This window comes from Osmerus mordax, chromosome 10, assembly GCF_038355195.1.
Source record: "Osmerus mordax isolate fOsmMor3 chromosome 10, fOsmMor3.pri, whole genome shotgun sequence".
NCBI classification, from domain to species: domain Eukaryota; kingdom Metazoa; phylum Chordata; class Actinopteri; order Osmeriformes; family Osmeridae; genus Osmerus; species Osmerus mordax.
In genome coordinates, this window is record NC_090059.1 from 7,633,069 (window position 1) to 7,767,960 (window position 134,892).

Genomic DNA, 134,892 nt, shown 5'->3' on the forward strand with positions numbered 1-134,892 from the left:
GCCCTCCTGCCAAGTGAATCACTGCATACTCACTTGCTGGATGGAGATTACACACACCAGGTGGCCCAGAAAACTCCACGCACACACATGTTTCACACACCTCCTCCCCAACATATCTGATCTGAGTTCAGTGTTAGATTTCATACTGGATACAGTAGGGTCCAGTAAGTCTGACACTTGTCGAGAGACACTGCTGTTTCGCACTTGTTTTAAAATGTTCAACTTGTTTTTTTTTTGTTTTTTTATGATAATACTTTTTCCAGTCTTTCAAATCCCCTGTTAACCCTTGTGCTGCCTTCGGGTCACATAACCCAAAGGTTCATAACGAACCATCGTTGTGTTTACCCAATTTTACCCAATACAAAAACAAATAAAATAATTGTCTTTTAACCTTTGCAATGTGGGGGGTCTGAGACAGCCCAACGGTTAAAAGAAAATGCTTCACTTTGTTTTTGTATGCGGTAAAGTTGTCGCAATACGACGGTGGGTCACAATGACTGATGGGTCAGAATGACCCGAAGATAACACAAGGGTTAAATGTTCAATGTGGTCATAGACCTTTGGACTCTACTGTACATGTACAGTATATCTACGTCCTGTTGATTCTGAAGAGAATCAGAGTCCCTGTCCAGCTGTATGATACACAAAGCTTCATTCCATGGTTATCCTAGCTACATTTCTCCAGCGTCCTTCTGTAATAAGACTTCCAGGTTAATTTGCCATTATATGGTATGTATTATGATACATATTATGATATATTCAACTGAATATGGTTTCAACTGTCCAGTTCCCTCCATGGTCAATCATCATAGCTGTTGTTGTTTTTCCACAACATTCCAGTCCCCCAACTTACCCCCCCCCCCTCCCTTTTTAGGAGCTAGTTAATCATGTTGCGTCCGCTGGCTCCGGCCAGCTCCCTGCGGCTCTGTAGAGCCTAGTTGTCAAATATTACCCTGAGGTATCAGAAACTGCAGAAACACAATGGCTCCATTCAGTCAGTCACAGACACGGTGCTTGTGTGAAGACGCCAGGCCCTGCCCAGTGGAACTGCTGTGCTATGTCATTAGCATGTGAGGAGATAGCTTGTTAGCATGTTACGGCTGAGGAACTTGCTTGTTAGCAAGCATGGTAAACGCCGAGGAGCCAACTTGTCAGCGCGTTGTACCTGGGTGATGATTTGGCGTATGTATTGATCGGGTACATTTATGAACTGAGTCGAGTTTGTTTTGTTCCAAACAGGAGAAGATCCAAAAGCTGTATGAGAGGAAGCTACATGGGGACTTTGACACCAACAACCACATCCAAAAGAAGAAGGAGTTCAGGAACCCAAGGTGCACAAACGCGCCCAAGGCCCGAGCACACGCAGACACGAGGCCCAAGCACCCTACCATGTCTAAACATCCCCTGGTGTGCGTTTCTACGTGTGTGCGTGTCTGTTGCAGTATTTACGAGAAGCTAATCCAGTTCTGCAGCATCGACGAACTGGGAACCAACTACCCTAAAGACATGTTTGACCCTCACGGCTGGTCTGAGGACTCCTACTACGAAGCCCTAGGTAAGGCCGGCTGCGCGTGCGCGTGTTTGTGTGGGGGGGCGATGGTCTTGTGTGTGTGTGTGTGTGTGTGTGGTCAGGTCATGTGTCCTTATCTCTTCTGTCTGCAGCCAAAGCCCAGAAGGTCGAGATGGACAAACTGGAGAAGGCTAAGAAGGAGAGGACCAAGGTGAGGACGACCGGAGAAGTCAGTGTTGGTTTTGTTTTTTTATATCTAGAGTAATCCCATCTCCTTCCCTGTGTTCTCCAGTCTAGTAAACAGACCTTTCTAAGATTCCTTATACGTATCTGTGACACATATTTGACGCACTTCACCACCACACCTTTAATTGTTGTGTGCTTTTCTGTGTGTGTGTGTGTGTGTGTGCGTGCGTGCGAGGGGCAAGTTTCCACCAGCATCTGGTTTCTTGTAGTTCATGCCCAGCACACTGACACGTGCACACACACACATACTCTGACACGCACACACTGACACACACACACACACACACACACGATCAAAGCCAGAACAATCTTCAATCTCTCCAGTTGAGGGCAAGCCCAGTCTGCTCAGTGTGTGTGTGTGCTCTGCTACACAGGAAGTAAAAGGCCTTGGCAGGAACTGTGTGTGCCTCCACACAGATTCCTGTGACATGCCTCGTCAGAACAGCGCCTCCTCCCAACTCACACAAAACCATGACAACAACCGCCACGTTTGTCGCTGTGGTCGGTAACCATGCAACTGTTGCTAGGTTACAGAAGCTGTACTCAACTGTTTTCCTACTGTCTTGGTGATCTAATCCGATGAAATTGACTTTTGAGATGTTATTTGCTGTCATCATGGTTAGGATTCAGGGTGCCATGGCGATGCTGTCTGAGTAAAGGATTAACCTGTCTGTGTGTCTCTGCCTGTCTGTCTAGATCGAGTTTGTGACAGGCACTAAGAAGGGCACCAATCCTACCTGCGCAGCTGCCTCCACCACCAACACCACCACCACATCTACAGGTACCAGACACACACACACACACACACATAACCACACATCTAGAAAGACCTAGGCTCAGGGTTAGATTTTATTAATGACATTTGTGTACAGTAACCTATTTCTCTCTTTATCGCTCTCCTATTTCCTCCATCTCATTTTCCACTCTCTCTTTCTCCCCAGCAGAAGCTCAGAAGAGGAAGAGTAAATGGGACTCTGCCGTGCCAGTGACCCTGGCACAGGCCCCTCTCCTCACTACCACGGCGACCCTGCCAGGGGTCGTCTCCGTGACGACCACCGCCAGCGGGACCAAGACCACTGTCATCTCTGCCGTGGGCACCATTCTGAAGAAAGCCAAGCAGTGAACATGAATGTGTGCGTGTGTGCGTGTCGCTTTCCAAAAGCGGTGAGTGTGAATGAATGACCTGAAAGGAAGAAGACCCCCACTTGACATATGCCCCCTTCAGCAAACCCATCTCCCTCAGTCCCACCCCCACCTCCAGCTTCACTGCCTTCTATCTCTGGGATTATATCTTCAACATGGCGTCAATGGGACAAACCCTTCTTTGAGAATGAGAACTGTTTACATAACCACCCCTTAGGGCAGGTCCTCCATGGATGTTCCCGGATGTGGGGCCTGGCCTCTGGGCACCTGAAGCCTGGGCACTGGGGGCCTGGTCCTAGGTCCTCCATGGCCATCCCTGGGAGACCCACCCATGGGCCAGAGTTATGGCTCAACGCCGTACGAGGGCTCGGCCCCAACTGGGATCCTGCTCCTCAGCAGCTTCTACTGAAGTTCAGCATGGTTCTCTGTGTTTGTGTAGGAGTCTTTGTTGGCTGGTTAGCCTAAGCCAACAGTCCTGTCTGTGTCCTGTTGTTGTTTTTTTCCTGGATTAATCTGACATGAAATTATTCTTTTTTTTTTTCTGTTGATAAATCCATAGCAAGGTATTTACGTCACGGTTCAGTTTTTGTTTTTAACGGCCTACTCCAAGACCTACGGGATTTTATTTTTCACAGTTGTACATATACCGATGATGAGTAGGTGAATAAAAATAAGATGCCTTTTCCGAGACTTTTGCCTTTGATTTCTTTCCCTTAATGTTAAAAAAGGGAGTATTTAAAGATGCTGTGAAGCAAATTCCATGATTTGCTTCTCCGTACATTATATACGTGTGAAATGAGTTGCTGAAAGCACGTGCAAAGCTCAAAAACTTTGTTGCCCCGAAATGTGGAGTTAGACCGTTGAACAGTTTCTCACCCGTTTTCAGCTCAGGTTTTGTATAGGCGGGGCAAAACCCACCTATCTACGTCACAGCCACCTATCTACATCAGATCACAAACGGTTTATATAACCTGCATTCTGTTACTCAGCTAGTACGATGCAAAGACAAAGTAATTAACACATGAAACACTCAGAGCCTGCAGGTAGGTCTGTTCTGATATCTGCAATTTATTTAGCTAGTTGTTGCTGTTGTTGATAAATTCGAGGGGGCGGAGCTTTAGCTCCTTCAGGCGAAACGCCTCCCCAGTATCAAGCAGAGAAGACTGCTGATTTTCTCACGATTTCAAAGCCTAGTGTCTGTTTTTTTTTTCATTCGAATTTGGATGAGTAGTTAACAACACATTCTTCTGTGTTGTGATGAACTTAAAACATATTTTCAGTTCTGCTCTACAGCCACTTTAAAGTCACACAGTAATAATAATGTGTTCATGTAGCAGACGCTTGTATCCCAAGCAACGTATGGGGAAGATTTGAACCTCCGACCTCCTGATCATCAGTCAAGTTCTCTACCCATGGCTGGCTATTCAGGTCTCGTACAGCATGCATTGATGACTATTCTTCCCACAAGCACTCCACACATGCAGGGATATTAAGCCTGAGAAGAACGGGGGGGGGGGGGTTTGTTCTCTTCTTTAATACTGGGTTCTCCTCTTTGTGTCTGTGTTCTGTACCACGGAAATGAAAGGATACGTTGTGTTATTGTCAGCTCGTCTCTATTGACTGCAGGCAATGGCCTGGATCTGGAGGGAGGAATTTCCATCTCCTCCTTCCTCTACTCTCTTCTTCTTCTCCTCTGTCCTTCTCTACTTTGTTTTCCTTTTTCTCTCGCTGTCTTTGTCTCTCGCTGTCTTCCCCCACCCCGTTCTCGCTCTCACTTTTTATCCCTCCGTATTATCTCCTCCCTCTTTCTCCCCCCTTTCCTCTCCCCCCCCCCCCCCCCCCCCTCTATCACTTTCTCTCCGTCTGTGGAGGAATGCTTGTGGTTTCCAGGTGGGTGCGTGATTTACAGCCCCCGCTCACCTCCCCCCCCACATCTGAGATCCATCCGGCAGAACGATAAGAGCCTCGACTTTTGAAGCACCGCAGAGGTCAAAGGTTGGGCTGCGAGGAGGGCAGAGTGCATGCTGGCTCCAGAAACGCCAGAGAAAGTGAGAGCTGCATAGACTACGCATGTCAGAGACCAAACTGAGGAATGTGGACACCTGATATTGTGATAGAAGCAGGTCATATAGGCCATCAGTGGATGAACAGAACAGTAGACACACATTAGAGGGGGGCCATCCTCCATGGATACCCAAGTGTAGTTTTCATTATACAGACATGTCTCACACACATTTAGAAAATGGCCAATTTAACCTCCCCACCATCACCACCACTTTTTTTTATTTAGAACATTTTATTTAACCACCCTAAGTTATTTAAAGATCGGTCCCAACCACCTTTGAAAACAAACCTAATTGGCCCCTGCATGTAGACATCAGTGTAACCTTGGCCCCTGCATGTAGACATCAGTGTAACCTTGGCCCCTGCATGTAGACATCAGTGTAACCTTGGCCCCTGCATGTAGACATCAGTGTAACCTTGGCCCCTGCATGTAGACATCAGTGTAGGGCAATCCCTGCTTCTGTTGTCTCTCCATGGTAAACGGTCCTAAGAGGCCAGCCTTTGAACGTTTTTATTTCTCCAAGATTCAATGTTAGATATTACACTTTAAGACTCACATTCCTAAACACAAAGACAATCCGCTTGATCTTTTACTTTTAAAGGTCGGATTAGTGTAAAGTTATCCAGTTTTCTCCTGTAGGCTGAACGTTTACGTTTCCAGGCCCGGTGGTAGGGGCTGTGTTTCCGCCCGGTGTACCAGTGCAGTGAATGAAAACACTTTACATAACCAGCCCTATATCTATAGACTACTATTTAGTCATGGTGTTTTTTGTTCATTTTTGTATGTTTTTATGGTTGTTTGTTTACTCTGAGAGACCAGGTGTTTTCAAGCATGATCCACAAACCCGGCAGCTTCAGGAATGCCAGGTCCTTATTGAAGACGTGTGTCTGATAGACGGTGGCAGAGGCACGCTATGCTGCAGGTTTGGCACCGATAGGCCCACCCGCCTATTAAGATGATACTGGGCACAGAACCAGGAGAGAGAGAGGGTGAAAATGTGAGAGAAAGAAGTCAGAAAACTACAAACAGACCTTCAAGACTTATCGTTTCGGAATGTCAGTTCGAAGCCGATGCCTGCACTCTGCTGTTGTTCATGCGCACAATAATTTTTCTATCTGCTCCTTTGAACCACCCAACTTTAAGAAATGCTATCCTTATGTGGAGCTGTGTGTTGGCGGATATTGTTATTAATGTTCAAAACAATAAAAACATATTTCTAAATGCGTAATGATTTTAAGTCTCTCTCTCTTTCGACATGCCCCTCCCTTAGCCGAATTTGTGTTGCCTGCTGTTTTTTCCTCCCTCTCAACTTTCCCCGTCTCTCCCTTTCTTGACAGGCTAAAGACGGTTGTGCTCACAGTGATATATGTTCCTCCAGGCTATAGTTCTTGCAGAAAGACTTGACTGTAACTGTCGTACCAAAAAAACGCGCACGCACGCGCACATCGTCTAGGTGAGTCAGGGCACACCCAGTGTACTAACAGCAGGCCTATACGCTGTCTCAACAAAACTCAAATTCATCCTACGCCGGGCGAAACGGCTTGACTCAGCTTGGCCAAAATTGGCCCTGAACCATAAAATGTGCCTCTTTAGGCCAGTGTATTCCTTAAAATCGTCTGTAGGCCTAGTGACGGATCTGGCCTGATACTGAAATTGTTTTTTTTTTCTGAGAGGTGGACAATAGAAGTCAAATTCTCTAACTTGTTTATTCTGTGCCCTTGTGAATAGGCGCTTCATGCCCTTCAAAATGTCCGGTCCCTCGCTTTAGGGAAGAAAGAAAGTCATGAGTTGTGTGCAGTGATCTAAGAGCGCACGCTTTTGTCATGTAAATTGGCCAGTTGGATAGTGGACTGCGACAGTCCAGACAGAAAGAGAGATGCAGACGGAAGGCGACACTGGTTACATTCTTACCAAAAAGTTGCATTTTGGCAACTAGAATTGAATAATTGATTAGGCGGGCAAGGTTCTTGGCTACCAGGCGACAAAAATTTCACTTGTTCTCATTATCCCGGCTATCACACTCCTAAAGTAAGTTATACATGTCTGTTTGTTAAAGTGTGCACACTTTTTAATGTGTTTTATGACTTGAGTCACAATATTGCCTTACCTCAGGTAAAACATTTTAAAAAGACATGTTGGCACCGGCGGCCGACCGCGCAAGTAGGTCATTCCAAAACCCACGGGCATAGAATGAATCCGGATTTCGCATAATATTGTATCTTTGACTGCTTTGAGTAGTTTATGAAGTTACTCATTGTCTATCGATCAAATGTAGTGTTTACATGTAATACGCCCATGTTCAGCTTATCTTTCTTCAGTACCTCTTTGTGAGGGTGTGTCGCACAGCAAACATCCATGATCACAGTTTATTACCATAACATGCCTCTCACAAAAGAAACTGTTGTTCCTTTGAAGCCATATGTAACGTTTATTATTACTGCAAACGAAGGAATATGGTAGACTTGGTTTTATATATGTACTTCTGGTTCATGTTATGAAAGTAACAGGCATGTTACACCCATATCTGTACTCAAAGGTTGAGGTTTGTTTTAATTGGCGTCTTTGACTAAATCAAACCAGGGAGGGGAGGGTGAAGCTGTTTTGCAACGTTTGTGCTTCTCGAGGGATAAGTTAACCATTGTGTCGAACCAAATGTTGTTATTGTGAGAGTGACTCTGCCCTTACCTCTCAGAAATGAGCTCTAGTCAGGAAGTGGACGTTATGACCTCTGAGTCATTTTAATTTGTGTGCCAGGATGCCTGTGTGTGGTGTGTAAATGTGTGTTCACTGTGTTCGTGTGTTATAGTATAGTCCCGCTTTGCACCAATGTGCGCACACACACACACTTCCAAACACTCACACACTTATACACACACACGCTGGAGAGTGTGGCAGTGTGCCAAGCTCAGGTTGGCATGACTCTAGTGCCCTGTGTTCCTTCTGCCCGGCCATCAGGAATGCACAGCACTGCACTGGACACTTATCCAGCTCACTCAACCCATCTGCGGGGCCAGCTTAGAAAAGAGAGGGGGAGAGAGAGAGACTTGAATGGAGAAAGAGAGATTCAGAGAGAGAAAGAGACGAGAGTCGGAGATACACAGAGAGTGTATATAAATGTGTGTGTGTAGTTACTTGAAGTAAAACAGAAAATACATGCATGCATTCAAAAATATCCAACATGGTGTTAAAACAGTAGCTGTGGGTTTTGTCTTTGCCATGTCGAAGACTACTGCCTTTATTGCAGCTCTTTGTGCACCCTTGACGGTGACTGTGTTTCCTGTAGCCGGCAGGCAATGTTCCCCTGCTCTGTACCACTCCCATGGGCCTGGGAGGGGCTCTGGAGGGAGGGACCGGCCAACCTCAAGCCCATACAGGTGAACTGCTAGCTGGGAGGAATGCAGCAGGAAGGGGGGCCTGACGCACATAGGTGTGGAGCTTTGTAACTTTTAACGCCACGGGGAGCAGATATTGGGGGAGGAAGGGCGTCAACACTGTTACTCACCTGAGCTGGGCAGAGGTGGAGAGGAGGAGAGGGGGAGAGGGGGAGGGAAAGAGAGAGTACAAGTTAGAGGAGGGATCAAATCGCAGCACACACGCATTCTCACACACACACATTCACCCTCTCAGTGGGTCTTGGTTCACACAGGGCAGCACTCTCTCTTTCTCGCAAGCACACACACCCACACTCATCTGCAAAGAAGCAAATCTCTTCCACAAGTAGGACGGGATATAAGTCAATATTTGAATAGACTTTGCAGAAAAGGAAGGAAGGAAAGAAGAAGTTGAGAGAGAAGAGAGAGAGAGCGAGAGGTAGTGAGTTGTTCTCGTGTGTCCTGGGATTACAAAGATCCCTGGGAGCTTGGACTTTGGGAGCGAAAGAGAAGACGAGGATTCTCTCTCTCCACTCAGGTGGATATTAATTTGACGGCCGGACAAGGAGCGAAGGCAAAAAGAAAGGATTAACCGGTTGTCTTTCAAAAAAACTGTTGGATATCCGGACTTTGGAATCGGGAAACATTTCATGAAGAGGTTTGTTTGTTTTTTTCATGTGTCACACCTTGAATGCTTGCTGCTGTGTGTCTGGGACAACATGCATGCTTTTGACAGATTCTCCCAAAAACGAAAAGACAAGCCATTATAGAGTTTACATGACATGAGATTTTACAGTATTTGTCACTAACCACGGTGTGTAGGTGTTTAAGCTGCTTGAAGTTTTTGCTCAGTACAGTCTTTATGTGTGACGTTCCTGTTAGGAGACTGCCATGCCTGTTCAACAAGACACAACATCAAAGAGATGTATACAAAGTGACAGGGTTGAAAAGGGAAAGTTCAAACCGGATTCTGGAAAGTAACTGCAACGTTTGTAGTTGTATCCGACTTGCTGCGAATGTTGCAGCACTGAGTTCACTGAATCTGAAGACTGATATGGTCTCCTCTTGGCTTCACCCTCATTGTTCAATACAGGAGCACTTTCTCCTCAACCGTCCTTCCTCTAATTTTAAGGTGCAATTTGATAAGGCGATGTATGGCTCAGTCTGATTGGGAGACGTTGTGTATCATAGGATTGGTCTGGGTGTTGGTGAAAGGTGACTGAACTGTCCTCATCTGTGAGACAACGGCCTGGGTACCCCTGCCCCACACACACACATGCACACACATGGCTTGTGTCGACGCCCTACTCTGGAATGCTCACCTGGCAGTCGGCCATGTTATCCACAAACATTTCTGCAACTGAAATGAATTTTTAGTGTCACTCCCTTCTTATTCCCCCCCTCTCTCTCTCTCTCTCTTTCTCACTCTCTCTCTCGCTCTCTCTCTTTCTCGCTCTCTCTCTCTCTCTCAATTCAATATTCTTTATTGGCATGAATGTTCAGGTTAACAATGTTGCCAAAGCAGTCCACAGTGAAGGGACAACATATGTAATTATAAACATATCATAGAACTTAATTACCAACAATCACAAACAAACAATTGTAATAATGCCCAAAGAATCCTGTCTCTTTCTCTTTCCATCTCAGTCCCTTCTCCTCGAGGTTTGAGATAGTTAGTTTAAATGCAAGCTGAGATTTAATGTTGATCATTAAACGTTACCAGACATTCTTAGTTTACTGCTGTCATCATCAGCACCGGTAAATCACTGTGCTGTTCCTGCTGCAACTTTAGTAGGGTTCACATTCCGTGTCCCACGGTGAATATATCTGTAGCCTGCAGTCCTTTTACTCTTCTGTTCAACCTGGTCAGTGATTAATGTACAACTATGCGCACACACACACACACACACACACACACACACACACACACACACACACACACACACATGAACATCCATGTGCAGGCACAAACCACACACTCACATCCACACACATATAGGACCCCCCTTGACCCCACCTGTAGCTCACAGTGAGGTGCTAAGTCTGCATGTTTATTCTTGCCTGTTCCGGGGATGGTATTGAGGCTGGTTGGCTTGCCATCTGTGGAAGAAGAAAAATAGTCAGTCTTTACCGACGGTGTGACTACAGTCCTGGTTCTGGAGTTTACACGCAGTTGTCAGTTCCCCGAGTATAGAGCGACTCACACCAGACACAAGCCTCACTCCTGGGGAGTGTCCACCAGGCCTGTGACCCCCTGACTTTTACTGAGCTCCAAGTTCAACCACAGACATATATCAAAGCACTTAGGGGACATTTAAATATTCCGAGCAGAGAGATTTAATAATTGTGCGGTTTCTTTTCACCGAGGTCTGTTGTGCAGATGTAAGAACAGGTCGGATTTCTGGGAGGGTTAGGACCTGTGTTTACCACTGGGGAGATAACGTCTCTAGTCTCCCTCTGTCAGTACTGATCCTGCAGAGCATGTGGTGTCAGCGAGGATCTGTTCTCAGCTGGAGGATCTTCGTTGTTCCCAGTCAGTGCCCCATTGGACAGATGCCTGTTCTGTTTGACCAGTTTTGTTCCGGCGCATTCTGGCGCAGTCATAGACACACATTCCAGAGGTTTTACAGTCTAAAACGTTATTCACATCAGAAGTATCCTTAATACTTTTTTAACCACCATTGTTCTCTCTCTCTCTTTATCTCTCTCTCATTTTCTCTCTTTATCCCTCACTCTCTACCTCTAACTCTCTCATTGTCTTATCTCCCTCTTTCTCTTTCCCTCTGTCTCCCACCCCCTGCCTGGCCCTTCTGTTTAGTGATGGTATGGAGGACATTAAAGAGATTACCATGCCCCAGCCAGGCTCCATATGTCTGGTTCTGGATATACTGGAGAGACTGTGGATGGAGGGGGATATCACCTCTAAACGGTGGAGGCCTCTGGAGTCTGGATCCTGGGGGTCCTGGGGGGTCCTGGACCCAGGTTACAGCACTTGTTCTTGGCAATACTTCTATTGTGGGGGGATGGGCGGTAGGCCTCACCAGCATCCTGGTAGTCTGAGATCCAGTGAGGAGGCAGGTGTTTCAGTTTACACCGTACCATTATCTGTCTGTATGCCTGTCTGTCTGCTTGTCTGTCCATCTTTTTTTTCCGGACTGTTGGTCGGTCTGGAGAGAAATAACCCGGTTCTGAGGTGACGCATGGACTGCAAGCCAACATTACATCCCTCTCTCTGTCTCTCCCTTCCTTTCTTCTTCTTTCTCCCTCACGCGCTCTCTCTCTCTCTTTCCCTCTCCTGTCCATTTAATCCAGAAAGAAGTTGCTAAATGGTGTGTGTGTGTGTGTGTCCTGTGTTGCAGGGGGGAGATGGGGAGATGGACAGCACATCTCTCGGTGGGGGTTGTGCTTCTCACAATCTTCTTCAACACCTGCTACGCAAAGACAGGTAAGAGGCTGTGATCTTCCTCACTTTCACACAGATGTTTTAACCTGTCTGAGGGCAGAAGTCCATATAACGTATTTTGTCAATTGTTTCCAATGAGGAGACAGTGTAAGCGGGCGCTGGTGTCGTCTGTCGCCCTTTTCAGCTAGCGAGCCACTGGCACTGAACAGTCCGAGTAAATATCCGTTAGTCATTAGCTACTAGCTTAAGTTTGCAGAGAACGTGCAACAAATATTTTGTTTAAGCTATTAGCTACTTAACTAGTCTGTTCCTCGCCTGTGCTTTTCTGCCTGAGAAAAACGCTATATGGACACACGCCTCGAGACTTAGCTCCTGAATCATGAATCACTATGTCACTGAATCATTGACCTGTGAGCTATCTCCTCTTGGGTAGAGAGAAAAACATCCAAATCAGAAAAACATCCAAATCAGTTCCACTTCTTTTGTGGAGCGACCACATGAATAACATTTCAGGATACCTGTGCCAAAGGGCAGATTCAGAGTGGAAGTCTGTTCCCCCTGACACAGGTATTCGATGGATCGTGGTTTTGGTTATGCGGCGTGACTCTCTCTTTCCCTCTATACCTCTTACTCTCTCTCTCTCTCTCTCTCTCTCTCTCTCTCTCTCTCTCTCTCTCTCTCTCGTCTCTACCTCTCTCTGTGTCATTCCCTCTCTTTTCCCCTTCCTAACTCTCCCCCCCTCCCTCCAGGTAACCACTGCCTGGCTACCAGGGCCAGCACCTGCTCAGCTTGTATCCAGGCAGGAAATGGCTGTGCCTACTGTCCAGATGAGGTGAGAGTCCCCCTCAGTTTTACTTCAGTATCAGAGAACAGTGGAATGGGAGAACCAATATTCACTTCTACTTTTGTGATAAAGAGCAATGGAACAGAAGAACCAATATTGAATCATAATTGAGTAGCCCATTAGAAAACAGTCAAACAGGAGAACCAATTATGAGTTTGACTGTAGACTCAAAGAATAGTGTAAAAAGGAGAACCAGTGTTCAGTTCTCCCTTCGTATTATAGAACATCAGAACAGGTGAACTGTTCCTCAGTTCTACAGTAGGCTCAGAGAACAACGGAAATGGAGAACCGTTCCTCATGAAGGTCGACTGGGTGCATCCCAGGGCTCAGAGCTTTTGACTGCAGATCACGGTTTAAATCCCCCCTGTGGCTGCAGACTGAATTAACTCATCCAACTGTCTGGTCAGATCTTTGAAGGACAACGCTGTAACCTTCTGGAAAGCCTGGTGGCCCAAGGATGTGTTCAGACGGTGACAGCTTATAGCTCCATGGAGACAGAGAAAGTAAGCATTTACATTCTTATTTACTTTGATAAAGAATCTGCACTGTGGTTAAAGAAATGTGATTGGTTGGTTGGTTGATTGATTAATCTACCTTCCTCCACCTTCACCACCTCCCCCTCCCTCCCTCCCCCTCTCTCCCTCCCTCCCTCTCCCTCCCTCCACCCTCTCCACCACCCTACCCCCTCCCTCTCCCCCTCCAGAACGAGCAGATCAACGTGGAGCTGAAGCAGTCCCAGGTGGCCCCCCAGATGATGTCCATGTCCCTGCTGCCCGGAGAGGAGAGGCTGGTGGACCTGGAGGTGTTCGAGCCCACCAAGGGTCCTCTGGATCTTTACATCCTCATGGACTTCTCCAACTCCATGTCTGACGATCTGGCCAACCTCAAGAAGATGGGCACCAAGCTGGGTGAGGGGGACGAGGATGGAGAGAGGTGGTCAGGTTCTGGTCAGATTGTGGTCACGTTGTTGTTTAGCCTAGTTTGACCTTGTGTGTGTGTGTGTTCCCTAGCTGATCTGGTGAAGACGCTGTCAGATGACTACACCATCGGCTTCGGCAAGTTTGTAGACAAGGTGGTGGAGCCACAGACGGACATGAGACCAGCGAAGTAGGAGCCCCGCCCCCCTCACACACACTCACCAGGAGGGCAGACACCCTCCCTCACACACACATTCACCAGGAGTGCAGACACCCCCCCCTCACACACACTCACGAGGAGGGCACACACCCCCCCCCTTACACACACTCACCAGGAGGGCAGACACCACCCCCCCCCCACACACACACTCACCAGGAGGGCAGACACCCCCCCCCCCCCCTCACACACACTCACCAGGAGGGCAGACACACACGTCGCTTTCTGCTCCGGCCTCGAAAGTGTGTTTTCTTCTTCTTCCGTCTCCCTCTCTCACGCTGTCCGTCTCTATTCCTCTCTCTCTTTCTCCCTCTCACCCTCCCTCTCCCTCCATCTCACCCCTGCCCTCCCTCTCTGTACCCACCCCCCTCTTTCTCACCTCTACCCCGTCCTGTCTCCCTCCCTCTCCCTCCCTCTCCCCCCTGTCTTGCCTCTCTATACTTCCTCCTCCTCTTCCTCCTCTTCCTCCTCTTCCTCCTCCAGACTTCTGCAGCCCTGGCCGGACAGCGACCCTCCCTTCTCCTTCCAGCACAGTATCACCCTGACCAGTGACCTGGCCACCTTCACCAAGAAGCTGCAGAAGGAGAAGATATCTGGCAACCAGGACGCCCCAGAGGGGGGTTTTGATGCCATACTGCAGACCGCCGTCTGTAAGGTACAAGACCAGGGGATCATGACAGGAGTCCATTGTGTTTCAGGCAGCAGTGTGCTGTGTGTGTTTATCTGGGTAGACACCTCACACCTTGAGTGTTTTGCTAATTCTTGTGCTTCCCTCCCTCCCTTCCTCCTCCTCTCCAGGACCAGATCGGCTGGCGTAACCACAGCACCCACCTCCTGGTGTTCTCCACAGAGTCGGCGTTCCACTACGAGGCCGACGGCGCCAACGTCCTGTCGGGCATCCTGCCGCGTAACGACGAGCTGTGCCACCTGGACGCGGAGGGCAAGTACACGGAGGACACCCGGCAGGACTACCCCTCCGTCCCCACGCTGGTCCGTCTACTGGTCAAGCACAACATCATCCCTATCTTCACCATCACCAACCACTCCTACTCCTACTACGAGGTAAGCCGGACCTTTGTACTAGCCATGACCCTGGCCCTAGGATTGGCTCCAGGACCAGCCCTAATCCTAGCCCTGGCTCCAACCTACTTCAGGGTAGTCGGATCTCACGAAGATATTACAAAGGCTGTGTGTGTGTGTTTGTGTGTGTGTGTGTAGAAGCTACATGAATACTTCCCCATTGCTGAGCTGGGAGAGCTGGAAGATGATTCTGTCAACATCCTCAACATCCTGGATAAAGCCTTCCAGGTGAGGCCTGGCCCCACACACACTCCTCTAGAAGACACACACACACCTGGTCTACAACATCTGGACCTCTCTCCAACACACACTCCTCTAGAAGATACCCACACACCTGGTCTACAACATCTTCCCTCTCTCCAACACACACTCCTCTAGAAGATACCCACACACCTGGTCTACAACATCTGCCCTCTCTCCAACACACACTCCTCTGGAAGATACCCACACACCTGGTCTACAACATCTGCCCTCTCTCCAACACACACTCCTCTGGAAGATACCCACACACCTGGTCTACAACATCTGCCCTCTCTCCAACACACACTCCTCTGGAAGATACCCACACACCTGGTCTACAACATCTGCCCTCTCTCCAACACACACTCCTCTAGAAAATACCCACACACCTGGTCTACAACATCTGCCCTCTCTCCAACACACACTCCTCTAGAAGATACCCACACACCTGGTCTACAACATCTGCCCTCTCTCCAACACACACTCCTCTAGAAGATACCCACACACCTGGTCTACAACATCTGCCCTCTCTCCAACACACACTCCTCTAGAAGATACCCACACACCTGGTCTACAACATCTGCCCTCTCTCCAACACACACTCCTCTAGAAAATACCCACACACCTGGTCTACAACATCTGCCCTCTCTCCAACACACACTCCTCTAGAAGATACCCACACACCTGGTCTACAACATCTGCCCTCTCTCCAACACACACTCCTCTAGAAGATACCCACACACCTGGTCTACAACATCTGCCCTCTCTCCAACACACACTCCTCTAGAAGATACCCACACACCTGGTCTACAACATCTGCCCTCTCTCCAACACACACTCCTGGGTCTTTAAACTGGAAATATTTTTTGTTCAATAAATTGGCTCAGATTGAATGTTGGCTGCTGACATAGTGATTACACAGGAATGCCATGAGCTTCCTAAGTATTTCACTGTATTTGCAAATAGTAATTCACCCCAATAAGCCAACTCAGCCCTATTCTAGCAGCCATTATGTTGACAAGCAAAGACAAACATAAGTGATGCTCAATGCCGTTATTTGATGTTTTGTGCATTCTGGTGTCCTATTGGCTCCTTAATGGTGTTCCTGTTTGTCCTATCAGAGTATTCGCTCTAAGATGAGTATCCGGGCAGAAGACACGCCCAAGGCGTTTGCCACTCAGTTGCTAACGTCCACTGGCATGTTGACACAGGCTGGAACCTTCAAAGTCAAGCCTGGAGAAATAGTAAGACACACACCTTCATACATACACATGCACACACAAACACACACACACACACTTAACTCTCACAAATAAACAAACACACAGACACACGTACACACCTGTTCTCTGTCTTTAACCCACATGTGAATACACACTCACAGTCTGTCTCTCTGTCCCTGTGTGTGCCAGGGCAAGTTCAAGGTGCGTGTGAAGGCTGAGGAGAAGGTAGGGGAGATGCATGTGTGTGAGAAGCAGGTGGGCAAGCAGGACAAGGAGGGCGTGATTAGGGTCAAACCTAGCACCTTCAGCACCGCGCTCAACATCAAGGCTTCCATACAGTGTCCTACCTGCCCCTGTGAGAAGGTATGCACGCACACACGCTCACAGAAGCACACACACACTTCGTAAACCCCCCCACACACACAGAAGCACACACACTCCCTTAACACGCACACACAGAGAAGCTTACAAACAAGCTTACAAACGTTCCTCTACAGACTCCCTCCCCCAAGGCGGTGAGATGCCATGGCAACGGTGACCTGGTCTGTGGGAAGTGCAAGTGCTACAATGGCTGGTGAGACCCTAGTAACCAGACTCATACCCGTAGTAACCTCAGTCCCTGCTAACTGTACTGTTGTTATCTTGACAACGTGTCTCTGTGTGTGTGTGTGTGTGTTTTCCATGCATGCACGTTTCTGTGTGCGCGTGTCGTGTCTGTGTGTGTGCGTGCTGTCCCCAGGCTGGGTCCGTTCTGTAATTGTTCGGCCAGCGAGTCGGCCATCGGGGGGGCGTGTCTGGCGCCCGGGGTGACGGAGTCGTGTTCGGGGCGGGGAGACTGTCTGTGTGGGACCTGCATCTGCTACAACCCAGAGCAGTACGAAGGAGCCTTCTGCCAGTACGACCGCTCCCAGTGCCATAGATTTGGAGGCTTCCTCTGCAACGGTGAGGGAGGGAGTGGGAGTGGGAGAGAAATGGGGGGGGGGGGGGGGGGGAGGAGAGATAAGGTGGGGGAGAAAGAAGGTGGTGGGGAGAAGAGAGAGAGATAGAGAGAGGCTGGATTGGGAGGAGAGAGTGCATAGTGTGTATTTAGTAACTATATGTCTAACCTATCTCTGTGTGTGTGTGTGTGTGTGTGTGTGTGTGTGTGTGTATCAGACCGAGGGAAGTGTTACATGGGGGAGTGTGCGTGTGAGAAAGGATGGGAGGGGCCTGGCTGTGAATGTCCACTCAGCAACCAGACCTGCGTCGACAGCAAAGGGGTAAGTAGAGTACAGTAGAACAGGGTCAAGTACAGTAGGACACAGGAGAATACAATAGAACACAGTAGAACCAATGGAACTCAGTAGAACCCAGTGACGGTACAATGCAACCCATGTAGAACACGAGAACATAGCATGGCTCGCGTAAAAAACACTCCCTCTTTCTCCCTCTCTCTCTCAATCCCTCCCTCTCACGTTATATCTCTCTCTGTCTTCTCCCACATCTCCCCCCCCCCCCGCCCTCCAGGGTATGTGTAACGGGCGCGGGGTGTGCAAGTGTGGCCGGTGTGAGTGCCAGGACTCGGGGCTGCCCCTCAGCTCCACCTGCGAGGCCAGCTTCCAGGCCCAGCTGGGCACGTGCGAGGCCAAGCGCAGCTGCGTGCAGTGTCAGGCCTGGAAGACAGGCGAGAGGAAGGCCCAGGACAAGTGCGACGAGTGCACCTTCAAGGTCGTCATGGTGGACGAGCTGAAGCAACGTAAGAGACACCGCGTGGAGCTCCAAAAGGTTGACGAGGGGGTTCCTTCAGACTGTCGTAGATGGATTCTTCCTGATGCTTTTTGTGTAGATGCCCGGCAGAGATGTCCGCTGTTTTTGTATGTGTTCGTCACTCATGTGAATGTGTGTGTGTGTTCACTAACTATGCGGCTGTTTCTGTGTTTGTGTGTGTGTGTGTGTGTGTGCGTGTGTGTGTTCAGAGGAGGACGTGATCGAGGTGTGTAGTTTCCGTGACGAGGACGATGACTGCACGTACGAGTACACAGTAGACTACCCAGCGGACCCCAGCTCCAAGGAGCTGGAGGTGCAGGTCCTGAAGAAGAAAGGTAAGAGGACCTCACTTCCCCACATGGATGTACTGGGTTTTGATTAACAACAGTGTATTTGTAAATGGACGGGGCCTGGGTAGAGCTCAGTGGTAGAGGGTCTGCTTCCATCCAAACATTGATATTTTTATGTTAAATTGTTTAAATAAATAAAAAACATTTGTATTATTAGATGAGTATCCCAATACATGGATGTACAGTGTTTTAACTATTTATGGTGGATTTATAAATGTCAATAGACAGACAATTAACCATCAACAAGTGAAATCCCAACTCATCCTCACCTTTATATTAACTTGAACCTGTTGAACATGAGCAGACCTCCTGTTAACAGGTTGTTGATGGTAGAAACAGGGGTCTCACAAAACAAGACGTGTTGTTTTGAGGGCAGGAACTGAGATGAAGGTAGGAACCAATGTTGTGTTGGTCCGTCCCTCCAGACTGTCCCCCGGCTGGCTTCCTGTGGCTGATCCCTCTCATCATGTTCCTCATGCTGCTGCTGGGGTTGCTGCTGCTCTGCTGCTGGAAGTACTGCGCCTGCTGCAAGGTACACACACACACATATATATACACACATACCCAGTATATACACACCAAGACGACACACACACACATAACAACACTAAGACTATATACTGTTTGCCATATCTTTGAAGGGAGTTAGAACATTCTCCTTCTCTCTCCTCTCAGGGTTGTCTGGCTCTACTGCCATGCTGTGGGAGAGGTGAGTGTGGCCGACCTACAGAAGCTTCTCTAGCTATATGAGTCTGACTCAACTCTGAACACGTCGTATTATCTTCCTGTTTCCTGTCAGGTCGCATGGTGGGCTTTAAGGAGGATCAGTACCTGCTCCGCCAATCACTGCTCACCTCAGACCACCTGGACACGCCCCTAGTGCGCACAGGCCCGCCCAAGAGCACGGACGTGGTTCGCTGGAAGGTCGCCGACAACGTCCACCGAGAAGCCAATCACCCGCTGGCGCAGGTCCAGCCCAACCCCAAAGAGACCAGTGAGTGTGGGCCTCGCTCTGCTTTGGCATAGCTGATACTGTGTGTTGTTTCAACAGCTCATGGACTGACTAGGATGTTCTCTTTTCTTCTCCCCCTTTCTTTCTCTCTCTCTCTCTCTCTCTGTCTCTCTCTCTCTCTCTCTCTCTCTCTCTCTCTCTCTCTCTCTCTCTCTGTCTCTCTCTCTCTCTCTCTCTCTCTCTCTCTCTCTCTCTCTCTCTCTGTCCCTCTCTCTCTGTCCCTCTCTCTCTCTCTCTCTCTCTCTCTCTCTCTCTCTCTCTAGTTGCGTTCCCTCTCTCTCTCCGTCTCAACAGGTTATTCACAGACAGTTTGTCCCGCCCGGAGGCCAGGGACACAGAGGCGCTGCGCAGGGAGGTGGACAACAACGTGAGTGTGTGACGTGTGTGACGTGTGTGACGTGTGTGACGTGTGTGACGTGTGTGACGTGTGTGACGTGTGTGAGTTTGCATGTGTGCATGTGTGTGTGTTTTGGTGTGTGTGCGCATGTTTATGTGTGTGTAGGCCTGTGGACTGGTAGTGAAGTGTGAAGGACCAGAGTGTGGTTGTTGACTGGTCCATGTGTGTGTTTTCTGTGCAGCTAAATGAAGTCTACAAGCAGATTCCTGGAGCACAGAAAGTTCAGAAGACCAACTTCAGGTAAGTCTGACTTTTGGCACTACTTCCTACATGTGAAAACGATGTATCAAATCTTCTCAGCGAACTAAAGGAATTATTTTAACATGGTTTTCTTGTGGTTTCAGATTACAAAGAAATGCTGGCAAAAGGTACTTATCTAATTAACACCAAAACATCAAGCACCAAGCTTGTCACCAGTTGGTTTCACCCAACTCTAACTTCTCCTCTCCTCTGCAGACCGAATCACACCATAGTGGACACAGTGCTGTCGGCTCCTCGCTCTGCCTACCCTGACATTGTCAAGCTCACACAGAAGAACGTCCAGTCTGGAAACTTCCAAGACCTCAAAGTGGTGCCTGGCTACTACACTGTGGCCACAGACAGAGGTGTGTGTGTGTGTGTGTGTGGTCTTGTTTAACGACCCTTGTGGGAACCAAAAAGTCCTCCCAATTATAGTGAAACGTGAAAAACCTGACCTTGTGGGTACCTCTGGTTGGGCCCCACTAGGATAGAAAAACAAACCTTTGTGTGTATGTGTGTACGTGTGTTATTAACTCCCCCCCCCTCCCCTCCCCTCTCCAGAGGCGGCGGGGGCGGTGGAGCTGCAAGAGGGGGTGGAGTCTGTGGACGTGCACGTTCCGCTCTTCATCAAGGACGAGGATGAGGAGAAGAAACAGCTGAGGGTGGAGGCGGTGGACGTCCCTCTGGGCATCGCCGAGGTCGGCAAGCGCTTCGTCAACATCACCGTCATCAAGGAGCACGGTGAGGGCTTTACATACACACACACGTATACACACGTGCACATATTCACGTACATTCACACATACACACACGCCATGACCAGCGTGAGTATTGATATGACCAATATTTCATGTTGTTCTGGGTTTTTGCTGTGTGTGTTATATCATATGTGTGTTTGTCTCTGGCTCTCTCTGCGCAGCCAAGAGTGTGCTGTCCTTCCTGCAGCCGGCCTACAGCCACAGCAGGCAGGAGGGCGTGGTCAACATCCCGGTCAACAGGGACATCCTGGAGGACGGACGCACACAGGTCACCTACCGCTCCCACGACGTCACCGCCAAGGAGCAGAGGGTGAGACGCACACACACACACATACACATGTACACTCCCACATGTACACACACGTGTACACCCACTCATGTGACCATGTGTCCTTTCACACATTCGCACACATACTTGTTTACATGTACACACACGTGACAAAGAGCCTTAACCTTGTTTGTGTCTTTGTATGTGTGTGCTCGTGTGTGCGTGTTTGTGTGTGTGTGTGTGTGTGAATGTGTGCGTGCGTGCGTGTGTGCAGGACTACGTGCCGGTGGATGGGGATCTCTCCTATGGGCCGGGCGAGACCCAGAAGATGGTTCCGGTGCGTCTGTTGGAGCTGTCCGAGGGAGACAGTCTCCTAGGCGACCCACAGCAGCTCAAGCAGTTTGTCATGGACCTTAGCAACCCTCGCCAAGGCGCCAAGCTGGGACGCTACCCACGCACCACTGTCACCATCACCGACCAGCCAGGTGGGACTAGAGATAGCTAGCTGGTTAGTCAGGTCCCTAGTTAGTTTGCTTCTTTGTCTTACACCCTCCCTCCCCTCGCCCAGAGCCCAGCGTGGTGATGTTCAAGAAGGGCACCCAGACGTTCACGACCTCCGACCCCCAGTACAGCATCCCCGTGGTCCGCACACGCAACCAGGAAGGTCCCGCCACCGTGCACTGGCGCTCCAAGAACGCCCAGCGCTTCCAGCTGTCCAGCCCGCTGCGCTTCGGCCCGGGGGAGACGGAGAAGAGCATCGTGATCGACCCGCGGTCCCACCCAGGCCCCGTCCAGCCCGAGGCCTTCCAGCTGGAGCTGTTCGACCCCGGCAGCAACGCTGTGATCGGGGAGAGGAAGACCACGCTGGTGACCGTCACCGATGGGGGTGAGGACGCGCACGCACACATGCGTAGGTGCACACACAGGTGCCCGAACACACACTCACACACTCGTGCGTTTATCCCTAACCCCCTTCTGCTCCGTCCCTCCCTCCCTCCGTCCCTCCCTCCCTCCGTCCCTCCCTCCCTCCCAGGTTCCAAGGCTCCAGAGATGACCATGGCCAACATGCAGCAGCAAGCTAACATCAACACGCTAGCCTCCCCCGGGGGCCGTCTCCTGCCCCCCGCCAACGTCGAGGCCGCTGCCACCGGCCCCAAGAACATCCACCTCAACTGGGCCCCCAGCGCCGGCGCCCTGGGGTACAAGGTGAGAGAGAGGCCCTCACACAGGCAGAGGGGGAGTGGAGAGGAGGGGAGGGGAGGAGAGGTGAATGAAAAGAGTGGAGAGGAGGATGAGGAAAGAGGAACGGGGGTTGGAAGGTGAGGGGAGGGAATTAGAGGAGGAGGCCAGAAAAAGGAGTGTCGAGGAGAAGATAAACAAGTTGTACTTTCTAGAAGAACTATTTGTTTGGATAAACAGCATCTGCCCAAATGAATAACATGTGAAACTGTGTGAAGCGGTAGAGCGGTAGAGATGACAAGGCTGATTCCTCTGAGCAGGTGAGGTACTGGATCTACGGTGACCGCGAGGATGAAGCCCAGGTGCTGGACGTGAAGACGAACCAGGCGGAGCTGACCGGCCTGTACCCCTTCTGCGACTACGAGACGCGCGTGTGCGCCTACAACGCCATGGGGGATGGCCACTTTAGCAACATGGTGCCCTGCCAGACCCTGGAGGATGGTGGGTCCTCCTCGCGCCGCCTCACCTCCTTCATCCTCCATCCTCTCGTGTCTTTCTCACCCCCTCCCTTCTCCTGTCCTCCTCTCCTGTCTTCCTCACCTCCTCACCTCCCCTGTCCTCCTCTCGTGTCCTCCTCTTGTATCCTCCTCTCCTGTCCTCCTCTCCTGTCTTCCTCACCTCCTCACCTCGCCTGTCCTCCTCTCCTGTCCTCCTCACCTGTGTCTTGCTGGTTGTAGTCTTCTTAGTTTTCTTCTGTTTTCCTTGTAATTGACGTACTCCCCCGTTCCCCTCCCTCCCTCTCCTCTCTTTCCCTCTCCTCCCATCCCCCTCTCCTCTCAACCCCTCCTCTCCCCCTCCAGTCCCCAGTGAACCAGGTCGACTGGCCTTCAACGTCATCAGCCCAACCGTCACTCAGGTGAGCTGGGGGGAGCCCGCCGAGACCAACGGCGTCATCACAGCCTACGAGGTCATCTACACCCCCATCGACGACCACAGGAGTGAGTGACCAATCACGCGCGCCCTCAACTCATAAATACAGAAGTGATTTGAGGTTTTTCATCTGAGTCGTTCTTCTCCCGCTGTGTTGTATGGATGTGTGGTCGGTAGGCCCTTCGGTTGATGTTTCATAAAAAAGTCACATAATGGTCAACCACAGCATTTGAAATACCTTTACCTACTCTAACCCACACACCCCCCACCCACCCCGGTCTCCACGCACATACAGAGGCGGCAGGAGCAGCAAAGAAGATCAAGATCGACAACCCTAAGAAGCGCATGCTGCTGATTGAGAACCTGCAGAGTGCCCAGACGTACTGCTACAAGGTCCGGGCCCAGAACAGCATCGGCTGGGGCCCCTACAGGGACGCCACCATCAACCTGGCCTCCCAGCCCACCAGACCCCTCTCCAGTGAGTACGGAGCCAGAAGCAGCCTGGCTGCCCTGCTGGGCCAGGCCCTCTTAGCCGTGACGTGGGTGGAGGGGGTCGTCAGAGACGGGGGAGGGAAGTTTGGGGTTTGATCGATGGACGACGTGGATGTTGTCTGTTGTGGGTGTTGTTCGGTTTCCCCGAGGTCCAATAGGACTGTTATTTGACTTGTCTTTCTCTTCCTCTCCCCCATCCCCATCTCCCATCCACATTCCTTTCTCTCTCTCTCTCTCTCTCTCTCTCTCTCTCTCTCTCTCTCTCTCTCTCTCTCTCTCTCTCTCTCTCTCTCTCTCTCTCTCTCTCTCTCTCTCTCTCTCTCTCTCTCCCTCTCCCTCTCCCTCTCCCCCATTCTCTCTCTCCCTCTCCCCCATTCTCTCCCCCTCTCTCTTCCTCCCCTGCCTCCCCCCCCCCCTCTCCTCAGTCCCCATCATCCCAGACATCCCCATCATCGACGCGGAGGCGGGAGACGAGTACGACGGCTTCCTCATGTACAGCAGCGAGGTCCTCAAGACTCCCACGGGCTCCAAGCAGCCCAGCGTTACCGACGAAGGTGGGTGCCCCTCAGTCGGCCGTCACGCTGTCCCCCTTCCTCTCGGCAACTCCTCTGATGTTCCTACGGTGTGACCCCGTAGACGGATGGTCGTCCCTGTCAGTCAGGGGTTTTAGACGACAGGAAGTCGACTCCGTCATGAAATCGGTGTTTCGGGTGTGTTCTAATGTAGGTCTTGGGAGATCTTCGTCTGGTTCAAAAGGGGTATGATAGGATGACTATTTGGAGCCTTGGTCTCACTGCTGATATATTCACTTCCTGTGTCCCGTTTCCTGTGTCTGAGGTAAACGGGGGCCATGACAGAGTTGTGTTGTTGGCCCTCTGGAGGATCTGTGTTGTTCAGATGTCAGAGAGTGATTAACTATGTGACGATACACACTGTTAGACTGTGTGTGGCCGCTTCCACACGCCCGAGGGAGAGAATGAGGCCCTCATCTATCATCGGTCTATCTTAGGCAGCGCAGCCCTCTGAATCCAGACAGAAAGAGAGTAGTCACCAGTCAGTGATGAATGAGAGAGATGCTTTCTTCCTCCTCCTCCACCCTCCTCTCTTTCTCTTTCCTTCTCTATTTCTTCTCTCTCTCTTTCAGTCTCTTTTTCTCTCTCTCTCTCTCTCTCTCTCTCTCTCTCTCTCTCTCTCTCTCTCTCTCTCTCTCTCTCTCTCTCTGTCTGTCTGTCTGTCTGGCTATGTCTCTCTGTCTCCCTCCTCTCCCTCTTGTATTGAGTCTGTGTCATCTTTGTTTGGCTCATCTCTGGGTCCTGAATGTGCTAGCCAGTCTCGCTCCGAGCGCCTCATCTCCTCGTCTCCCTTAGGTCATCTCCGCTTCAGCCAGTAAGCCAGAGCAAACCGCCCCCTTCCCTCCTTTCTCTCGTTCTCTCTCTTCTCCTCACCCATATCTCCACCAATCCCAGGAGTGCACAAACTTGTGTGTATGCGGGCGACACGTCACAGCTTTTACTGTTGACACCAAACCTGACCCCGTGGTCGGGGTCCTTCTCGGAAATCGATTCCACGGGAAGTTCAGATGAGTCGGATGTCAGCCCTGTCCCTCGGGCACTGTGCATTCCTGTGCTGTGTCAGTTACCTAGCTAGCCCCTTGGCCCATCCAAGCTGCCCTCCAACCCTGCTCCTGCCTGCCTCTCCCCCCCTCCACCCCTCCACCCCACCGTTACAAGGCTTGCGCTGGAAGCATGTCAAGTTGGTGGGCTCAGAGCTGGACCTGCGCCAGGTGTCCTGGAAAAAGCAGGTGGACGTCTTCCACCATCGTCGCCTCAGCTCCGACACAGAGGCCAGCGTCGACGACAGCCCCCGGCCCAGCCAGACACACACACCCCAGCCAGGTGAAGACCGCCCCGCTCCCGAAACCTTCCTGCCCTGCCCGCCTTACCCTGACAGACAGACAGACAGGTAGACAGGTAGACCAGCTGGTGGACAGGCATGCTGACAGACAGACAGGCTGACAGACAGACAGACAGACAGACAGACAGACAGACAGACGGCATGCTACCGCTCATGGATGGCACAGGTCCAACTCATCTGCTGTTCCTTCCTGCCCACATAATCTGTTTTTACTCCCCTGGTGCCACCCCCCCCCCCCCTACACTCCAGCCTCGCTGAGCCCCTGTTTTCACCCTGAACCTCCCGTCCTCTGGGGAGCGCCCTCCAGACATCAACTGCCCCACCTCCAGTTGATGCTCATGGTGTCTCAGGTGTGTCTGTTCTCTCCCCCGTGCTGCCTGAGGGGCTATGCAGGCAGCATGCAGGGCTTGGCTCTGAGGTGGAGTGGTCGTACGTCTCAGATCTCACAGACTGAGATGAACTCTCCTGTCGCTCGTTGTCCGCAGAAATCGTTTCCCTTTGTCAGTATGTTTGGGTTTTTTGTATTTATTTGTACTTATTTATTTTGCCTCGGAACACCTCTCGGGTCCCGTCTCTGTTCGGTGTTCCGGAATGTTCCGTGTTCTCGAATGTTCCTTCTGGTTCTGCTGGCTTCTCGGAATGTTGTCCTTTTCTCTCTCTCGCTATCGTTCTCTCTTTCTGGTTCACTCACCGTCCTGGTTGTCCTACCCCCCCCCCCTCCCCCCCCTTCCTCCTCCCCCCCCTGTGGTGTTTTCCAGACCCGATGATGAATGGGAAGTGGGACCAGAGCTTCCTGTTTCCGGGGGGAGCAGGATCCGGATCCGTGTCGCACATGTCCACGTCCAGCTACGGACAGCATTCCCCCTACTCCACCCTGAGCACCGGCTCTAACCACCGAGCTGGGGCAGGTGGGGTTATGAACCTGGGCGGCACCTCCACCTCCACCTCCACCACCTACATGTCTGGACAAGGTAGGGTTCGGCACCACCCTCAGACCAACACGTTTTTGTTTACATGGTGAATTTGCTTGTCGTGTGATTTTACAGTAATTCCAGCTGAAGCTTAATGTTTTCTAGTGTGTTTTGTTTATTTTGGATTGTTTGATTTCCAGTTGGAAGTATTCAAATGATTCAAATGACGTTTGTGTGAGGCCTAGGAAAGGAAGGATCTTTTCGTTTTTCCTCAACTCTCCCTCAACCTACTAGGAGGAACAACCTACGGCAGACAGGAGATGATGATTGGAGGAGGCACACGCACGCAGGAAGTTGTCATGAGGAAACGGTCGGAGAACAGAGGTTACTATGACGAGAACATCAGGGATTCCATCGTCATGGGAGACATGCCCAGTGGATTCACCGACAGCCATGGTAAGGGCATTTTGAAGGTGGTGTAGTTCCTCAAGCATGGTTCCTCTGATGGTTGGTACTAGACTGCTCTCCCAAGAAAAATACTTTTTGAAGTTACATCAGACCACATATTTTCTCCAGAACTCAATATAATCGAGACAAAACATTCAACCATATTTGAGGATGAATTCTTGACCAAAAAAACTACAGTAACAAAATATTGACCAAATCACAAGTTACTGCCCTTATGCTTGGGAGGGCAGTATGGAGTTCTGTGTCTGGTCAGACTGGTTCAGACCAGTTCAGGCCAGACCCTGGAGTATTGGGAAGATTTGGGGGCAGCCTGCATTGTCCAGAATGACTGTGTGAGTATGTGCATGTAGCAGGCTTGGTTAGTTCTGGGGTTGTTGGCTGTACAGCACTCAGCTTGTCCACCTTGCAGGAGCTGCGCTCACTGTCGCCCTTTCTCCTCTTGTTCCTTCCCCTTTGCCGCCTTCTCCTCCTCCTCCTTCTCCTCCTCCTTCTCCTCTTCCTTCTCTTCCTCCTCCTCCTTCTCCTCCTCCTTCTCTCCCTCCGCCTCCTTCTCCTCATCTTACTTCTCCTCCTCCTTCTCCTCTTCTCTCACTCCCCTTCTGTCTATTTCCTACACCCTCTGTATCTCTTTCCCACTATTCCACTTTCCCCTCCTCCTTCCTTCTTCCCTCTCCCCTCCTCTCCTTCTCTTGCTCTCCTCCCTTCTCTCCTCCTCCTCTCTCTCTTGCTCTCCTCCCTCCTCCTCCTCCCTCCTCCCCTCCTCCCTCTCTTGCTCTCCTCCCTCCTCCTCCCTCCTCCCCTCCTCCCTCTCTTGCTCTCCTTCCTCCTCCTCCCTCCTCCCCTCCTCCCTCTCTTGCTCTCCTCCCTCTTCCTCCCTTCTCTCCTACTCCCTCTCTTGCTCTCCTCCCTCCTCCTCCCTCCTCCCCCTCCTCCTTCTCTTGCTCTCCTCCCTCTTCCTCCCTCCTTCCCTCTCCTCCCCCTCTTGCTCTCCTCCTCCCTCCTTCCCTCTCCTCCCTCTCTTGCTCTCCTCCCTCCTCCTCCCTCCTTCCCTCTCCTCCCTCTCTTGCTCTCCTCCCTCCTCCCCTCCTCCCTTTCTTGCTCTCCTCCCTCTTCCTCCCTCCTCCTCCCTCCCCCTCTTGCTCTCGTCCCTCCTCCTCCCTCCTCCCCTCCTCCCTCTCTTGCTCTCCTCCTCCCTCCTCCCCTCCTCCCTTTCTTGCTCTCCTCCCTCCTCCTCCCTCCTTCCCTCTCCTCCGCTGCTCTCTGGCTCCCAGCGCTCCCAGGTAGCTTTGGCTACAGTGTCTCTCAGAGCCAGTACGGCTTCAGCCTGGCCCAGGGCTCGCGGGCCAGGACCCAGTCTGAGGACATCAACGATGCCCTTCTCAACCTGGACAGGGTTATCCAGGGTGAGTCCGTCTGGGGACCGACACGGGCCGCAGCAGAACCCTTGGTAGAACCCTCAGTAGAACCCTATCACACAGCAGTAGAACCCTCAGTAGAACCCTGTCACACACCAGTAGAACCTTCAGTAGTACTCCTTCACAACATTATTTTGATACCATTGGGACAGATTTCGTCCTCAATGGAACTAACCCAGTCGGATCTCTTTCTTTCTCTCTGTCACTCTCTACCTGTCTTTCCTCTCCCTCTCCCTCTCTCTCTATCTCTCTCTCTCCTTCCATCCTTCTCTCTCCTCCTCCCTGAGCTCAGCGTCTAACCCCCGGGCAGAACCCCCAAAGCCTCACACCCCTCTCTGACCTTTAACCCCTGCCCTCTGTGTGCCTCCCGCAGACTCCAGGATGACCCCAGGGGTGCCCGAGACGCCCACCAGGCTGGTGTTCTCCGCCCTGGGCCCCACGGCCCTCAAGGTCAGCTGGCAGGAGCCCCACTGTGAGAGGGATGTCCTGGGATACTGTGTTCTCTACCAGCTCCTCAACGGAGGTAGGCTCACACAAACATGTAGATGATATCCATCTGGCTGGACTTTGCCTCATCTGTTGTTTTACATCATATTGTACTTGTTTATACACTTGGATTTCCCCGCTAGGGGAGTATTAAAGGGTGGTCTTATGTTGTTGATTTTGGAATATGTTGAGGCGCCAACATAACAGCATAATAATAATTACAACAACTCTGTGTTGTAATTATTATATTTGAAACGTATCTTACTGTAATATAGGCCTACTGTAAAATGATTGTCGAAATTGTTTTAAAAAGAAGATATTTACAGTGTAATGTGTCTCTCCAGGTGAGATGGAACGCATCGAGGTGCCTAACCCCTCGGAGAACTCTGTGGTGGTGCAGGACCTGCTGCCCAACCAGTCCTACCTGTTCAAGGTGAAGGCCCAGAGCCAGGTGGGCTGGGGCCCGGAGAGGGAGGGCGTCATCACCATCGAGTCTGCCGTGGACCCCAGGAGCCCCCTCAGCCCCATGCCAGGTACCACCACCCTTAACCCTTAACCCTGTCCACCTGGCCTCTCCTGTCCACCTGGCCTCTCCTGTCCACCTGGCCTCTCCTGTCCACCTGGCCTCTCCTGTCCATCTGGCCTCTCCTGTCCAGCTGGCCTCTCCTGTCCACCTGGCCTCTCCTGGCCACCTGGCCTCTCCTGTCCACCTGGCCTCTCCTGTCCACCTGGCCTCTCCTGTCCACCTGGTCTTACCTGGCCTCTCCTGTCCACCTGGCCTCTCCTGTCCACCTGGCCTCTCCTGTCCACCTGGTCTCACCTTGTCTAACCTGGCCTCTCCTGTCCAGCTGGCCTCCCCTGGTCTTAACGGCCTGTCCAGCAGTCAGACTCACTCCTCTTTCCTGCTCCCTACTTCCAGACACTTTATCACAGCAAACTCAGACTTGTACTCTTAATTACTGATGTACCTCTATCCTCCACTCTCCTCCCCCCTCCTTCCATCCACTCTCCTCCCTCCCTGTCCCCTGTCCTCTTCCTCCTGTCCTCCCCCTCTCCTTCTCTCCTCTTTCCTCCCCCCCTCCCCTCCTCTCCACAGGCTCACCCTTCACCCTGAGCACACCCAGCGCTCCAGGCCCCCTGGTCTTCACAGCTCTGAGTCCGGAGGCGCTGCAGCTGAGCTGGGACAAGCCTCGCAAGCCCAACGGAGACATCCTGGGCTACGTGGTCACCTGTGAGCAGCTGCACGGTGGAGGTGAGACCACCAGGGGGCAGACACATCACACAGACACACCACATAGACAGACATACCAGATAGACAGAAAGATATACAGATATACAGAAAGATACTGTAGATAGATAGATGGATGGATAGATATTATGCCAACATGATTTGCAACAAGTACAGGTCCATTCAAACGCCTTCTTGTGTTGCCTAGGTGAAGTGCGGACCTTCCAGGTGAGCGGAGACAGCTCTGAGACCAGCCTGACTGTTCCGGACCTGAGTGAGAACATGCCCTACAAGTTCAAGGTTCAGGCCCGGACCACGCAGGGCTTTGGGCCGGAGAGAGAGGGCATCATCACCATCGAGTCTCAGGATGGAGGTGAGTAGAAGACTGTCAGACTAGTTCAGACCGGTTCAGACCAGTTCCAGAGCCGGGCGTGTCATAGATATATTTGTGTCCATCGTCGCCTGGAAACCTTTTAACGGTTTGAAGGTTTGAGAGAGTTGTCTAAACCCTCCCTTCCTCCCATCCTGCCCCTTCCCTTACTCCTCTCCTCACCCACCTCCTCCCTTTCCTCTCTCTCTTTCCCCCTCCGTTCTGCTGCATCCCTCCCTCCCTCTCCCCACCCCTCCGTTCTGCTGCATCCCTCCCTCCCTCTCCCCACCCCTCCCTTCTCCCTCCCTCTCCCTTCTACTCTCCCCTGTGCTCTCCATCGCCCCCTGCAGGCACCATGTCTCAATACAGTGGCCAGGGCATGCACAGCACCATGAGGGAGGTGTTCCAGATGCCCACGGAGGTCAGCACGCGGACCAATGTCTCCCACACCTCCTTCAACGAGCCCTACTTCTCCACAGGTGTGTGGCTCGTGCGGCACCACTCACTCACTCAGATGCACGCCCACACAAAAACACCTTGCGTCTGATCTGTTTATGTGTGTTTATGTTCTCTCTCTTTATCTCTCTCTTCATCCACTCTGTCTCTTTTTTCTCTCTGTCTTTCCTCGTATCTCTTTTTATTCTTCTTCTCTCTCGCTCTCTAATTATTTATTTCTCATTTCCTCCCACCCTCTCCCCCTCTCTCTCTTATTCTTTATTTCACCCTCCCTCTCTCCCCCCCACCCTCCCTCCCTCCCAGATGGTATGACGATGACGTCCCAGCTCACAGAGACCAGCGGCATGATGACGCGTCACATGACCAAGGAGGTGGTCCAGCGCAGCATGGTGTCTGGCTCCAGCGTCACCAAGAAGGTGGAGCGCTTCTACGAGGCCTGAGGTCACAGGTCACATCCAAGATGGCTGCCGCAACACCCTTACAGGGATGGAGGGAGGGATCCTACGAGTGCATTGTTATGAGTCGGAGAATGGATGGTTAAGTGTGTGCGTGCGTGTGTGTGTTCCACACAAGCTTGTGTTTGTTTGTGCATGCAAGGAAATATTCTTTCAGCTCCTTATTGTAAAACAAGTGTGTAAGTTGTTCAGGTCCTCCCTCCTAAAAGTCTGTTACATAGTGTCCACTGCCCTGTCTTCAGTCACGGGAATCATTTACATCTTAGCATTCTTCTGTTCCTCAAGAACTGGCTTCTTTGGTATCAATTCGTACACGCATGCAAAAAACTACTCCCTTGTATAGCATAATATATTTTTATTGTGTGTGTGATTACTTCTTGTTTATTATCACCCTCTGCTGGTTGTAAATGGAATCACGCCCAGGGGCCTCCGTTTTAGTCTAACCCCGTGAATCCAGAGGAGGCTCGTGGCTTTCCTCTCCTAGTCTTCTCTCCTTGTCTTTTTGTAATAATATTTAAGAGAGAGAGATGTGCTTGGGGGGGGCAGGGGGGGGGTCTCATCATCACACCTTCACCCCCCCTAGAGGAGATCAGCTCCCAGACCAGCAACAAGATCAGGAAGAAGAAGCCATTTTAGTCTTTTGAGATTCACCCCAAGGTGACGAGGTCTTTGTCCCTTTCTCACACACACCCTGAGAGGCGGAGATTAGCTGTGTGGGGGGGGGGGGGGGGGGAGAGATTGAGTGAGTGAGAGAAAGATTATTGAGACACAGAGGTCCAGCTTACTTTCTGAATACTCCACCCATGACTTCTAAAACAGAAAGTAACAGGAATATGAGCTTGTAATGGGGCTTTTAAATGTTAAAACCAGAACAATTATGATTTTATATTTTCATATCAGATATAAATATCAATCACATTTGATTTGTAAAGCTCCCTTTTGCTTTCTGTTCTGTGAGTGTTTTGTATTATGTGACATTGGGGAAAACACAAATGAAATAGAAGTAAAGAATGCTATATTTGTTTTGTATTTAAACCACAGGAAACTGACTTTTAAGCCAAATACTTTATTGCAGTTTTTTGTGTAAAATGTTTTCCTTTGTGTTAAATTCTTGCTACATTTTGTTTACTAAAGATACATTATTATACAGAGATCATGTAACATTGCCAAAAAATTGCATCTGCATGTGTCATATTTCAATGTGTTATTTCGTTCAGCATTTCAACTACTGCACAAAACCTTTCAGTACAAGAAAGTGTGTCTAAAATGGTGATTTTAACTGGTTCAGATCATTGAAGGTGTTGAGACAAGAGGATTGTATTATTATATCCATTGTGTATTTTACATGGTTATTTCCTTTATTCAAAATGCTGTTGATTGTAAAGACTTGCTGAGCTTGTTAAGGCAAACGTGTTTTTTTTAGCTCCATAATTTCATTAAAACCTATGTAGGTTAACGTCTTCATCATACAGTAGAGGCATCAGTTACTGCGTTTAACATTCATATATTAGGTACAAAACATCTAAATGGTCTTAATCATCATTTGGCTTCATGTAATTTGTTATTTGCACTTAATAAAGGTTCAGAAAAACAAAACAGTTTGTTTCATGATGTATGTTAACAAATGTAAAAAAAAAAACAAGTCAAAAAAGGTTCCAGTTTGGTGATTTATTGACGACTGAAAAAGCATTGGTATCTTTACATCGTTGTATACAGTGTCAATACTAAGAGGACCTTTTTAAACAATGCTGGAGCACATTAGCAGAAAGCTTTGAACAGCTGCAGGCTTGATACAGAGGCTAAAGAGAGACAGAGAGTTCAATCTCCAGGAAGCATGCTGCTCTATCTGTGGCCGACGCGTCTGTCAGTGTGACTGGAGAACACGTGTCCAAGCTCTCGCTAGACCGCACAGCTAAACTACAAATGGGGTTCTGAGCGAGCTTTGGGTTAGCTGTCCGTTTCGGGAGAGCTGTCACGTAGGCATGTCAGTTTTAGCCGTCAGCGCCCTCTCAAACGCTCCACGCTCCGTTGACCTTGCGCTGCATGACAGAGTCCTGAAAGTTTGATCACTGCACGTTAAACTCCCTTTATTTGTATTTGTATCTACACTCTCTACATTTGTCTGAACCAATAGAAACAGTAATGCACTTCCCAGATGGGTGGAGCTGGTATGAGGGGCTGGAGGGGCCAGGAGGGATCAGGAGGACCGTGGTTCCACACAGGACCCCACAAGATAAACATGACGTCTTTCAAGCCCAGTACGGACAAACAATATTTACAGTCTTCAAACAGATCTGGGGCCTGATCTGTGTCCTGCCCCCGGGCACCTGGACCAAGGACTGGAGATCATGAACACATAGAATAGAACCAGAGTAGAACACATAGACATAGGAGAACCCCCCAGAGTAGAACACAGAGAAAGAGTAGAACCTTTCGAGTAGACCACAGAGACAGAGTCGAGCAACCAGAGTAGAACACAGACAAGGAACGCCCAGGCCTTTCCCAGAGCAGATCCACCAGGCCTCAGTTCCACAGACAGGGCCCAGGACAGAGACACGGCTCCCTGGCCCCAGCCGGGCGCACCACCAGCTCCCTGACCACCTCCACGGTCCCGAACACGGGGAACAGCTCCTCCGTGAATGTCTGGCTGTAGGTGTAGAGGTGCGAGCGCCTCTCCACGTCGTAGAAGGACAGCTGGCCCTCGTCGTAGTCCAGGAACACCCCCACCTTCCGGGGCGCCAGGCTGGTCGGCAGTGGCGTCGCGGGCACCGTCAGAGCCTTCAGATCGACGCCGCGCTCCAGCCGCAGGGTCAGGAAGCCTGTGTCTGCGTTCAGGGAGCGGTAGCCCTTCCGCTGGGCCGAGGCCTTGGCCACGCCTACTCGCCAGTCGCGCCCGCCCACCTCCACCTCCCAGTAGTGCCGTCCGCCGGTGAAGCCCTCCCCCGCCAGCGCGCACCACCAGCCGCTGAAACGCCGTGGGCAGCGAGGGACGTCCTGGGGGTCCGGCCCGCAGTGCAGCCGCTTCCTGTCCTCGGAGACCACCAGGTCGCGGTGGGCCGTGTCGGGGTCAAGGGTCACCTCCACTGTGGGGGCGGGTGGAGAGGCAGGGTGAGTACACCTTTTTTTGCAGTGTAAGAGGCATGTAGATACTGCAGCAGGGGAACATGACTGTCAGTGTACGGGGAGCATTCAGAGGTAGTTAGCTCTGGTAGCAGGCTGCATACCTGAAGCATCAATGATCCAGTTCCAAACTGAGGAGAGAAAGAGAGAGAGAGACAGAGGGGAGGGGGGAGAGAAAGAGAGAGAGAGAGACGGGAGGGGGTGGAAAGAAAAGGGAAAGAGAGAGAAATGACAAAAGATAGAAAGTGGAAGACAGAGAGAGAAAAACAGAGAGAGAGAGAGAGAAATAGAGAGATATAACATTTGTGAGAGGGTGAGAGACAGAGGGAGGGAGATCAAGCGCGACTCGTGTTAAAAAATGTTCCGTATAAATAGGGTGGTTTTAAATGGATATTTATTAGATATGATATGAACAATGACAACACTTCCTCCTGCAGAGAGGGTCTCACTTACCGTTGTGGGGGATGTACCTGGCAGCATCTGCAAACAGAAGCACAAGCTGCAGGTCAAAACACTGTTATGACATAATCTCCTGCTACCTCAAGGACCCCCCCTCCCTCCCTCCCTCCATTCCTCGCTCGCTCCCTCCATCGCTCCCCCTCTCCCTCCCTCTCTTCCGTCCTTCCTCATCGTCCTGTAAGCTTTAATCAATAGCACCTGGCAACATTTCCAGCTCCTCGTTGACACTGTCACAGCCAGCACAGTGTTCGGTCAATCCGTCGATTCTTTTAATTGAACGCTGACCACTGACCCAAGGGATGAAACTATCCTGGAAGGGCCCGTCCACTCACCACAGCTCTGAGTCCTCTGCTTGTTGACCAGCCACTGTCTGGGCACGTCCTCCTGGAACACAGAACACCGCTGAGACTTTAGTCACGCAGCAGACACTGTCGTCCACATCAACATCGTCCACACAGAAGGTACAGCAGAAGATCAAGGATCAATAGGTCTGACAGTATTTCTGTAGTCAAGGAACGTTTTTTGGTTACCAGGCACGGTGCAACAAAAATGATGTATCTACAATCTCATAAACAATAATATTTCAACTACAGTGCAACAATAACGTCTTATCTACAATATGGCATAGTGCAGTGCAGCGACACAGAGAGCAGTTTGGAGATAAAGGGATTAGAACAACCAGGCTTTTCTACTGTGCTTTTAATCCCAGTTTTGAGATGAGTGGATCAGGGAAAGCTATTGTTTGTTTACCCAGTGCTAGATCTAGTAGCTGCTGGTTCATCAGTGTAACCTGACCTCACACTTTTACGCTGCTACCACAGCTTCCAATACAATCCAGGAGGTAAAACAACAAGAGCATCTCGATCCTTTCACTTGTTTGGAACAGTGAACATACTCCCCCACCTCCTCCTCCTCCCCTCCCCTCCCCCACACACCCCCCCCCCCCCTCCCTCCTCCCCCTCTATCTACCCCCCGGAGGAAAGGGATGAGGCTGACATCATCGCTTATACAATCAACGCGGGTAAAACGCATGGAATCTCAGAGTTTCTCGTTTGTCCCTGTCATTGGGAATGAACACAACCCGCAGCCCTGCTCACTCCCTTCTACTCCGCTCCTCTTCTCCCCCCCAGATCCCGGGTCGTCACCACAGCCCGCATCAGCAGCAGCTCTGTACCTTGTCGGGACAGTGAGCGTTCAGCAGGGTCCACATGACCAGCTCCATGGCTGGGAGCAGGTTGGGGAGACGGCCCCGCCTCCACTGGAACTCCAGATCATCCATCATCATCAGCACGGGCTCCCCAGGCCACACACTGGGCTGCACAGGGGGAGGGGAAGGGGAGGAGGAGGAAGGAAGATAAAGAAAGAAAAGGGAGGTTTGTTCCTGTGTGTGTGTGTGTCCTGTGTGTGACTCAGAGCGGGTGTGATAGCAGGGTCAGTGAGGAAGGAGCTTAGCCATCTTTATCAGATGAAGAGGACAAGGAGGTTGGAGGGTCAGGAAGCTAGACCTTAATCACCAGGGTGTCCTCACCAACCATCCCCAGGACAGAGAGTGGGGGAGGGAGAGATACCAAGAGAGAGAGACAAAGACACAGAGACAGAGGGAGAGATACCAAGAGACACACAAAGACACAGAGAGAGAGAGAGAGAGAGAGAGAGAGAGAGAGAGAGAGAGAGAGAGAGAGAGAGAGAGAGAGAGAGAGAGAGAGAGAGAGAGAGAGAGAGAGAGAGAGAGAGAGAGATGGATGACATGGACAGAAAGAGGGAGATATTGGCTAGGAGAACCACGGCCGCTACCTCTGGCCTGCTCTTCAGCTCTCGTGTCCAGTCCATGATGACTCGTTTGTGGGGCCCCATGTCGTACTCCCCCCCGGTCTCCAGCATGCACAGCAGGTGGCCCCTCCAGTCCCTCTTCTCTGGTCTCTCAGTCTGCAGCTCTGTGTGGATGACCCTGGTCTAATGACAACACACACACACACATGAATACACACAAATATACACACACACACAAGCACACCCATAGGAACACACACGTGAAAAAGTACACCTGGATACGTACACACAAAAACACACGCACACATACAAACATACACACGTGAACACACACAAACAGAAGCAAGTGAAGGCGTCACCTGGACTCTGTTCTCCAGGACGGAGGCCCACTGGACTATGAAGTCCCGACACACTGCAGGGGGCCAGCTGTCCTCACTGGTCCAGATGTGGGCCAGAACACTGGACCTCTGCAACACAACAGGTACTGTCTCTCTGGACATGATCTGTGTATGTGTGTGTCTATGTGTATGTGAGCTTGTACATGTGCTATTTTTGTGTGGGTGTGGGTGTGTTTATGTGCATGTGAGCACACGCATGTGCTATCTGTGTGTGTGTGATGGTGTGTGTGTGTGTGTGTGTGCATACCTGGCACAGTTTGTTGAGTTCTCTGGCCAGCTCCATGATAAACAGCTGACTCTCCACTAAGGGCTCCTTCTTCTCATGCCTCACTCGTTTACCAGACTCCTGACCCCCAGAGATGGAGGGAGGAGGAGGAAGAGGAGGGGGGGGAGGAGGGGGAGGAGGGGGAGGAGGAAGAGAAGGAGGGGGAGGGGGAGGGGGAGGGAGGAAGAGGAGGAAGAGGAGGCGGTGGAGGAAGTGGAGTAAGAGGAGGAGGAGGAAGAGGAGGGGGAGGAGGGGGAGGAGGAAGAGAAGGAGGGGGAGGGGGAGGGGGAGGAAGAGGAAGAGGAGGAAGAGGAGGGGGAGGAGGAGGGGGAGGAGGAGGGGGAGGAGGTGAAGGAGGAGGAAGAGGCGGAGGAGGAGGAGGAGGGGGAGGAGGAGGAAGAGGAGGAGGTGGAAGAGGTCAGAAATACAGACATCACACCACTGGCCCAACACACTGGTCCTTCTGTTTTCTACTGGGAAGCTGAGCTTGAACACAGTATAAAACATCTGTTGTCATATGAAGACACAATCTAACAAGAGTCCGTTGTGGTGAGCAGTTCATGTGTGCATCGCGTGTATATGTGTGACTGTGAGTGCGTGTATATATGTGTGTGTGTGTGTGTGCACCTTGAGCCGGATCTTGAGTTTCTTGGCCGGCTCTATGAGGAACTGCAGGCATTCTTTCATCATGTTGGCAGCTGGATGGAGGGAGGGAAGCAGGGAGGGATGGAGGGAGGGATGGAGGGCTGCAGGGAGGACAGGGCCCGGTGGCACAGCTGTAGAGAGCTGTAAAGCTCTCTCTCTCTGTCGGAGTGGAGATACAGCTGACCGCACTCCCGTAGCACCTTGGATTGATGAGAGAGCAGAACAGGGTTATTTATGAGGGGAGGAGAAATGGCTACATTGGGACAGAGAGTGTGTGTGTAGGGGGGGGGGGGGGCTGTTTGAGGGACAGAGAGAGAGAGGTGTGTGTGTGTTTGAGAGACAGGGAGAGGTGTGTGTGCGCGCGTGCGTGCGTGTGTGTGTGTGTGAGTGCATGTGTGTGAGTGCACTGCGCCACTTTGATCTCTATGAATAACACTGCAGTGGGTCCCTCCGAGGGCCCATTAGGACACAGACACCTGGATGGACAGAAGAAAGAAGAGGGAGATAGTAGTGAAGGAAGAGGATGGGGGCAGGGGGCAAGAGGAGAGAGAGAGAGAAAGAGAGGAAGAGAGAGAGAGAAACAATAAGACAGAAAGAAAGAAAGACACAGGGACAGAGCGAGACAGAGTGAAATGTCTTTGACGAGAGAGAGAGGCAGAGAGAGAGGGAGAAAGAGAGGGAGAGAGAGAGCAGTTAAAGCTAAAAATGCAGAGTCACACAGCATGAGGAGGTGTGAGTGGGCTGATGCATCCTGATGGCCTTGTAGTGGGCCAGATATTCCGAGGAGATCAAAAAAAGCTGCCAAGCAATTTTACAATGAGGCGGGTTACGGGGTAGGGGGGGGGGGGTAGATCGTTGGACCCAGCAGTGTTGAATCAGCACCACCACCACCACCACCGCCCTCCTCCCCGCTGGTTTGATGAACATGGTGGATTTACTGTACCTTCCAGGATGGAGGAGAAGGGGAAAGGGGGGCCAAAAGATGACGACATTGACTTTGCAAGCAGAGAGGTGAAACTAAGATAGGAGTTTAACATAAAATCATTCACATAACGATTCTTATTAATATTACTTTTTCATACAGCACCTTTCTCACGTCAAAGGATTCTTTACAGAGGAATACAAAGAAACACACAGACTGTGCTCTTCCCTCGGTGACGTAGACAAGGACAAGCTGTGGTTTAACACATCATGAAAACCAAAACGCGTCTTAAATTGTCTCAATATTTCAAATATATTAGCTTTGTATTTTTTAAACCCTCTGTGACAGAATTTGAGCCGTTAAAACGTTGATAGAAAGTGCATGCATAACTGGAGGGAGGAGGAGGAGGCCCCGGACTGATCACTCCTCCAGGTTTCTGTCTTTTTCTTTCTATCTGAATTCTATTTAATTTTCCTTGTCTTTTTTGAGGGGTTAGGCTGGTTATGGGTGCTGATATGTAGACATCTGTGATGCCCTCTACGACATTGGTTGTAAAAAAAAAAGCGCACAACTAAAATATGAAAGTGCACGAGATTTAGTAGCGGCATTGTGGCGCACCAATGTTTTTAGAATGGTTTTGGCTTTTGGACGGAATATACATTCATTTCTGAACCCAAACAAGTGAATTATACATGAGATGCGCGCTAACTACATAGCTAGATTATCGTGCGGGGCCACCTCGAGGAGCTCCCGATGAGGACACGTGTGCGTACCCAGGGACACCTCGCTGAGTCCGTGCCGTTGAGCCGGTTAACGAATTAAACCGAGGCAGGTAAACTCTACAATGAAAGTTTAAACCAGAGCTAACGCAGCTAACGCTGACCAGGGAAGATTCCCTATCAAAGCGTGCAAGACATTAAACACTGTACAACACACTTTAAAGTTGCTAGTTTAGGCTATACGGAGAAGATGGGTCTATTGAAGCAGTCTCGTGAAGGAGACACTACACATTACCTTTGAGATTAGAGATAAATCCAGGATTATAAACTTTACCCCTGCTTCTACACAACCTTAATGACTGGCTATTTATAGGACATGATGCCGCTGGGAGTTGGAACACAACATCACAACAAACTACAATCTGATCGTTTGTAACTTTATCAACAGCATGATATCACCTTCATATATTGCGCAAGATGGAGGTTGACAGCTCAGAAAGTGTATACAGTATTTGCACACTGTAAACATTGTATAAAATGCAAACAAAACAGAATCCATTGATTACATTTGTGCGTAAACCTATAACTTTATGCGCAGGTTATTCTGAGGGGATACGCAAACCTCACATCCCATATCGACTCTGTTGCGCAGCGCACAGGATTCAAAGCTACTCGATATGAACTCGATGTGTAGGCTACGTGATTTGCCCAACCCTGTCCTAATATTGAAGTGATATCAAAAACAGGATTCAAAGCTACTCGATATGAACGCGATGTGTACGCTACGTGATTTGCCCAACTCTGTCCTAATATTGAAACAATATATCAAACACATTATGACAGTAATACAAATAAAACAAAGCTACTTACCTACAAACTCCAAACGAGGAAGGCCTAATCCTTTAGTCTGAAAAGTGGAGTTTGCGCCTCCCAAAGTGTGTTTGAATGCCTGTCTACTGTAACCAAAGTTGTACCTCAACACCCCTCTGCTGTGCACGGCTCCATCGACTGCGACTGCACACGCGCTCAGTAGAGGAGAGCAGGAGAGCGCGCCGCTTGTAGCTGTCATTAATCTTCGGCTCTCTCCGGTAGCTTTACGAATGCTGACGACTCGACGAATAATATTTTTCGTGTAAGGGCGTGACCAACCACGGACAGGATTTGCATCCACACTAGGGCGCCAGTAAGCTGCGTTATTCATACCCCGGCGTAGAATAGTTTAATTTCATATTAGAAATTTGAGTCGGTAAGTTGTTTAACATGATCTGTTAGAAAAATCTATTGGCATAGGCCTACTGAAACCAACAACTGCGTGTACACTCACCATCAGTGCGCTATGCGACTTTTTCATGTGGAAATAGTTTAACTAAATAAACATGTTACTACTGTAAGCGACTCAGGAGTGAAGTGTCTCGGTATGTTATTATCACACGGAAGCGCGCGTGGGCTGTGACGCGGAGACCGAACGCGAGACTTGGCGCGTCTCTCTGTGATCGTGCTGTTGAAGCTGGGAAAATGCCCCCTAAAGACCCGCTCCTCGGGACGCTCAAAGGTAAAGCTTGCTATATACAATATGGGTGGATAATTATGTGATGGATTTAGTGCATGTGTATGCATTTCTTTCTGTAGCCTATAGAATCACACCCGCTGTGCGTTTTCTTTCCTTTAACAGTGAGTCACTCTCGTCAGTTTTCTCGCTCGATTTCAGCCTAATCATCTGTTTGATTAAATCTATTTAAAGGACCTGAAATTACGCATTTCCCCACTTTCATGTTTTACTAATGCATCGGTTGTCTTAAATTCTGTCGCACCCTTGAGCAAATGAGCTTATGGAAGCGGGTGACTATCGATATGTACACATGCAAAGGTGACAGGGACAAAAGGTGATGATTCTAGGTTACCTGGCAACTAGGTTTTTAAACCATCAGTGAAGAGATATACTGTCTTCACAACCTGAACTCAGCCTGGATGCCATCTGCCTGCGTTCACCCATGAACAAATGCTAAAATATATCGTCCTCCTCCTGTCTGTGCTGGTACATCACTGGCATGTGTGTTCGTACATGTGTGTCCCTGTGTGTGTGTGTGTGTATGTGTTTGTGTGGTCTTCAGTGTGCATCCTGAACCTCCAAGCTTCGGGGGAGCTAGTGACAGACCTCAACCCTCACCTGACCTCCTGCTGTGAGCTGCTGGAGCTCATCCTTAGGAAGGGCCTCCAACGTGAGTACTGGCCTCTAGACCCTCCCCTAGACCTGGACCTTACTGACCCCTAGACCTGGACCTTACTGACCCCTAGACCTGGACCTTACTGGCCTCTAGACCTGGACCTTACTGGCCTCTAGACCTGGACCTTACTGGCCTCTAGACCTGGACCTTACTGACCCCTAGACCTGGACCTTACTGACCCCTAGACCTGGACCTTACTGACCCCTAGACCTGGACCTTACTGGCCTCTAGACCTGGACCTTACTGGCCTCTAGACCTGGACCTTACTGGCCTCTAGACCTGGACCTTACTGACCCCTAGACCTGGACCTTACTGGCCTCTAGACCTGGACCTTACTGGCCTCTAGACCTGGACCTTACTGGCCTCTAGACCTGGACCTTACTGGCCTCTAGACCTGGACCTTACTGGCCTCTAGACCTGGACCTTACTGACCCCTAGACCTGGACCTTACTGACACCTAGACCTGGACCTTACTGGCCTCTAGACCTGGACCTTACTGGCCTCTAGACCTGGACCTTACTGGCCTCTAGACCTGGACCTTACTGGCCTCTAGACCTGGACCTTACTGACCCCTAGACCTGGACCTTACTGGCCTCTAGACCTGGACCTTACTGGCCTTAGTTTACTCTCTCTTTCTTTCAGAGCCGGTTCTGTGTCTGGTCCACAGAGACTACTGGCATTGTTTTGAACAGCTTCCCCATCAGGACACCTGTGGCAGGTAAGCAGCATATACAACACATAATAATGTATTACAGTTACTACAGTCCAATAGACTGTGACTGGATGGGTGGTGGGCTGCAGTTTCCTGTGAGCAGTGTGTGACCCCTGATGTTGTGGTGTGTGTATCTATGTGTGTGTGTGTGTGTGTGTGTGTTTGTGTGTGTGTGTGTGTGTGTGCGTGCATGCAGGCTCAGTGCTCTATCTCTGGCAGTGGAACAGACGGCCGTCAACAAGAAGTTGCTTTCGCCTCAGGGTCGGGGACGATACCTGCTCAGGCTGGCCCTCAAACGGAGGGTTCTAGAAGGATTCCTCAAACACCTGCTACACACACCCAAGCTTCTGGAGGTGTGTGTGTGTCTACGTGTGCGCAACATGGCATTTTTTAGTCAGCTCAGTTTTCTGCTCATAAAAAATATGTAACAAACATGTTACGTTGTCTCTCATTCTCAGTGGTACAATCCAGCTGTCTCGATTCTCAGGAATGAGGAATTCGTTGGTGAGGCATATTTTCATTCCCTTATCGTGTTCGCTAAACAGTTGGCATGACTTCCAGGAAGTGAACAGTAATCAGGGGTTCTCGGTGCGTTCTTGCAGAGCCTTTCACGTCTCTGCTCCTCGTGCTGTCAGGCATGGAGTTCAAGCTGGACATGGAGGTAGGCCCTCTTCCTGCCTGACCATATATGGTGCTGTTCTGCGTTCCACCTGGGTCAGAGGTCGTAGGGGGCGGGATGGTGGGTGACACAACTGGTTTTCCTGGATAGGTGGTTGTAGCTCAGTGGTGGAGAACTTCACCGCAGATCAAGAGATCACAGGTTGAACCATGACATCGCCAAAGAATAAAAGTGTCAGACAAAGGAACATGTGATCACAATGAAGGGCCCCCCCTCCCCCCACCCCCCTCCCCAAACCCCCCTCCCCCGGCCCCCTTCAAGCTTCCTCTCCACTTAAACACTGTGTGTCGTTGATGCTCTGAGAAACGTTGTACACGAGACGTTCAGCACGTCAGAGAAAGACACCCGACTGAGAGTCTCCTCTCTGCTTCTTCCTCAGAACTGCAGTTTCCTGGACGAGAGTTGGCTGCTGCCTGTAAGCTATGGCTGTTTGGTCGCTGTGTTTGAAAACGGTGCTGGGTGGTGTGGGGCAGGTGTGTGTGACAGGGCCAGGGTGCTGGGTGTCATCCGTCTCCCCTGTGTCTCCAGGTGTGTGACGTGTACGAGGCCGTGCCCTGCAAGGAGCTGGGGATGGTGCTCAGGTTTGTTCTGGCTGTGCTCGTTTCTTTGTTTTGTTTTTTGTTTTATCGTATTCAATGTTTATTTAACATGATAAATAAATGAAAAGGGAAAATGTACATTTGCTGAGAATTAATGGACCTCTCCCTATCTCCCCTCTCCTCTCTCATTCAAGCTCTCCTCTCTCTTCTCTCATTTCTCTATGTCTCTCTCCTTTCTCTTTTCTATTCTCTCTCTTTCTCTCCCCCAGGTATCTGAGTGGGCGTGTCTTTGTGCTGGACCTGTTGCCAGGCAGCCAGGCCCAGGTGGACAGATGTGTCCATCTAGGTGACATCATCGATGAGATCAATGGAATCTCCCTTCGGAACGCCAGGAATGGCCAGGTGAGGAAAGTCCTCTGCTCTCTTAAAACCTGCCCACCACATGGTAGGCCCACATAACACAACATCTGACCATCACACTAACATTCCATGCCATTCAATTCGATTCTAGAATTTAACGTTTATAATTATTCACCTTATTGGTCAGATGTTCAGGTAACTTTGCATGTACTGCAACCTTGCAGTGGGCACACAGAACTATCCATTTCAGTGTGCAAGCAAGCAAGACAAATTAAGCTCTGTGGACACAACCGCTCCCTTGACAAACCAAGGTTGTAATCAGAACATGGACTTTAACAACCTTGATCTCAAAACCTCAGTCACAGTAATACTGGTGTTCTGGTATTACAGTAATTACAGTGGACAGACACCATGCTGTGTGTAGGTGACATTCAAAACCACAACACCTTCTGACATAACACTGGGAGTAAATAGGAATACCAAGAGATCGAGCATGAACAGGGGTGATAAAGTTATGATAAGCTCTAGTAATTACTAGAGTATAAATAAGCTTCGTATTTAATATTTTATAATAAAATAACTATTTTAAATCTCTGTGAAATGGTGCTAGCCCTGCTGTCTGTGGTGTTGTAGGCAGGTGTGGTGCTGTCTCGGTTAAAGGGTCGGCCGCTGTCCCTGCGCGTGCTGCGCTGGCAGGGCCGGGAGGGGGGCACGTATCGGCCAATCATCAAACTCCTACGGGAGCTGAGAGAGGAGAACCCCTCTTTGCGGCTAGACCCCTCCCCTTCCTCTCAGCTCTCCACCAATGAGAGGTCAGCGCCGTCACAATGCCTCAAAGAAGGGAGGTGAGTTGGAGAGGTAGACATGCATGAACCACAACCTGTTGAACCGCAAACTCTGTTTGAGACCTCAGCGTGAACAATTTGACAGGTGCTTTTAGCTATGCTAACTTCCGCCACAAATAAAGAAGTATTATGAAATAGTAAACTATTTATGGTCAAAAAGGTTTTATAAATTGACTGACTTTTCTGGTGATTTCAAACTACTTGCTTGTTCTCTGATGTGTCACAGTAATATAGACATAGATAAATATTCATAATGAGACACTGCACCATGGAGGAAGTGGATAATATAGATAACAGTAACTTATGTGAACCTAGTAAACCCTCATACTGAACTTGTCGAATCTTTGACTGCACCCCTTCTCCCCTGCAGAATTGTTTACATTGTGCAGTACATGGGAAAGGCAAACATTGGAATGGTAGATATGTGATTTTATAATTCAATGTTGGTGTGTATTGTGTTTTCTGTCAACATGTGCTGTACTGTTATCCACTTTTCTGTATGTGGATGAGAGTACAGCTTATTGTTTTTGTTGTTTTGTACATGTGTGTCTCAGGAGTGTTTTGTGACTCTTTTCTCTTCCTGGTCGATGTCAGTATGGAGGGAAGGAGGTCTTGCAGGTGGGGATCCCCCAGGTCCTAAAGAGAGGCCAGCCCAGCCAGGTAGGAATCCAGCCCACAGCTTGGACGTGTAAAATGGACTCACGCTTCATTGCTCATTCTTTCCTGCTGCTGTGAGACTACACAACCAGCACTGCTCTACACACACAAACACACACAGAACTCCACCACTCTAAATAAATAATGGACACACTTAAAGTGCAAACTACTAACCCCTAACCCAATATTTATATTTGTTTATTTGTATTTGGTCTCCATATGCAACTGGTCTTATCTTTTTTTATAATATCTCGTACTTACATTGTAAATTGATGTATACTTCTGTCCACTTTGTTGCTGCAATAACTACATTTCCCCATTGTGGGACGAATAAAAGTGTATCTTATCTTATCTTGAAATCAACTTGTGGTGAAGTCTAAGTGATATTTAGACTTTTGCTGTCGACCATCTGTAAACAATTGCAGTTATGCATGGTTTATAAGGGGGAGGGTCTTGGTTAATTCATAGTATGGCCACTACATGCTAGAATGGATCATTATCAATGAGCCATGTATTTGAACCAGATGAGGGGGGGGAACATCTCAAACTTAAGACAGGGGGTCCACCAGGATTGAGACAGGCTGTACTAGACTACGCCACTGAAATCAACCACAACTCTCTTTATCCCACAGGAAGTGCTTTTGGACTTGAAGGAAACCCACTTAACCTGTACTGACAATGCCAGCAAGAAAGTAAGAGTGCCAAGGAGTAGTTAAACTTGTGTACGGTCGTATTGATTGTCCTCGTCAGTCAGTTGCACAACCTAACCCTGCGCGTGTGTGTGTTTCTTAGGAGCTTTTCCAGCACCACTACCCTGAGATCTCATGTGTGGGGAGATACGGTCAGCCAGACTTCACCCTATTTGCATTCTGTGTAGTGTAAGTATGGAAGCGACACCGACATTGAACATTTCTATCGTAAACAGGGTCGTTATTTTCCCCTGGGGGGGGAATATCTCCCATTTGTCGCACGAAATCAACGCCCCAACGTTACATATTAGAGATGACATGCACCATGATCTCCACTACTGTATCTTACTCAAAGAAAATCCTGTCACCGCCCAGACGATGGCCAGTCTTTGAGTCATCCGCGGTAACGAGCGTGCTTTGTAAACAACCCCCTCCAGGATATAGCAGCAGTGATACGCATCCTGTCGGACTGCATTCTTCCTCACAGCACCTCTCCTCTGAATACAAATGACTCAACACCCCCAAAGCCATCACAGGCTGGCTTGTCATTGGCTGGAAACCAGATGTCATGCCAGCTAATGATTGGCTGTGTTTTCAGAGACTCCCCAGAAACACCCCAGTCATCGGGCTTCTGCTGTGTGGTGCTGAGAGCCAGCCACGGGAAGCAGTGTGAGGATATAGTCAGCCGCATTGGTGAGTACTACGCTTCTCAAGACACCCTGACTTACATCTCTTAATGAATAATTTGGTGTATAAGGGCATGTACAGCTCAGTATTTGACTTCAGGTTGCTATCCCTCTGTATTGCAGTTAGCATTTTGGGAAATTATGTATACAATTTTTAATTGTATGTTCCTTTCACACAGCTACAGGGTTTAAACACACAGAGTGGTTTGTATAACACGGAGGAACTTCATCTGTATGTGCCATAGCAACTCGACAAAGCCTGTGCTACATTTCCTGCCATTGTACAAAGCAACACATGTAAATAAAAAAAACTACGGTGTATTACAATGCGTTTGAGACACATCAACCATGCACTCAAATGATTACACAGACATGGCTTGTACTCGTAAAGACATTTAATAGAAAGACTACAATGTGACAACACGTCATAAATAGTATTAAATGTAGCTGCCAAGGTTTCTTTTATGTAGGAAAAGTAATATGTAAAAAGCAGTCCTGAACGACCACAGTGATCCTCCCTGCTGTGCCCCCCCTCACCCACCCAGAGCAGTAGCACAAAGGGTCCTGACACAGGTGGTGAACGCCTGGACCACCACCAGCCAGATATCCAGCTGGTCAAAAGCCAGGCGGTTGGATGAAAGTGTGGAGCCTTTGTGGAGCCAACTGCTTAAGGACAGTATGAGAGACGGCTGATGAGTGACGGGGGGGTGGGGCATTGGAGGCAACCGCCCCAGAAGTGGAGAACAGCACATTCATCCATTCTGAACACCTATTACACAATCCCCATCCACCGCCCCCCCCCCCCACCCCCACCCCAAGACGCCTCCAGTTTGAAGCCGGGCAGAAACGCCTAGATATGTCAATGGGTCACTGAACAATACCCCAAAATCCAGAATAGTGGAATGACGGATCTTTACCTCGTTCTAAAAATACAAAAAAATAAAAGTATAAATCAGGAACATTCCTTTTAAAAATACCCAAGAAATAACATGTCCACAAAAAAAGGGTTAGGTATGATAAATAGGATTATTAGTCTGGACGAAGCCATGGGGGGGGGGGGGGGGGGTTCCTAGGCCCTCTCGCCCCTTATCCTGCGAGCCAGCTGGATGTCTTTGGGCATGATGGTGACACGCTTGGCATGGATGGCGCACAGGTTGGTGTCCTCAAACAGACCCACCAGGTAGGCCTCGCTAGCCTCCTGTTGGAAGTGAGAGATGGTTAGCTTGTACATTCACACGAGACCAAGTGTGGCTCATAATATTCACAAAAGCAAGCATTTAAAATGCTGCATTTTATGCCTGCACTGCTTTGGATGAAAGCGTGCAAAATTAATAAAATGTAGTCCTTAACACTAGGGTTGCTAGCACAACACAAGTGCATGTCTATGTATGAGAAAGCAAGACGAGTTGTTCTGGTTCTAACCTGAAGGGCACCGATGGCCGCACTCTGGAAACGGAGGTCGGTCTTGAAGTCCTGGGCGATCTCCCTGACCAGGCGCTGGAATGGCAGCTTGCGGATCAGCAGCTCGGTCGACTTCTGGTAACGACGGATCTCACGCAGAGCCACGGTTCCGGGCCTGAGCAAAAAACGCAAGATGGTACGTTTTAAATACACGCCTTCAGTTCGAATGTAGAGCATTTAGTCTGTTTAAGATTAGGTTGAACACAATCAAGTGCATTGAGCTTTTCTAGTGGACAAACCTGTAACGATGGGGCTTCTTCACTCCTCCGGTGGAGGGCGCACTCTTCCTCGCAGCCTTTGTGGCCAGCTGCTTCCTCGGCGCCTTTCCTCCGGTGGATTTACGCGCAGTCTGCTTGGTACGAGCCATTTCTTACTGGAAATAGAAAACACTAACCGTTAGCTGGGAACGGCCGTTTGATAAACATGTCGCTCTCAACAGAGCAAGGCAAACACGCGATTGTAAGGCCACCATGCCATTCAATTCTCAAGTTGTAGCCGCCAGAGTTCCCCTCCCCCCCACGCCAGCTCTGAAAGCTGTCTGGTGTTAGGGCAATAGCTGGCTCCGCCAGTAGAAACACCCCGCCTTCCATGAAAAAGCCTGGCCCAGCCTGGCATTGGCTTTACGTAAAAGCCAATGCAGTCTTTGTGGAGGAGAGCGGGCACGTACGCCATTGAATTTTCAAATACAAAATCGCTTTCTAGGTCTTTAAGTAGGCTACATCCCGCCATTTTAACTAAGATCACTACAGTAGATTAATTGCCGACATGATGCGTGACATCATACGACTGGTGACTATTTTCTGGTATCTAACTGGCTAGCATATATAGGCATTGTTCGTGCGACCAACATTCGGAAGCATTTGTGAATAGCTTAACTAGGACAATCACTATACAAATCAACTTAATCTAATTTCAAACACTGACTTCAAGTCCATATCACTTTATATTAGGGGTCGGGTATAATCAACATTAGCTAACCAGCAGTACAGTAGCAATCTAGCTTAGCAGTCAGCTACAGTCTACTACATAATTCTGCTGTAGAAAGCCAGGTACTCGCCGTTTTAGTCCTCTTTCCCTGATTAACCTGTTTACGCTAAATAAAAACAAGTCAAAAGTAGCATTCGGTTTTGCTACCGATATCCATAGCCTTACCGTAGCTAGCTACTGTTATCTAACGTAGCAAGCCAACAAAAACAATTTTGTCTACCATTACTTTGTCGATTAGCTCAAGGCATTTGCCACCCACATTATCGTCACTAGCTCAGTTTGAAATTCTATTGTTCGGGTAGTCTAGCTTGTTGGCTAATAGTAGTCCATTTTGGCTAGCATACAAGCCAAATAATGAATACTATCCAATTGAAAGAACATTCCCTGGAATAAAGAAATAGTACATGTTATAGTTGTTATATTAAAATCAAACGTCACCTACAATGTATAAAGTTAATCACCAAACGTTGTTTGCCTACTGAATGATCCAAGACGATCCTTCCTTGGAAACGCACACTATTTGTATTCATCTGAGTTTCCAGTGCACTTTATAGGGTTTCGTGACGTCATGTAACCGACAACTAAATCCTGTCCGGTGATTGGATTAGCATAGATTTTCCGTCAAAAATGGCTTCTTTCCAACGTCCGATTAACTTCCTATTTTCGTTTTTGTGTATAGTTTAGTGATCATTATATTAGCCTCGGTTTCAAGTCACCTCTATATAGATAACGTTACCAGATGATATTCCGTTTTTATACCGGTTGAAATTACTTAACGGCTTGATTCGACCTGAAACTTCATGTCCCATAGTTCATCACTGACTTCGTGACGCTTCGATTTCCTTACATTCTGCGCAAGCGCACATCAGTCAAGAATGCGGATTTCGACGCTTGTAGGTATAGAAAGCAGGTTGAGTAGCTTTAAACAGGAAAAAAAATGTCTAGAACACACACGCAGCCCCTGTCTTCTACGGGGGCTACGACCACCGGCGGACCATCCTCCTCCTCCTCTTCCCCGTCTCCTGCTGGAGGATCTACATCTCCCGCTAACGTTCTGCACGTACAGCCTGAAAAACCTCAACATTATACGTACGTAGACATTCATGTACACAACAATCTCACGTGCACTGGCGTACGTACCAAAACACACACTTGTAAAATATGAAATAAGTTCATCTTTCAGGTCGTATGTGTAACAACAACTTTTTGGGGGAATCGAATAAGCTTGCAATTGATGTTTAACGTTGTAAGTTTAGCTAGTGTAGTGCATGAAGGCCTACTTAAAAAGACCGAGTTGGTATTACCCAGAATTGAGCGGTGGATTGGAACTGTTGGGAGTTTTAGGTCTTTGGTTCCAATTCGGTTTGTTCCCTTAAGCCAGCAATAATAACGAAAGTTGTATGCACTCATCTGTCATCTGTAATGTTTGATTATATAATGCAAGGTCCACAAATGTGTGTACGTGAATGAATGAGAGGGAACGGTGCTATTCAGGTTTCTACAGTGTACAGTATTAGTTACCATCATATTTGTCTACTGATGCTATAACAAAACAAAAACTCTGGTACTATACTCCCTTTTCCTAACTTTGCCACTATTTGGTCAATTTCTCTGACCCCCCCCCCTCCCTCCCAAGATACCTGAAGGAGTTTAGGACCGAGCAGTGTCCGCTGTTTGTGCAGCACAAGTGCACCCAGCACCGACCCTTCGCCTGCTTCTACTGGCATTTCCTTAACCAGCGGCGCCGCAGGCCCATGCGACGCAGAGACGGGACCTTCAACTACAGCCCAGACATCTACTGCACCAAATATGATGAGGGCACAGGAACCTGCCCCGAAGGAGACGAGTGAGTGTGGGCCAAGCCTGGGGGAGGGAGGAACAGAGAGAGAGGGGGGGGGGGGTTGTGGTTTGAGAGAAGGGAGGTGTCGTGGCACTGGGCATATGGAAGCATAGCGTGTGTAAACCAACTCCCTTTGACATGGGCACCCTATAATGTAATAATGTCATAACAGACGTGAATTCTGTTTTGACTCCTCCATTCAACACTAGAACTTTTGTGGGGGGAAGGAGAGGGAGAGTACTCTACATCACACCCTCTGTGGGTGTCATGTGACAACAATAGTCTCGACGACCTTCCTAAGTCGCGTCCCAACTCTGTGCACGCCCGAGGTTGCGATTGGCTCTCTCTGTGAGGCCTCATCCCCTGTCCTTTCCAGAACCTTCACCTCACCAACTGCTCGTTAACAGCTCATCTCAGGCCAGTTTGCATAATAAAGCCCACCTGGGTCAGTAAGCAGGACTCCAGCGGGAGACACGGCCGTTAACGGGTTTCTTTCGACTGACGCTGATCAGAGGGACTGCTGTGTGGGCTGGCTGTTCGCTGTTGTCATGAGCACGGCTGTTATGTAGGGACAGATGAAGAAGTGCTGACATGTTATCACCTGCCATCAACAGCGGGCACACACACATACATACACATACACACATACGTACACACATACACACAGGTGTTGATGTTGAATGATGCACACCAGTGATATGGCTGACACTTGTTTATCAATGATTCATGAGGTGTGGAAATGCAGGAGACTGAATGACTGTCTGTGCTTTAATGTTGCCGAGTTGAGAGAACATAAGCCCAGTAAGGGGCATGTTCTAGTATCTATAATCGGATGTCATCTGTACTACGGGTTCAACTGAAGAATAGGACATGTCCATCCCTAACTCTACACACACACCATTTTTCATCAACCAAAAGGATTGTGTGTGTGGGCCTCTGCCTGCATGTGTGCATCTGCCTGCTTGCCTCTGCTTACTCGTGTGTGTGTGTGTGTGTGTCAGATGTCCTTTCCTGCACCGGACGGCGGGGGACACGGAGCGCAGGTACCACCTCCGCTACTACAAGACGGGCTCCTGCATCCACGAGACGGACTCTAAGGGCCACTGCAGCAAGAACGGCTCCCACTGCGCCTTCGCCCACGGGTCACATGACCTGCGCTGCCCCGTCTACGACATCAGGTACGCCGCCGGGGACTGCCACAGGCAAGATCAGTGAGTACAGAGAGAGTGTGTGTGTGTGTGTGGACTGTGATTAGTGTGTGTATATACGTGTGTTGACCGTATTTAGTGTGTGTGTGTGGACTCTAAATGGTGAGTGAGCGCGCATGTGTGCGCATTATTGTGTGTGTGATTGAGTATGCGGACCCTGATTAGTGTGTGTGTGTGTGTCCTTCTGCAGGGAGGTGCAGGTGTTGGACTCCCAGGGGGCCTCTGGGCCGGGGGAGGGAGGAGGGGGGGGAGGAGGAGACGGACAGTCGGGACAAGCAGCCAGCACTGCCCTCATCGAGAAGATCCTGAGTGAGGAGCCACGATGGCAAGGTACACACACAGACATGCACACACCAAACACACGCACACACACACACACGTGGTGCTGAGAAGATCAGTTTCAAATGACCTCTCTCTGTCTCTCTACTTCTTTCTCTCTCTCTCCCCCCCCTCCTCCACTTTCTCCTTCTATTTTACTCCCCCTCAGACACCACCTATGTTCTGTCTCACTACAAGACGGAACTGTGTAAAAAACCGCCTCGTCTCTGTCGCCAAGGTTACGCCTGCCCGTACTACCACAACAGCAAAGACAGGAGGCGCAGCCCACACAAACACAAATACAGGTACGGCCCACACACGCCGTATTGGAAATTAAGTATATAATTACTATTATAATCATCCACGAGTGAAATGGACCGTACAGTCTGAGTAGGAATCGTGTGTGTGTGTGTGTTCAGAGCGTTACCGTGTCCATCGGTGAAACACAGTGAGGAGTGGGGAGATCCCAGCAAGTGTGAAGGATCAGAGGGCTGCCAGTACTGCCACACACGCACAGAGCAGCAGTTCCATCCTGAGGTAAACACACACACACACACACACAGCAGCAGTTCCATCCTGAGGTAAACACACACACACACACACACAGCAGCAGTTCCATCCTGAGGTAAACACACACACACACACACACACACACACACACACACACACAGCAGCAGTTCCATCCTGAGGTAAACACACACACACAGCAGTTCCATCCTAAGGTGTGAGGTCAACACACACACATACATGCATACACAAACATACACACACACACGTATCCACATGCACCATCGAGCAGCAGTTCAATTTTGAAGTGTGTATGCACACACACACACAAATACATAGTCAAACTCACACACACACAGAAACATACAAACTCAGTTAAGACTGTAATGGAGGGTGTTGTTCTTGTTTGTGTCCAGATTTATAAATCTACCAAGTGTAACGACATGCATCAGTGTGGGTGCTGTCCCAGGGGCCCCTTCTGTGCCTTCGCCCACCTCGACAGTAAGACCCCGAACACCCACAATTCTGACCCTAACCTTCTACAGTAACACCCTGAACACAATGACACTACTATCTATTTAGTCTCTTTTCCACCTCTCCCTCCCTCCCCCTCTCTCTCTCTCTTTCCATCCCTCCTTCTCCCACTCCAGAGCCCCCCATCACCGAAGAGCCCTCCTGCCCTCCTCACCCCGGACCTCCAGACCCCCACCCCGCCCAAGAGGTGCCCTCCAGCCCAGGGGGCCTGGGCCTGGGGCCGGGCTCCCAGGGCGAGTCCTTCTCCCCCTCCGGAGGGGGCTGCATGGCGGAGCAGGGGATCCTGGGGAGGGTGCTGTCCATGTGTGAGGACGTGTGTGGAGGGGGCGAGCCCCTGTCCCCCTGGGCTGGAGAGGGGGGGTACGGGAGAGCCCCCGGGTTCGAGAGGGAAGACCAGGTGAGATTGGGGGTGGGGTGGTCAGGGTTGGGGGAGGTGGGGGTGGTGCTAAGGAACTACAGATGTTAATCAGTTCAAAGCTATTATCTAGTATGGTGCATCGAATGCTGACATTTATGTTTTTAACTGTCCATGGTCCCTTTTAAATAAAACAAATAAACAAAATTATAATACTCACGTTGTTACATAATTGCTACGTAACTTCAAATCTGCTGGCTGGAATTTTCAGCTGTCAATGTTCTAACTGACGTAGGAATCTGGGAAGCGATTTGAGTGCCTAGTTGTCTGTCGACAGTCACTCTGTTTTATACGAGCAGTATTTCAGAGGGGCCAGTCGAAGGATGGTGTCTGTCTATGTTTACAAGTAAGTCACATCAAATCCCTTTTGATTGATTGCAGGCGAAGCAGAGGGGTTTTGCCATGGAGCAGCGCAGTAGAGACATGGCAGTGGTTCATAGCAAACAGGTAGACACCTTCCACCCTAGTCACAAACCACAAACGCACGGACACACACTCACGGCTTTTGTCTTTTGGTTTAAGTCTCGCTTCAAAGAGACAAATAACAATATTAGTACATTTCAGGTACTCGTATGTAGGATTCATTTCAAATATTCCAATTAAAGATCAACGTTTGTTGTCAAATGCAGTTATTTGCCTTAAAATGCTTGATTTTCTTCTTCCCCAACAACAGTGTAGACAAATATTCCAGAGAATACAATGTATTAACGAAACAGTTGAAACCTAAACCATGTAAACATTGAGCAGTATCGACCTAGTCTGAATGTGGAGATCAAATTCCCTGCATCTCTACTCTTGATAAAGCTGCTACAGCCATTAGCAATGCAGCACATCCTCTCGACAGAAACCCCTTTGAAACAACAACACGTTCAAAATACAAAATGTTCAAATGGAACGATAATCCTAGTGGTGTAAGCGGTGGTCCTCCTGCCTCCAGGACCTGCTGGTGTTCCTGCCGGTGGGCAGTCCTCTGAGTCTGTCCTCCAGCGTCCCCTCCAGCCTGGCTGCCACCCCGCCCAGCCCGGCCCCTCCCGGCCCCCCAGGACCAGGCCTCTCCTCGGGCATGAACGCCAACGCCCTGCCCTTCTACCCCACCAGCGACACCGTCGAGTCCGTCGTAGGTCAGTCTGCATGCCGGCCGAAGAAGCGGTCTGAACGTAGTCTTGTCTGTGTGTGTGTTTGTAATGTGTGCTTGTGTGTATGTTTCTAATGCGTGTGTGTGTGTGTGTTGACAGAGTCTGCCCTTGATGATCTGGACCTGAATGACTTTGGCATGTCGGCCCTGGAGAGGAGTCTGGACAGCAGCTCCGTAGGGGTCATGCTAGGTGTGTATGACACACACACACTCACATTACACATACACACGCATTGCAAACACGCACACAGGCACACACTTTACAAAGACACTGTTGCTGTAACAGGATATGATGTCACACAGGAGGAAACCAGCTTCAGAGTTCTGCGCCCGTCAACATCCCAGGATCCCTCAGCAGCTCCATCCCCTTCACCCCCCCCTCGCCCTCTCCCCCAACCAGAACACACCCCTCCCCTTTCTTCTCCGCCCACCTGTCCCAGCCTGGCCAATCGGAGAGCAGCTTCCTGGGGCCGTCGCACGGCTCTTTAGGTTGGTGGAACTCAGTCACATGACCTTCAACCTGCCTCAGTGTGAGCAGGGGGGTCTACCTGTTCTAGATGTATCCGAACCGTGTATGTGTGCTAATGTGTGTGTGTGATGTGTGTTTGTGTGCTGTTACTGTGTGTTTGTGTCTGTAATATATGTGTGTAATGTGTGCTCTTATGTGCATGTGTGTATAATGTGTAATGTGAGTTTGTGTGGGGGTATTTACATGTGTGTAATGTGTGTGTATATGTGTGTGTCCAGGCCTGAACGGGATGAACAGCAGTATCTGGGAGCACTTCCCCTCGGGGCAGGCCTCCCCCAGCACCCCCCCCACCCTGCTGCCCTCCCCCACCTGCCCCGACCCCTGCAGGCTGAGGCAGGAGCTGGACGACGCGCACAGGACCCTCAAGCACTGGGACCACACCTGGAAACACACCCCACAGGTACGTACGTGCGCGCGCGTGTGTGTGTCCCTTCCGACCCAGTACCTGAAACACTGGAGTGGCTTGACTGCTTTGAAAATGTCCCCCAAGCCTGTCCTCACGGTTTCCATTTGTCCCCTTTCCTCCTCCCCCTCTTCCTCTCCCTACTCGTCCTCCTCCTCCCCCCTCTCCCTCCTCCCCCCAGCCCTGGGAGGTGCTCAAGGCGGACGCGGAGAACTCGCGAGCCCTGGCGGGCCGCCTGGCCCTGGAGGCGGAGCGCGGGCGCCAGGCGGAGGAGGAGGCGCGGCGGCAGTCCTCCCTGCTGCAGGGGGCGCTGGAGAGCCTGCGGCGCGGGGAGAACCCCCACCAGGCGCTGGGCCAGCTGCAGCTGCTGCAGCACATGCCCCTGGAGTCAGTCCTCAGCCTGCAGGCCCAGCTCTGCTCCTGCCTGCAGGCCGTGGAGCAGGTGGGTCTGGGCACGTGCATATACATACAACACACACATACGCAGTCACACACATACAGACACACAAACACATACATACATTCAGCATATGCACACACACACGAACGCATTCATGTAAAACGAACTTCGTCGGGTCAGTCCCCTCTCCTCCCCCCATGCGGAGACCCTGTCTGGTGATATCAGAATGTCACTCGCGCTGTAACTCACTCACGCACGCACATTTATTCAGTCGCTCATTAATTCCCTCCCTGCCCCCCCCCCCCCCAGGTGGTGTACCGGAAGCAGGGGCTGAGCTGCGTGGCGTGTGGGGAGCAGGGCTCCGTCACGCTCCCCTGTGGACACGGCCTCAACTGTGACGCCTGCTTCTCCAGGGGCTGCCCCCTCTGCTCCGACCAGACCCCCGGACCGCTGTCTTGACCCCCTCCCCCCAACCCGGGCCCCGACACTGCCCCCAGGTCTGTTAATCTGACCTGGGGATGACCCACCAGCCCGGTAAACCCTCCTGTCACTGATCCCAGAGCAGCCTCCGGGCCTTCTCAAGGCAGGGCTATGACCCGAGCATCCTCTAGGACTGACCCCAGATCAGATTAGCCATCGTTAGCTCCTTGGGAGCTAGCCATCGTTTAGCTTCCGATGTGGCTGATGTGGTACTAGCTACAAAAAAAAAAAGCTGAGATGCATCCAGTCAGATCGGACACTTCTCCACCAATTGACCAACTAACCAGCAGTCTGTTATGCTCTAACCTCTGAATCCAGACCAGCAGTTCTGACCCAGAGACAAGCCCGGAGACCAGCCCTTTATCCTCACATTGGCCTCAGGTCAGCCAGCAGTTCCTTTCAGAGACTAACATACAGTACCGAGACTCGGGTCGTAAGAGCTGATTCAGGATCATCTCAGCTCACCACAGGCTGACTGAACCCAACAGGAGGGACCCGACCGGGCTGATCCAGGGTCAGGTGTGTTCGGGCCCAATGCACCAACTAACCAGCGGCTCAGCCTTATCCAGACAACTATTCCATAACGCTCTAGCCAAATGGGTGGGCCATCCTGTCGGAGTTTTGGGGAACCTTGGCTTTTTCGGTTGGTTCTTTATTATGTTATCATATATATTTTTCGAATGTTTTCTAAATGTTAAGTTGTCCCGGTTTCGTAGTGAAGCACATGTGAATGTGGGAGGGTGTGCTGTTGGAGGAGGAATGCGTGTTGGGAACAGATGGGCTCTGTTTAAGACTCAGGTTTTATTCGTGGTCAGATTCTTCTTAGTAAACTGAACAATGGGGAGCATGATGACGCAATCAGTCGAAAAGACAACTGTACTCAGTCACATCTATGTAGGCTTTGAAATGGCATGTATTTTTTCCATGTAGTTCAAAACGACAAGCCTTTTTTTCTACTTAACAATCAGTCACTTGTATTTTTATTTTTTACATACAATTTCTTTTTGTTGTGATTTTATATGTCACCTTGTTTCATAGGTTGTCTTAATTTTACATTGCTCTGTGCTGTCATACCTTTCTCAGACCCTGATTGGACTAGGTATCAGGAAACAGGTAAATAGGAGGTGTGTGCATTTCTGTGTATCCATGGATACCAAACAAGCCCCTCACGAGTCCCCGCCCACTACAGACACTGGCGTAGATCTCAGAATCTGATTGGTGTGAGCAACTTGACCAAAAATGGACCCGGCCTATCAGAAGGCACTATTCTATAATCCGTCACAACCCCTTATCCAATCACGTCTCTGATCTATCCAAGTGCCTGTGAGTTTGGGGCTTAAGTTCCTTCTCAGATGGTGTGTGTGTGTATGTGTGTGTGTGTACGGGACTTGAGGAGAGTGTTTCATGATCTATCACTGTGACTCTCCCGTCCTCTCCCTGAGCACACAGACTACACCACCCCAAAACCCCAGAGTTACATACAGTGTCTTTTCCTCTCGGTTTTGGAATAGAGCAATTAAAACAAATGTATATTTTTGAAAGAAAGCGTGTGCGTCACTCCTGGGCCCTCTCCTCCTGGGCCCTCTCCTCCTGGGCCCTCTCCTCCTAGACCCTCTCCTCCTGGGCCCTCTCCTCCTGGGCCCTCTCCTCCTGGGCCCTCTCCTCCTGGGCCCTCTCCTCCTGGGCCCTCTCCTCCTGGGCGTCACTCCGAGGCCCTCTCCTCCTGAGACTGCTTCTCTCGCTGGCGACGCTTCTTCACAAACACCTGGACGTCCTTCTCTCCTCTCCTTGACTCCAACAGCCGCAGGATACTGTCATCTGGAACACACACACACACATCAGACACACTACTACTGTACATTTTGGGGAATACAGAGTGAACTCTAGAATATGTCCTATTGTCATATTGGATGTTAGAATATGAGGGTGAATTGTGAATAGTTACTTTTCATTCATTTATTATGAAAGTAGTATTCAACTGAAACGAATTGAAACATACATTCAAAATGCTGTAGATGTGTAACGCTAGTCTCATGGACAGATATGTAGAAGGGTGTTTTGGTATAGATGTATGTGCAATTGGCATGGGGAAATGTTGAAATACAAGTAGTATATTCAGACATGTAGTTTACTATGGAGAGGTGTGTAGTTTACTGTGATTTAAGGAGAGCTGTCATGGTTTTAGATACTGTATACACATTTGTGGTTAAATGTTTAGTTTGTGGTCGGGAGGTACCGTTGGGTTTGGGGTGGATCAGTTTCAGGTGGATCCTGGCAGGGGTGGCGTCCGCCGCGTCCCCCCCCGCCCCGCCCCCCACCCCCGGCACGGCCTTGAGCGCCAGGAAGGCCTCGCCCTCGAAGTCGTCCGTCCTCAGAGTGTCGTGGTCCAACACCGTCACCACGAGGCTCGCTCCGGGGGACTGACACTGCTCCAGGGACACCAGGCTTGGAGGGAGGGATGAGGAGTGGGGAGGGAGGGAGGGATGAGGAGTGGGGAGGTGTGAGGAGGGAGGGAGGGATGAGGAGTGGGGAGGGTAGGAAGGAGGAATGAGGAGTGGAGAGGGAGGGAGGGATGAGGAGTGGAGAGGGAGGAATAAGGAGTGGGGAGGGAGGGATGAGGAGTGGGGAGGGAGGGAGGGATGAGGAGTGGGGAGGGTAGGAGGGAGGAATGAGGAGTGGAGAGGGAGGGATGAGGAGTGGGGAGGGATGAGGAGTGGAGAGGGAGGGAGGGATGAGGAGTGGAGAGGGAGGAATAAGGAGTGAGGAGTGGGGAGGGATGAGGAGTGGGGAGGGTAGGAGGGAGGAATGAGGAGTGGAGAGGGAGGGATGAGGAGTGGGGAGGATAGGAGGGAGGGATGAGGAGTGGAGAGGGAGGGATGAGGAGTGGGGAGGGTAGGAGGGAGGGATGAGGAGTGGGGAGGGTAGGAGGGAGGGATGAGGAGTGGAGAGGGAGGGATGAGGAGTGGGGAGGGTAGGAGGGAGGGATGAGGAGTGGAGCGGGAGGGATGAGGAGTGGGGAGGGTAGGAGGGAGGGATGAGGAGTGGGGAGGGAGGGATGAGGAGTGTAGAGGGAGGAAGGAACGAGATTACAACTGCAAAAGGTAAAACCATGAAGAACGTTATCTGAGCAGACTTCCTGAGGCGAGGTTCCTCTAGAGAGAGAGAGAGAGAGAGGTGGAGGAACCGTGCTGCTCACAACTCGAAGGCCTCGTCGAAGAGTGGGTTGAGGTCGCAGTTCTTGATGGCGGTGCGGCGGGGCTCCACCTCAGGGAAGGTGTGACGCGGCTGCAGACACAGCTCCACGAACGGGTCACTGGAACCTGCAGGAGAGCAGCCATCAGCCAGCCGTCACTGTCTGTGTCACTGTCTGTGTCAATGTCTGTGTCACTGTGTCACTGGCTGTGTAGGAGTGAGAGTGCGTGTGTGTGTGTGTGTGTGTGTGGGGCCTCACCGTTGGAGTCCATGGGCAGCAGGTTGCTGGCGTTGAGGACCTCCACACGCAGCCTCTGGTCTGACCTCCTGTAGGACGCCAGCAGGGTGACGGCTCCGTACTTGTCACCGCAGTACACGTTCTGACACACACACATATACACACACACACACATATACAAACACACAGATACGCACGCACGCGCGTGAGCACAAACACTGTAGATAGCTGTAGACAGCACCATACTTGTCGCTACGGTACACATTCTGACACGCACCAACATACACACACAAGCCCATGCCGTAGAGAGGTACACTGTCAAACGGCTGTACCTGTTCCCAGACCTTCCTTTCCAGAAACTTCTCTATGAGTTGCTGGCTGCTGAGAGAGTTGTGCGTCAGGTAGGCCTTCAGAACCTGCCGCAGGTGACAAGGAGGCCAGACCACCGTGAGTAAACAACTCGCCCACACAGAAACACCCAAACAACACTTCACATGGCAGGAGGAGGGAGGGGGGAGAGGAGGGAGAAGAGGGAGGGAGAGTTGGGGGGAGGGAGGGGAAAGGGTGAAGGAGAGGGAGGGAGTGGGGGAGGGAGGGAGAACAAGGAAAAGGGATGACAGACAGGGTGGAGAGAGAGAGAGACAGAGAGAGAACCTGCTCCGGGTTCATCGGGGGTGTTTCTGTTCCTCACCTTGTAGTCATCTGTGTGAAGGATGTCCAGAGGCAGCCCGTTGCCCTCGGCATGGAAACACTGTTCTAGACACTGACACACGAAACACACCATGAAAGCACTGCTCTCGACTGTGAAACACTGAACACGCCATGGAAACAACATAAGCACACCATGGAAATGAATAACCTGGAGTCTAAATAACCAGGAGTACACTAACCTAGAGTGTGTGTACTAACCTGGAGTGTGTGTACTAATCTGGAGTGTGTGCACTAACCTGGAGTGTGTGCGCTAACCTGGAGTGTGTGCGCTAACCTGGAGTGTGTGCACTAACCTGGAGTGTGTGTACTAATCTGGAGTGTGTGCATTAACCTGGAGTGTGTGCACTAACCTGGAGTGTGTGCACTAACCTGGAGTGTGTGCACTAACCTGGAGTGTGTACTGCAGCCTCTGACAGAAGACCATGAGGCCCTCTCTGTTCTCGTGCTGGGTGGCCACCTGGTGTAGGCACTTCACTGAGTTAGTCCACAGAGGAGTTAGCAGGCTGGGGTAGAGAACAGACACAACACATGAGAACACTGCAAAACACAACAAGACTGTCTAGAGGAGAGAGGGGTGGGGTGGGGAGAACATACAAGGGGGAAAGAGGGGTGGATGGGAGGGGAGGAGAGGAGAGGGGAGGGGAGGAGAGAGGACATGGCAAGCTGTTTTCAGACATTCACACAAAGGTTAACCCTCTGCGGTGGTGTCTCAAGTACCTGTTGAAGTTCTCCTGGACCAGGTTCTCATGCATGTACTGAAGCTCCTTCTCCAGGTACCGCATCAGAGGAACCACAGCCTGCAGGAGGAGAGGAGGCGAGAGGAGAGGAGGTGAGAGGAGAGGAGAGGATAGTATACCAGAACTCCCCTCAGCATGAGAAAACCAACACCACCACGATACAATGCTCCAACCAGAAACGGAATGACATCACTTCCTCACATCTTCGGTGGACTTGGAGGGGAGTCTCCCCCTGCCGGACATGCTGCGTACGTGCTTCTCGATGTCGGTGTTGAGCCTGTGGCCCAGGGTGTCCACGGCGGAGCGGATCTCCCGGTTCAGAACCCCCTGGGCGTGCAGCAGCTGCGACGGCAGCGTGTTGTGAAACTGGACCTCCTTGATCACGTGACGCGTGCGCTCGCGAAGCCCATCCCAGTTGAGCTGCGCCGGCAGGCGGGTGAGGACCGAGCGCAGGTGCTCCAGGTCGTTGACCACTACACACAGCTGGAGGGGAGGGGAGGGGAAAGGGATTATTCATTTTTACATTTACATTTAGTCATTTAGCAGACGCTCTTATCCAGAGCAACTTACAGTGAATACAGGGACATTCCCCCGAGGCAAGCAGGGTGAAGTGCCTTGCCCAAGGACACAACATTGCAGACTTGCAATGACCGGCAATCGAACTGGCAACCTTCGGATTACTAGCCCGATTCCCTCACCGCTCAGCCACCTGACTTTTTACATCCCTCTCCTTTCCCTTCCCCTCCATCTCTCTCCCTTCCTTTCTACATTCTCCCTCCTCTCGGTCTCCTCACCATGTTGATGGCACTGCCGTGGTCTGAGTTCTCAGACAGCTTCCTGACCCGTTCCTTCAGGATGCTACAGTAGGTCACCACGATCTTACACACATCCTGAAAACACACACAGAGTAGGGTCGGAGAGTTCGAGGCAGAGTACGAGTCAGAGAGTTCGAGTTCGAGGCAGTCGGACGCCGAGTGAAAGAGGCCGAATTGGAGACGGAGAGTCAGAGGACTGGCGTCTACCTCGGTGAGTTTGACCATGAGCATGAAGGCCTCCTCGGGGTCGGGCCAGGACAGCTGCTCCCACAGCTGGCAGACGGGCTGGACACACGCCACCAGGTCCACCGCGGACGAGCTGTGCTTGATCGGTACGGGGCCCGACTGCAGGGGCTGGAGCTGGGGGGGAGGAGGGAGGGGGGAGAGGAGGGAGAAGAGGGAGGGAGAGTTGGGGGGAGGGAGGGGAAAGGGTGAAGGAGAGGGAGGGAGTGGGGGAGGGAGGGAGGGAGAACAAGGAAAAGGGATGACAGACAGGGTGGAGAGAGAGAGAGAGACAGAGAGAGAGAGAGAGAGGGGGGGGGGAGAGATGGAGAAGCAAAGAGCAGAAAGAAAGAGGGGAAGAGTTGAGAGAGTAGAAGCACTGTACTAAGTCTGGGACGTGCTCCACATCCAGGGTATATTACACGACCTAAAGGTAGAATAACACTGGCCACATGTGACTGAGACTTAGTTGGCCCCGTGGCAAACAGAACCGCTACATCATCTCCATTCTGGCTCTATGAGGGTTGTGGAGACGCCGTGAGCTCCTCACCTGGTCCACCTGGACAGCTTTCTCCACCCTGGTCTGGGTGGTGATGAAGGCCTTGTTCAACCAATAGGGAAGGGCCTCACGGAACCCTTCATGGAAGTTGGTCAGCTCCAGTAATTTACCCCTGTAACCGTAACAACCATACTATCATTACTGTTCAAAAGTCACATTTGAATTGTTATTATTGGATCCAAGTAATGGATACCAAATCCATATACGAGGTTTGCTCTCTAAACCATGGATCATATCAATATCCATTGTTTGCTCTATAAGTGTACTTGTAATTGTAATGATATTTGTAATGATAATCGTGATGGTTCCAGTCTGCAGCAGGTTCCCGCCCACCTCTTCTGCAGGTAGGCCTTGTCTTTGTGGATGACCTGCAGGCTCAGGTAGATAGGAAACAGGTTGTTGGCTAGAGACTGGTCCATGTGATCTTCCACAAGAGACAAGGTCTCCCGCACCTCTCCAGCTAGCTGAAGGAGAGGAGAAGAGAGGAGAGGAGGACAGGAGAGGGGAGGAGAAGAGAGGAGGACAGAGGGGAGGAGAGAAGAGAGGAGAAGAGGACAGGAGAGGAGAGGAGAAGAGAGGAGGACAGAGGGGAGGAGAGGAGAAGAGAGGAGAAGAGAGGACAGGAGAGGAGAGGAGAAGAGAGGACAGAGGGGAGGAGAGGAGAAGAGAGGAGAAGAGAGGAGGACAGGACAGGAGAGGAGAAGAGAGGAGGACAGAGGGGAGGACAGGAGAGGAAAGGGGCAGGGGAGGTATTATTAATATGAATAATAATATTCTCATATTCAACATTTGAACAGAACATAGTAAAACATGTCTTATTGTCACCTACCAGAGAGTCCTGCTTTTGATAGACAACAGTAAAGGCATCCAGCTGGACAGCACTGTGGAGGAGAGAGTAAAACTCACACATCAAGAGATCCCAGATTTGAATCCACCCCCACCCCGTACGTAGCTTAGGTAAAAGTCTTTGCTAAATGGACGCATTCTCTTTACCTGACAAACACTCGGTTCCAAGTGTCCTTGTTGTTTGAGATGTCTTCCTGCACTTCCCTAATCAGCCTGGAGAGGGCGCTCACAGTCTCTGACAGGTCCTGAGGGAGGAAAGGGAGAAAAGATGGAGACAGAAAGTAAAACATTGTAACTACAAACAAGTTTATAACAATTCTTAGAAATGTGTATGGTAATGTTACATAAAGTTTTTTTCATCCACGAACATTACATAAGCAAATTCATTCGATCAACCATCTGTCTTCCAATTGTCTTGTAATGTAATACCATGAATGTGATATCTAAAGAAAAAACGAACCAAACATCTCAATTTCCTGGTCACTTCTAAGTCAATTTCCACTCCTTCTTCTCATTCATGCTTTCTGTAAATCCTAATTTGACACCAACAGCTGGAGGCATGCGTTTACCTTAGTCATGGGCTGGTGCAAGCCCTTCTGGATGGCAAACCACTCCTGTGTGCCGCACTGAGGAGACAAATCCACACAAACAACGTTTTAACAACGTGTTTGAGGACGAGAGGAATAAATAAAGGAGCCTGATGACGGTTCTGAATGGAGGCCGTCTATCGCCACCACTTTGACGTCAAGTGCCTGCTAAGTGAATCTAATGTCTTGCAAGGGTACATGTCTCTCTCCCCGTTTCTGTTTCCCCCCAACAACCCCCCCACCCCCCACCCCCCTCCCCCCCTAGCAGGCCTCACCTGGACCGCGTCGCTGACCTCCACCTGCAGGTCAAACTGGGCCGGGTTCAGCTGCTGGAACGCCTTGGTCTTACAGATCTGAGCCAGGATCCTGCATGGAGACAGAGGTAGAGTTGCTGCTCTCACACACACCGGCCGTGCGCTCTCAAACCGACACACACACACACACACAAACACACACACGCCCACAATCACACAGACACATCCACACATCCATATGTTCACACACACACACACACATATATACATACATTTTACATTTACATTTATTCATTTAGCAGACGCTTTTATCCAAAGCGACTTCCAAGACTGACATACATGCATCTACACACACACACACACACACACACACACTCTCAAAGAAAACCCACACAACACATATTGGAAGAGCATTTGACTGCAGATTTAGAGGTTTCTGCATGAACACCATGCTGTTCCATGATTGGGGTTCCTGCCAGGTACCTGAGCAGCGTGTGGAGGCGGGGCGTGGCCTTCGGAGTCGGGGGGAAGATGTCTCGGTACTTGGCCACCAGACAGAGGCCGTACTGGAGGAAGCTGTGGAGGGAGTCTCCTAGTTCCTGTTTCTGTCACACACACACGCGCACACACACACACACAGGCGTAAATGAGCTATTCACTAACACACTAATACACCCAGAAACAATTCAGTATGCCATGTCATTATTCCAAAGTGATACTCAGTTGACAAATCCCAGATTTGCTCCTTCCGGGGACCCAGACCGTACAGTGTAGTACCTGTTGGTAGGGTAGTTCCTGTTGGTGCCAGTGGTACTCAATGCTGGTGAGCTGCTGGAACATCACTGAGGAGTCCACTTCCAGACTCTGGTACAGCTTACTGTAGGATACCCACTTTCTGTGAGACACGCACACATACACACACAGCATCATGTTTACCACATACACACTCACGCAATATCTTGTCAACCACACACACACATACTGTAAGTCATTTAAACCACAGATGCAAATGCATGCACCAAAAGACACATTACACATCATTTGCAAAGAAATCACGTGTGTGTGTGTCTGCATGTGTGTATGTGTGTGTGTGTGCGTATGTATGAGTGTGTGTCTGCATGTGTGTATGTGTGTGTGTGTGAGTGTGTGCGTATGTATGAGTGTGCGTATGCATGTGTGTATGAGTGTGAGTGTGTGAGTGTGTGCGTATGTATGAGTGTGCGTATGCATGTGTGTATGAGTGTGCTTACGCCAAGTCCTGAAGGAAAGGTGAAAGGTCATTCTGAGTGGCGTAGAGCTCTAGCAGAGTCTGTCCTTCCCCACATAACTCCCCCTTCCATGTCCCACTGCCCTGGGGGGGGGGGGGTGGCAAGGTGGAGAAGGGGGAAGAAGAGGGGGGAGTTACCAAGCGAACAGCTTTAGCAGCAAGCAGCAAGAACATGTCACAGACAGGACCCCTATCTGCAGCTCAGAAAACTGGGGGGGGGGGGGGGGGGGGGGAGGAGAGAGAGAGAGAGAGAGAGAGAGAGAGAGAGAGAGAGAGAGAGGAAGACAGATGGACAGACAAACACAAAGACAGTTTACACCCCTACCAGTTGCTTAGCGATGTGTGACTGGACGAACTGTTGCAGAATGCCACAGTAGTTGATGTAGGGGCTGCGGCCAGGGCTCAAGGTCTCGTCTCTCTGACAAAGACACGACACCTTTACTACCCTGCAGCTGGAGATAGCTCCAGCCAATCAAAACAATACACAGGAGCCAATGTATACACCATATTTAACTATTTAGAAAAATATAGTATATATACTTTATAATATATAGATTTTTGGACTCCTGTGTGATTGATAAATAAAACACATGAAAAATTTTTACACGATGATGATAATAATACAGTAGGCTTGTGACTGATAATACTCTTTGCAGTCAGGGAGAATTTCATCATATCTGGAAGTGGCTATCAGAGAACTGTGACATCCGACCACTTCCTCTTTCACGGGTGACTATCAGAGGAACAAGACGGCCTACGACTGCCCCCAGTGTTCCCCCTGAGAAGCCAGCTCAGAGCCCAGCGCCACAGACGCAGCGCTCCTGTCATGTTCACGGAAGGATGACAGAAGTCCAGCGCGGTGGCGGTGGACGACGGGGCGCGCCGGAGAGTCCCACCTCTCTGTGGATGAACTTGAGCTGCAGGTGACACTGGCCTCGGTCAGGGTACGTCTCCGTCCTTGGCTGGAGGTCGTACCAGGCGTCCTCCGAGCAGTGCAGCTCCTGAAGGAGCACACACACACACACACAAGCAGGCACACATGCACGCAGATACACACACACAGACACACACACGTACACCAACACACACACCCTGAGGTTCATTCCAATGTACATGTGTGTGTGCGTGTGTGTGTGTGTGTGTGTGTGTGTGTGTGTGTGTGTGTGTGTGTGTGTGTGTGTGTGTGTGTGTGTGTGTGTGTGTGTGTGTGTGTGTGTGTGTGTGTGTGTGTGTGAAGCTCTACCTGTAGCCTGAGCACAACGTTGCCAAGAAAGTCATCCTGGCCCTTCTCCTTCGTGGCATCCTTGAGCATCCTGGATGGAAACAGTCACACTGAGAATGACTGTGTGTGTGTGTTAGAGTAGTGTGTTAGGGGTTAGTGTGTGTATGTTGAAGTATGTGTCTTTATTTGTGTGTGTGCGCGTGTTAGCGTGGGTCTGTTAGTGTGTGTTTGTGTGCGTGTGTCCAGCGTCCCAGTGTTACTGTGTGTGTGTGCGGGAGGTCGTGCTGATGCGGAGAGAGCGTTCACCTCCTCAGTCCATGAAAGTTGGTTCTGATCTCCTCTAGTTTCTGAGCAAGGGAAACTTCCTCATCCTTGTCCCTGTGGAGTAGAACACACCAACTCATGTGTTTGTGCAGTGTGTGCGTGTGTTTGTGTGTGTGTGTGTGCGTGCGTGCACCCTGCAACAGTTTCATGTTTCACTTCAGATACAGTATTACACTGTTTGCATTGTACTGTGTGATGTTGTGTGTGATATTACTCTTGTTGCACTGTACATGGTGCAAGGCCGTAATCATAATACATATTGGGGGGGACACATCCCCCCCAATATTCAAATCTGGTAAAAATGTCCCCCCCCCCCCCAATATATTGATATAAAAATATAAATGTGCTACGGGTGCTGGGATACTGAGACGAGGGTGGGACTGAGAGTGTGTCATCTTACCACATCTCCATGTGGAAGCTGGCCCCGGCCATGTCCTCGAACTCCCTGAAGGAGGGCGAAACGAAAGCCTTTTAGAATCACGCACGCGTACATTCCATCGCACGCTCGCACACACACGCGCACGGGTCGACACTCGCACGCGCAGGCGCGCAGCACAGACAGCGCACGCACGCACGCAGACAGACGCACACACTCACAGTACGAAGGTCTGGTTCCAGATGGGGTTGAGGGTCTGCTTCTTGATTTCCGTCTGGTAGACTCTCTCGCCCGTGGCGGCATCCTGCACCACCGCCTTGCGGGGATTGGGTCTGGAGCGACGCGCTCGGCTCTCCTTCTCATCCTCCAGCACCGTCAGCAGGCAGTACGGGTCACTGAAGCCTGACCACATACACGTTACATGTTGTTTTGCACTTGACCACAAAATGCTATAACATACTGTACTTTACTGTATTGTACTTTACTACAATGTACTGTACTGTACCGTATTGTACTTTACTACAATGTACAGTACTGGACACTGTGGACAGGGCTGTCTTGTAATTACAGTCTCAGTCATCTGACTCTCAGGGGCTTGTTTCTGATTGGTGTGAGATCTGAGGGCGTACCACTTATGTCTTTTCCCAGGATGTCTTTGGCCTCCTTCAACGTGGCCATCAGACAGTAAACAGGAGGCTGAGATGGAGATAGTCATGTGATGAAGAGATACTCATGTGATAAAGAGAGAGTCATGTGACAGAGAGACAAGCCATGTGATGGAAAGACAGGTAATATAAAACAAGCCATGTAATGGAGAGACAGGTCAAGATGGTGGGCCCAAAGGATGGATGGGATCATCATGAATGGATCACAGCTGGAAGGTTCTAAAGCTGAAGGTTCTAAAGATGAAGGTTCTAAAGATGAAGGTTCTAAAGAAGAAGGTTCTGAAGACCCAGGCTCACCTCTGTGTTCTTGACCCACTCCATCAGACTCCTGTGTTCTGACTCGGTCATGCAGAAGGCCTGGCCCAAACAGACAGTGTGACAACAGTAAGTCAATCCATGTGTGTTTGTGTGTATGTGTGCGTGTGTATGTGTGTTTGCTCACCTCTCTGATGTAACTTTGAAGATGGCTGTCAGTGAAGATCTCTCCTGAGGCTGGCTTGCCCAGCTTGTTAGCAATAGTGTATAGGAGCTCTTTATACAGGGGCTTCAACTGAGACAGGAGGGGAGAGGAGAAAAAGATGCTTTAAGCATGCATGCTTATTCCTATTTAAAGTGTAATTAGGATTTGATGAATATAAGCGGGTGTGTGACGATGCCAGCCACCTCTAGCTCCTTGTGTCTTTTTGCCTTTTCTTCCGGGTTTTCGTCCTCCTTCAAGTCCTGAGACAACATGAAAAAGAATCCCATTTCTGATCCTGTTCCTGCTCTGCACAGTCACATACTTCTGGCGAGTGTGGAGATGTCGTCCTCTTTACTTTGAGGAAGTGTCTGGTGATGAACAGCCATACACTTGCGCAAGAGCTATTTCAATACTTTACCCTCCTGTCTTTAAATTTTCTGGTCATTCCCAGCTTCCTCACATGGCCTGGGGAGCCCTGCAGAGAGACAGAGAGATAACCAGAGAAAGAGGGATAACCAGAGAAAGAGGGATAACCAGAGAAAGAGGGATAACCAGAGAAAGAGAGAGACCCAGAGAAAGAGGGATAACCAGAGAAAGAGAGAGACCCAGAGAAAGACAGATAACCAGAGAAAGAGAGAGACCCAAAGAAAGACAGATAACCAGAGAAAGAGAGAGACTCAGAGAAAAAGAGATAACCAGAGAAAGAGAGAGACTCAGAGACAGAGAAAAATACAAAAAAAGAAAAAGTGAGAGAGGGGGGGGGGGAATATAGAGAAAGAGAGAAATAGAGGAAGAAAAAAGGTAAGACATAGAAAAAGAAAGAGAGACAGAGAGATGTTCAATCCTGGCACCAGACACACAGTTGTGTGGGGCAGACCCGCGGGCAGTGACAAGCTTCTTACCTGTCTGTTCCTGGTCGAGCCTCGAGTCTGCATGGAAAAGGGCGAAAAAAACGACACAGTCAAAACTGATCACCCTCTTTACCTACTGTCCGGTGCCTGTAGATGGATCTCTCTCTGTTATGGTTTGCTAGTTAACACTGCACAGTGAGGCAGAGTTTGAGACACATCTGAGTTTTTACAATGGAACAATCCCATGCAAATAACTGGGTGACAATCAGTTTATAGCCCTCACTGTTAGGACTGACTTCCTCCTTACAGACAATAAGGAAACTTCAGTGGAGAGAACTGAGAGACTATGATACCACCTCTCTGTTTCTCTCTCTCTCACTATCAGGCTCACATCTAGGATCAGATGAGAGGGGATCTCTTGTACCTTTCTGATGCCTACACACATGCAAGGCACCCACGCAAACACACACACACACACACACACACACACACACTGACTCACACATAAATGTACACACATACTTTTCTGACGTCTACCCACACACTGTTTCTCCAAAAAATACCTTCTGGACCAATGTGATAACATAAACCTTATGACTGTAAAGTGTCATATTACAGTCATCGGGTTTAAGAAACCAGAATATAGGCTACTTAAGATCCATACCTTCACCAATTTGGTGTTCAGCTTGTTCTTTGAAAAAACTCACACACTGTAAACATAACTCAGTAACTGCTTTTCACAAACATATCATTCTCAAGAAAGTAACCAGTGCTTCAGCAAGTGAAAGCATGCTGTCAAAAAACTTCTCAATAATAATACAAAAATCATCATGTTTACGTCATTGATTGCTTAAGATAACCCCAAAACCCAGAGAACTCGTGAAACCCATATTCAGAAACCTATACAACTAGCAAAAACCCACATTCAGAAAACAATGCTACACTGAGAACCACACAGTCTGATGGTTCTTGCCTGATCAGGTGGATGCAGCAGCTTGTCCCCCGCTGTGGATACGCCATCCTGGGTTGCCATGATGGTGATATTGGGAGAGAAGCACCTGTGAAGAGACGCACTGAGCTGTGTGTTGACGCGGACAGGAGATCAAGAGAGCTAGCGAGTTAAATTATCACACAGCACTCAGGAAGTCATCACTTCCTCTAGAAGGTGGTAACTGTGACTAGCAACCGTTTCTTCGACTCCGTCTCTCTCTCTCACTCAACTTGAGCTAAGAGAACGTTAATGTTCTGTTCAAACACAGTTTATCTCTCATTTTGCACGTCAGGGTTGAGAGACCGTTGTTCCTTCCGCAGATACGGTTTTGATTCCCCTGTTTTGATAGACTTTATCTGGCCAGCACTCACACTTGTGCTCTTAAAATGTAATCTCTGAACATGCATTTTCTCTTCGTACATTTCTCAGTTTGGCGTCAAACACAGTCACATGACCACTTTTGGAATCAGGGGGGACGGGGGTCTCAATAGAAGAGAGAATCCCCCCCCCCCAAAAAAAAAAAGAAATGGGGGGGTAAAATGTGTATATATATATATTTTCTATCCTAGTGGTATTACTTCTGGGATCAATAAAGTGCCAGTGTTACTCTACCATATTCTACTCTCCTTTCCTGTATTCCATTCCATTATACTGTAATCTACTCAATTATCCTCTCCTCTGCTTTACTCTATACTCTTGTGTCATCCACCACCCTATCCACCTTGAGATAACTCCAGCCCTTCTGGCACAATTTAAACAATCTTTATGACTGGACTATTCTGACCAAAGCAATGAGGAGAAAAAAACAAAACAAACGCACAGCAGCACAGCATCCCATTGCAGTGATCGACCATGTGGTGCTTTGCATGGGTACAAAAGTATATGGCGGTAATCCCTTTATGTAAAAAGTGGTGCTTGATACATGCAGCACAGCTTGGGGCTGAACACCACCAGAAGAACTATATTGGCTTGCATTTTAAAGATTATAAACCTCTACAATTTTGGGTTTGTAAAGATGTGTAGGGTACTATATTTAATTGTGAATTTAATAGCCTAAAAGGTGAAGTTACAAATGAATCTGTTGGTTACATCCGATTCTATATCCGAATATTGGTAGTGGCAGGGACAAACCCCGTGTGGGCAGGGCAGCCTGGTAGCCTACTTTAAAGACAGGGGTTTCTCAGAAACAGACAAAGGCCTACTGGAGGATAGGGTGTGGCAAAAAGTGCCATTCGCACAGTTGGACAAATGGAAATGTGCGGGGGTGGGAAAACGGCAACGCTCAACAGCCTCAATCAAAAGCCCCATATTACGAATAAAATACAACAGAAGTTTTTGTTGAAAAATGTGATCAGTCTTGTCACATAACTAAACGTTGGGTTATCAGCATTTTGAGTTCGTTTGAACCATGTGGTGTTTAATGGGTTTTCACAATTTTAGATCTCAACCGCTCAACCGCTCTTACTCAACCACCGCGTAAGAGCTGTAAAACTTTTTTTAAAGTAAAACTGTAAAACTTTTGAGTAAGTAAAACTGTGCAAACGGTGATATTTTGCGGGGATACGCGGGGATATTTTGTAAGTGTCCACTTTGGGATACATGTTGCTGTTGAAGGGTTTGGATTATGACAAGGCCGTAAGGGGGACACAACCCCCCCCAATATATTGATATAAAAATATAAATGTGCCACGCTACGAAAGCCAACCACGCACACTGTCCGAAATTATCATAACAAATTTAATTTGTCCCCCCCCCAATGTTGACTCCATGGCTACGGCCTTGGATTATGAGATTATGGAGAAATTTGACAGGATTTTCCAGGGTGATGTCATCGTGTGGGCGTAACGCATGCAGGAAGTGCAGGTGCATCATCAGCATCAACACAACAGTTGCGTGTGCAAGCAGACAACATTCACCTCTTTTCGGTTTTGTTTTTAGACAGCGGCATAGTGTTTCGCTCTTCCGTACACAGCGATGGCTTTGAATAAGAACAACTCTGAATCCGGAGGTGTCATCATCAACAACAGTGAAAGGTAGCTCATCACGATGTCGTTGTTGTTAGCTCTAGCTTTAAGGGATAGTCTACGGACTAGCCTCGCACTGTGGCCATCACACAGCAAGCTAGCGATGTGACGTTGGGACCAAACATAGCTAGCTAGCAAACTAGGCCATTTGAGTGTTATTGTACCCTTGGGTGGCGTTCTTTTACACTTATCCGTACAATTTGTCGAGTAGATGGGCTGTGCATGTATTTTCAAAACTTGCTAGCTATGAAGCAATTTTACTTGATCGTAAAATTCCCATCATCACTTGATGACCGTTGACAACAACTGCCTTGGGACTGGACTAACGATGACTGTGTTAACAGCAGAGTAACACAGCCAGTTAAGACAGGTATTTTTCCACGTATTTTTTTGCTGTGGTAACGTTTAATTAGCCATCGACACAGTTCACGTAAATCAATCAAGCGTATAAGTAAGCAAACGCGGTGTCTCAAGCAGCAGGCTAGCTCTGTTCTAGAATCCTTGTGATACTGCGTAGCTAGGGCCAAGGCCACCAATAAAACCAACCCATTCCCGAACATTCGTATGACAAAGTGATGTTGCTGTTATCTAGTTCAACGTTGTCCTGGTAAACCTATTAAGTATTGCAGGTAACCCCACCTGACTGACAGTGGCGTGTGACCTGTAATCCTATTATTGGCTACTATTGTAAGAGAGGTTTACTAACTGATGAACTGGAGAGTTGCATAATGACCATGATGTCATGGTTGCTATTTACTCACTGTTTATGAGACGTTAGCCTAATTAGGAGTAATACACAACTGTGGCCAGTGACGGTATGCCAACACCCAAATAATTGTCTGTGTGTGTGTTTGTGCAAACCGCATGTGTGTGTGACCAGTGTTTTGATGAGCTTTGAGAATGTGGAGCTGGTCTTCTGTGAAGCAGACTCCCTGCCTGAAGCCTTCAGGAAGAACAAGAAGGGAAGCATATATCTGACTCCCTACAGGGTAAGACAGAGGCCAGACGCCCAGACACACACGCACACACAATGTCCCTGCAGCAATCTTCTTGCTTAGTGATGAAACGGGCCAATCTTAGCTCAGTGCAATCTTTTATCTTCAGATAACGAAGGCTGATTGACAGTTAAAGTGTGTGCTGCTGGACATGTTGACAGTGGAGTGTGTGTGAGGATGTTGACAAGTTCTATGTTGACAGTTGGAGTGTGTGTGAGGATGTTGACAAGTTCTATGTTGACAGTTGGAGTGTGTGTGAGGATTTTGACAGTTGGTGTGTGGGAATGTTGACAGTTGGTGTGTGTGTGTGTGTGGGGGGGGATGTTGACAGTTGGTGTGTGTGTGTGTGTGGGGGGATGTTGACAGAGTGTGTGTGAGGATGTTGACAGTTGGAGTGTGTGTGTGTGTGTGTCTCTCCTCAGGTGATCTTCCTGACCAAGGGTCGCGACGCTCTACAGTCCTTCATGATGCCCTTCTACCTGATGAAGGGATGTGAGGTCAAACAGCCAGTACTGGGGGCCAACTACATCAAAGGCATCATCAGCGCCGAGCCCGGAGGTGTGTGATTGCATGTCTGAGGCGTGTATGCAGTTCAACATAAAAATGCCGTACCAGGAGCCTGTTTCCACTCATCCTCAACATGTGCTTTCCTGTCTGTCTGTCCCTCTGTCCCTCCCTCCCTCCATCCCTCTGTCCCTCCCTCCATCCACCTCTCCCTCCCTCCATCCACCTCTCCCTCCCTCCATCCACCTCTCCCTCCCTCCATCCCAGGAGGCTGGGAGGGCTGTTCCTCCTTCAAGCTGGTCTTTGCGGCGGGAGGCGCCATCGAGTTTGGACAGTACATGCTCCAGGTCGCAGCGCAAGGTACACAGACAGCCCCGTCAACAAACACATCACCTAGGCAGTTTTCTATAGGCTGTATGTGTATTTACAGCTATATATTCATTATACATGAATGCAGTTTTCATAGTCACAGGTTTACAAAATATATATGAGATGTACACACTCATTTCACAAATGAAGCAAAATCGGAAAACGCGCGTGGAAGATGAATAATCAGACAGATCCGATCGAACTGAACAGCTGAAACGGGGCGCTTTGTTCCAGTGAGCCGACTATCTCTGTGTCATTCTCGAACCTTTTCAGCCTCCAGAGGGCAGCCGGTGGCTGGGGGCTTCGGGGGCTGCCCCTACATGGCTAACGGGGCCTACGCCTACCCCCCTCCCCCTACCAACGGGATGTACCCAGCTGGGCCTCCCCCGGGGTACTCCTACCCCAACCCCCCTCCTGCAGGTAAGTCAGCCCCACAGGGACAGGGCCTCCGTCGTTTTCACTGCAGGGCGGGAGACAAACAGAGACAGAGCGGGAGAGAGAGGGAGTGTAGACTGGAGATAGTTGATACATACTGAGGTCAAACTGATTGATTTTACAAGTGGGTTTGTTATGACAGTATCAGTATCTGCTGTTTGTTTGGATTCTCTGTCCACCTTTGTCAGAAAAGCCACACCAGCACACTCAGGGGAATGGGTGGAGCTCAGTTGTGGAGCTATTGGCTGCACTCCCCACACACACACACGCTGTACAATGCTTCAGATGACAGTGAACACATGAAGGGATGGTGACTGTTCCGTGTTCCGCAGGTGCATTCTACCCCAGCCCCCCAGCGTTTGAAGGCCCCGCTGCCTACATGCCCCCTCCCCCCTACTCTGCCCCCCTGGGACAGCAGGCCCCCCTGCAGCCAGACCTGCCCTCCACACCCGCAGGTGAGCCCCCTCCCCCCAGCACACAACCATATGGTCTTAATGGTGAGATGACGTAGTATTTATTAATTAATGCTCATCTTCCTCCTACTCCCTCTCTCCTTCTCCTCTGTTTCTATCTCCCGCCTCCCATTCCCCCTCTGTTTCCTCTCTCCCCCTCCCTCTCCTCCTGTTCTCCATCTCTCCCGCCCTTCTCCACCTCCCCCCAGCTGAGGCCAAAGCAGCAGAGGCAGCAGCCAGTGCTAGCTGTGCCACGCTTCCCCCAACCCATGTCTACCTACCACAGGTAGGCCTTTTTCCTACGCGTCACCATGGTTACGGTCAGGGGCGTCGTCAGACCCTTTTTACTGGGGCACGTGCCCCAGTCTTTTCTGCTGTGCCCCAGTAAAATCTAGAGTTTGAGTTTTAACAATTTACTTTATTAGGAAGTGCATTCATTTAGATAGATAATCCCGGAAAAAATTTACGCAGTATCCCAATCAACGCTTGTAAAAGTGTTGATTGAATTCCATGTCAGCGCGCTCTTCTGAGCTTGCCAAATAGACACTGCAGCAAGCACACAGAAGTCCGGGTGTCGGACTTGGCAGACAAGTCAGAATTGAGGTAGGCTAAGAAAACATTACAAAACTAAAGACAGTTTCTAAATGATAGGCCTACCGATCATCTTAATTTGACTAAAACTTAAAAACAATATTACATGAAGCTCAAAAAACAGTAATTGCGCTCAAATTAATGCGAACAAATGTGTGCGTTTGCATTAACTATTGATGTCCCTGCCAAAGCTGATATCAGACCTGCGTCTCTGAACTGTGTATAGTGGCTTAAGCAAGGGGAGCATCTATAGCCTAGTAGTGCATTGTGCGCAGCAAGCTTGAAAGAAAAAAAGGGATAAACAGGGGCCTGTGCCCCAGTAGAGTTTTATGTCTAACAACGCCTCTGGTTACGGTTTGTTTTATATATCAGGAACACAGGACAGGGATAGTCAGCAACCTGGCCAATGAGAAAAGAGCAGGGTACATGACAGCCAATAGATGCTTCTCAGGAAGTAGCAGAGAAGCAATGGTAGATGGGGTTCAGCAAGAACGATGCATGCTTTCACCATTTAGTCAGCCCAGTGCACATGGGAACTCTAACCATACCTCTGAAACAGAATCAAAGGGGCCTTGTATTTCCCTGGATGTAACTTGTATTTCCCTGGATGTAACTTGTATTTCCCTGGATGTAATGTTTAATATTGAACTCCTCCCTTTTCCAGGACAAGCCCCCTCCCTACTCTCCTCCCGAGGACAAGAAGACCCAGTAGTGTTGCAGTTTCACAAACCCCCCCCACCCCTCCTCCCCCATTGCTGGGAACCCATCCTACAATCCCTCCTTCCCTATGTTGTGTTCTCGCCTGGGTGATGGTAGACCTGCTCATTATGTCTCTTTTGTCGTCTCCCATACCTTCCTGCCTCTCCCCATCCTCGTCCTCATCTTCTCATCGTCATCCTCTCCTTGCCCTCTCCTCATCCTCTCCCCATCCTCGTCCTCATCCTCTCCTTGCCCTCATCCTATCCTCGTCCTTCTTTTTACACTCCTTCTCATATTCCTCCTGATGGTTCTTGCTGTCCTCAGCCACGCTCCACCCCCTCCCCTCAGCTACAATACAGACAAACCTGACGCCAACTGAAACACACAGCATTTCCGTGTCTCTCAGACTGGATGACGTGAATGTCGTTTGAGCCAAAGTTGTCAGGTTTTGAGAATGTTCGAGGTTGGGAATGTGATTCAGTCGATAATCCAGATACTAACGACTTGGCTAAAACTGACCGATTGCTGCCCTAGGCGTCAGATGCAAAGTCAATGTAGATATGAAAGAAAAGAAAGAAAAAACATTAAAAAAATAAATAGAAAGCTTAACATTTATTTCATATGACTGCTGATCTATTGAACTGGACAGAATGAAGTAATTACTTTGCTACTCTTTCCAGGTCGAGCTAAATGCAGTGTTTTATTTTTCTAATTTATGTCTTGAGTGTACATGCTTTTGGTCATTCATCTTCAAAGTGAGAAAGAGAATAGCTGTGTGTAGGCAGACTAGATCTCCTGGGAAAACAGGGTTCATCTCAACACGTGACTAACCTAACTACTACAAGGGGGGGGGGGGGGGGGGGGGGGGTGCTGATATTAGGTAGTAATGAACAATGCCAAAGCAGAATAGCCGGTGTTGTGTCTGTCATGTCCAGCGGTGCATCCCTGATCCCAGATTAAAGCTCCCCTCTGGGGCATCCAGGCCAGGGGTGACGCCCTGCTTTTACCCGGGGATTATCGTGTGTGAGAGTATAGATCCCAGCGATGTCACATCCTGGCCTGCCACTGCCCTCTCCATGAACATTCTAGAACACGCGCACGCTGCGTTCCGGACTCCCTGGGAACAGTCTGGAACCTGGATGGTAGTCACATGGAACGACAGCAGTGCTTCTATTTCTTTGTTCTTTACTGACACACGTTTGAGGTCAATCTCTCAAAATCTATTCGGAGCACCTTAGTAGTTGGGCCTCTCTCTGTACAGCCGTCTTTCTGTGTTTGTGGCACGAATCGGGTGGCTGATTCGTCGCACTTTCAGAACGCCATGCATCGGAACCCAGTTTGCTCTGTCATCGCTGTGTGTCTAATAATAGTTATACGTAATATATGGCTATTTATTTCACTCTCTCCCTTCTAAGTTATTTAGTATTTTATTATTATGAATGGTCAAATGTATTATTGAACTAACTAAAAGCATGGTATCAGTTGTGAACTTAACACAGTATGCATTGGATTTTATTAAACTGATCTTCTGTGATGTGAAGTGTTCTGTTATTTATTAGTCTTAAATTACGGTATGTAATTCTATAATGATGGTGTCGTACCATGTACTAAATTGTATGGATAAATATATGGATAAGATACAATGGATACTGTAAAACTGAATAGGCTGTCCACCAGTAGGCCCTACTGTGATAATATTACAATCTTCATCCAAGGACATTTTGAGCCAATAGAAATGCAGGACGCAAATGATTTACACGTCAATACATTAGTACCATGTTGCAGGTTTTCAAAGTGCAAACTCTAGAAATGGATTATTGACAATAAGCATGGTATCACTTGTGAACTTAACAGTAGCCTATGCATGAAACTTTTATTCAAAGGACCTTGTTCTATGCGTTCACATGAGTTACAGTATGTATTAGTAAATCCCATCTGTATTTCCAGCACAGTGCAGATGTTCATGATCTTCAGTCCCAGTGCCAAGAAGGCTCTCAGTGAAAAGTCATCCGACTTTAAATGTGCTTATCCCTTCTCTCAGCTACAGTACTGTCGATCTGTGCTTCCGGAGAACCTGTGCAAATCAGTTTATCCCTGGGGATCGTCCGCTGTGCAGTCGTGTTTACCAGAACATTCCCGGTTCACAGCTGTTCTTGGTAATCACTTGTCAAGTCAATGTGTCTCAAAGAGGCCAGCACGAACATTAGTATCGAACTAATCTTCCACGCAGTCGTTATCGAGTGAAATCCCAAATGTACCTGAGCTACGGAGCTATATGACGCTATCACTGCCTTGTAGGGTGCCACCGTCGCCGTCTGTGTCGGTGCTAAAGCACAAACTTTCGGGCATCCAGCAGGTTCACGAACTTTGCATTAGCATGTGTTTGGGAGCCGCAATCAAATTACAACCTCCTGCGCATGATTATTTTTTGCTTGGCGGACTATACACGACTACTTCTGTGATTGGTTCAAATAAGTGTTCTATCGGCCGGTGTCCCAGCTACCCCACAAAGGTGACAGGTCTCTGGGGACTAGATTGAAGAAGGATGACAATCTAACATCTGTACATGGGGTGGGACCCCATACTTATAACTTGCTTATTTTTCTATATGGGTTTCTGCGCCCACTAAAACCTCCACCCGACTGATCGGAAAAAACACAGAATGGCTTGAAGCAAAATGAAGGCTGATCCAGCTAAGTAAAAGGTGACACCACCTATCAACCTACACCCTCCAGGTAAAACTATCCCGTTTCCTCCCTGGTTACAGTTCTGAGAAGACGATTGGTCGAGAAAGTGGTCACAAGGTCAGGTCCTAGAGAAAGGCAGGAAGTGTCTCTCTTTTTGCTGGCCAGGACAAGGCTTGGCCTCTTAGACAACACTACACTGAAGCTACTCAGTATAGACCTAGAAGTTAACCCTACCCTCTGATACAGAGTCAGACCTAATTCATCCACTATCCCCAGAGAGTCTGAGGTTAGGAACAGAGGCAGGTGAAGGACACAGTAGGTAGGTGAATCTTCAGGGCGTCCTCTACTTCGATCAGCCGAAAAGTCCGTTCGCCATATCACTTCCTGTATAGTCGTCGAGTGAAGCTTTTGCCCTCAGTTCCCTTCCCCCTTGTGTCCCGTGGCGTGTGGGTGTTGTTGGTGGGCTAGGGGGAGCAGAGCGTGATGCTGACTCCCTCCCCTATCCAGCAGGCGGGGAACAGCTCTTGGGTGAAAGCGCAGTGGAAGGCGTGCAGCCTGGTCTGGCCGTCGCCGTAGTAGGTGAGCGTGCCCGCCTCGTAGTCCAGCAGCATGCCCACGCGCTGGTGCTGCTGGGAGTGGCCGGCCACGGCCTCGCGCCGCCCGCCATGCCACGCGTTCAGCTGACGCTCGTCCAGCTGCAGGCTCCAGGACAACTCGTTCATGCCCACCATAGACCGCTTGCCTTTCTCCTTGCGGGGGATTCCCTCGTAGGTCACCTGAGGAGGGGAGTGGGGAGGGGGGGAAGAGGGAGGAGGTGGGGAGGGGAGAGGAGAGGAGAGGAAAGGGGAGAGACATCAGGTTTCTGTCCGTCCTGGTTGGTGATTACCAGGGGTTACCACACTGTTTGTTCATAGATTTCCATCACTTTTAACCAAACTTCCTGGTTTCCATAAAATGTGTTTTTTATCAAATAACCAGATCTGTGAAGCCCTCTGACACTACTTATAAAATGGACTATACAAAAAAAATTGATATGACAATGGGATTAAATGTACTGTACATCTGTGGAACTCTCTGGAACATTGCTTAAAGGGAAAAGACTAAATAAAAAGTGATTTGGTGCTTGGGTTGGACTCACCCCCAGGTAGGCCCAGGGCTTGGACACCTCCAGCTCCCAGTAGTGCTGGCCGTGGGTGAAGCCCTGGAAACACAGCACCTGCCAGGTGTGGTCAAAGCGCGCCTCGTGGGCGGGGACGGGACGCGGCCCCGACGTCAGGTGCTCCGCCCGGCGGTTCTCCTGGGACAGGAGCAGGTGAGCGTTGGCAGTGCGGGGGTCAAAGGTCAGGGAGCAGCGGTCTGGGAGGAGGAGAGGATGAGGAGATTCACTGAATATGAAAGGGTGGCGAAGGTTTCTTCACAGTTCATTTGAAATGTTTTTATGGTTGCGGTTTCCAGGTGACCCATGTGGGGTGAAGTTTGGTGAAGACAGAACGTACATGCGTTGAGGCCATGTTTCCCTCCTGGATAACAGGGGGCAGCAGGGCTTGGAACCACTGCCAGCACCGGACGCTTATCCTGGGGGGAACCTGAGGGAAGGAGGTTTCGGACAGAGAGGTAGAAAAGGGTTCAACAAGAGAAAGAGCGAGAGAAACAGAGAGAGAGAGAGACAGACAGAGAGAGAGAGAGAGGAGGGATGGGAGGTTTAAGACAGAGAAACAGAAAAGGATGCCCAACAAGAGAGAAAGAGATTACTTTCATACATCTGCATGTCGCTTTGGATGAAAGCGACTAAGACCAGCTCACCCTGCTTGTCCTGGCCCACTGCCGCGCACACTGCCTTCTCCAGATCTTCAGACACCAGCTTGGAGATGCGCGACAGAACGTCCGTGACGCCGTTCAGCCTCTCCTGGAGGTTGCAGGTCACATCCACAGGAACGTCCTGCTGGCGAGGAACCTCCACCAGCCGAGAGTCCTGAACACAGACACAGGGTCAAAGGTCAAAAGACATCAGCTCTCTTTGGGATTGGTCGTTTCTAAGATATATATTGTTGGCAATAGAAAATAGAAAATAGAAAATTTGAGCCTGTCGTGTTTTTAACCCTTGTGTTATCTTCGGGTCATTCTGACCCATCGGTCATTGTGACCCACCGTCGTATTGCGACAACTTTACCGCATACAAAAACAAAGTGAAGCATTTTCTTTTAACCGTCGGGCTGTCTCAGACCCTCCACATCGCAAAGGTTAAAAGAAAATGCTTTTTATTTGTTTTTGTATTGGGTAAAGTTGTCGCAACACAACGATGGTTCATGTGACCCGAAGGCAGCACAAGGGTTAAGGTTTGGGTAATATCTTTGCTTGTTGCTACAAGCAGTTAGCAAAGCCCTCTTCCCATTCTCAAAGCCATTGGAGGTATGACTACACTATGATGATTATAGGGGGATAGCAAGTGTACTGTTGGAACTGTCTCTTTGGACAGAAATCTCTGTTCAATGGCTACATTATGATTATGATCTGGCTATGTGTTGGTAAGCAGCAGGGTGAGTTCTGAACCTGTATTAGCTGTGGGTCAGGGAGGTCACTCAGAGCTGCTATCTGGCCCTGTCTCTCCCTGAGCTCCTGGGCTCTCTCTCTCAGGGAGGCCAGCCTGGCCTCCGCCTGGCCCAGGGTCCTCTCCTTCTCCCGCTCCAGGAACCCCTCGGTCGAGTCCCGCTTTTCCTGCAGCACCTTCAGCAGCAGGCTGAACTTGGCTTCCACCCAGTGGGACGTCTGGTCCAGGGTCACCTTTACACCGGGGGCAGAGGAAGAGCGTTGGACCACCGTCAGAGCGGGAAGTCATGTCAACACAGCCATCAGTTTGGAATGAATCTGCCATCAGTTTGAAATGAATCAACTATCAGTTTGGAATGAATCAGCCATCAGTTTGGAATGAATCAACTATCAGTTTGGAATGAATAAACTATCAGTTTGGAATGAATCAACTATTAGTTTGGAATGAATCAACTATTAGTTTGGAATTACATTTTTTGTGAAAGCTCAAATCCATTGGGATGTCTCAATAAAATATATTTTAACTGGCTTTACTGTTATGTTACGACAGGAGGTATGACAGGGGAGGTAAGGTTGAGCAACAGGAAATGGCTTCGTTTCTACCTTGGCTTTTTCAATGTTCTCCGTCAGCTCGGCAATGCTCCTCTCGGTCTCCTCCATACGTTTCCCCATGTCCACACTCTTCCTTCTCAGAAGCCTCTGTGGAAGCACACAAACAGATGGATGGGTGGATGGAATGATGGATGGACGGATGGAATGATGGATGGGTAGACAGACAGACAGACACAAGACAAATCCGGGATCGCCGTTGGAATGCAAGCCTACCTCTCGTTCCTCCCTCTCCACCTCTACCAGCACCTGGCTGTGGTTCTTGCACTCGTGGAGGGCACACTCGTAGCACACACACATGTTGTCCTGCTTGCAGAAGTACACCAGGGGCTTCCTGTGGCGCTCGCACAACACCGGGGGCGTGTCCCGGGCACTTTCGCCCCTCGTCACCGCGGCCGACGGGTCCCTGCCGAGGGCGCAGGCGGCGCTTGCCTCGCTCAGGAGAGAGAGCGACACGTTGCGTTTGAGGATGGGCCGGGTGGCAAACTCCTCGAGGCAGACGGGGCACTGGGGTCCGATGTTGGAGCGGCTCTTGGCATCCCAGTGGGCCTTGATGCAGTCGTGACAGAAGGTGTGACCGCATGGGAGGGTGGCAGGGACTCTGAACCAGTCCAAGCAGATGGCGCAGGATAAATTGTGGGACTCCATCCCTTTGAGATTAAGGGTGTAGGCTGGTGGCTACACACATTCACTTCTGGGGAAACCGTTGAACAGGAGACATGATGAGAGATATTTTCCAAGGGAAGAACATTTTGTAGACATAGGTGTGTTGATTGGTGAGTCTTCATCTTAAAAGAACTCATTAATATAGGTGTTCATCTTATAATATACATTCCACGTAATCATGCTAGCGCCACAGAAACTGGATCACAGCCTGGTATAATATGGGGTGATAATTTGACACATCAACACAACTACCCACTGTAGCTAAAGGCTAGCAATGTTAGGCTATCTTGTTACCTCGCTAGCTGACGTTAGCTTGCTAGATCAACCATGTAGATGTATATCAAGTCGAAACGTCAACACAGTTCTACAACATTAGGCGAATACAGTTTTAGCCTTTATTAACGTTTCTTTTTTCTGTACTCACCATAAATTGAGCGGTCTTCACCAGTTAGGTAAATTAATGTAGACCATCTGATTATGAATAGTGTATCAGTTTTGTGGAGATGCCTCCCCAAGCTCCGGCGTAGGATGACGAAAAACGCTAAAATATGAAACGTCATTTGCGAGCTTACGTCATTCACTGTACCAAAATGGCGCTGCGGATGGTTTGCCTCTCAGCGTTACGAACGGGCACGGATTTAGGGGTCAATAATGCAAGAACATTCGGGACTACAGGTGCTAATTTTGATTGTGGTCAATTTATAACTAATACTTTGCATTTGATAAGTGATGTCAACAGTTTTGTAAAGCAAGCAGTGCGAATGCAGTGCATTAACCGGCTAGCTAGTCGTTCTAGTGTCAATCCTCGTGTAAATCTTTCCCCTACTACTAGCCCATTTGGGGTCAGTCAGGGCGCTATACTAATTTTCCCTACCAATGAGAGAAATAAACCTGTGGACTACCTTTCTTTGTCATTATTAAATCATCATATATTGTAGTTATTCCTGTTCATTCGTACTGCACGTAGGTATGCAGGCTGCAGCCATCTAGCTATTTTTGTGTGGTCATAATGTAAATGTAACGTCTTAGTTAACCGCTTAATTCATAATTGTGTCTGCGTTTTGTATGTTTAGCCTATCCTAATGTAACACATTTTGTTTTTGCATTTCAGCAAACTTATGCCGCCGAAGGGTAGGTCCTCTAGGTCCGATGCCAAATGAAGACATAGACTCCACCAACCTGGAGTCGGTAGAGAAATACCGGAGCTACACCCGGTACCTGAAAAGAGCTGATGAGGCGATGAACTCACCGGCCTGGTGGAAAACTTACAGACAGTACCTAAATCAAGAGGATCCTCACCATGGTTAATGTCATCCGCCTAACTGTATTATAATAAAAAAAATAATACAGACATGATACTTTATAATATCGCTACGTTAATGATAACAGCATTTCTTCGTCCTGTGTTTTCACAGGCGAGGAGAAAGTGGATATCGGGCTGCCTCATGGACGGGCTCCCAGGGCCAAAGAATCGAGGGAGCGGAAGAAGATTGTGAAGGAGAACAGAAAGAGTTTAGAGCTGGAGAGAGCCACCCGTCTACAAACGTGTATGTCTCCTCTAGTCCAAGCATGATAGACCCACTCAGCTGGATCACAAGCCTCAACACCAGTGTGTACGGCATTTACAGGGTGTATAACATTTGTGGTGTGACTAAGCGAACAAGCTGTTGGGTTATGTACAATACCTTTTCCCAAGTCAATTAAATGAGGCACTGACATTGACAGTGGCCATCAGGATCAGTAAAGTGAATTGAAATGAAACAGGCAGCCATGTATTTCTCCCATAATCCTTTGTGTTTGTTGGCCTCCAGTTAAGATTCCCATGGAGCGCGTGGAGGCGTGCTGGGAGGAGACCAGCTGGGCCTACCACGTCAAGAGGCTGGCAGATCACCACGGGATCTACAAGGATCTGTTTCCCAGGGCCTACTTTGTGCCCCGAGTCAAACTCTGCATCAGCTATGGGCAGGACAACAGTGCCCAAGTGCATCATGGGAATCATCTAACCCCCACAGAGGTGAGTGACTGATGGGAGGGATGCCTTTGTTGAAACGGAAGGGTAAAGCTCAGTGGTTAGAGCAGGTTCAGATACCTCCGTGTTGTACATCTCTTTGGATAAAAGTGACTGCTAAATAAATACATGAGATTGGGCATTAAAGTATGACATTAAATGACATAGTACTGTGGCCCAGTCTAGAAAGGTGCTCTGAGACATCTGACAGAATGTTGTAGGGACAATAACTGTTGATCTAAAACTGTAGTGAATCTTAACCTGATCCTGAATCTTAACCTGATCCAGTTCTCAAACTCCAACATAGTCCAGTTCCTTAACCCTCGTGCTGCCTTCGAGTCACATGACCCAAAGGTTCATAACGAACCATCGTTGTGTTTACCCAATTTTACCCAATAGAAAAACAAATAAAAATAATTTTATTTTAACCATTCCAATGTGGGGGGTCTGAGACAGCCCGACAGTTAAAAGAAAATGCTTCACTTTGTTTTTGTATGAGGTAAATTTGTCGCAATACGACGGTGGGTCACAATGACTGATGGGTCAGAATGACCCGAAGATAACACAAGGGTTAAGTCACTGCAGGCTGACTGACTGGGGGATATCGAGTCTTGACGTGTGTCCCACACAATAACATGATGTTCAAACCATGCTTTTAACCTTTAAACCATGCATGACATTCACAACGCCTCTAATGATCTGTGTGTGTGTGTCAGGCGGCTGTAGCTCCTCAGGTCACCTTTGAGGCAGAGGAGGGCTCCCTGTGGACTCTATTGCTCACCAGCCCAGGTGAAGACCGAACTCTGCACCAGCGTCCTGGATGCATCTCTGGTGTACTTCTCTAACTCCACCACTAGGTGGCAGTAAGCTCCACTGGTTCAAACATCAGACGTGTTCATCATGTTTTTGTTTTTTCTCGTTTCAGACGAGCATTTACAGGAATCGGAGGGAGAGTATTTACACTGGCTAGTGTGAGTATACGCCATCTCTAAAGAATGAGTAAACAAGAGTCAGATAAAGTGTTCCACTCCCTCTTGCACGCTATGAGCCCACCCTATGAAATGGTCCATTCTATCCAGCCTGTATTTGGCAACAGATCCTAGCTTGACAACAGCTGGGTTAGATTTGTTGATTGCCGGGGGGGGGGGGGGGGGGGGGGTCAACTTGGCGACACACTGCATTCAGAATCCATTGGTATCATAATACCCCAACCTCAAAATCCCCCAACCTCAAAGTCCCCCCTCCCAGGATGCACCTAGCGTTCCTCAGGGGCATCACATGAGGAGCATCACATGAGGAGCCTCCTATAGAATGAGCTCAACTAACCACGTCCCCCGTCGTCATGCTGCAGGGGGAATATCCCGGGAGGCGTGGCCCAGTCCGGTGAAGAGCTGGCTTCCTATCTGCCCCCGTTTCCAGCGAAAGGCACCGGTTTTCAGCGCTTCATCTACGTGCTCTTTAAACAGGACCGACGCATCGACTACCGGGCCCACGAGCCAAACCGGGCATGGTGAGCCATGTTTCCTGTTTTCCCATCTTCACAAACACTGCAAATGCACAGTGTTACACATCCCGACCACAGGAAAGGCTCAGAGGCACGCTAACAGAGCCCCGGGCTCCCTCCACCCCTCAGTGTCTCTCTGGCGGAGCGCAGCTTTAAGACGGTGGAGTTCTACAGGAGCCACCAGGACAGCATGACTCCAGCGGGCCTCGCATTCTTCCAGTGTCAGTGGGACCCCTCGGTCACCAACACCTTCCACAACACACTCCGTAAGTCCACACACACTCCGAAAATCCACACACACAATCCGTAAGTCCACACACACACACACTGAGTATGTCCACACACAACACTCTTAAGCCAACACACACAATCCGTAAGTACACACACACACACACACACTCCGTAAAGCCACACACACACACAATCCGTAAGTACACACACACACACACACTCCGTATGTCCACACACAACACTCTTAAGCCAACACATACACACACAATCCGTAAATACACACACACACACACTCAACTTCTGACCATATTCTAAGTCCAAAAAGAAACTTCAGAGTTCAAAAACAGTGTGGAAACCAGTTAAAGTCTTGATGCAAGTAGGATTTAGGGGTTTAATTCAGCTCAATATGCCATATTAAACAACAAGAAGGTTCCAGGGAACAAATCTACACCCCATAACTTTTAAACTACCTATTTGCCTATTATCCATCTTATAACAACCATGTCCTATCGGTCCTCATCTGGTCGTACCAAGCCTTCTCAAATTCTGCTGATTCTAGGAAGTTTTAGGGCCTTTTTCCTGCTGCCAAATTTGCCTACTACACCCTAAAGAGACCTATTCGTCTCAAACATCCTCCCTAACCTAACTGTCTCTGTTCCCTCTTACTATGTAACTACTCTGAACTTTACATATCACACATATCAAAACTACAACTTAATCATTCTATGTTACGTGAGTTTACTTAGTGTGAGTAATTTTTGGGCCTTAAGCCCACACACACCACACTCCGTAAATCCTCACACACACCACACTCCGTAAATCCTCACACACACCACACTCCGTAAATCCTCACACACACCACACTCTTTGAGTCCAAGTCCCCACATCTGTTTCAACCCTTGTGTTCTCTTCGGGTCATTCTGACCCATCAGTCATTGTTACCCACCGTCGTATTGCGACAACTTTACCGCATACAAAAACAAAGTGAAGCATTTTCTTTTAACCGTCGGGCTGTCTCAGACCCTCCACATTGCGAAGGTTAAAATAAAATGACTTTTATTTGTTTTTGTATTGGGTAAAATTGGGTAAACACAACGATGGTTCGTTATGAACCTTTGGGTCATGTGACCCGAAGGCAGCACAAGGGTTAAATAAGTACGGGCACCCGAGAGGGTAACTTTCCAGCAAAGTGATGGCTTGAGAATATAACATGAGTTTAATGAAGCAGTCTTTGTCGTGTGTCCCCTCCTGCAGACATGAAGGAGCCTGTGTTTGAGTTTGTGCGTCCGCCCGTGTACCACCCTCCCCAGGTGAAGTACCCCCACCGCCAGCCGCTACGCTACCTGGACCGCTACAGGGAGGGACACAAGCCCACGTTTGGGATCTACTGACCCCACACTCGCTGACAACTGGAAGCACGATCCAAGCTCAGATCACTTTGTCGTTATTTATGGAAGGTCACTCGGACATTGCAGCGAAGACGCAATGGTTTCAACTGTAAAAATCGGCTTCATTTGGTTTGGAAAAACACTTTCCCAACTAAGGACTTCTTCACTTGAAATCAAAAGGCACCTAAGTGTTAGGGCTGTAAAGATCGGCAACATAAAAAAGATATCATTCTCAGTTATATGTATGACAAAAAGGCTATGATAAAGCATTTTTCTACTGTAACCACTGTCTCGTTTGCTGTAGTTTCTGAGGTTCCTGACCATGCATTTTCATGTTGACTCATTCCTGGAACAGAATGTCTCCAATTTGAGTCCAACTTCAACTTGGGAAACTAAAAGTTGAGGTAGGAAATGTGAGGTTGGAAAAAGGTAAAGCAAAAGATGGGAGGTACTTTATTACTTTATTGTTCTATAAAAATAAATTAACATTGACAAAGTTAGTGATTTGGAATGAATATTTTCAAGTTTGCGTAACATTTTCTTTGATTCATTTATTGACTATACAAAATAATGATTAGGAAATGCATCGATTTCATGTTCAGTCGTAATCAGCTGAGCCACGTTCGTCATTTGTACAACATTACCAACCAACACAGGCAGTAGTACAGCAGGAACCAGCACCTCAGGGATGTCTGTGACGGAGGGAGAGGAGAAGAGGAAGGGAGGGAGAGTGAAAGCTGGACTGAGAGGTGTGGTCCAAGTGGTTGTGTCAATTTCTGGCAACCAGGCTCCTGTGTCTACCACAACAAGCAGCTTATTCCAACTGCGTGTGTCTCGTGGAAATCTGAATATCGGCACAAAACAATTAAATGTCTTTTGAATAAGTATTTCCTAAACGACAATTAATCAAAACCATCTGCAGATGGAAACCGTGCGCATTTAAAGGCAGTGCGTCTGACAGCTTCTGATAACCCACATCACTCAAGCTCACATATTTAAAGGCACAATAAGTAGTTTTCTATCTGTTCAATCATTAGCAGCCACAGGTAATGAAACTGCCTTCCTCTTTCTGTCCTCTTATAAACCCCCAGTTCACTACCTGGGAAAACAGTCCCTCTTGTATTTCCTGTAGCAATAAAGAGTAGGCCCTAGAGTAGTTCATGACACGAGAACACAAAAGTCATAAGCAAACAGATGAACAAATAATGTTACTAACAGAATTGTCCATTAGAGTGTAGTGGGCCCCTGTGTTCTGGCCACCAGCAACATCTCCTCCACGTCCTGCAGTTTGTCCCTGGGTTTGCCTCTGGCCTCCCCTCTCCTCACCTCCTCGCTGTCAATTTTCTCCCAGTCTGAGAAAAACACAGGTTTCACTCCTGCACAGACACATCCAGAGTTAGAATAAAGACATGCTTTCAACATCATCATGTGGTTGTCATTCCTCACCAGGCCATAGCACATTCCTTCGACGTGAAAACCTACTTGATGGCTAACCTGTTTTTGTAGGGTTCCTGCCCACGTCAATGTTGTCCAGCAAGTAGCCAAGGCTAAGTAAGACCAGTTTGTCCATGGCTAGCTATACACTTTTATTGCCCCCAAGCGATTTTTAACAGCCCCCTTAGCCCCTACGTACCAGGCCTGGCCCAGAAAACAACGTGCTTTTCATCGTTCGTTATTCCCATCCGATTCATGTCACTGGATTGCACAATGGTTGCACAAAGGTCAATTTGTCATAATTTCTAAGCATGTGAAAGAGACAGTTTCACAACAGTTTAGCTCTGGATAAGAGTGTCTGCTAAATGACTAGATGTACAATAAGCCATAGCCATAGTTTTTTTCCACAGAAAGAAGCATATTCATGTTTTAGCGGATTCCATGTCCGTCATGGTCAGATCATTGCTGAAAATGTCCATTGTCCTGGAAAATGACCTCTAGAAAACAAATGGAACCTTGTTTCTTATTGTAATTCATTGGGATTAAATTGAACACATGATTCCTGATTCTCCTCCAACAACTCTTGGACTGCAGTTGCTCTGTACTATTAACGTAGTACTCTGTTGCTGTGTGTTGACTGACCACCAAATTGTGCAAACAAGGTGCTTCTGATCCTCAAACTGCTGATATTTTTTTCTACAAGCACTATTTGTACGTCGCTTGGGATAAAAGCGTCTGGTGAATGGATAAAACGTAAAAAGTCCAAGCCAGAGCTGACTTCAAAGTTCTACTACTAACCTACAAATCTCTGCATGGATTGGCACCACTGTACCTCTCCGGTCTCCTTGCACCCTATTGCCCCGCAAGGACACTTAGATCTCAAGATGCCGGCTATCTGGTGGTTCCCAAAATTAAGAAAAAGACAGCTGGAGGTAGGGCGTTCTCATATAGAGCACCTCTTCTCTGGAACAAATTACCCGTCTCAATTAAGGAGTCTGATACTGTTTCGACATTTAAAATTACGTTAAAAACGTTATTGTTTAGTCAATTCTACGACTGTTAAAGGTAAGTATGTTACTAGTTGGAGGCAACGGGGGACGGGTTGTTTCCATCCTTATTCTATAAGTATAACTTATTTTAGAGTTCTCTTCCCCTGGAACAGATTTCATGTTCCAAACGAGGGGGGCTGTCGCTGTCTTGGTGTGTGGGGTTGCATCAAATTCCCCTTTTTTGCTCTGTTAAATTGCTGCACCAGTCCACACTTGACCGGTGGGGATCTCATTCTATTATGACTGTAACTGTTAGATGCTCCTGGCATTCTGTAATCCCTGCTCTCCTCTCTCTGTCCCCCCCCACACACATCCCTTGTGGTGTGGGGGGTTTGAGTTGTCAGCACCTGCCTGGTCGTCGGTCAGCCAACGCTGGACCTGGTCTCGAGTCTCCCGGTCTTGTCCTACATCTATAAAGTTGAACAATGGATTTTGGTGTTTCAAAACCCATCGACACTGTATGACTATGTTTAGCCTGTGTTCTGCTCCTCTCTCTCACCAACCATCTCTGGAGGAGGGGATCCCTCTCTGAATTGCTCCTCCCAAGGTTTCTGCCATTTTTTTCTCCTGTTGAGTTTTTGGGGAGTTTTTCCTTGTCTTCCTTGAGGGTTTAGGTTGGTTGAGGGGCAGTTCTATGGGCGTATGTGAAGCCCTCTGTGACATGCTTGCGTGTAAAAAGGGCTATACAAATACATTTGATTTGATTTGAAAAAGTGAAGGGTGTTTTGACAAGCCAAAGCGCAGTACCTCTTTCCTCCAGCAGGGCGGCCACCTCCTGGGAGCCGGTCTTGGCTGTGAGGAGGTCCAGGGCTCCAGACTCCAGGTCTTGCAGGAGTGTCCGGGCCGTGTCAAAGCTGTCGTTCATGGTGGTGGCTATAACCCCAGTGGGACCTCTCTTCACCCAGCCGCTGCAATACAGACCTGGCAACATGCATGTTAGACAACATCTTTATCAAGTAATGCACAGAGTTGTCGGATTCAAAGACAGTACAATAGCTTAATGCTTGCCGGCAAGTTTGATCGTTTAAATGGTCTTCATGTAAGACCATTTAAACCAATCCGCTCTCCACAGTCATTGGTTCATACACAGACATGCGACTGTCACCATTGGCTGTCTCCCTTACATAGATCTTGCGCGTGTGTGCGTGCGTGTTTACAACATCAAACCTGGTTGTTAACAATAGCAGCTGAAATCACAGAATCTCCAGTCCTGGTGTCATAAAAGCTCCTCCAAAAAGGTGACAAGCAAATGGTCACCAGACCTTCCAGTCCACCTAGCTCTGTCGAACAGTATCTCCTTTAAACAAACAAAAACCCCGGACATCCTCTAGTCTCGGTCAGTGACAAATGCTCACCCTTCCTCCAGGTCAACAAGATACGGATCCAGTATGTTTACGTACGCCTAGAGTTAACTTAGGGGTAGCTTCTCTCTGTACACATGTAATGTTAAACACAGTATCATTCTATTAAGGGTTACATCTTCAACTTTTCTGACAATGCAACACACAAGCACACACACCAGTGAGACTGGAGGGCTCTCTCTCTGGCTCTACTATACTCTCAGTAATGCGATGTGATTATAGCACTTTCCAATAGTTTTGTGTTTGCAGGCTTCATTCTGAGAAGATGAAGCTTTACGGAGGTCTCCATCTTGGACTGAAAAACAACTCATAGTTCTCCAGTCATTCCATGAGCAGCCGTAACAAAGGATCTCTCTTTCCCTCCCTAACTCCCTATCTCTCTCGTTTTCTCTCACACACACACACACACACCTGCTGCCTGCTGTACACGGCCCATAGTGTTGGGGATGATGGCCTTGCTGGGGTCAAAGGGCACCGATGGGTCAATGGGAAGGCTCTTGTAGCCAATGCTGCTAATGACCAGGCCACATGCCACATCCTCCACCTCGCCTGTGGTCACGGCCCACGCACCATCACCCGATCCCTGGGGACAGAAAGAGATTGAGGCAGTCAGCAAGAACCAGATTTAATTGAAACGAACAGGTCTTGAATAACAAAAGTATATATGGACAGTTTTGTACTGTATTATGTGTGGCCCCTCCTTGTCCAAAATGCCGCCACTAGACTATTGACTGGAACAAAGAGAGAACATATTTCACCAGTCCTGGGCTCTACACTGGCTCAAAGTCAAAAGCCCTATTCAGTTCAAGGCATTATTGTTTGTTTTATAAGGGTCTGGATGGCTTGGATCCTCTGTACATTTCTGATCTTCTTTCATTTAATCAAAATACATGCGAGACCTCCGATCAACCAGTGGTCTAAGGTTGACTTGTTCCAAGGACACGTCTCAAACTGAAGGGAGATCCAGCCTTCTCAGCGGCTGCTCTATAGCTCTGGAATCATTTGCCATAAAAACTGCATCAACATATGGTTTTAAATATTTTCTTAAAACGAATTTATTGTTGCATTTGGTCATAGGTAGGTGCAGTGGTAACATGTTTGTACATTGTCTGTGATTGTGTTTTAACGTGTCTGTTTTCATTATTCGCCATTGTACAGCACTTTGGCAAACAGCTGTTATTTTTAACTGGAGCTTGTCACCTCCAGTCTGTTGACAGCCAATCGGAGTCCAGCGGCCCTGGTGAGGTCGGCGGAGGGCAGGACCTCCAGCGGGCTGCGCAGGAAGCGGAAGGCCCAGGAGCGGGATGCTAGTCTCCTCCTCTCCTGCTCCTGCTCTCCAGGGACCTCCATCGCTGCCTTCACCAGTAGCTCCGTCAGACGCTTCCTGGGCCTCGGCAGAGCTGAGGGGACAGGCGGACAAGCACACACAAAGACAGACGCACACACACAGACACACACAAAGACAGACACACACACACAAGCGAGCACACAGACAGACAGACCACATAGAGCTTACAAAGTGATCTTAAAAGGTCTCAGCTCGCGTGTCAGCTAAACCAGTGGTTCCCAGCCCTGGTACTCAGGGCATCCCTGTCCTGCATGTTTTAGATGTTTCCCTGCTCAAACACACCTGATTCAAATGAATGGGTCGTTATCCAGCTCTGCAGAAGCCTGCTTATGACCATTCATTTGAATCAGGTGTGTTGGAGCAGTGAAACATCTAAAACATGCAGGACAGGGGTGCCCTGAGGACCAGGGTTGGGAACCACTGAGCTAAACCACCATCCCTAAACCACCCCATTCCTCTCTCAGAATTACACCCTTACTTATCACTCTGCCCATCATTTATCTGCAATGTTTCAAAACACATAGTTATTAGGAAAGGGGAAGCCAGCCAATCACCCCACCTTTCAGAGCCTCTGCAATGCCGTTGAAGTCAGCATGAACCATCTCTGGTCTGGTGCCAGGCAGGTTCACCATCTCTCTCAGTTCCTGGTGGAGAAAAAAAACAACAATTTTTGCACAGCGTTTGAGTCCACCTGTCTAATGTAAATGAGAGATTTCAGTTTTAGATTAATACGCCAAAATAACTGTGTCATTATGGGTAATTGAGTACAGATAAATAAATAAAAAATTTTGCCTACAATAACATCTACAACACAATAAAATCTACAACACAATAAAATCCTGTCCTAAGCAAAGGGGTCTGAATACTTTCTGAAGCCTCTCGTTAAATATTTATTTTTCCTTTTTCCAGCGGGGGACTGACCCCCCCCCAAAAAACAGGCAGGAAGCACTGGGTCAGAGGTTAATATTGGCGCCTCACACCTTGATGGTGCAGGCCACCTGCAGAGGACCTCTCCTGCCCATGATGAGCACCCTCCGCACCCTGCTCTCCGCCAGAGTGGCCAGCGCCAGCTCCGTGATGTCCGTCTTCTGCAAACGAGGGGGGAAAACACACCGGTAAGATCTCAACAAGCAAGGACACGTGCTAATGCTAATTACGTGAGCGAATGCTAGCGTAATGCATTCATTTGTCTTTCCTCCAATGCGACGTACGGGAGGGGTTAAGGATTTAAGGGGGGGGATTTAAACCTGCGACTCTTGATTTGCAGTCAAATACTCGACCATTGAGTTATACCCCCCCACCCTTAAATCCTCACCCCACACAGGACATGCAAGTATTTGTATTCAAACCCATGCTGTCCATGTGTAGGGTCTGATACAGTCAACTTCAAGATATCATGGTTGGAGATAACCTGAGCAAAGCGGGGATGACGGGGGTCCAACCTTTAAGATCTCCAGAGGAGACAGCAGGATCCTCGCTACATCCAGGGCCACATTCCCCTGGCCCAGAATCACAGCCGTGTCACAGCTCAGGTCTGGCTTCAGCTGGAACACACAGGGGGCAGAACGAAAGAAAACACATGAAGCCAAACAAGGAATAGTATGAGAAAAAGAGCCAAATGGAAGAGGGGAGGGAAGAGGGGAAGACTGGAAATAGAGACTAACAGAGAGAGGGAGCCAGAGAAAATAGAGATAGGAATTAAGAAAATGTTTTCTTGAAGACGTGAACATACTATACCTCTTTGTTTCTAGGCAACCCGTTGTACCAGCCCACAAAGTCTTTGGCAGAGTACACACCAGCCAAGTCTTCACCTGGTACACCCATTCTCCTGTTCCCGTCTGCACCATAGCTCTACCCCCGTCAACACACACACACACATACAATTAATAGTTAATGATAGGATTGGTAAGTTTTGAGAACATTGCAATTTTAGCTTGATTTCGAAAGTCAAACTCAAGTTACTGTCAAACCATTAGATGTATTGGTTGCAATCAGGATGTGAAGTTTATTTGAGCAAATATGACAAAAAGTGTGTCTCAACAATATTGGTCATTATCAACATTGCCTTTAAGGAAATGGCAGTTCAGGTAGTTTAGGTCTTGGAGTGATTGAACTCTAGAACTACACTACCCAGAAGGCAGTGTTGTGTCCTCACCAGCACCACAGCATGGTAGGCCCTCTGGAGCTCCTCCACGCTTACGTCCTTCCCCACACTCACGTTGCCGTGGAAACTACACCGGGTGTGTTGGGCCGTTTGTGTGAAGGTGTTGATTACGTTCTAATGTCAACAAAAGAGTAACAGGAACAGAAAGAGAGAGAGATAGGTCAGAAGGACAGATTGAGAAAGGAGAGATAGAGAAACGAGACAGAGGATGAGAGACAGACCGACAGGTCCATTGCTCAGAGCATGATAGGGGCAGTGTGTAAATGTCCTGTCCTCCTATGCCTCTGTTTCTATGTTACTGTGAGACACCCTAAAATGACTGGTTGAACAATGACTCATCATGTTGCGCGAAAGATAGAGACAACGTTTCGACGACTTTTGTTGTTGTGTTTCATAATGAAAACAGCAAACTCACCTTGACCTCGGGGTGGTCTGGCGCCACGCCGAACCGGACCAGACCAAACGGCACTGGCAGACGCTCGTATATGTCCACCTGCACGTCTGGTCGGGCCTGCGACACGGAACAGCAACAACCTCGCTCACTATCACACTGTACACCGGTTAGTGTGTGTGTGTGTGTTTGTGTGTGTAGCCAGCCACAACCTTGCTCTTTATCAAACTGTCGTCTGTGTGTGTGTTGCCAGCCACAATCTCGCTCTATGTTTACATTATTGTGCCCTATAAAAGATGGTCCTCCGGCCTTCAGAGCTGAGAGAGACATGATTGAGTCCTAAGCCTGGTGTTGTGTTGTCATTTATTGTCAGAGGTCTGGTTTTCTCTCCCAATCTGAAGATTGATAATACTTATTAAAATCCAGAACTCAACTGAACTTAGTCAGTCCGTTTATGAAGAGACGGACAAACACTTTCTTCATTACTCTTTATCAGACTGTCATCTGTGTGTGTGTGTGTGTTTGTTTGTGTGTGTGTGTGTAGCCAGCCACAACCTCGCTCTTTATCAGACTGTACCCCAGTTTGTATGTCTTTGTAAAGCCTTGTTCAAATCTCCCCTCCCCCAAGTGTAGACTAAATGAATAGCATGCTTTTTGACTGACCTATTCGGATTCTGACAGCGAATGGCAAGATGTCAGTGGAAGCTGATGTTTTTGAGGTTCCAAGAATGTTCAGCTCTGGTTCTCATAAAAGTCATGTTTTGGAAGGAATAACCTGACAAAGACTCTATTCAATATAACACGAGCATGAGTAAGAGGATTAGGCAGCTGGTTAATGACCCTCCAGTTGGAGTTAAGAACAAAAACTGGACTCCATACCTTCAAGAGGTGCTGTGCTGTATAGAAGCCAGCAGGACCTCCTCCTACTATGCACACCTTCGGACTCGGCGCAGGAATGGAGGACAGTTTACGAACTCCTGAACAGCAGGCACGCAAACAAATTAAAATTTTAAAATCAGAATACATCGTTATTTGTATTACTTTTTTAAAATATATAAATGTAATGCTATAAACATATTGGATTGATAATACTTTATGATTATTTAGACCCAACACAATTGATTTCATTGTGAACGATACATTGAACACAATCAATGTGATTTGATCCCAACTTCGTCAACGTCAACACAGTGCGAACGTCGTGACGTAGTGATAAGGACCGTACCAGAGGGTCTGACCGTACTGTGCACAAACCATGGCACAAATCAGTTCCTCCTTACCATTAAACTGAATGATTCCGGTCTGTCCAGCCGATGTCCGTAATAACTTTAACATCTTCATTTTACACAAGGCCAATTTATGAGAGCTCAACTTCATAAATCTTCAAACATTAGATGGCTATCCAGAATCCATGAAAGCTATGGCCAACGGTATTAGGGGGTTGGCGAACGTTTAGGTCTGTGCTTGGTTAAAGGAATCTACCAACATGTCGACCAATGTTGATCTTTGATTAGTCGGAGGCGGGCGCGTTTTTGTAATACGAAATCGGAAACGCTTATCCAGGTGTTGTCCAGTAATTTTCCAGTAATCTCCACAAACGCACAACCGGCTATGCCCTACACTGTGCAGCCAACTACCGATCCGTGTGGTGAAAAAGATAGAGCTATAGTTCCGCGCATGAAAGTGCTGAAAGTTCAGTCAAAAGAAAAACCTAGTTTTTCTAGAAGTAGGCTACTTATCCCCCCACAGAGCGAGTCCCAAGGATAATCTCTGCCTACACACACACACAACCTTGGTTTCCGAAGAACCTTGAACTCCCCTTTTGAGAAGGCCATTTTATTAACTCTAAATAGGCTACCTCTTTCCATGCATAAATGTTCTGATGTATTTAGCCTGTAATAGACTACACTACCAGTTGCCATTTGATAAAATAGTATTAGAATATAGACTTCAGATCAGTGTTTTAACTGTAATGTTTAGTATAATTCATATTAAATGTGATTTACTAATTCCACATGGACTAGCACAAACAGTTAAATACTGAGAAGGACATTATTCCAGTATCTGTATAGTTTAACCACCTCCATGGATCATGCGGGGGTATACATAACACATTATTAGCTATAGGAAATATTTCCAGTGTTCTTTTATGCAGTATAAAGGTTACATCCTTAATTTTTCTAACACAAGGCCTATTACATATATATATATATGGGTGTGTGAATTGGACTTCGGACTTGAAGGGCAGAGAATTTAGTTTATGATTTGTTCGAAACAACTACATTTCCCCACGCAGCTTTGTATTTTCTAGTAGTGTGTGAGATATAGGCTTGACGTCAAACAGGATGTGGTATGTGTCTTTATTTCTGCGTGAATAAACACTAAATGTGGGGTAGCAACCAAAATACAGGAAGCAACACATCATTTTTAGCTTCTTTTAGAATAAAAAAAAGCAGAAGAATAAAAAGCCATATGAAATGACAAACTTTGCAGGTTCTCATGGAAAGACTGATGCTGTATAATGCACCTAATGAAGGTAGAAATGTGATGAACTCAATTCAGTTCAGGTATGATTGCAGTATTTCCTAAGTCAAATCACAATAATCTCGTGAAGTACTGAGGTTGTGGAGGGCTGTCTGTGAGCTGCTGGAGACTGCTGTGGACACCTCTGGTGGTGCTGATGAGGGTGTCTGGGCCTGTTTTGTCTGTTGGCTCTGCCAGGCATGAACTGCCTCCTTTTCTGCTGGAAAACAGGAAAATTGTTCGAAGAACCACACCGGAGTATCAGGAAAACCCCCAAACCATCTGCTCTGTCTAGAAAGATGTAATGTTAACTGAAATGTAGGGCTGCCTGAAACAGCCAAAATGAAACTGCAACGGTTTTGTTTTCCAATTGAAACCATTTGAGAACCACACCCCTGAACACAGACACCAAGTTATTCTTGGTGTTATTGTATGAGCCACCCTTTATGAGTCTACCAAGAAATATGAACTACTGACCCTTGTGCATTTCCACACCAGAGCTCCAATGAAGACGAAAAATGCAATGACGAAGGCTAATAAACTTAGCACGATCAAGATGAGGTCCATGACGAAGCCATCCAAACAGGGCTTGTTAGGATCCCTTTCTACGAAACGAGAGGAAGGGAGAGGGAGAGAAGAGGGAGAAAGAACACGATGGAGAATGAGAGGCAGAGAGGTAAAGAACAACAGGGAGAAAGAGACAGGTGGGAGAGGGAAAGAGAGAGGACCAGCTTTTTACTTTGTAATTCAATACACCCTCATCACTCACCCTTGTTACAGCCTGTATCTATTGATCTGTGTTTTCCAGTACAGGATGCATCGCAGTAGTGTTTGCTTTGGTACCATTCTGCCATAGCTTTCTTTCAGTCAATTGTTTGTTGCCATTTGAATTTTCTCACCTCTGACAATAATTACGGAGCCTTTACTCCGGAACTCCAGCGGCGAGGACGTGTCGCTGTCGAAGTACATCCAGGTGCAGCTGTAGCTGTCCGTGTCCACCACGCGCAGCCAAGACAGACGCAAGGCCACCGTACAGCAACGCTTGACTGCAGGTTGTTCGACCACCACCAGACGACCCCTGAACTCTGCCTCGACGCTCGTTCGTATTACCGCTTTGTCGTTCATGTCCAGGTATGCCACCAATCTGTTGCCACGGAAACGTCCGCGCAGGTAGAGCCCCATGGGATTGGGCCTAGACGTGGAACACAGAATCTCTGCCGAGGAGTTGGGCCCATTGAAAGAGAGGGCTCCGGGACTCTGGACGACTGGACACTCAGGCCCACCTGGATATTAAAGTACACTGTTGCACTGTCTGAATAAAATAGACCTACTAGGCACTAACCACAGAAATTACATTTCGAAGGTCCTTGCTTCCGATCCTTGATTATTTGTGGAACTTGGTTGTGTATTCATTTATGTATTTGATCGTCACGTTGAATAAAAGTGTCTGATAAACGTTATTAAACTGTCAGATCTGTCAGATGGCAGCAATATTTTCACCTAAAAATGTCTAATTTGAATAAAAGTCTGACCAATTAAATCAAAAGTAGATGAGACATGGTGATCAAGAACAATGCTCGGCCAGAGAATGGCAAAAAGCACAGAAAAAAGAGTCATGTGAGCTCAATTTTGATGTTTCCGATTAGGTGACTAAAAGTAATTTGCCAGAGCATTTATAGAAAGTTTTTTTCTGAAGGAAACATGTTTTGTTTCCCCAAACCTTTGTTCTCCTATCACAGAGAAATCACCAAAGCACTCAGCCATCCGTTCTTAACTCTGCAAGCAAACAGACAAATGTTACAGTCCCAACACATCCCCCCTCTCCCTCACTCACCTGGGCAGGTGAGAACAGCAGGTGTGCAGAGAACTACCAACACACCTCTCCACAGCAGGGCCTCCATAACCTGGACTGCAGATGAGCCTCCGTGAGCTTGCACCCTTTCGACTGCCAGAACAAGGATGTCCGTCTTCTCGGGTTTGAGAACATATTAACTTCCTCAGAAACAGGAAGTGTCTGTGTTTCTGCTGTATGTGCCACATCAGTGCATGGTTTCAAGGCAGCCTGTAGTTCAATAATGCTCAAGACTTACATGATGCATCATTCCAAGTTTATTCACAAATGAAGAGAAGGTTCATGTAGCTCAGTTCACAATATAAATTGGTAAAACTCACTCCTCAAAAAGTACAGTCCATGGCTTTTTGGAAGTGTCGCGGGTCGCGTTGGCAGGCAAGACGGAGGTGCCGAGTTAGAAGCCAGGTGTGAGTAAAGGCCGGGTATATGTGACTGACGAGCAGTGCAATTACCCGTTACATTCACAGTACTGATGTATTTTCAGTTCTCCGCCAAACGGCACTCAGTGCTCCTGTGACAACAAGCTTGGACCCCCTTGAGGCCCCCCAAAATGTAGAGTCTGAATAATGATAAACATTGGTAGGCCTATTGCGTCCGCAGACAACAATATTTAATGTAGGCCTACTGGCCCATATACAACTGGCTTCCTCTGCAACCTTATACAGATATAGTAAACAAAATCATATATGCATGTTCACAGGGTGTGAGATTTTCACCTGCTAGAAGCGGGAAGACCTCAGAAACATAAGGTGAAAAGTGATGTGTCCATTATGTGGCAACCATGCAGGGCCGTATCGACTATTGAGGACACCGAGGTCCGGACTTTTTTTCGAGGTGTAGGCCTATATTAAAAGTAATACATTTATATTTAATAATTGCCTGGTAACTCTTTGGTGCCGCAAAGGTAACAACCTTCTCAAATGACTGCTTGCTTGAGTTGGCTGGGGGGGGGGGGGCATTGATTAAAAAAACTGTATTTTGCGCCCAACTAATACGAAACAATTTGCTCGCGCGCTCCTAATTCTGGAAGTCCATATCTAGGCACAAATAAATCTTTAGGTCTGGGCAGAGCAGGCACCTTACATTTACATTTAGCAGACGCTCTTATCCAGAGCGACTTACAGTAAGTACAGGGACATTCCCCCGAGGCAAGTAGGGTGAAGTGCCTTGCCCAAGGACACAACGTCATATAGCACGGCCAGGAATCGAACTGGCAACCTTCTGATAACTAGCCCGTATCCCTAACCGCTCAGCCACCTGACACCTTAATAAGATGCATTTGCAGATGCATTCATAAAACAATAGTGAAACTGTAAAAAAGCAACAAAAAAGTAAAGAAGCAATTCAATTGTGTTAGGTAGCTCACTGCAACAAACATTCATTTTAAGTAAACTTAACGTCTGAATGTACACAGTAAATGTCTATTAGCCTAAATTGTATAAACTAGTGAAGTGCCCATTTGTTCCACCCGCATCTCTGGTGATTGCTTGGCTGTCATTTCCTGACGGCGCATTGCTTCCCTTGACTGACGGCGCATAGTGTCCCTTTCCCGACGCTCCGCTTGCATCTCCGGTGTTTCCTTTGCCCTAACTTCCCGCATGCGCACGGCATCCTTTACTTGTCGCTCCGCTTGCATCTCCGGTGTTTCTTTTGCCCTTGCGTCCCGACGGCGCACGGCGTTCTTTGCCTGACGGTCCATCCGCTGCTCTGGGGTCTCCTCGGCTCGCGCACAGCTGTGGCTTTCCCGGTCCTGAGCTTGGCGTGCTTCTCGTGCTTCGTCCGTCTCTGCTGCTCGTGTACGGCGGGTTGCCTCGCGCCTCTTCTCGCGCCTCGCACGGCTATCTTTAGGCATGTTAGTGTAACAAACCTTCTACTCTCCTGCGTGAGGCGATAGTCAATGCACGTACAGGTGCCTACTCTTTTGTCTCTAGACCATTTTCTACAACAAACTCCTCTGAAGCCTATCATGCATTACTGAAAAGTAAACGTTTGTTATTTGTGGAAACCATGACTCAAAGGATAGAAGCACGAGCATTTACCTTTGGCCCCAGGTGGCTCCGAGTGACTTGGTCTGCCTCATCCGCTGCCCATCGGCTTCACATCGTTCAGCTGGAAAGCAGATGTAGCCTATAGTGTTTTTTTGTATTTTAATGTACATTTAGGGTACTGTACAGTAGTATGATAGCTAGCATACTTAATCGCGTAGTGCATCTCAACATGGGAGCAAACGCGTTTAGAATGTAGGCCTACCATATTTTGAACAGTAGGCTATGCCTAAATTATAGCCACCTAGATGGGTTACTCCATGGCTTTTTGTACAGTGATTATATAGATAACTCGCTACTTAACGTACTTTGAACAGAAATTTGATTGTTACCTAGCTCTTCATGCAGCTCGACATGGCAGCGTACACGTTTTCTGATTATTTCTCGTAAACCGCTAAATATATTCAAACAACATTTCATTGGACTGGCTGGGTCGCGGAACGTATCCTGCCGCGCGGAAGGATACGAAAATTTGAGTTATCCATGGCTCTATTGCTTTTAGTGTGTCTCAACATGGCGGAGAATGCGTTCACTTATTTCTCGTAGAACGCTCATCCAAACAACTTCAAACGCGACACTGCATCCATACTTAAGTCCTGTGCAATACACCTGCCGAATGTCAACTTACTACACTGCCCGGTTCTCGGGATAATCGAGCCACAGACAGCCAGACATAGTATGCACTTGCACTTTACTACAACCTAGTTCAACAGCCTACATTTTATTACAGCATAGTCTATATCTTATAAATAGGCTATATGAGATTACATATCACAGACACTTACAGATGATGTCTTCACTCAGTTAGATAACCTGCTCCTACTTCTTGGCTTGCTTGGGAAGATGCTCAATGCTACTATTGAGACATAGAACAACTACTTCCTGTACAGACAAGTTTCTTCCGTTTTTTTTTGTGTATTTTTTGTTGTTGTTGAAAATGTATATTGCAACATCGATACTCTTTTTGTACATGAAGGTAGCTACAGAACATTTGCCAAATGGCATAATAACATCGTATTCAAAAATACACATTTTATAATACAGATTGGATTACAAGGGAAGTGAAAAGGAAAAAAACAAAACAACAACAAAAATAAATTATATATACATATATAATATATATGTGGGAGTCAGATGGCTGAGCGGTGAGGGAGTCGGGCTAGTAATCTGAAGGTTGCCAGTTCGATTCCCGGCTGTGCCAACTGACGTTGTGTCCTTGGGCAAGTCACTTCACCCTACTTGCCTCAGGGGGAATGTCCCTGTACTTACTGTAAGTCGCTCTGGATAAGAGCGTCTGCTAAATGACTAAATGTAAATATAAAATCAATTAAATAATATGACATATAAGGGGGCAATTATGGTTCGTTGACATTGTGGGAAAGTGTTTTAGCATATCATACAATTCTTGTGCTTTTCTTCCGTTTACCAATTTTAAGGACTTTAGGTATAATTTAAATTAATTTAAGAAAAAAGGATACAAAAAACTGTGCCATACATAGTATAACATTGCAACATAAATCATCATTTTTGTTTTGCAGAATCATACCAAATGTAACATTGTCTCTTGAGATAGAAGTTGGGAATAGTGAAACATTTTGTTTTATACATTTGTGGATGTCGAGCCAACATTTTTGTACTACCCTGTGTGACGGTATGTAAGAGACGTAGCCACGCTCCGTCACAACAAGGTGTCGTTCACCACTAACTGGGCTTGAAAGCATGACCTCTGACTTGCCAAGCGTGACCACTACCAACTATGCGAAAGACAAGCTAGCTATTCGTTGATTCGTTGTTCATTGTTACATACCTTAGGAGTGAGTTTCACAGGTTTACACCCGTTACACCTAGCCTGGCTCTGCCCTCCTATGTACTTCCGCTCAATTTTGCTTTTGCTTCTGTACTAGGTCTGGGAATTCGGCACCTAAGTCGGTTTTCTCAGTCGGTTTTTTGTGTAGGGCCAATCAGCAAACAGAGGGAGTGGCTGAGAATGATGACATTGATGTTGTGCTCTAGTTTGAGTTGTAGTTCAGTAATGGCGGCGGAGAAAGATGCGAGCGAAGCTATTCGGTCCGTTGTGGCAACGCTGCCGAATATCCAAAAGTTAAAGCCGGAGCAAGAACAATCTTTGCTAAGTTTTGTTGGTGGCCATGATGTTGTGGCCCTCCTCCCCACGGGGTTCGGGAAAAGTTTGATTTTCCAGTTACGGCAGCTAGCTCCGTTACAGTAGCTAGTGGTGAAGGAGTTGGCTAAGGCGAACGCTAGCGATTGGTTATGGCAGATACAATAGTTTTAAACTTCAACAGAGTACCCGCCTTCAAGGAAGTTAACGCTTGTCAATGGAGCGATCACAGACCCTCTGTACAAATGAAATGTACGAGGGTCTCGTTAGGACCAGGCTACGTTACACCTGCATGAGAAAAATATATGGTCTGTGGACTCCACGTCTCATTCACAGAATGAGCATATGTTATCATTAATATCAAAACGAAGCCTAAGTAATTCTTTGGAGGGATATATATGTTGTTCATAATTTTGAGATGTGTTTCTTTCATTTTAGGTGGTATAGGGAGTTTTAGATACATAGTTCTCAGTTTATTTACCGAACTGTTATCAAATTTGCGTAGGATGTCATTTTTGTTTTGTCTTCCAGGGAATCCTTTTTCAGTGAAACAGCTCCGTATAAAACAATTATTACATTTCTTGTCTGATATTACTAGCCCGATTCCCTAACCGCTCAGCCACCTGACTCCCCAGTAAAGCAGGTTCAATGATTTGGTCTTGGGCAACTTTGATGGTGGAGCCCTTCCTGTTGCAAGACCAGAATCAGAATCAGAATGGGATTTATTCGCCATGAAAGTTTCATTTTTCAGTGAAACAGCTCCGTATAAAACAATTATTACATTTCTTGTCTGATATTACTAGCCCGATTCCCTAACCGCTCAGCCACCTGACTCCCCAGTAAAGCAGGTTCAATGATTTGGTCTTGGGCAACTTTGATGGTGGAGCCCTTCCTGTTGCAAGATCAGAATCAGAATGGGATTTATTCGCCATGAAAGTTTGCACAGACAAGGAATTAGCTTTGGCAGGAAGGTGCATACAATAAACATATACCTAAAATTTAAATATGTGGACTATCTATACTAAGGGTACATAAACTAGCAGTACTAAGTGGGATTAGAATAGAATTAAATATACAATAAAATAAAATATAAGTTGCCGTAAATTACAATATAAAAATACAAAAATTACAAAAAATACAAATGTACAAGATACCATTGTTGTAATGCAGTGCAAAAAGCAGTGTGTTTTAAGCAAGAGTCATTAGAGTCAGTGTGGTCCCTTGGCCTTGTTGAAGAGGCCAACAGCGGAAGGGAAGAAACTGTTTTTGTGGCGTGAGGTATTGGTCCTGATGGACCGCAGCCTTCTGCCGGAGGGGAGTGACTGAAACAGGGAGTGTCCAGGGTGGGAGGAGTCGGCCACAATCTTCCTCGCTTGCCTCAGGGTCATCGAGGTGTGCAGGTCCTCGAGGGTAGGCAGATTGCAGCCAATCACCTTCTCAGCAGTGCGGATGATACGCTGCAGTCTGCTCTTGTCCTTGGCAGTGGCAGCAGCGTACCAGACGGTGATGGAGGATGTGAGGATGGACTCAATGATGGCTGAGTAGAAGTGCACCATCATTGTCTTTGGCAGGTTGAACTTCTTCAGCTGCCAAAGGAAGTACATCCTCTGTTGTGCTTTCTTGATGAGGGAGCTGATGTTCAGTTCCCACTTGAGGTCCTGGGAGAGGATAGTGCCCAGGAAGCGGAAGGACTCCACAGTGTTGACTGGGGAGTCACACAGGGTGATGGGGGTGAGTGGGGCTGTGTTCCTCCTGAAGTCCACAACCATCTCCACTGTCTTAAGAGCATTGAGCTCTAAGTTGTTCTGGCTGCACCAGGTCACCAGGTTGGCCGCTTCCCACCTATAATCAGACTCGTCTCCACCAGAGATGAGCCCAATAAGGGTGGTGTCGTCCACAAACTTCAGGAGTTTGACGGACGGATGACTGGAGGTGCAACTGTTGGTGTACAGGGAGAAGAGCAGAGGAGAAGGGACGCAGCCCTGAGGTGATACGGTGCTGATGGACCGGGAGTCAGAGACTTGTGTTCCCAGCTTAACGCACTGCTTCCTGTCAGACAGGAAGTCTGTGATCCACCTGCAGGTGGAATCAGGCACGTTCAGCTGGGAGAGCTTGTCCTGAAGCAGGGCGGGGATGATGGTATTGAAGGCAGAGCTGAAGTCCACAAACAGGATCCTGGCATAGGATGCTGGGGAGTCCAGGTGCTGTAGGGTGAAGTGGAGGGCCATGTTAACTGCATCGTCCACAGACCTGTTGGCTCTGTAGGCAAACTGCAGGGGGTCCAGTAGAGGGTCAGTGATGGATTTAAGGTGTGCCAGCACCAGGCGCTCGAAAGACTTCATTACCACAGAGGTCAGGGCGACGGGTCTGTAGTCATTATGTCCTGTTGGCCTTGGCTTTTTGGGCACAGGGATGAGACAGGCTGGCAGGCTGGTGGGAAAATGACTCTTCCCAGGGAGGAGGGGTGTGGGGGCGGGGGGTTTTACGTAGTCAAGGAGGAATTTTGTTTGAGCAAAATGGTATACACTGTGCTGCCAACAACATTTCAATGAGGCAAGCAATATCAAATGTCAGTATTCTCTTCCACCATCTTCTGAATTGCTGGTTTTGTTGGGTTTAGTATATTGTCACCTATATACTCAAAAACATGTAGGATGCATGTTTACCAGGGATGCTATTGGGGGGTTGGCCGAACAGCTAGACAGAACCAGCAGCATGACACTGCATAATCGTATGGCATTGGACATGTTGTTGGCCGAGAAAGGTGGAGTGTGTAGGAACTTTTGCTGCACGTTTATCCCTAATAACACCGCACCAGACGGCTCTGTAGCTAGGGCATTGAAGGGGCTAACATAATTAAGTAAGGAGCTGGCTGAGAACAGTGGAGTGGACAACTACTTCACCAAAATGTTGCAATCATGGTTCGGTAAATGGACATCTGTTATTGTCTCAGTGGTGGGGGCATTGGCAGCGACGGTAGCCATCATGATCGTATGCAGTTGCTGCTGCATACCCTGCATTAAGAACCTGACAGGGAGGTGTGTAGGGAGACTGACCAATGTTTTAACAGAGGAACAGCAGACACAGTTTTATTTGGGAGCAGAGTGTGGTGAGATTGAACGTTTTTGTGAGGCTGCAGGTGACGGGCATAACTGGTGCGACAACAGTCGTTAGGGCCACCTTCTCCTTTTTTCTATATTTCTTAACCAAAAACTTCCTTTTTTCTATTTCTTATTTTCTATTTTTCTTATTTTACTTTATATTTTTTCTTATTTTTCTTATAATGATTAATGGTGACAGCTTGGCTGAAGTGAAGGGTGGTGTCTTCTAATCATTGCTATGGATATTTTCAATTTGTGTTTGTTGTCACACCCTTTAAAGGGTGTGAAGGGAGGGATTCTATGTAAACTTTAAAATATCCAGTTTTCAATGTTGACACCTGTATGTGATTTGTAAACTTTAAAATATCCAGTTTTCAATGTTGACACCTGTATCTGATTTTTGAATCTTTGACGGTTACATTTTGAATTTAATTTATTTTTATTTCCTATATTACAATTCTAAAAGCTTGGCTAAAGTTGTATGTATGTGGTGAAGGGGACCTGCGAGTATGTCCAGGTCTGCCTTGGGTACATGGATGTCGAATGTCCACTCTGCGGAGCGACGGTGGGTTTTCCCCTATAACATCATTAGGGTTTTTCCACTGTACTTACAATAAACTACAAATAACTTGGTCCGGTACTTAACCTTGTATTATTCTCCACTAACCAGTTTGACACGCCGTAACACCAGCATCTCGGATTTCTTTAACCAAGCCTGTTTCATTCATCATTTGCCTGAGAAAGCGACCTCCGTTAGCCAGGCTAGTTTTGCCCGTTTCACTCGTCAGGCTATTTAAAGGTCTGGGGGGACAAGTGAGTTTTGTGCATGGACAAGTGAAACGTAAATGTACTTGTCCAAATGACAAGTGGCTCAAGAAGTTAATGTCAAGCCCTGCAATCCAGTCTCCAGAGATATATAATTACCTGATCGACACTCCAAGTGTATAATACCCGGGAGAAGTTAGTCTTTTGCCACCGACATGCGCAGTTGAGCCTGCTTGACGTTGTGTGACGTAGGTATTGTGTCTGCGAAGACTCAGTAACCACGCCCTGTAGCTTCGTTTAGTTTCTTTATTTGAACTGCCGCACATCAACGTTTACGGCACCTGCTGTACTCTGATGCTGAAACTCTTAAAGGAACAGTAACTAACACATCGTTACATCACCCGGCCCAACCGGGCACCCTATGGTGTTTTACGGACATAACAGTAGGGTGATAATTTGTCTATTAAGCGCCATTGTACTTAAGCAATAAGGTACGAGAGGCAGTACTCTATCGTCAATAAAATAAGTGTTCAAGGGTGTTGTTAGGCCCGACGCGCAGCGGAGATGTTCCCCATCTCTTCGCACCAGTTGGTGAAGCAGTTAATTGCCCACTTCGTTTGGCTGACAGTGTTTCTTTCGTTGCGCAACATTTCATAGACCTCCATTTCTTTTTTATCTGTAATAGCATTACGCCCACCTGAATGATCCTTTTCGGCTAACCACTCATCAAAAGTCATTCCCCCCAAAAGATCAAAGTTTACACGAAACATGTTTGCCAACTGTCAAGTTTGAAAATACAACTAACGGTCGCGCAGAATCTAACCGTTATTTTGAGTGTGCACTAATATGGAAAGCTCCCATTTAAGGTAAATGTAAACAGGTGTACAATACTTTATGGCTCAATAAAGCACACCCCGTGACTCAATCTCAACCAATCAGAATGCTTGATTTCATCTACCCATATTATAATGTTTAATTTGGTTGAAGTTCCACAAGAGTTCCACTGGGAGCGATCGCCGGCATGAGGCAATGAGTGCAAAATGAATGGGAGTCTATGGAGCTAGACGGCTAAATTTGTCTCTTTCGCCTGATTGTCGTTGAGAAATCTCAGATTTGATTGTAGTTTTTGCAAGTTCAACATAGATTAAAGGTTGAAAGTTGAATGAACGAGTACTTATGTCCTTTAGATTTCTTACAGGGTGAGTTGTTGTTGCTCATAACACGCTAGCATTCTGCTAATGAATGCTGATTGTATGACGCCATTGATCTTTGAAAAGGCTTTTTAGACCAAAAAAGCAACTTTAAAAAAATGTAACACTCAGCAGTGTGTATTTTCTTCCTTTCGAATGCAACATTCAAATTACTAGACAAAAAATTATATCCTGAGAAAAGTGGATTTTGAGGGGTATAGCTCCATAGACCTCCATTCATTCTGCATTGGACCGTTAGCGCCCTCATATGGAACTGGAGTGGAACTGCAACCAGTTCAGAACCCGGAAGTTTCCCGAGAGTGGTAGTTCTCTCCTATTAAAGATCCTGTAAAGCAAATTCCATGATTTGCTTTTCAGTACATTATAACTAAAAGCATGTGCAAAGCGCGAAAACTTTGTCGCACTGAAATGTGGAGTTAGACCGAAGAACAGTTTCTCTTCCGTTTTCAGATCAGGTTTTAATGGGCGGAGCCAAACAATTACCTATCTCATTTTGACCCATCTACATCAGATCACTGAATGGTTCCTCCAGCTGTACTGTTATTGTAGCCTACATCAGCTAGCTAGCTAGCTTCAGGATATCTCCCTCCACCCGCAACTGCATCTTCCCTGGATGCAAGAACTTCAGCTGCGCTGCAACGCTATTTAAGTTCCCTATTGATGAGGAAAGGAAAAATAGGTGGATTGCTTTTGTGAAGAGCCACGCTGATGGAAAGCTTCGGATAAACTCCAACAGCCGCCTCTGCAGTGAGCATTTCACGGCGGATAGTTTTAACATGGACCAGAGACAGACGGGGTTCAGGGACACACAGCTTCTCTTGCAGCGCGGAGCCGTACTGAGCATCGCCCTCCCGGCCGTTCCTCCTCCGGTCGCACCTGGACCATCCACCGCCGCCAGCAGTTCATCACTCAGTTCTGTGAGCTTGTTATAATTATACTAGATAACTTTTCCAGAGGTATCTCTGCTATGAGTTAGTGAAAACCGCTAACTTGATATTAGGCTACTCGGTGTAGAATGATGGTATTTTGGTGAAATGTTGGTGTAGCCATCTGCAGGTGGAGTCGGGCACGTTCAGCTGGGAGAGCTTGTCCTGAAGCAGGGCAGGGATGATGGTGTTGAAGGCAGAGATGAAGTCCACAAACAGGGTCCTGGCATAGGATGCTGGGGAGTCCAAGTGCTGTAGGGTGAAGTGGAGGGCCATGTTAACGGCGTCATCCACAGATCTGTTGGCTCTGTAGGCAAACTGCAGTGGGTCCAGGAAAGGGTCTGTGATGGCTTTGAGGTGTGCCAGCACAAGGCGCTCAAAAGACTTCATTACCACAGAGGTCAGGGCGACGGGTCTGTAGTCATTGAGTCCTGTTGGCCTTGGCTTTTTGGGCACAGGGATGATGGTGGAGGACTTGAGACATAACATTTTGGTGAAAATGTTATTAATATTTGTAAAAAACAAACAAATATTTTGTCATTTTAATGTAAATAAATACATTTCAAGTTTGTCATTGTCTTTCTATCTGTATTTCCTGTAATTCAGAAATACAAAAAAAAAAACATGTATAATTTACAGAAAAAGTACTGGAATTTAAAGCTCCCATGGCATGAAAATGTCACTTTAGGAGGTTATTTGATAGGTGTAAACCAAGCCCTGGGTATTCTTCTCCGCCTTTGAGAAAATGAAAGCTCAAATGCTCCGATCTGAAAATCTTACCCTTATGTCGTCATAATGGTTACCTCCACTTTCTGTGCTTTGCCCACACAGAGAATTTGGCACACCAATGAGAAAAGGATCTACAACCGTGTGAGCGCGATATTGGTTTTCCTTGATAGACATCATGGCTTGCGACCGAAGCATGGCAGTTAGCCCCGCCTCTCTCCTCATAGCATTTAAAGCTACAGACACAGAAATGGCATGTCCTAAGGAAAGCTCATTGTGGGACTGCTCGTAGTGGCTGTAATTCTGCACCAAGGCTGAATTTCGGGAAAGAGACTTCAGATACAGTATTAGGGAACCACTAAAGCCTATATAAAAGCATCCAAAAACCGCATGCCATGGGACCTTTAATGTGTTTTTACCCTGTATGATGACAATATCTGTATTATTTATATAGATGTAGATTTTCTAAAATAAAACAGTAAACTAAACTACCACTATGCTAAAACATTGCTAAAATAACTTAAACCTGAGGGAATATAGTGTGGCATCACCACACCAATTAGCAAATGTGAATCCAAATGTGTGCTCTCGAAACTTAAGTTTCTATTTCTAAGGAAGGTTATCAACGGGAACAGACCAAAATTGCTGTTGACTCAACTGGATATAATTGCATAGATAATCTAATCATATAGCAAATGGCTCAATGCATTTGGATATAATTGCAGATAATCTAATGAAGACGTATTAGATAGTACTCAATTGCTGTGAAAGTACCATGTCAATTAAGTGAATAGCTAAGTACAAGTTCAAGATAAAACCAACGTATTTATTACACATATGTAAGGTGCAGGTGTGCACCTGATACACTCAAGTTGAGTATATCAGAAGACTGGACAGTGAATACGGGAAATCAAGGGAGTTAAATAGTATCACAATATGGGAGGATACGAGACTATTAGCATAGCCTTTGCAAGCACAGAAAAGGACACGCATGCTAGGTAGCTTTTGTTTATGTCTTTGTATAGGGCTCCTAGAAATTGCCTTGACGTTCCATCTATTTTCCTCGCTCAAGGTTGCATGGCATTATACACTTTGGTAATATTGTGACCTCTGACCTACACTAGTGTCACAGGCATTTCCTAGTCAAACCTTACAAAGAACAAACTTATGGCTATGCAGGCATAAGCAAAGAGCATAATGATTCAAGACCCTGGTATTGACCTTCCGAGCAGTGAACGGGACTGCACCCGTCTACATCAAGTTTCTCCTGCAGCCTTACACCCCCACCTGTCACCTACGGTCTTCTTCAGACAACCGCCTGATGGTCCCACCGCTCAAGACCGCCCGGTCCCATCAGAGATACTGACTGTCTCTCCACCTTCAAGAAAAGGCTCAAGACGCACTTGTTCCGGGAGTACAACGGTACTTAGGAATGGTTCGCTTGACCCGATGTTAGTTTCCTCAAGGATCACAATGACTCTTGCTTAGAGACTTGTTGCTCTTGTGGTTAGTGGTAACTGTTTTAAATTTTTGTTCTCACTGTGATATATTGTTTTTATTACTGTTGCTTGCTTTTTTCCACAGGTACACTTGCACTTATAGCGGTTCATGTTATTTAATTGTAACTTGTTTAACTACATGCTCTTATGGTTCTTCCCTTTGGCACTTACTTTGGTTGTTCACAATGTGTGCTTCATGTTTTGGCTACTCGCAATGTTTTTTGGCTATCTTGTTGTTATGATCAGTGACCTATGCACTTTGTAAAGCTCTCTCTTGGAAGTCGCTTTGGATAAAAGCGTCTGCTAAATGAATAAATGTAAATGTAAATAATGACAGTTTATCAATGATACAAGAAAAATAATTAATAGATAAGCATATTTCTCTCCTGGACATAACCAAGAGTTATGTTCTCTTGAGCTTAATATACCAAGCTATAGATCAAACATTGTTTATTAAAATCAGAGCATTTCAAACAGTACAAAAGTAATAAAGTAATCATTATCTTTAATTATTGTTAATTGATCTGTGGTTAAGGACAGACCTCTTCACTAATCAGAGCAAATAAGCCACATCTCAGTGAGTGTCGAAAAATCCCTCAACGAGAATGTCATCGCCCATCAACTGTTGTCAACTGTTGATGGATTGTGTCCATTCATTTGGAATGATCTTGAAAAAATGGGGGCTTGTAGTTAAAGAATAATTAAATTTCTAATTTCTGCGTACATCAGACTGTGCACACATTTTTGGCTGACTCCCCTTTAGAAGGGATTGAGTATTTTCTGGGATTATGATAACGCAATATGAACAACTCCAGTGAGGACCAACATCAGAACAAGTAGACCTTTAGTATACTGATGATTCTCAATCTTTCCGGAAAGCACATCTGTGAAAATAAATATCCTCTCATTCACACACAAGACATAGTAGGCCTATACCAATGCATGGATGCACTTCTTTTTTTTTTTTTTACAATTTGGCCTAAGAGTAATATTGTGCATTGGGTACTGGGCTACATTTATCCTAGGCTACTCACCAACTCTGACGTTTCCTTTTCCATTACCACATGTTCCTTCATTCACCTGAAAAGTGTAATTCCCTTGATTTGTTTTTTTGACGTTGTTAATCTGCAGATAGAATGTAGAGTTGATGGCACCACAGGTATATTCAGGCAGATTCTGGTCCTTTGTGCCATTGCAACGTAACACCGTTTTATTTAACTTCCACATGTGTTCCTTGACCTCACAGTTGTTGGAATCCTTTACATTGTACTTCACAATGCAGGAAATGTTTAGATGCATTCCCAATATTGCAACACGGCTCGGAGGGTGACATTGGACAACTTCGGCTGCAGACGAAACGCTGATTAGCCTAACATTAAATGGTGCCCTAATTATATTTAAAAATCATTTAAAATAAATGAAATTGAAAGACATGCCTACCTTGATTTGGGAGCCCAGGAATGAGGACAGCAATACACAGAAAAAGTTTCAGCATCTTGTCAGTCTCTTATCACACAGGCCTACTACGAGGGACCAGTAGCCTACGGTGTTCTTCCTGCATTTGACGACAAATATGAAATTGATGAATTCGGATAAATTATACTTGCCTATAAAGAGGCAAAAAAAATACACACTGCTGGGTGTTAGATTTTTTTTTTTATTATTTATTATTTCAAAGTCGCCTTTTTGTTCTAAAAAGCCCTTTAAAATGTCAATGACGTCATACACATTGTACGGCCAGAGATACTGCTTCACGTCAAGCTCTTCCCTTGGGGATTTATTTGGTTTTCACAATGTATGCATGTATCACAATGTATCATGTTTGGCTACCCGCAATGTTTGGGGCTATCTCGTTGTTATGATCAGTGACCTATGCACTTTTACAAAACTCTCTCTTGGAAGTCGCTTTGGATATAAGCATCTGCTAAATTCATAATTGTAATATAAATGTAAGCTCTGGGGTCTCATTTATAAAACTGTTCGTAGGATTCTTACTAAAAGTGTACGTAAGCCCAAAAGCCTAAAATGGCGTACGCCCCCCAAAAAAATCCGATTTACAAAACCGTGCGTACACACACCTGTAAGTAGGGCTGCAACTAACGATTATTTTAATAATCGATTAATCTGTTGATTCTTTTTTCGATTAATCGATGAATCGGATAAAAAAACAAAAACAAAAAAGCATTAATTTCCAACCCTTTATTCAAAAACAGAACTGACAGTGCAAATTCACAGTGCAAAAAATCTTCAGAATGTGCACAAACAGGCACACAATTTTGAAAAAGTTATTAATATTAGCGTGGATTTAATGCTATTTTCCAAAATGAGCAATTTATTTGAGTTTTGTTTAAAACTTTATTAAAAATTGAAAGGTTGTGGAAGTAGGCCAGACTTTATTAGAATAATCTGGTGTATATTTAAGATTTTTTTACACAATTTTGAAAAAAGATAAGATTTGCGAGGATTACGATATTTTCAAAGATTAGTGATTTTCTATAATTTTATTTGAAACTTCATTGAAAAAGTAAATGCTGTGGAAGTATACCAGACATTGTTAAGATACTCTGGTGTCTGTTTGAGGTTTTATATTCCAAAAAATATTATACAAGTCTAAATTTTTCAAAATGGTATGGGTTATTTTTACCCGGTCCCTAACGCTATGCTGCAAAGTAGCGTCTTCCGAATGTGAGACGAATGTTGAATATGAAACTAACTTCACCTCGGTCAATTAACACACTGTTTCGATGTATTTAGTGTGAAATGCTCCCACACATTGGATGACTTGGGTCGTACTGTTTCTCTGCCTCCGCCATGTGTTTCAGAACAACGCTTCTCAACAACGTCTCTCCGATGGCCTTTCCTCTACCTCCGCTCCGCTCCGCGCTCAACTAAACTTTTTTTTTAAATACTCAAACATCTCCGCGACATATTGAGTGGCGTAATAATAGATAATGAAATTCGTTGCCAACGCTTTTAATAATCGATTTGATCGATTTAATCGATTTGTTGTTGCAGCCCTATAATAGTCTAATAGCTAATGTAATATTGCACATATTTTTGTCCTATTTCCCCTAAAGCAATAAGGCTAGCCTACTTAAAGAGACCTTCCACTCATAAAGTATGTTCTAAATGGCATAAATGCTGCCAATTAATAATTGACGTAACAACGTAGGATTGTAGCCTATCGATTAAGGTACTCGAAAGCATGTACACTGTCTGCTTCATTTGATCTTGATAGGCTAAGCATTCTGTAGCAAATAATAACAATAAACCCACTATTTATTAATTAAAACTACTTCAGCATAATAATGCACTTAAAATAGCCTACAAACGTGAGCAAAGGCAGCAATCGCTATCGAATTAACAGACGTGCAATTTAGCTATCCCGGGGAAAAATACAAACAACGAAAATCACCAGTTAACTTAATTTAAATTACCAAGAACTATAGTAATACAATAACAGGCTTAAATGAACTGACAACATAAGTTATACGACTTACAGTTCTCAAGGACGTGTGCTATTCTCCGACATGCACTCTAACAATCACTGCTGATAGACTGCCTAAAATTGTGTACAGCCGTGGTGGATCGCAACGGCATACTCAACATAGAGGAAACACTGAGTAAATACTTAGACGAGTTACATTTGACCAGAACAGAGAAATATGTATATGCTTTTTTGAGTGAGTCCCAAAACTCTCTTCTACCTTACACCGCTCCGTAGCTGGCTGTTGAAATCACAGACTCCTTGTAGTCATCGTTGTGTTTTGATGGCCCTTTATTGATCACAATGTTCTTCCATTGAACATGATGGCTGTCTCGTGAATTTGTGGCTAAATAATATATTGCTGGTAGATCAATTATTTAATGAGAAGGGTTGTCCTTTGACTTATGAAGAGTTTCTTGCTAAATACAGGATACCAGTCACACCTGTAGGTGTACTGGTAGGTACATGTGCAGCAGTAGCCTACAGTTTCAAACTGTCCTTGAAGACTTGTCAGAGCTTTCAAGAACATGCTCCCCTTCAGGGAGCCCACACATGAGCAGGAGGTGTGAAAATTTCTTATCATTTATGAAACCATTTTGGCTGTGAATTAGTGTGTGAATTAGTGTCAGTATGGGCAACTTGCTCCTACCAAAACTTGCTGTTGAAAATAGAGGAAATACCTTGCTCTAGTGGCTGGTAGAGGTAATAAAAGGAGGAACCCTATTCACTCACAGCCATGGTGCTTACATTCCACAGCCATCAAACAGAAAGAGATGGCCAGGGAGACACAGTGATCCTGCTGTCCGTCCTGGTGTGGTCAGCAGGGGGAGAGGAGGCCAGTCATGTAGTCCTTACCTCGTTGGCAAAGCCCTGAGATTAAGTTATCCTTACACATCGGGTTGGGAATGACCAACATAATTGTATTATTAATAGATAAATGACAATTTTACATTTGATAATTACCTTTTATACAATACTTTTTTTTCAACCGTGAATAAAGAATGGCTACACCAACTAATGACAACATTTCAATGTCAAATAACAAAAGGGGGATTTTGAGCATTGGCTTCTTCCTATAGACAATATTGCATTTTATTTGCAATGCACCTTTCTTGCACTCAAAGCCCTCGGATTGGGGACATTTTAATAAGAATCGAGATGTTATTATTAAACTGTAGTACTAATTTTTGTTCACCAATAACAAAGTTCACAGCAGTGCAATCACTTGGTCCAGTATACTGGACCAAGTGATTTAAGTTTGGTTTGTCTTAGAAGGGTCGAATATCAGAAGTACCTTGGAGCATTCTTGCCCAGCGCCAGGTGTGAGATTTTCACCTGATAGAAGCGTGCAGACCTCAGTGTCCTGTTCTCATTATGTGGCAACACAATTTAACAAGCAAAACTCCTCCCAATGAATGCGTAACAGTCACAGATCATGTTAGTTGTGCCTTTAATAAGATGCAATTGTATGCATTCATAAATCAATAGTGAAACCGTAGAAAAACGAGTAAATAAATAAGCAATTCAAAAGGTGATTGTGAGTAACCAAAACGTCTGCATTTAGGTATACATGTCTATATTGTTCAAACTAGTGCCAACTCGCTCCACTTGCATCTCCGACACGTCCTCTGCCCTCATATCCTGATGTTGCATGGTGTCTCTTGCCCGACGGTCCGCTCTCATCTCCGGTGTTTCCTTTGCCCTCGCTTCCCGACAGCGCACGGCATTCCTTGCCCGACGCTCCGCTCGCATCTCTGGTGTTTCCTTTGCCCTAACTTCCCGCATGCGCATGGCGTCCCTTGCGCGACGCTCTGTTCGCATCTCCGGTGTTTCCTTGGCTCTTGCTTGCCGACGGCGCACGGCGTGTGTTGCCCGACGCTCCGCTCGTTGCTCTGGGGTCTCCTCGGCTCGCGCACGGCTCAAGCTCATCCGATTCTTAGCTAGGCGTGCGTTTCGTGCTTCGTCTGTCTCTGCTGCTCGTGCACGGCGGGTCGCCTCGCGCCTCGCCTCGCGCCTCTTCTCGCACCACGTATGGCTATCTTTAGGCATATCTGTTAACAACCCGTTTATACCCCTGCGTGAGGACAAAAAGGCGACTGTCAATGCACAAACTGTATACCAGCCTATACTATTCGGTAGGTTATTTTCCTTATGTAGGATACTGTTATAGCCTGAAAAAACGAAACAGATGTATTGCCATGTACGATTTCAAATACAAGGAATTTGCTATGAAAAGTAAATACATCAAACGTTATATGCACTTACAAAATTGTAAAAGCCTTTGTAGTCTTGCGGCCCCTGAGGGCTCCAGTGACCTGGTCGCCCAATTATTCCCTGTCGATCGCTGCTCAACTGAAAAGTTAGATAACGTACGTAAACCTACTTTTAAGGTAGACTAATGTATTTTGTACAATAATGGTAGATTCTTAATCGCTTAGTGCAGCTCAACGTGGCGGCGAGTTTGTACTACTGTACACAACCGAAATTCGATTGAAATTGGCATCAGGGATCGGGTTCTATTTTTCTATTCGCATGCCCGTTTTCTGACCCCGAGTAAACCACAATGCCGTGAGAAAGATTTCGAAGGACTTCCATGGAAAATGAATGATGTTGGAATTTCAGAAAAGTGCCGAGTGGATCCCGGTGTTGTACGGTGACCTATAGAAAACCGTGACCAGGGTCGCTGTTCTAATGGCTTGCCAACGTAGGGTTAGGACTCAAATTCTGACCACTACGTTAGCTAGCAAAGCTAATTTGGCTAACGTTAGCAAACTGTGGCATTAGCAATGAACTTACCAGGCATGCATTTTTGTCTTATCCCTTTAAACGTTAAGTCGTTCATATATTGTACAGTTGTGGCATACAATTTTATTCTCTTTTGTTGTAAAATCTACAAAAGAACTCGGACCGCGGTCTCCCGTCTTTCTTCCATGCCAAAAGGGGTGTGTCTCGGAGCGTATCCTTCCGCGCACAACAAAGACGTCACACGTAGCACGCTGTCGTACGGAAGTAAATATGGAGGCCACTGAAGTTAGCACCTGCGTCTCAAATCTCAGTATCTTTGGTACTACTACTAATACAGTGCAAATACACGAGTCCGTTTCTCACCAAATATACGTATGTTTATATACGTATGTTGCATATTCCGCCTGGAACCTGGCTAGATTGGAGGTTTTGGACAATAATTCATTTGACTGCCAGTGACACTTCCTACCCAAACCTAATATCCAATTTAGGACAGTACTATGTTGCCTTTCTCGTCTGTAATTTGTCTCTGTATATCATGTGTCTAATACAGTCACATACGAATTGTAATAAAAGGCTAATAAAGAAATATGAGCTGGAGGTGGTCACCTGTAATTCAGGACACATTTGAAGGTAACACAGGAAGTACCACACGGGAACTAATTTGTTGTTTACTTTTCGAGAGTCACAAAAAAGCAGTCTTGATATAGGTATTTAACAAACAACCAAAATCTATACACTCTACGGATTAAGGCGCTTAATAGATAACATGTGGATTTCAAAAGCCAACCACACCCTAAGGTTTGTGTATTCGTTGTTAGCAGGAGCTTAAGTCGTGCAGTAGGGTTACGTGTGCACTCTCAACTGGATGGTTTTCCTTCTGCATCTTATATTACACATGTCTGGTTGTTATTTCGTGTTGGTCGGTCATTCTGCTTGATCGGCGGGTATCTCATTCACACGTATGTGTTGAGCTACTGTCAATATGTGTTATCTACAGCTGAGGACATTGCTCTTTCTAGCGTGGGTCGTAGGATACATCGCATTTCTTCTCGCCATTAGAAGAATGTGGACGGGTAAATACGTGCGGAGTCCACTCGCCCGTTCCTTTTTCATGAACATGGTGAGCGAAAGCGAAGCAACCACGCTCGAAACGCAGGAGGTATGTTGTTACTTAATTTGGGTTGAAAAATTATGTTACCAAATATTTCTCAGAGGGACATGTGTCAGTCACTTGATCAGCTGTACATCGCTTCCATGTGTTGTGGTGGCGAATCTGTTCGAGCTTGTCTCTCTCTCTCTCCGCACCCTCAAGTGGTATCGGTGTACCCCCGACCTTCTCGGGGAGGCGATGCAACCTTTGTTTGTCCAGAGCCACCTGGACTCCGACACTCAAGCTTTCCTCAGACGCAGCGTTGAGAAGTCAGGCTGGATGTTTACTCAGCTCTACCACTCCTTTGTGTCCACAGTCCTTAGCCCGCTCGTCTCGCGCACATCCATCAACGGGTAGGAACTTGAAATGGGTTTCATTTTCTACTCCACTCTTTCTCATTCACATCTTTCTTTCTTCCTCTCTCTCTGTCTGTCTCTCTGAGCTCTCCCCTTTTCAGCTCACTAGCAGCACAGAATAAAGCTACTAAAGTCTCCCTGTCTCATATCTCCCTCCCTCCAACTCCGTCCTCCTCTCAGGTTCCTGAGTCGTGGCTCCATGTTTGTGTTCTCTGCGGATCAGTTCCGCCGGCTGCTCCGCATCGCCCCCGAGTGGCGGGCAGAGAGACTGCTGGACCTGGGGGCTGGGGATGGGGGAGTCACGGATGTAATGGGGGCTCACTTCAGAGAGGTGTACGCCACAGAGGTCTCCCCGCCTATGAAGTGGCATCTTCAGAGGAGGAATTACAAGTGAGTCCCTCTCGTTTGTAGACGCTTACACACACACGCACACACTTTGCCTCCCCCCTTGAGAACAGGAAATACACATGCAGCAATGCATTGTGATGATACCTTACAATGTCCCCCTGTCTGTATCCCACCCCCTCCCTCCTTTTCCCCCCCTCTCCTCTCCACCAGGCTTTTGGGTATAGAGGAGTGGCAGCAGGCTGGCATCCAGTACGACCTGATCAGCTGTCTGAACCTGCTGGACCGTTGTGACGAGCCCCTGGAGCTCCTCAGGGCCATCAGGCAGGCGCTGGTGCCCAGGACAGGAAGACTCTTGCTAGCCGCAGTGCTGCCCTTCCAGCCCTACGTGGAGATAGGTCAGTCGCCCGTCCTCTCGTCTCCCTGGTTGGCAGTCACTGTTGTTAAGGGTTTAGTGAGTGTTTTTTGAGAATATAGTGAGTTGTTGATGCTGTTCTTAGGAGCCAATGGTGAGGCTTTTTTTTTTACTAAGCTATGCATTACTTACTAACTTGATGTTGTTTGTGTGTCTGTGTTGGTGTTGGTGGCAAATGGCAGGTGGCAAATGGCAGCGCCCCCAAGAGCACCTGAAAGTGAAGGGCAAGACGTGGGAGGAGCAAGTGACGAACCTGTCCAATGAGGTGTTCCGGGGGGCGGGGTTTGAGGTGGAGGCGGTTACTCGTCTTCCCTACCTGTGCGAGGGGGACATGTACAAGGACTACTACGTCCTGGACGACGCCGTGTTCGTCCTGAAGCCCGTGGACGAGTGAAGCCCGACCAGGATCCTCTTCTGGAGTCCAGAAGCTCCATCCTTGTGACCTCACAGGTCAACCGATCATCTCAGCCATGTTGTTATTCATCCATGTCCTACAAACGCAGGGGAATTGCCAAGCTGGCTCTCCTGAACCTGAGGTCGGGTGCTGGTTTTATTTTACATGGGTGGGACATGTCTGGGATGGGACATGTTTTGCAAATCTGTCTGCCCCCCCCCCATCCCCCACACACAGAAAATTATATTTAACAGCTGCATCGTCATAAAAAAAAGAAGAAGTCTGAAAACAGTTTGAAAACAAACTTACACCCCTGGGTCTGAATCTGTCTATAACATTTAAGACGTTTTATCTGTGTGTACAGAAGGGCTCTTTTCCCTTTTGTGGTGCTGTTTGAAGGCTGGTACATGTGGCTGTTGATAGTTCTTCAAGCTCTGCAGTCTATTGTCACTGTTGTACGATGGTATTTTGTTGACATCATCATTGTGACCCATTACAGTGGACTGATGAATCTTGACAAAGCTCAGGTAGCTTGTATGCATCTACCATCTTGTGTAATACCTTTACTTTATTGTGCGAAAACAAGTTGATTTGTCTGTTTTTTTTAATGAAATGTAACCTTGAGGGTATTGTACACCTGTGTTGCAGTTGGTGAAAAAATAAGTCTTCCTCTGTTGAACTGTAACTGTCATTCTCACCCTTCTCACTGGGTCATTCCTTCCACAGCAGTAGCTTGTGTAAGAATGAAATCTGTTGTCTGGATTTAGGCAGGCATAGATAGAATTCCTACCTTTTGTTGCTTGTAAACGCACACAACTTTCAGAGGACCAACATAAGAAAAGCACACATTTCTCATGCATTATTAATATCCATTTACAGTCCCGTTACAGGGGTGTTAATAATGAAAGCAATATGAGGCCTTTCAAAATTAGTACCTCCCATCCATATCGTTCATGTTTACTCGTATGTGCCACTCATTGTATTACTGTATTTGATGGCTTATCACCACAGAGCCAATAAAATGATTTTTTTTCTGTGACTCATCTTCATAATTGTTTGCTAGTATGAATGTCAAGATAAATGTCAAGATAAATCATGAAAATGTTGACAATTCATTTGGGTGTGTTGTTTGAGTATATTATTTTGTATATTAGGAGGTTTATTATATTCTTTTTTAGCTCATCATAGGTGTAAGTCTAGTTAAACATACTTATATCTGTGTGAAATCTTTCATGTACTGTTCACCTCTTGTTGGATTCACAACTATGTCTTACTAGTTTGGATAGGCTGCATATACAGTGTTCCTATCTGTCCATATTTGGGTAGACTTTGTCACAATGTGGATGACAATATGGGACCATAGAATATCACAGGAACAAGGGACAGACGATTTGCAGAGAATGACTGTCCCATAGACTACAAGACCTGCTACTTCCGTCCATAACCCCTCCCGACCCAACTAACAAAGAGCACAGAACAGCAAAAATAATCATCAGGAATAATAATTGAACAAAGTAAACAAAATCACCACTATTCCAACAGTACAACACAAATAAAAGATTGTCAATTAAACACTATGGTTGGTGGGTGTGTGTGGGGGAGGGGGTCTCTGGCTAGGACAGGGTCATGATACCCTCTCTCTCCCTTCATAAAGAAGTGATGAACTATGAATGTATGGAAATGTACATGAGCCGTGGTGTTGCATTCTGGGGTGGGAGGCAGATCACGTGGTCTCTTTGTAGCCTGCAACACAAATCCACGAATGGAGCCCTACACCAGCCCGTTGAGCTGCATGTACATGTTTGTGTGCGTGCGTCCTTCTCACACTGCATCTAAACATGCGATCAAGCAAACTTGCATACACACATGCCTTCTTGCGACCCCCTTCCAACCCAGCTAGAAGTGGTTGATTCTTCCCTGAAACTTCATTATTACAGTACACACACGGTGGATTTTTACCAGTCCTAGACTCCAGTGAAATGCTATGCAAGTTTGGTGGGGACAATTGTTGTTCCCAGTAGTCCAGTGTGCAGGAGGGGGGGGGGGGGGGCAGGATGGTTTGGGCAAGAGTGGCCATGGCAGCAGCTATTCCCACACAAAGGGGGGGGGGGCTTCTCTGAGGGCTGTGCCACCGTGGAACTGGAAGAGAGGTGAGAAGAAAAAACACAGAGATGAATAAGGTTACTTCACTGCACCAGTTTACTGCAGAAGCCTAATTAACTAATGTACATTAAGTAATGCACACAGACTACACCCCAGTAACTCTAAAAGTCTAGGTACGAGGATGGAAAGACAGAGGGTGAAAAAATCAACCAAAAAACTGTTTCATTTTAGAGGATGACGACACCTTTATACAGAGACGCTTCATTTATGGGCCACTGTAGCGCATTGCTTTTGGAGATTGAGAAACTGTGAGCGAACAAAAAAGATGCTGACAACATTAACAATCATTATTAAATTCTTTGGAAGTATTCTGTCACATTAATATGTTTAGATGAGCGACACATCCCTGTTGAAATTTTGTTTTAAGTGTTACCATGTATTTTCATGTTTAATTCACTTTTGCTAATTGAGTTGTAGATTTGTTATAATCAGACATTTCCCCTCTTCCGTGACTGACAAATATGACATCTAATTGACATAATCATCATATTCACATTCAAAATAAATCAGACACCATAACAAGAAGGGAAGTGTCAAGTCATTTCAGCTCTTTATCTCTTTGACTATGGTTTACTATTCACGAGACCATTGTACTCTATTCCTCCGTCAGTGTCAATTTGGATGATGCACAATGTTTTTTTTATGTCTTCACAACCATCATCTTATATGACCTCCTTCGGTATATCTCATTCATGTTATATTGTTTTGCATTGTTTATATAAAAGACATAATGTACTTTATGTTTATTGTTTGCTATGCAACCAATACATTATGGGATTAACATTATGTGGCACCACACCACTGCATTGTGGCAAATCAAAAGTTAGGCTGTTCTTGTGTGGCCTGAAACGTTCGGAGCCAAATCTATTCGTTTTTTGTTTTTGTTTGTTCATTTATAATTGAATGAACGTGTTAACTATGCTTTTGCCCTTGCTTAAAGAAAAATATAAATATAAGTGATATTAGATGGTAGCATGTGTTCTGTTCACGTATTCTAAGTCAAATTTACACCTATTTGAGGTTTCACAGACTGAGTGGGACTAGTGGGGGGACTAGTGGGAACAAAAAATGTTTCACTGGAGTCTAGGACTGGCAAAGTCTACTGTGTGTCTACTGTAATACTAATACTCATTTATTTGCAAGACCTTCTCGGGCCGTACGTTGCAAATATAACACGCCGTAGCAAGCTTTATTATGAGCTTATGCTGCTGTATGTGAATATGTAACGCTATGTTTTAGGAAATGTCTTGTCTTATCTGTTGTGCCTGTGCTTTATATGTTTCACTGTGGGAGAGTGGGAAATGTCATCGATTCCTTTTTATGTCTTGACATGTGAAGAAATTGACAAACTTTAACTGTGCTTCAGACTCTGCATAGCCTTGAGTTTTTTTGCGTCAGGTATAGGCTAAATTTTTATACAGTATAGGCGATGCAGAAAACATTGGCAAAGCCGCAGCATGCGTTGCTGTAAGAAAAGTGTACTTGGCGCTTAACCAGCTGATGAATCAATTCATCATATTCCCTGGCCATGTCCCAGTCAATGAAATCAAAGAGGGATTTACACATAGGCCTACATGCATATACACATATATAGTACATGATATAAGCTCAGTAGCCTACATATATCCTCATAAGTGTCTATGAATTCGTATCAATTAGATACTCTTTGGCCTTGTTTTTATCTAGCCTACTTATTCTGAAAGAGTTGAGATCATTATTTTCGCTTGCAAGATCTCATTCGATTATTAATTTCCATTAAGCCTACTGCCAGCAGGCACATTTAAAGAAATGTGATCTGATTGGGGTAATGAGGCACTTAAGATGAGCCTATACATTTCCCCAAAACTTTCGCATTTATAGCTTATCGGCAATTTTTTGCCAAGCTTCTTGTCTTGCTCTGGCAGCGGCGGTGTTTGACTTAGCCATGATAATATTCTTATTGTCTTCGTAGAGACAGACTCATTATAATAGTTTGCTCGGATGCCATCATACCGTTAGAAAATCACGGTTTTGGTGATCGACCTTTCCTGCCTTTTGAAGTAGGACGTGCACGTGCAATTTCCCTGATAAGTTTAGCCTGATTGAAATTAACCACATGATTTGGATGCGGATCAGCCGTTGACGAACCGATATTTGCTGTTCTCACTCATCTCGCTAATGTTAACATGCTAAAGGGACAATTGATTAACTTCAACCCTTACGACGAACGGGGCCCAAGTCTATGGAGGATTATAGGGGCCAAAACGAAATAAATAAATAAATAAATAATTGAATGGTTAAATACTTGAATAAATGACTAATTATATAATACAAATCTTAAATAAATGACTAATTATATAATTTAATTCCTAATTGACATACACAATTGATAAATTACCAATTAAACTTTCATTATCCACGTGTTATGGAGGATTATAGGGGCCAAAACTAAATAAATAAATACATAAATATTTGAATGGTTAAATACTTTAAATAATTATATAATACAAAGCTTAAATAAATGATTGATACATGATAATTGACATACACAATTTATAAATTACATGAGTGTATATAGTGTGTGTATATATAGATTTACGTTTTCATGTGTTCACATTTATAAATGTATACTTTCATCTATCCACGGAGTAACTTGTTGCAGCAAAATAAATCTGTCGTCATGTCGTCACCTGTCAAAAGTGTTTGCGATGAGGACTTGAGTGGTTTGTTGGAAACCGTCACACCTGCGGGGGGGGGCGGGGGTAGCCTGGTCCTAACCAAACTCTCGTACATTGCATTTGTACAGAGAGTCTGGCCTTGCTCCATTGACAAGCGTTGACTTCCTTGTAGGCGGTACTCTGTTGAAGTTTAAAACTATTGATCTGCCCAGAGCCACTCTGATCTGCCATAACCAATCGCTAGCGTTCGCCTTAGCCAATTCCTTCACCACTACTGTAACAGAGCTAGCTGCCGTAGCAGGAAAATCAAACTGTTCCCGAACCCCGTGGGTAGGAGGGCCACAACATCATGGCCACCAACAAAACTCAGCAAAACTTGTTCTTGCTCCAGCTTTAGCTGTTGGATATTCGGCAGCGTTTCCACAACAGAGCGAATGGCTTTGCTCGCATCTTTCTCCGCCGCCATTACGGAACAACAACCCAAACTAGTGCACGACATCAACGTCATTGTTATCAGCCACTCCCTCTGTTCGCTGATTCGCCGGTAGAAAATCAACCTGAAAAATATGACTTACGTACCTCATGGCCAGACCTATGTACAGAAGCAAAAATATAATTGAGCCAAATTATTTTTGTTTGGATTATTTATCACTTGTATTATTGTTTTTATTGATTTTATGTAAAGCACCTTGAGCTACAATTCTTGTATGAAATGTGCTATATAAATAAAGTCTTACTTACTTACTACTAAGAACTGAAGGGTTACCTCAGGTGAACTAGCCTTATAATTTGGCATGAGGTGTGTAGCCAATCTGTTTGTTTAATGTTGTCATAACCGGATTCAGGAGAAGCCATGGGAAGTGATGATTGGTCCAAGTGAGGTGGTGTACAGGGAGAAGAGGAGGGGTCTGAGGACAGAGCCCTGTGGGACACCAGTGGAAAGCTGGTGAGGGCCTGACACTTTGCCTCCCCAGGACACCTGGTAGGATCTTCCCGACAGGTAGGATGAGATCCACTGAAGTGCAGTGCCAGTGATGCCAATGGGCGGGGGAGGTGGGTTAAGAAGATGAGTTAACCCTTGTGTTATCTTCGGGTCATTCTGACCCATCAGTCATTGTGACCCACCTTCGTATTGCGACAAATTTACCTCATACAAAAACAAAGTGAAGCATTTTCTTTTAACTGTCGGGCTGTCTCAGACCCCCCACATTGGAATGGTTAAAAGAAAATTATTTTTATTTGTTTTTGTATTGGGTAATATTGGGTAAACACAACGATGGTTCGTTATGAACCTTTGGGTCATGTGACCCGAAGGCAGCACGAGGGTTAAGAAGAAGAGTTGAGAAGGTAGAGAACATTTTGTGAGGGTTTGAGGCAGAGTTAATTTCATTCAGGAAGTAGTGGGTTTTAGCACCAGTTATGTGAGCAGAGAACGATTTAAGGAGGGAGTGATACTTATCAAGGTCCAGACCGTCTTTGGCCTTGCGCTATCTCCTCTCAGCTGCCCTAAGGGTGGAACGTTCTTCACGAATAAGATCTGTGAGCCAATGGCAGGGGGGAGAAGATCGTGCAGGCCTGGTTGACAGGGGACAGAGAGTGTCAAGTGATGCAGTTAATATGGACAACAGGGTGTTGGTGGCAGTGTCAGTGGGGTGGGACTTGAACTTGTCAATGGGAGGGAGGATGTTACAGTGGAGGAGAAAAGTGAGGGGGATAGGGAGCAGAGGTTGCGACGGAAAGTTACGAGGGATGGGGAGACAGGAGGAGTTGGAAGGAGAGAGACAGAGAACTGGATAAAGGAGTGATCAGAGATGTGTAGTGGGGTTACAGAGGTTAAGTCAGTGATACAGTTACGTGTCAGGATGAGGTCGAGCTGTTTGCCTGCCTTGTGGGTCGCCGGTGTGTTCAGCAGCGTCAGGTCGAAGCAAGTCAGGAGAGACAAGAAGTCGACGGCCTGCGTTCCTACGAGGTGGATGTGGAAGACCCAAGGATTATCAGCGGGGTTCCATCATCCGGGAGGATGCTGAGGAGCTATAAGTCGGCTATATAGTGGCCCTGGTGGATGATAGAGGACAACTAAGAGTGCTTTGATAGGATCAGTTAGCATCACATAATGGTGTTCAAATGATTTGGCGGTGACAGAGGGGGTGGATGTGTATTTAATATGTCGGGAAAGAAGCAAACCTGTCCCACCACCTCCGCCGGTTGAGCGGGGTGAGTGAGAGAACGAGTGGTTGACGGAGAGAGCAGCTGGAGTTGCAGTGTTCTCTGGGCGGATCCATGTCTGTCAGCGCAAGGGCGTGAAGAGAAGCATGGGATGCAAAGGCCGGGATGAAGTCTGCCTTGTTCAGAGCAGACTGGCAGTTACAGAGCCCTATAGAAAGAGAGAGGGCAGGTGGAGGAGATCTGGATGTGGAAGTGGACCGTATATACTTTGTGACATATCTACGCCTGCGAGTGGTGTAATGAACGCGAATGCTGAAGAAACACATGCTAGCTATAAATATGTTCTAGGTAGAATAGAATACAGATAGGGTGATACTTATCAGAAGAGGTGATCCGGCCTCGTTGGCCATCCTCAGTGGACTCCCGCAGGTAGACTCCCTGTCTTTGTTCGACCGTGTCTTCGTGCACCGGGGCTGCCAGACGAGGCTGCCACTGCAGTGCTAGCCGCCTTAACCCTTGTGCTGCCTTCGGGTCACATGACCCAAAGGTTCATAACGAATCATCGTTGTGTTTACCCAATTTTACCCAATACAAAAACAAAGGTAAAGTTGTCGCAATACGACGGTGGGTCACAATGAATGATGGGTCAGAATGACCCGAAGATAACACAAGGGTTAAATATGGTAAGGCACAGCTGACAATAGGTGTGTTCGACTTCATGCAGCACCGGCGGCGCCTTGAAGCTGAGAATGCCATTGGTTGCTTCAAGTCAGCCGGGCTGCAGGCGGCTGCAGGCGACGCCCGCACTGCATGAAGTTGAACTCACCTATTGACCCCAATTATGTAAACAAAGCAGAGTCTGTGCGGCGGCAAGTACCCTGAAACTCGGATCTCTAGCTAGCTACCTATTGGACAATTTAGCTGCTATACCCTTACCCTCTGCCCCTTGAGACTAAGTTTTAGCTAGACACAACAAAATGAAACAAAGTCTGATTGACTTACAGTCAAGGAGACAGTCACGATGCACACTCAGTAGGACACTATTCGCTCAGTGTAACTACAACCGTAACTGTTAACACGTGATCTCATACGTTATGCGTGATGTTCAGTATAAATACAACTACGCAAATAAAGACTTTCTCTTTCCCGGTCTAACCGATGTGAGCTGTGGGAATTCCTCCATAAACAAAGTTTATCCCTACATTAGCCTAGTGAGAATGGCTGCGCCAACAGCAACTAACACATATATTCATGTGTAACTTTCGTCTGCACCTTTACGGCTGCAGCCGCTTATTAAACGGGTGTCCAATCAAAAATAGGAAATGGTCCTCATTACATTTGTGTGGATTGGGTAAAACCAAAGTTAACCATTGTTTTTGCTTTCCAACACAGGGTTACAATAATCATGTGGATGAAGACGACCATGAGAGGATTCAATTTATAATTCAAAGATCTATAGCTGATGCAGAGTGGATTCTAGATAAAGTAATTTTGAAGTGAATTGCCTTGCTCCTTCTGTTTTTGAGCACCTTAAGCAGGTTGTAAGACACAAATTACTTTTATATATAACTTCACCTTTGATTTCTGGATGACCTCGATATAGGGGTATATTTTTTTTTTATGAGAGTGCAAAAGTCTAATTTCTCTCTGGGTATTTCATGCATGAAAGCACAACATTGCACAACACTCAGCTTTGCTTTATACTCCACCCCCCTTCTAGAGGGAGTCAGATGGTTGACCGGTTAAGGAATCCAGGCTATTAATCAGAATATTTCCGGTTTGATTCCAAGTCATGCTAAATGACGTTGTGTCCTTGGGCAAGGCACTTCGCCCTACTTGCCTCAGGGGGAGTGTCCCTGTACCTACTGTAAGTCGCTCTGGGTAAGGGTGTCTGCTAAATGACTAAATGTAAAAGTATGTCACAAGATATCCAGTTGTTCCACATCAATAATTCATATGCCAAGTATAACGCCTGACACACTGTTTTCAAGTCCTAATAAGGCCATTGGATAGAGCCCATAAGTTACATTTACATTTATTCATTTAGCAGACACTTTTATCCAAAGCGACTTCCAAAAGAGAGCTTTACAAAGTGCATAGGTCACTGATCATAACAACAAGATAGCCAAAAAACATCGCGAGTAGCCAAAACATGAAGCACACATTGTGAACAACCAAAGTAAGTGCCAAAGGGAAGAACCATAAGAGCATGTAGTTAAACAAGTTACAAGTTACATAAATATTCACACATATGTTTGGTTGTGTGCCACCTTTGATCAAACAACATGTACTGATATTTCTTGTGGAGCTCCTGTTACCTAATCAGCCTACATGGCAAAAAGCAGAGCCCGTACAAGTCAAATGAAATGAAATCAAATTTATTTGTATAGCCCTTTTTACACGCAAGCATGTCACAGAGGGCTTCACATATGCCCATAGAACTGCCCCTCAACCAACCTAAACCCTCAAGGAAGACTTCAGGCTGTCATTGACTGCAAAGGATTTGCAACCAATTATTAAAAGTGACAATTAGATTTATGATTATGTTAGTTTGACCAATTCTTTTTGGTCCCTTAAAAAGGGGGGGGGGGGCACATATAAAATGTGTTGTAATTCCTACACCGTTCACCTGATTTGGATGTAAATACCCTGAAATTAAAGCTGAAAGTCTGCACTTAAAGCACATCTTGATTGTTTAATTTCAAATCCATTGTGGTGGTATACAGAGCCAAAATGATGAAAATTGCGTCAATGTCCAAATATTTATGGACCTAACTGTATAAATGTATCGACCCCACCGACCTGTGGTTTTTACCTCTTTTGGGGGGGTCCGAGCCTTAATCAGGGGGGGGGGGGGGTCAGACCCCCCCGTAATTCGCACACTGCGTGCGTGGTTGCCTGTCATAGCGTAGCATATTTATATTTTATTTATATTTTGTATCAATATATTGGGGGGGACATTGGGGATGTGTCCGCCCCAATATATATTATGATTACGACCCTGGGAAAACTCAGGGTCTTCTTATACCTTCGACTCTTGATGCACTTTTCAGGAAAAAGATGAATTTAGCCTCAGAACTCAGTCTTTAATTAATCTAAAGTATAATCAAAAATCATTCATATCAAGCATCTTCCAGACCAAACTAGAGAGGATACAATTTCTGGGGAAATTGTAGGGTGTGCTTGCTTGCGTCGGTTGCACAGGGGTCTGTATATTTTATATAAAAATGCATCGGGCCTACTTATTATTTATAAAGATTACATAGATTTAAAAGCATCTTTTTTTTGCTGCTCATTTACAACTCAAAATACGAGTGAAGTGTAGAATGAAATATGATGTCTTCTCATTTCCCCTGCAAGAGGCAGCTGACAGGCTGAATCAAAACGAATACATTTGGCAGACCGGTGTACAAATGGACCTAATCTCTATGACTTAAACGTCCTTTTAAGTTGTCCCTTCTCGTGATATTTTCAGGCATTTAGCCTACTCATATTGCATTCATTCATTAATAAAGAACCCCCTTTGAAGATTATTCTACGACTTTACCGGCAGAAGATAGAATCGCGATTCAAACAGTACCATCTGCTAACTGAAAATATGCCCCCAAAAACGTAAATAAGCTTGACATTTATTTAGTGGAAAATAGCTCATTCATAAAAAGCTCACTGGTAGCGATCATTGTCAGTAACAACTCAAAATGCGATATAGCCCTGTGTGGAGAAGCTGCCCCGGTAAATTCTACTACTACAGTACAGTACTAGACTACTGCTGTGTTCGTCTTGATAGCGATTGCGTTGGTTGAATTCGATTAAACGTTCCGTTGTACGGTTTAGGCTGAAATTAATTATTTTCATGAACAGATTGACAAAGTTTAGGCTGTGGCAATGAAGTTCAGGTTAGTAGTCAGATAGTTTCCCTACTGAAAGACTTTTGAGTAAGGGGAGTGCCGAACATGTTCTGTTGCCGTTTGACTTAAACAGCTGAGGAGTTGTTGTTAGCTACTCACACTAGTGTCTCGGGTACAGTAGGCTACAGCGTTGCAGTGAGCTACACTGGTTTGAAACCACAGGTAATGGTAATTTCACCAACAAATCGTTTACTAATGTCAGAATAAATCCTACAACGAAAATGTATATGTGAGGAATGTTTATTTTAACGATTGAAAACAGATACATCATAGACCACTGTAGTATGTGTTGCCCGGGCAACACAGGCTAATGTCATGATGCTAATATGTCAGTGAAATAGTAGAGTACTGTTTCCGAAAGTAGATGTACTTCCTTAATAATATCAGCTTATATTGTACATTACACATCACAATTGTGTGTCATATCACAAAGTAAAATGAGTAAATATTTATCACCCTGGCCTCTTTGCTTGTGGCGTTTCTGCAGCTGCCTTGCAGTAAAGCTATAGTTAGCCTAGCTATCCCCCAAGTTAACAGATGCGAAACGAATGTTCTGGCAAAGGTAGTCACGCGTGTTTTCGTGACGTTAGTGACGCAGTGACGTTAGTAACGTCAGTGACTGTGGCTAGCAAATTAGCCACCGTTAGCTTCACTTTTCGCCACAAAAACTTAACTTACGCTTAAACCATGCAACAGAACGTAAATTCCAATAGAAGCAACTCAATCGCTACCAAGACGAAACTTTTGACACCTACGTTGTCTATGTAGGCCAAGTATTTACTGAGTTTTAGGGGGGCAAAAAGAAATAAAAATAATAATAATAATATATATGTGAGAGAACAAAGGTTGTGCTCTCGCCGAAGGCTTGAGCACACCCAATAATAATAATATATATGTGAGAGAACAAAGGTTGTGCTCTCGCCGAAGGCTTGAGCACACCCAATTAACCTATAGGCCCTATAGACAGGGTCGGACTGGCCGTCGGGAGATTTCCCGAACGGGCCGTTTTTCAGTCCCAGTCCAGACCTGCCTGTAGATGTAAGCTTGTAGCCTACGTCGTTAGTTTCTTCGTGTAACTAGAACAAAATCAATCAACTGATGAGTATGTTACATATATGGATGCATCCAGTGTAACGATTAATGAAATAAATAAACATGTTTAGTCTTCTCACAATCATTTACTAAATGAGACACGACATTTCCCGTAACGACGTTTCAATTACGGTAATATTTCCTTATAGAGGTGGTGAAGGAGGCTATAAATAGGCACTGCAGGTCACTGTATCCTACAGTAGTTAACTTTCAGTTGTGTGTGTACACTT

At 47.4% G+C, this 134,892-nt stretch overlaps 14 protein-coding genes and 1 long non-coding RNA gene across 30 annotated transcripts in view; 8 read left to right on the forward strand and 7 right to left on the reverse strand.

Annotated features, from left to right (window-relative positions):
* sap30bp (SAP30 binding protein) overlaps positions 1-3,587 on the forward strand; it is a 12,274-nt gene extending 8,687 nt beyond the window's left edge. Inside the window, exons 6-10 of one of the 5 annotated variants that reach the window (XM_067244837.1) lie at positions 1,240-1,331; positions 1,443-1,555; positions 1,663-1,739; positions 2,453-2,537; positions 2,698-3,587. In XM_067244837.1, coding sequence (XP_067100938.1) covers positions 1,240-1,331; positions 1,443-1,555; positions 1,663-1,739; positions 2,453-2,537; positions 2,698-2,879 — 549 coding nt within the window. In that variant the 3' untranslated portion in view covers positions 2,880-3,587. The other 4 variants (XM_067244838.1, XM_067244840.1, XM_067244841.1 and 1 more) reach the window with 4 other exon arrangements.
* Positions 3,588-8,601: 5,014 nt separating this feature from the next.
* Positions 8,602-31,870, forward strand: itgb4 (integrin, beta 4). 4 transcript variants are annotated; one of them, XM_067244701.1, is made up of 41 exons: positions 8,602-8,993; positions 11,652-11,780; positions 12,488-12,570; positions 12,990-13,085; positions 13,286-13,490; positions 13,593-13,689; positions 14,200-14,371; positions 14,515-14,778; positions 14,935-15,024; positions 16,158-16,280; positions 16,449-16,622; positions 16,757-16,833; positions 16,999-17,201; positions 17,415-17,518; positions 17,766-17,994; positions 18,215-18,340; positions 18,781-18,887; positions 19,031-19,064; positions 19,155-19,349; positions 19,631-19,734; positions 19,946-20,004; positions 20,109-20,132; positions 20,221-20,369; positions 20,566-20,745; positions 20,924-21,072; positions 21,305-21,515; positions 21,599-21,916; positions 22,064-22,236; positions 22,530-22,710; positions 23,070-23,207; positions 23,435-23,617; positions 24,057-24,185; positions 26,304-26,516; positions 26,751-26,912; positions 28,196-28,327; positions 28,713-28,862; positions 29,170-29,358; positions 29,922-30,077; positions 30,262-30,426; positions 30,774-30,902; positions 31,183-31,870. In XM_067244701.1, exons 2-41 carry the CDS (start codon positions 11,702-11,704, stop codon positions 31,317-31,319), a joined length of 5,889 nt encoding a protein of 1,962 aa, XP_067100802.1. In that variant the 5' UTR covers positions 8,602-8,993; positions 11,652-11,701; the 3' UTR covers positions 31,320-31,870. The 4 variants fall into 4 exon arrangements, with proteins under 4 accessions (XP_067100802.1, XP_067100801.1, XP_067100803.1 ...); XM_067244700.1 differs by having other exon boundaries at positions 11,695-11,780; XM_067244702.1 differs by lacking the exon at positions 28,196-28,327 and having other exon boundaries at positions 11,695-11,780.
* A 1,133-nt stretch (positions 31,871-33,003) lies between these two features.
* Positions 33,004-40,560, reverse strand: zgc:194990 (uncharacterized protein LOC568410 homolog). The gene is made up of 10 exons (XM_067245280.1): positions 40,503-40,560; positions 37,974-38,191; positions 37,329-37,427; positions 37,043-37,150; positions 36,708-36,866; positions 36,088-36,228; positions 35,246-35,297; positions 34,908-34,934; positions 34,559-34,585; positions 33,004-34,417 (listed from the first exon to the last, which is right to left on the reverse strand). Exons 2-10 carry the CDS (start codon positions 38,034-38,036, stop codon positions 33,858-33,860), a joined length of 1,236 nt encoding a protein of 411 aa, XP_067101381.1. The 5' UTR covers positions 38,037-38,191; positions 40,503-40,560; the 3' UTR covers positions 33,004-33,857.
* A 237-nt stretch (positions 40,561-40,797) lies between these two features.
* On the forward strand, positions 40,798-47,337 carry si:ch211-250n8.1 (uncharacterized). 3 transcript variants are annotated; one of them, XM_067244857.1, is made up of 17 exons: positions 40,798-40,878; positions 41,025-41,184; positions 41,744-41,851; positions 42,500-42,575; positions 42,766-42,922; positions 43,028-43,073; positions 43,172-43,230; positions 43,628-43,663; positions 43,777-43,829; positions 44,057-44,189; positions 44,781-44,992; positions 45,363-45,408; positions 45,587-45,652; positions 46,282-46,341; positions 46,442-46,527; positions 46,937-47,031; positions 47,204-47,337. In XM_067244857.1, exons 2-17 carry the CDS (start codon positions 41,148-41,150, stop codon positions 47,236-47,238), a joined length of 1,305 nt encoding a protein of 434 aa, XP_067100958.1. In that variant the 5' UTR covers positions 40,798-40,878; positions 41,025-41,147; the 3' UTR covers positions 47,239-47,337. The 3 variants fall into 3 exon arrangements, with proteins under 3 accessions (XP_067100958.1, XP_067100957.1, XP_067100959.1); XM_067244856.1 differs by having other exon boundaries at positions 40,827-41,184; XM_067244858.1 differs by lacking the exons at positions 46,937-47,031; positions 47,204-47,337 and adding an exon at positions 46,776-46,927 and having other exon boundaries at positions 40,827-41,184.
* LOC136950491 (histone H3.3A) lies at positions 47,162-49,997 on the reverse strand. 2 transcript variants are annotated; one of them, XM_067244859.1, is made up of 4 exons: positions 49,915-49,997; positions 48,725-48,858; positions 48,447-48,600; positions 47,162-48,222 (listed from the first exon to the last, which is right to left on the reverse strand). In XM_067244859.1, exons 2-4 carry the CDS (start codon positions 48,850-48,852, stop codon positions 48,094-48,096), a joined length of 411 nt encoding a protein of 136 aa, XP_067100960.1. In that variant the 5' UTR covers positions 48,853-48,858; positions 49,915-49,997; the 3' UTR covers positions 47,162-48,093. The 2 variants fall into 2 exon arrangements, with proteins under 2 accessions (XP_067100960.1, XP_067100961.1); XM_067244860.1 differs by having other exon boundaries at positions 49,934-49,990.
* Positions 49,998-50,371: 374 nt separating this feature from the next.
* On the forward strand, positions 50,372-58,256 carry unk (unk zinc finger). The gene is made up of 15 exons (XM_067244551.1): positions 50,372-50,561; positions 51,109-51,318; positions 52,314-52,490; positions 52,711-52,850; positions 53,008-53,143; positions 53,258-53,375; positions 53,762-53,846; positions 53,996-54,276; positions 54,676-54,741; positions 55,232-55,415; positions 55,530-55,619; positions 55,733-55,918; positions 56,177-56,358; positions 56,543-56,803; positions 57,071-58,256. Exons 1-15 carry the CDS (start codon positions 50,410-50,412, stop codon positions 57,218-57,220), a joined length of 2,418 nt encoding a protein of 805 aa, XP_067100652.1. The 5' UTR covers positions 50,372-50,409; the 3' UTR covers positions 57,221-58,256.
* Positions 58,257-58,396: 140 nt separating this feature from the next.
* Positions 58,397-71,652, reverse strand: unc13d (unc-13 homolog D (C. elegans)). 3 transcript variants are annotated; one of them, XM_067244550.1, is made up of 34 exons: positions 71,541-71,652; positions 70,619-70,645; positions 70,135-70,191; positions 69,920-69,976; positions 69,699-69,806; positions 69,554-69,613; positions 69,221-69,287; positions 68,813-68,993; positions 68,616-68,660; positions 68,198-68,269; positions 67,913-67,982; positions 67,566-67,670; positions 66,995-67,087; positions 66,653-66,753; positions 66,180-66,297; positions 65,886-66,007; positions 65,424-65,514; positions 65,131-65,187; positions 64,709-64,806; positions 64,545-64,596; positions 64,049-64,179; positions 63,707-63,827; positions 63,142-63,294; positions 62,914-63,009; positions 62,321-62,602; positions 62,100-62,179; positions 61,771-61,885; positions 61,363-61,434; positions 61,004-61,087; positions 60,693-60,813; positions 60,438-60,561; positions 59,478-59,686; positions 58,972-59,059; positions 58,397-58,823 (listed from the first exon to the last, which is right to left on the reverse strand). In XM_067244550.1, exons 1-34 carry the CDS (start codon positions 71,598-71,600, stop codon positions 58,796-58,798), a joined length of 3,345 nt encoding a protein of 1,114 aa, XP_067100651.1. In that variant the 5' UTR covers positions 71,601-71,652; the 3' UTR covers positions 58,397-58,795. The 3 variants fall into 3 exon arrangements, with proteins under 3 accessions (XP_067100651.1, XP_067100649.1, XP_067100650.1); XM_067244548.1 differs by having other exon boundaries at positions 58,397-58,838; XM_067244549.1 differs by lacking the exon at positions 58,397-58,823 and having other exon boundaries at positions 58,849-59,059.
* Positions 71,653-73,456: 1,804 nt separating this feature from the next.
* On the forward strand, positions 73,457-78,470 carry wbp2 (WW domain binding protein 2). The gene is made up of 8 exons (XM_067245236.1): positions 73,457-73,591; positions 74,463-74,571; positions 75,000-75,135; positions 75,349-75,441; positions 75,724-75,870; positions 76,218-76,340; positions 76,547-76,623; positions 77,593-78,470. Exons 1-8 carry the CDS (start codon positions 73,533-73,535, stop codon positions 77,638-77,640), a joined length of 792 nt encoding a protein of 263 aa, XP_067101337.1. The 5' UTR covers positions 73,457-73,532; the 3' UTR covers positions 77,641-78,470.
* A 44-nt stretch (positions 78,471-78,514) lies between these two features.
* On the reverse strand, positions 78,515-84,654 carry trim65 (tripartite motif containing 65). Its single transcript, XM_067245237.1, has 8 exons — positions 84,561-84,654; positions 83,687-84,164; positions 83,465-83,560; positions 82,865-83,095; positions 82,118-82,286; positions 81,811-81,900; positions 81,453-81,670; positions 78,515-81,090 (listed from the first exon to the last, which is right to left on the reverse strand). The coding sequence occupies exons 2-8, from the start codon at positions 84,116-84,118 to the stop codon at positions 80,779-80,781; spliced, it is 1,548 nt and encodes a 515-aa protein (XP_067101338.1). The 5' UTR covers positions 84,119-84,164; positions 84,561-84,654; the 3' UTR covers positions 78,515-80,778.
* A 72-nt stretch (positions 84,655-84,726) lies between these two features.
* Positions 84,727-89,763, forward strand: mrpl38 (mitochondrial ribosomal protein L38). Its single transcript, XM_067245215.1, has 9 exons — positions 84,727-84,811; positions 85,248-85,439; positions 85,552-85,683; positions 85,948-86,150; positions 86,861-86,933; positions 87,070-87,115; positions 87,496-87,654; positions 87,778-87,914; positions 89,134-89,763. Exons 1-9 carry the CDS (start codon positions 84,727-84,729, stop codon positions 89,268-89,270), a joined length of 1,164 nt encoding a protein of 387 aa, XP_067101316.1. The 3' UTR covers positions 89,271-89,763.
* fdxr (ferredoxin reductase) lies at positions 89,720-98,608 on the reverse strand. The gene is made up of 13 exons (XM_067245214.1): positions 98,295-98,608; positions 97,894-97,991; positions 97,039-97,134; positions 96,615-96,737; positions 96,197-96,310; positions 95,902-96,003; positions 95,440-95,547; positions 95,019-95,103; positions 94,312-94,511; positions 93,523-93,694; positions 92,498-92,671; positions 90,484-90,643; positions 89,720-89,959 (listed from the first exon to the last, which is right to left on the reverse strand). Exons 1-12 carry the CDS (start codon positions 98,389-98,391, stop codon positions 90,495-90,497), a joined length of 1,518 nt encoding a protein of 505 aa, XP_067101315.1. The 5' UTR covers positions 98,392-98,608; the 3' UTR covers positions 89,720-89,959; positions 90,484-90,494.
* A 759-nt stretch (positions 98,609-99,367) lies between these two features.
* LOC136951027 (uncharacterized) lies at positions 99,368-104,307 on the reverse strand. 3 transcript variants are annotated; one of them, XM_067245603.1, is made up of 5 exons: positions 104,220-104,307; positions 101,372-103,498; positions 100,437-100,751; positions 100,015-100,142; positions 99,368-99,757 (listed from the first exon to the last, which is right to left on the reverse strand). In XM_067245603.1, the coding sequence occupies exons 2-5, from the start codon at positions 101,436-101,438 to the stop codon at positions 99,605-99,607; spliced, it is 663 nt and encodes a 220-aa protein (XP_067101704.1). In that variant the 5' UTR covers positions 101,439-103,498; positions 104,220-104,307; the 3' UTR covers positions 99,368-99,604. The 3 variants fall into 3 exon arrangements, with proteins under 3 accessions (XP_067101704.1, XP_067101702.1, XP_067101703.1); XM_067245601.1 differs by lacking the exon at positions 104,220-104,307 and having other exon boundaries at positions 100,437-100,820; positions 101,372-101,507; XM_067245602.1 differs by lacking the exon at positions 104,220-104,307 and having other exon boundaries at positions 99,368-99,754; positions 100,437-100,820; positions 101,372-101,506.
* Positions 104,308-118,701: 14,394 nt separating this feature from the next.
* On the reverse strand, positions 118,702-120,280 carry LOC136950693 (uncharacterized). Its single transcript, XR_010877505.1, has 3 exons — positions 120,065-120,280; positions 119,534-119,620; positions 118,702-119,342 (listed from the first exon to the last, which is right to left on the reverse strand). It is a non-coding gene; the product is annotated as an uncharacterized lncRNA (long non-coding RNA).
* Positions 120,281-120,478: 198 nt separating this feature from the next.
* On the forward strand, positions 120,479-123,715 carry mettl9 (methyltransferase 9, His-X-His N1-histidine). 2 transcript variants are annotated; one of them, XM_067244807.1, is made up of 6 exons: positions 120,479-120,814; positions 121,014-121,175; positions 121,329-121,519; positions 121,703-121,912; positions 122,081-122,265; positions 122,465-123,715. In XM_067244807.1, the coding sequence occupies exons 2-6, from the start codon at positions 121,080-121,082 to the stop codon at positions 122,674-122,676; spliced, it is 894 nt and encodes a 297-aa protein (XP_067100908.1). In that variant the 5' UTR covers positions 120,479-120,814; positions 121,014-121,079; the 3' UTR covers positions 122,677-123,715. The 2 variants fall into 2 exon arrangements, with proteins under 2 accessions (XP_067100908.1, XP_067100907.1); XM_067244806.1 differs by lacking the exon at positions 120,479-120,814 and having other exon boundaries at positions 120,946-121,175.
* An 11,166-nt stretch (positions 123,716-134,881) lies between these two features.
* The window catches only part of LOC136950109 (nitric oxide synthase, inducible-like), a 10,250-nt gene continuing 10,239 nt past the window's right edge, over positions 134,882-134,892 (forward strand). Inside the window, exon 1 of the mRNA XM_067244211.1 lies at positions 134,882-134,892. This exon is cut by the window's right edge and continues 8 nt beyond it. The gene's annotated coding sequence lies outside the window, so the exon portion shown is untranslated.

What these genes read in the sequence shown, in the direction of transcription:
- wbp2 (XM_067245236.1), top strand. Translation starts at nt 73,533, where the DNA reads ATGGCTTTGAATAAGAACAACTCTGAATCCGGAGGTGTCATCATCAAC. An exon ending in TATATCTGACTCCCTACAGG is followed by an intron (nt 74,572 to 74,999) that starts GTAAGACAGAGG and finishes GTCTCTCCTCAG; the next exon opens with GTGATCTTCCTGACCAAGGG. An exon ending in CATCAGCGCCGAGCCCGGAG is followed by an intron (nt 75,136 to 75,348) that starts GTGTGTGATTGC and finishes CCTCCATCCCAG; the next exon opens with GAGGCTGGGAGGGCTGTTCC.
- unc13d (XM_067244548.1), bottom strand. Translation starts at nt 71,600, where the DNA reads ATGGCAACCCAGGATGGCGTATCCACAGCGGGGGACAAGCTGCTGCAT. An exon ending in TGGAACCAGACCTTCGTACT is followed by an intron (nt 68,661 to 68,812) that starts GTGAGTGTGTGC and finishes GCCCTCCTTCAG; the next exon opens with GGAGTTCGAGGACATGGCCG. An exon ending in TTCGACGAGGCCTTCGAGTT is followed by an intron (nt 59,687 to 60,437) that starts GTGAGCAGCACG and finishes CCTCCCTCCAAG; the next exon opens with CCTGGTGTCCCTGGAGCAGT.
- unk (XM_067244551.1), top strand. Translation starts at nt 50,410, where the DNA reads ATGTCTAGAACACACACGCAGCCCCTGTCTTCTACGGGGGCTACGACC. An exon ending in CTCCGTAGGGGTCATGCTAG is followed by an intron (nt 55,620 to 55,732) that starts GTGTGTATGACA and finishes GATGTCACACAG; the next exon opens with GAGGAAACCAGCTTCAGAGT. An exon ending in GCCGTCGCACGGCTCTTTAG is followed by an intron (nt 55,919 to 56,176) that starts GTTGGTGGAACT and finishes GTGTGTGTCCAG; the next exon opens with GCCTGAACGGGATGAACAGC.
- mrpl38 (XM_067245215.1), top strand. Translation starts at nt 84,727, where the DNA reads ATGGCGCTGCGGATGGTTTGCCTCTCAGCGTTACGAACGGGCACGGAT. An exon ending in AAGAACATTCGGGACTACAG is followed by an intron (nt 84,812 to 85,247) that starts GTGCTAATTTTG and finishes TTTGCATTTCAG; the next exon opens with CAAACTTATGCCGCCGAAGG. An exon ending in CACCTTCCACAACACACTCC is followed by an intron (nt 87,915 to 89,133) that starts GTAAGTCCACAC and finishes CCCCTCCTGCAG; the next exon opens with ACATGAAGGAGCCTGTGTTT.
- LOC136950491 (XM_067244859.1), bottom strand. Translation starts at nt 48,852, where the DNA reads ATGGCTCGTACCAAGCAGACTGCGCGTAAATCCACCGGAGGAAAGGCG. An exon ending in AAGAAGCCCCATCGTTACAG is followed by an intron (nt 48,601 to 48,724) that starts GTTTGTCCACTA and finishes TTTTTTGCTCAG; the next exon opens with GCCCGGAACCGTGGCTCTGC. An exon ending in CGGCCATCGGTGCCCTTCAG is followed by an intron (nt 48,223 to 48,446) that starts GTTAGAACCAGA and finishes CACTTCCAACAG; the next exon opens with GAGGCTAGCGAGGCCTACCT.
- trim65 (XM_067245237.1), bottom strand. Translation starts at nt 84,118, where the DNA reads ATGGAGTCCCACAATTTATCCTGCGCCATCTGCTTGGACTGGTTCAGA. An exon ending in AGAACATTGAAAAAGCCAAG is followed by an intron (nt 83,096 to 83,464) that starts GTAGAAACGAAG and finishes CCCGGTGTAAAG; the next exon opens with GTGACCCTGGACCAGACGTC. An exon ending in GAAACATGGCCTCAACGCAT is followed by an intron (nt 81,671 to 81,810) that starts GTACGTTCTGTC and finishes TCCTCCTCCCAG; the next exon opens with ACCGCTGCTCCCTGACCTTT.
- si:ch211-250n8.1 (XM_067244857.1), top strand. Translation starts at nt 41,148, where the DNA reads ATGCCCCCTAAAGACCCGCTCCTCGGGACGCTCAAAG. An exon ending in CATCAGGACACCTGTGGCAG is followed by an intron (nt 42,576 to 42,765) that starts GTAAGCAGCATA and finishes GCGTGCATGCAG; the next exon opens with GCTCAGTGCTCTATCTCTGG. An exon ending in AGAGAGGCCAGCCCAGCCAG is followed by an intron (nt 45,653 to 46,281) that starts GTAGGAATCCAG and finishes TTTATCCCACAG; the next exon opens with GAAGTGCTTTTGGACTTGAA.
- itgb4 (XM_067244700.1), top strand. An exon ending in AAGTCAAGCCTGGAGAAATA is followed by an intron (nt 16,281 to 16,448) that starts GTAAGACACACA and finishes TGTGTGTGCCAG; the next exon opens with GGCAAGTTCAAGGTGCGTGT. An exon ending in CTACCTGCCCCTGTGAGAAG is followed by an intron (nt 16,623 to 16,756) that starts GTATGCACGCAC and finishes GTTCCTCTACAG; the next exon opens with ACTCCCTCCCCCAAGGCGGT.
- LOC136951027 (XM_067245601.1), bottom strand. Translation starts at nt 101,438, where the DNA reads ATGGAGGCCCTGCTGTGGAGAGGTGTGTTGGTAGTTCTCTGCACACCT. An exon ending in CTCCGTAATTATTGTCAGAG is followed by an intron (nt 100,143 to 100,436) that starts GTGAGAAAATTC and finishes CTCGTTTCGTAG; the next exon opens with AAAGGGATCCTAACAAGCCC. An exon ending in TGGTGTGGAAATGCACAAGG is followed by an intron (nt 99,758 to 100,014) that starts GTCAGTAGTTCA and finishes CCTGTTTTCCAG; the next exon opens with CAGAAAAGGAGGCAGTTCAT.
- mettl9 (XM_067244806.1), top strand. Translation starts at nt 120,999, where the DNA reads ATGTGTTATCTACAGCTGAGGACATTGCTCTTTCTAGCGTGGGTCGTA. An exon ending in CCACGCTCGAAACGCAGGAG is followed by an intron (nt 121,176 to 121,328) that starts GTATGTTGTTAC and finishes CGCACCCTCAAG; the next exon opens with TGGTATCGGTGTACCCCCGA. An exon ending in TCGCGCACATCCATCAACGG is followed by an intron (nt 121,520 to 121,702) that starts GTAGGAACTTGA and finishes TCCTCCTCTCAG; the next exon opens with GTTCCTGAGTCGTGGCTCCA.
- zgc:194990 (XM_067245280.1), bottom strand. Translation starts at nt 38,036, where the DNA reads ATGATGAAAGAATGCCTGCAGTTCCTCATAGAGCCGGCCAAGAAACTC. An exon ending in AACTCAACAAACTGTGCCAG is followed by an intron (nt 37,151 to 37,328) that starts GTATGCACACAC and finishes GTTGTGTTGCAG; the next exon opens with AGGTCCAGTGTTCTGGCCCA. An exon ending in GCAGAGGACTCAGAGCTGTG is followed by an intron (nt 34,935 to 35,245) that starts GTGAGTGGACGG and finishes TTCTGTTTGCAG; the next exon opens with ATGCTGCCAGGTACATCCCC.
- fdxr (XM_067245214.1), bottom strand. Translation starts at nt 98,391, where the DNA reads ATGAAGTTGAGCTCTCATAAATTGGCCTTGTGTAAAATGAAGATGTTA. An exon ending in CAGCACAGCACCTCTTGAAG is followed by an intron (nt 97,135 to 97,893) that starts GTATGGAGTCCA and finishes TCCGTGTCGCAG; the next exon opens with GCCCGACCAGACGTGCAGGT. An exon ending in TGGCTGTCAACAGACTGGAG is followed by an intron (nt 93,695 to 94,311) that starts GTGACAAGCTCC and finishes TTCTGTCCCCAG; the next exon opens with GGATCGGGTGATGGTGCGTG.